This window comes from Pituophis catenifer, unplaced genomic scaffold, assembly GCF_029215685.1.
Source record: "Pituophis catenifer annectens isolate HBS135680 unplaced genomic scaffold, rPitCat1.0.hap2 SCAF_5, whole genome shotgun sequence".
Lineage (NCBI taxonomy): Eukaryota > Metazoa > Chordata > Lepidosauria > Squamata > Colubridae > Pituophis > Pituophis catenifer.
The window spans coordinates 45548746-45692924 of NW_027256885.1; the positions used below are offsets into that span (position 1 = coordinate 45548746).

General features: G+C 44.7%; 2 protein-coding genes across 2 annotated transcripts; one reads left to right on the forward strand and one right to left on the reverse strand.

The window, feature by feature from the left end:
* Positions 1-583: 583 nt before the first annotated feature.
* On the forward strand, positions 584-49329 carry QPRT (quinolinate phosphoribosyltransferase). Its single transcript, XM_070944351.1, is given in 7 exon segments — positions 584-600; positions 602-711; positions 43801-43977; positions 43980-44221; positions 46025-46154; positions 46850-46892; positions 46894-49329. Coding segments are annotated over 7 exon segments (897 nt in total). The 3' UTR covers positions 47072-49329.
* Positions 49330-49649: 320 nt separating this feature from the next.
* On the reverse strand, positions 49650-81096 carry MYL11 (myosin light chain 11). Its single transcript, XM_070944352.1, has 7 exons — positions 80990-81096; positions 78037-78126; positions 53134-53209; positions 52948-53052; positions 52782-52860; positions 50491-50539; positions 49650-49772 (listed from the first exon to the last, which is right to left on the reverse strand). The coding sequence occupies exons 1-7, from the start codon at positions 80990-80992 to the stop codon at positions 49668-49670; spliced, it is 507 nt and encodes a 168-aa protein (XP_070800453.1). The 5' UTR covers positions 80993-81096; the 3' UTR covers positions 49650-49667.
* Between the last annotated feature and the right edge of the window lie 63083 nt (positions 81097-144179).

The following is a 144179-nucleotide window of genomic DNA, read 5'->3' on the forward strand; positions in this document are numbered from 1 at the left end:
AGTCCACCAGGACTCACAGCTCTTCAGCCTGTAACTCCATGTCTCTGTCCAATACATCGAGTCCAATGAAGGCAGTAATGGGGGATAAAGAGATGAGGTGTAACACATTGCGATAAGAGAGGAACCAGGGATCAGATGGCAGTACAAAAAGGAGGAGGATGACAAGGTCCCTATAAACAACTGCCCCATTTTACAACCTTTCTTGCCACAGTTGTTAAGTGAATCACTGTTGTTAAAGTTAGTAACATGGTTGTTAAGTAAATCTGGTTTCCCCATTGTCAGAAGCACAAAAGGGGATCCCATGACCCCGGGACATTGCAACCATCCTAAATATGAGTCAGTTAAATTAAATTAAATTAAAATAAAATAAAAATAAAAAAATAAAGTTGCCAAGCATCTGAATTTTGATCACCTGACCACAGGCATGCTGCAACAGTTGTAAGTGTGAAAAATGGTCATAAGTCACTTTGTTCAGTGCTGTTGTAACTTTGAACAGTCACTAAATGAACTGTTGTAAGTCAAGGACTATCTGTATTGTCTGGTACAACTTGGCCAACATCCTTATGGTTTCCTTTTAGTCAACATGGCTTCCCATCCAAACCTCACACCTTCTCCCTGCTGCCCGATTACGTCAACTTGCCTGAGATTGGCTGCAAGAAGATGCTCCCAGCTTTGACTATGGTGGCCACGCCATGGGCAACCATCAAGTGTGTGCTGTGCTAACCAATCATAAAAACTTCCTCATGTCTTGAAATACATCGATTCCTCTTTATCTTTTATTCTCAATGTTAATCTATTCATTTCTGCACATTCTAAAATTTTCTTTATTATCTCTCCTTCCGACGGGATTTTTTCTGCTTTCCAGTTTTTTTGCAAATACTATTCTAGCCGCTGTTATGTGAATTATCAAATATATTCTTTGCGATATTTCTCTGTAGGGAAGCTGCTTGCCCGTGTCATACTGAAGAGGCTCCAGGTGCTTGCAGAGAGAGTCTATCCAGAATCACAGTGTGGATTTCGTCCACTACTGACATGATATTTTCCCTTAGACAGTTGCAGGAGAAATGCAGGGAACAAAGACAGCCACTTTTCGTAGCCTTCATAGATCTTACGAAGGCTTTTGACTTGGTTAGCAGGAATGGCCTTTATAAAATTCTCCCCAAGATTGGATGTCCACCTCAGCTCCTCAACATCATCAGGTCCTTTCATGAGGAAATGAAGGGCACTGTAGTTTTTGATGGCTTAACCTCAGATTCCTTTGATATTCGAAGTGGAGTGAAGCAGGGCTGTGTCCTCACGCCAACTTTATTCGGGATCTTTTTTGCTGTCATGCTGAAACATGCTTTTGGAACTGCAACAGAGGATATTTACCTCCGGACCAGATCAGATGGAAAACTCTTTAATCTCTCTAGATTGAAAGCAAAGTCTAAAGTCCAGCTGAAATGCTTATGGGATTTCCTCTTCGCTGACGATGCTGCCATCACTGCTCACTCTGCTGAAGACCTTCAACAACTTATGGACAGTTTTAGCAAGGCCTGCCAAGACTTTGGACTAACAATCAGCCTGAAAAAAACACAAGTCATGGGTCAGGACGTGGATTCACCTCCCTGTATTACAATCTCTGCACAAGAACTGGAGGTCGTCCATGACTTTGTGTACCTCGGCTCAACTATCTCTGACACTCTCTCTTTAGATACTGAGCTGAATAAACGTATTGGTAAAGCGGCCACCACATTTTCCAGACTTATAAAGAGAGTATGGCTTAATAAGAAGCTGACGGAACATACAAAGATCCAGGTCTATAGAGCCTGCGTCCTGAGCACACTCTTGTACTGCAGTGAGTCTTGGACCCTCTACGCACGGCAGGAGAGAAAGTTGAACACCTTTCATATGCGCTGTCTCCAACGAATTCTTGGCATCACCTGGCAGGACAAAGTTCCAAATAGCGCAGTCTTGGAACGTGCTGGAATTTCTAGCATGTATACACTATTGAAACAGCGACGTCTACGCTGGCTGGGGCATGTTGTGAGAATGGCTGATGGTCGGATTCCGAAATATCTCCTGTATGGAGAATTAGTGCAGGGAAAGCGCCTCAGAGGGAGACCACAGCTGCGATATAAGGATATCTGCAAGAGGGACCTAAAGGCCCTGGGAATGGACATTAACAACTGGGAAACCTTGACTTCCGATCATTCAGCTTGGAGGCTAAAGACGCAGCATGGCTTTCTCCAATTCGAAGAGACACTTGTTCGGCAGGCTGAGGCAAAGAGGCAGTCCCGGAACCAGTGAAATCTGGGCACTGGGCAGGGGACAGAATGTATCTGCCCTCAGTGTGGAAAGGATTGCCACTCTCGAATTGGCCTTTTTAGTCACACTAGATGCTGTTTTAGGACCTCTTTCCAGAGCATGATACCATAGTCTCTTGAGACTGAAGGATGCCAATGAATGATATTTCTCTGGTAGTATTCCCAATAAGAATATCTCTGGTCTTGACTTCCGGTTGAGGCGTGGATCGAGGTGACACGAGGAAGGAGAGCTCCGTATCCCGTGTCGAATTTCCAGTGTTACGGTGCCCGTTACGGGAAAAATCGGTCTTGGGTAGACCGGTAAAGAGAGGGTGACTTTGGCAGAGCTGGTGAGGAGAGGTGCAGTCTCCCGCCGCGCCAAGAAGAACCCTCATTCCGAACACGGAAGAAGACGGCCGACATGGCCGACCCAGAGATCTGACACCCCAAGTGCTAAATCGGGAAGCAAAAGAGTGAGTATGGGGTGAAGATTGGCGGTGCGAGCAGGAGATTAAACGTTAGAAATAGTGCTATAGATAATAACTGCGAGGAGTTGACAAACCCAGAGTCCAGAGGAGCAGCGGAAGGAAAGGGAGACTCGGAAAGGTGCAGATGGCAAACAGCGAGGGGAGCGAAGTGACACAGCGAAACCTGTCCTGTTGGATATATACAGAGGAATAGAAAAGGACGTTTGAAAGAGCGTGTGATCTGAAGTTGGGAGAAGGGAAGCAATTTGGAGCAGGACGTTGGCTTTCCTTTTAATAAAGCTGCACTGACGGAAAAGGACAATATAGGCAACAATAAAGAAGGACAAAAGTAAAAGTTGCAGGATTGAGATCGCCATTTTGGACAGTGAGAGTGAAAGACTTTGAACTCCGTTTTTGGCTTCTGCTTTCTTCTGATCTTATAAAGAAGATTCTATCTCATCTGGATTTATAACAGTTGGTGTTGGAGAGTTACCAGAGGGGGACTAGTGTCAACTACAGTGGAATATTGCACTGATTAATTCTTGAGAAAAAAAAAAATCCCTGTATTTTTATATTTATCTTATATATAATAACTATTTCTATATTTATATATTTATATACTAGTCACTACTATTTAATAACTGTTTAATAACTTACCTACTTAACTATTTAATATTTATAATAATTATAAATTAGTATTAAATATTAATTATTAACTATTTATAAAACAATCAATTTAAACCTTAATCAATTTATATATATAATTGTTTAGCACTGTTTATATGCTATAATATTTTGTCTGTTGCTTTCTTATACATGTTTTGATTAAGATTTTTATCAATATTAAGCTAGTTAGAAAATTAATTAATCTGTCTAGAGATATAATACTATAGTACAAGTTAGTACAATCCTAAACTATCTATTGCACTTATAACACTTTATACTATTTATAGTCTATTGAATAAAAGAAGGACTTTCATTAAGATTAAGATTAAGATACAGCTCGTGTGAGAATTAATCAGAGTGATATACAATAATAGCCTAGTTAAAATACAATTTGTAAGTCATAGATTGAGATTTCATATTTAAATAAAATAGGAATAGAATATACTTAGACTTATTCAAGAACATTAGGAAATAGTAGTTTACAAAACTGAGTTAGAAGCGAATGCTGATTTGGGAAAGAATAGACAGAATTCTAGAAAAACAATACAAAATTTTGAAGGAAATGACATCCACCACAGTAACCACAGTAAAAACAGGAAAGAAGGTCACTTCAACACCAATTGGATTAACGGCTTCCCCAGCAACACAAAAGACCTTAGAAGGGATGTTCTTGACTGAAAGGCAAACTTCCACCATGAGTATGCAGACTGTCCAGACTACATTAGCGACAATACAGGAGACTATGTTAAAAATGCAAGAGTGCTTGTCTAGAAACCATGAGGAAGCTAGGAGAGATCTGGACGAAGTCAAAAAGTCGGTCAAAGAGGATATACAAAAATTAGATGAAAAAATGGACTCTATTCAAGAGATAATACAAAAAAATGACCAAAGGATTACGGCCATAGAAAAAAAAACAGAGCAAACAGAAGAGAAGCTAGAACTATTGGATGAGAAAATGACAGGCCTCAATAAAGACCTTGAGAATACGGTGACACAGAGATGGAGAGAGCGGCATTCTATCTAAGGTTCCAAAATGTGAGAGAACAAGATGAGGACCTAACTCTAATAATGGCCGAAATGATCGCGGAAGCTCTACAGCGAGATAAAGATGAGATTATTAACGAACTGGATGAAGTATTTAGAGTACATACGAACTACGTGAGACAACACAAATTGCCAAGAGAGGTCCTGTTGTGGCTCCGTTACCTGAGCCTGTGTCATCGGCAGGAGAGGACTCCGAGAGTGAAGGAGAGGAGTTGGCAAGGCCTCCCTCTCCAGGACTCTCCTCTCTGGCAATGCCTTCGGTGTCCGCCGAAGGTCAAGAGATAGGCCCGGGGCCAAGCACGTCCACGCAGCCACAGGTGGACAGTAATGAGGGAGATGAGTCTTGGCTGGATCCTCAGCAGCGTCGCAGAGATAAGAGCACACAACAGAAGAAGAGGCATGCCAGAGATTAAGCTGAGTCACTGGACCACACCCCACAGGGTATAAAAGGGGGTGAGGTGGCCATTCAGACTCTGTGACAGACAAAACTAACTACTATCGAGTCACATTGCATCTTTGGAAACATTATCTGCCTTGGATTTAATTACGGACTGGACTTGACAATTCTTGAACTGTGTGTATTTTGTTTATGAGTAAACTCTTGGCAAGCAGCTACTGGGTTGCTGCCAATCCTCTTATCGAAAGAATTTGGTTGTCTGCCAGTTTATTTAACCCCTGGCTGTCTGTTTGTGTGCGTGTGTGAGACGGGGACAGAACAGGTCCATGTACGATTTGTACGGAGGAAAGTCATAGATATTGTCTTTAGAATAACAAAAGAAGAACCAATGTATTACAAACAGAAAGAAATCATAACATTAAAACAAATACCAAAAAGAATTATAGAATGGAGAAAAGACTATGGATTCCTCACGGCACTACTAAACAGAAAACAAATATTATTTCGATGGATAATACCGGAGGGAGTGTTCGTCATGTGGCAGGGGAAAAAGATAAAAGTTGACTCTTTAGAGAAGGCACAAACCCTACACGATCAGGTGATAGAATTAGAAAGAACAAATGGCAGAAGAGAAGAATTGGAAAAGAGAATTAAACCAAAGCAAAGACGAGAAGACCAAGAAACCCCGTGTGAGGAGAGTATTAAGGAAAAAGAAAAAGAAGAAGAGGGGGAAATTTGAGAAGAAGAAGGAGTAACGACAAGAGCACAAAACCAAGCTAAGAAAAAGGACAGGAAGTAAAGGAACAAAAAAGAAAAAGATATGGGAAACCATATATGGAACCCCAAAAGGGTATGGGAAACCAACTATGGAATAACAAAATCCGTAGCATATAAGGAGAACCACTACAAGATGATGTACAGATGGTATCTAGCCCCTGCGAGATTGGTGAGGATGTATGCAAATCTTAATCCAACGTGTTGGGAATGTAAGCAAGCACAGGGAACCTTCTTTCATGTCTGGTGACTTTGCCCCAAAATTAAGAAATATTGGATAAAAATAATAATTTGGATATCAGAAATAATTGCGGAGGATATTGAGTTAGAACCAGAAATTTTTTTGTTAGGAATGCTTAAACAAAACATTAGAAAGGAAAAAAAGTACCTAATATTACATATAATTACAGCAGCTAGGTTAGCCCTAGCACAAGTCTGGAAAACAGATCAATTGCCAACGGAGCAGCAAATAATTCAAAAAATTTACACATGTGCAGAAATGGATAGACTAACGTTGAAATTGAAAGATAAGGAAGACTCACAGTATTTTAAGATATGGGACAGTTGGTATGAGTGGATAAACCAATGGAAAAGAAGGTAAAGTCAAAAATTAGTAAGAAATTAAAAGTAATAATTATACACCGTCATTAAGGAAAAAAAGGAAAATAAGTTTTTGTATATATGTATACTTACAGGTGAAACTCGAAAAATTAGAATATCGTGCAAAAGTTCATTTATTTCAGTAATGCAACTTAAAAGGTGAAACTAATATATGAGATAGACTCATTACATGCAAAGCGAGATAGTTCAAGCCTTGATTTGTCATACTTTTGATGATTATGGCTTACAGCTCATGAAAACCCCAAATTCACAATCTCAGAAAATTAGAGTATTACATGAAATCAATAAAACAAGGATTGTACATAGAACAACATCGGACCTCTGAAAAGTATAAGCATGAATATGTACTCAGTACTTGGTTTGGGCCCCTTTTGCATCAATTACTGCCTCAATGCGGCGTGGCATGGATGCTATCAGCCTGTGGCACTGCTGAGGTGTTATGGAAGACCAGGATGCTTCAATAGCAGCCTTCAGCTCTTCTGCATTGTTCGGTCTCATGTCTCTCATCTTTCTCTTGGCAATGGCCCATAGATTCTCTATGGGGTTCAGGTCAGGCGAGTTTGCTGGCCAATCAAGCACAGTAATCCCATGGTCATTGAACTAGGTTTTGGTACTTTTGGCAGTGTGGGCAGGTGCCAAGTCCTGCTGGAAAATGAAGTCAGCATCCCCATTAAGCTCGTCTGCAGAAGGAAGCATGGAGTGCCCCAAAATCTCCTGGTAGACGGCTGCGTTGACCCTGGACTTAATGAAGCACAGTGGACCAACACCAGCAGATGACATGGCTCCCCAAATCAACACAGACTGTGGAAACTTCACACTGGACTTCAAGCATCTTGCAGTGTGTGCCTCTCCATTCTTCCTCCAGACTCTGGGTCCTTGGTTTCCAAATGAGATGCAAAAGTTGCTCTCATCAGAAAAGAGGACTTTGGACCACTGAGCAACAGACCAGTTCTTTTTTTCTTTAGCCCAGGTAAGACGCTTCTGACGTTGTTTGTTGTTCAGGAGTGGCTTGACGAAGAATACGACATTTGAAGCCCATGTCCAGGATCCGTCTGTGTGTGGTGGCTCTTGATGCACTGACTCCAGCCTCTGTCCACTCCTTGTGAAAGTCCCCAACATTTTTGAATGGCCTTTTCCTGACAATCCTCTCCAGGCTGTGGTCATCCCTGCTGCTTGTGCACCTTTTTCTTCCACACTTTTCCCTTCCACATAACTTTCTATTAATGTGCTTTGATACAGCACTTTGGGAACATCCAACTTCTTTTGCAATTACCTTTTGAGGCTTTCCCTCCTTATGGTGGGTGTCAATGATGGTTTTCTGCACAACTGTCAGGTCAGCAGTCTTTCCCATGATTGTGATTCCTACTGAACCAGACTGAGAGACCATTTAAAGGCTCAGGAACCCTTTGCAGGTGTTATGGCTTAATTAGCTGATTAGAGTGGGACACTTTGAGCCTAGAATATTGAACCTTTTGACAATATTCTAATTTTCTGAGATTGTGAATTTGGGGTTTTCATGAGCTGTAAGCCATAATCATCAAAAGTATGACAAATCAAGGCTTGAACTATCTCGCTTTGCATGTAATGAGTCTATCTCATATATTAGTTTCACCTTTTAAGTTGCATTACTGAAATAAATGAACTTTTGCACGATATTCTAATTTTTCGAGTTTCACCTGTATATACATTATATATACTTTGTTGTTTGTTGATACTGTTGATTGTATTTTAAGGTTGTGAATGTTTTATACAATTTTATTTTTTTAAATCTAATAAAGTTTGTTTTTTAAAAACTAAAAAAAAAAAAAGAATATCTCTGGTCTTAGCTCTATTCGTTGCTGTAGCATTTCCTCTAACCATATCTGTATTTTAACCCAATAGTTCTTTGCTTCTTTACATGTCCACCACATATGGTAATATGATCCCGGCAGTTGATGACATTTCCAAAATTTAGCTGATTTATCTTTGAACATTTTAGCTAATTTTTCTGGTGGCATATGCCCTCTATAAAACATCTTATACAAATTTTCTTTATATGCTGTTGCCATTGTTAATTTATAATTTCTCTCCCATAATTGTTGCCATTTCTCCAATTCAATAGTATGACCAAAGTTTTTTGCCCATGCTATCATTGTTTCTTTTACTTCTTCAACTTCTAATTCAATTCACAATAAATAATTATATAATTTCTTAATCATTTTTTCCTCTGTTCCTGTCAGTATTCAATTCTGATTTCCCCAAATTAAAACCATACTGTCTACGGTCTGCTTCAAATCTTGATTCTATTTGCAATCTTGTATACCAATCTATCTCAATCCCTTGCTTTTCTAACTCTTGCTTTTTCTTCAATTCTCCCCGTTCTGTTAAAATATCCTTGTATCTAACAATATTTCCCATATTTACAATATTTGGATATGTCAAAGCTTCTATTGTTGAAAGCCATATTGGTATGTTCAAATAATGTTTTTCTTTCACTCTCTCCCACGCTAATAACAAACTATTTCTTACATAATGTCTCTGGAAATATCCATGTATCCTTTGTTTTTCCAGCTAGGAACTCGAGACTCCAGGCATGGGTATCACACTGTCTTCTGGTTCTATGGACTGAGTTCAATCATAAAGAGACGCCTTCCTTTGCACATGCTCCCAGATTCAACTCAGTCCTGAGTTCGGTTGGACAGATTTGGAGTTCTCTCTAGTTTAAATTTAGTTTAAATTTAAGGGATAGTGTTTCTGTTTGAAATTTTTTTGTTTTTGTTTTTCTTTTCCTTTGTGTCCCTTGAGTTTTAAAGAGTTTTTCAGCTATCGGGCGCGCGCACTGAAGAAAGATTGTCGTGGGAGGGGGGTTCCTCGGCTGAGGACCCCTTGCTGCATCTGTGCCCAGCCTTTAAGTTATTTTTGTTGCTGTTGTTGGCAGAGCGATAGGCTGGGGGAATCTCAGCTGTTTGGCGGCTAGAAGAAACGGCTGCCATTTTGTGAAGCGCCGAGCCACGTATGGGCTCCAACCAGGCAGTGGACGTCAGGATTCACTATTCCTGCCTTGTGCCCTTACCACCTACCCTCCGAGTCTGTAAGTAGTAAGGAGGGGGGTGGAAGCACCGTTTAGAGGACTTTGGGCATTTTGGCGCCAAAATAGGGCTGAGGAGGCCACCAGACGTGGCAGCCATTTTGTTCCCCCTAATTTTAAAGGCGCGGAACAGCAGCTGCCATAGGGTTTGGGTTCTCGGCCCTCTAGTGCAGTTTAAGCCCTCAGGGACGCACAAAGGAGCCCGGACCCGGGTCCTATTCCCCTGAGGTGAAGAGGAGGCCGGGTCACAGTTTGCTGACCAGGGTGGGGAGGGCCATAGTGCAGTGGTGTGTAGTCTGCACAGGTCTTTTTCCCCCTCTTTTGAACTGGAGAACTAGACTGATTCCTTACTTCAGCTCCACTTCTGATCTACGTATTTTGCCTCAAAGGATCGTTTTTCTTCAGATCAAGTGAGGCTGTTTCATTTATTCTGCAGTTGAGGATTATTCCTTGTAATACTGGTGGAATAGAGATTTAAGGTGTTTTTTCTGGACACAGTATGGAGAGCAGTGGGGAGTCTCCCAGAAGATCTACCCGCAGCACTAATAGTGGCCATGGGTCTAAATCTGGCAGTCAGACTGCAGCAGCAAAGATCAAGGCCAAGGCTATGGCTCTCACGCGCCCAGCAAGAGTGCAGGATAGGGCAGAGAAGAGATTACATGATGCTTTAGAACAGCACATGGCAAAGAGTCAAAAGGCAGCAGCAAAGCGTAGGCATTTAGATAGTTCACAGCCTGCTCAAGATTCTGATTTAGTGGAACCAGGGCCTTCTACCAGTTTGTTAGTGTCTAGAGAATTATCTCCTCCACCCTTGGAAAGGGAGCAGGTAGGGGAACAGGAGCAGAGTCTATCTCCTTCCCCTGAGATGGCACCTCAACCAGAGGGTCAAGCCGCTGGACAGAAAGCTGAGATGCCTGCGATTGTGCAGCAATGGATTGCTGAGGCAGTGCAGGGGGTTTTGCAGCTGGTCAGGCTAAGTCCAAAAGATCACAGCAGAAGAATGTGGAGGTGGTTCAGCCACAGAGTTCTGCTGAACAGGGACCAGCTAGGTCACGGCCAGAATTGGAATCTGAGGTCTCAGTTTCCTCTTCAGAGTCAGAGGGATCAGTAGCAGGTGCTTCTGAGCAGTGGGATCAGGAATTATCTGAGGAAGAAGGTCTGTTACCGGAACAGCCTGTATTCAAGGAGTTGTTTAGACCACATCTTTTTAAGGCTTTGCTCATGAAGTGTTGAGGGTAAAAGTCCCTCTGCATAGTAGGCAACAGACCGGACAGCAAAGAGATACGTTGCTGGTTAAACACACAGATTCTCACAGACTCTGAACAGTGAAAAAAAAAACATTCTTTACTCTTAGTGAAAAAACAAACTTGGTTTCTCAAAACAATGATAACACGTCTTCGAATAATCACTCTCCAACACAAAACATAGTTTGCTTACAGTTCTCTTCAGTCACACACAGTCCCTCTTCAGGAGATCAATCATCAAATAGCAGGAGCAGGAGCTCCTGGGCTTCCTGTCTACTTTTATGGCTGCCTGATAATAGCACAGCCAATCATTCTTCTTATAACATTTAAAGTCACAAACATAGTGTTTCTATATATTACCTACCCAACCGTAGGATAAATATCCAACAGGTTTTGCTCATGAAAGCTAAGGTCATCACGAAGCAGGGTACTTCGGATGAGATGGGGGTTAGATCAGAACAGGATCCAGCAGATTTACTGTTTTCAGAACCGGTTGCAGAAACTGATATTATACCAGGTCCCCAGATGTTTATAGACATGATTAAGAAACAGTGGGATTCGCCAGGAACTCATACCAGCTCCTCTTCTTATGAAAGGAGATTTTATAACACCACTCCTGTTCTCACGGAGCTCCTGAATATTCCGGATGTGGATGAACCAGTGCTAGCTTTGTCCTCTTCATCAGCTGCCTTAGCCGAGCCGGAAGAGGTGCTGAAACCTGATGACCGTAAGTTAGAACAGACTCTTAAGAGGGCTCACCAGGCGGCAGCCTGGGGGATCAAAGTAGCCACGGCAGCGTCCTTCTTCACCAGGGCATCGCTGTTGTGGCTTAAACAGATGCAGGATAGGGTACCGGTTTCAGATATCAGAGCTCATCAGGATTTCAATAAGATAGTGGTGGCAACGGAGTATACAGCTGATGCCACACTGCATTCAGCAAAATTTGGAGCGCGAGCCATCGCATCTACGGTGACGGCTAGGAGGCTCTTATGGTTAAAGAATTGGCAGGCAGATTCCAAGCGTAGATGGCGCTTGGCCTCTGTTCCGTTTAAGGGGTCCAAGTTATTTGGGGCAGCTTTAGATCCCCTTTTATCTGAACCAAAGGATAGGAAGAAGGTTCTTCTAGCCTTATCACGAAAGTTGGACACCCGATCTGCTTCGCAGGATCGGAGGTCTTATTTTCATCCCTATGGGGGAGCAGGTTTCTATAAAGGTCAGAGACAGTTTTATCAAGGCCAGGGCAGTCAAGCGGGACAGTTCCATCAGTCGGGGATGGGACAATCAGATAGGAACAGAGCAGGTCAGTCCAAGCGTTCCTTTCATGGAGGGAATTTGCGTTCCTTTCGCAGATCCCATTGACTGGAGGCTCGAAGCTCCCATTGGTGGCCAGCTAGGCCTTTTTACAGACCAGTGGGAGAAATCCACTACAGATGCATGGGTAAGGGAGACCATCACTTCAGGTCTAGCTCTAGAGTTTCTTGCAGTTCCTCCAAGGGTTTTTGTTTGTTGTTCGAAGTCAAGAGACGTAACAAAGAGAAGGTGTATGGAAACAGCCATTCAGCATCTGATAGACATAGCAGCAGTGGAACCCGTCCCCTTATCAGAACAGGGGAAGGGTTATTACTCAATGCTGTTTATCATACAAAAACCCTCGGGGGGACTGCGACCAATTCTAAACCTGAAGGGCCTAAACAAGTTCGTGAGGTATCGGAGGTTCAAGATGCACTCCCTCCGGTCAATTCTGGCAAATGTTCGGAGGGGGGACTTCTTGACCTCTATCGACCTCACAGATGCATATCTGCACATTCCGATTCATCGGAAGTACAGACAGTACCTGAGGTTTTATTACGACAGCAGGCATCTCCAATACCGAGCGCTTCCATTCGGCCTAGCCTCTGCTCCCAGGTTCTTCACAAAGATCCTGGCAGCATTGGGGGAGGTACTCAGGTCCAAGCCGATTCGTCTCCAGGCTTACCTGGATGACATTTTGGTGTAGTCATCATCTCTAGCTCGGGCAGAGTCGGATCTGAATACCACGGTCCAATGTCTACAGGCTCACGGTTTCTCTATAAATGTAGAGAAGAGCCATTTTCTCCCGACAAATCACCTCATTCACCTAGGGGCGGTTATAGACACCATTCAGTGCCAGGTGTTCCTGTCTCCGGACAGGTTGGAGGACATCAGGAGTTTGACCAGACGGGTGATGGTTGCATCCAGAGTGACTTTAGCACAGCTTTCCACCCTGTTAGGCAAGATGATTTCGTGCATAGAGATTGTACCTTGGGCGAGGTTTCACGCCAGGCCTCTGCAATGGTTCATGTTACCGTTTCAGAGGTCGGGAAGGGCAACATCGGGGATCAAGGTCAGGATTCTGGGGTTGGTCAAAGCATCCCTGTCAGAGGAAAAGCCTCTGAGCATTTTGCTGCAACTAATTGATTGTTTAGTTTGCATGGTTTGAATGAACCAATCAGCACAGCTTCCTGGCTCTGAGTTTCCTGTGCTTTCCAACGGCCATTTGGCCAGTATATAAGTAGCAGCAGGATTACAGCCACAGCTAGAGCTACGCAGAGCTCCTACAGAGCTGAAGCGAGCAGAGAGCTGAGAGATCCTCAGAGAGAGCCTCTCATGCAGACTCTCTGAGAGATGCTGACAGACAGAGAGAGAGCAGCTGAGAGCAGAGACAGCTGAGAGCAGCCGAAAGCCTCCAGAGCTGAGTCACTGCAAAGAGCTGAGTCATTGCCTTGCTCCTGAGAAGACTTGCAGGAGAGGACTGGCAAGCAACACAGAGAACCTCCCACGTTTTGGGATGCAGGCTAGAGCAAATGGACTTTGCTAAGAGGAGAATCTTTTAGGCTGTTGTGATCGACAACAGGAAAACCCCATTACCATTTTAAAGAGACAGAGACTAAAATAATCCTGGGACAGAGTTTATTTACTTTGCAAAGGGCCTTTCTCTCTCTGGAGGAGAAGAAAGACAAAAAAACAACAGATTACATGAGTTTTTATAGTCTTCAGGAACATCAGAATACACGTCAGAATCCCTTGGGAATCAGTTTCAAATCTTACATAACATCTTATATAACATCTCATATAACATATGTAGTACATGATCCACCCTGGAAATTCCCCAATTCCCAACAGAAATACCCCTCAAAAACATCAATTGCGTACTTCCTTTAATTAATGAGGGCAAGTTGACCCAAGAACATATTTCCTGCAAGATAAACATCCTCTCAAGAACACAGGAATTACACAGTTCCTTTCTCATGTTCTTAAATGTCAGCTAAATTATATAATCAGGTTATACAAGGTAAAATAAAGCCTTAACATGATTTTAAAATGGCGTAACTCAGGTTATGCTTTTACAGGAATAATTCTTATATTTCTCACAGCTGTTGATGCCTTTTTTGTAGGTTTGTTTTTATGTGTTTTTGTATTATTAAACTATTTACCTTTTTAAGACTCCTCTCTCAACTTGCATGCTTTTGTGCGTTTGTATGCATATCGGGCCATGGTTCATTCGAACCCAGAACCTCCTTCACAATCCCTGAGCTGGTGGATGTCTGGACGGATGTCACAGGGATGTTACTTCCTAGTACAGGAGAGAGTCACAGTGACCACAGATGCCAGTTTAGTAGGATGGGGGGCTCATTGCCAGCATCAGATGGCGCAGGGTGTTTGGTCACGGACGGATGTCCATGTCAGGGAGTAGAAGGAGTAGACTCGTTTCATTGCCCTTGGCCCGAGGGCCTGTTATATGCCTTCCCCCCTCTGGCACTGCTTCCGAAGGTCATCAGTCGGATTCTTCACTTCAGGGCAGAGCTCATCCTGGTAGCTCCTCATTGGCCACGACGACCATGGTTTGCGGATCTGGTGAGTCTATCGGTCGCACCGCCCTGGAAGATCCCGCCCGACAGGGTCTGCCTCTCTCAGGGACCCGTTTATCACCCAGATCCGCAATGGCTTCACTTAACCGTGTGGAGGTTGAGCGGCGATTGCTTGAAGGGAGAAATTTCACCACAAGCGTGATAGAGACCATGCAGGCTGCCAGGCGACCGTTGACGGCACGCATTTATAACTCCACCTGGCAAACATTCTGTTTGTGGTGTTCAGGGCGGAGGATTCAGGTGACCAAGGCAACAGTGCAGCAGCTTCTGGAGTTTCTGCAGGCTGGGTTGGAGAAAGGGTTGTCACCAGCAACTCTTCGTAGGCAAGTGGCTGCCTTAGCTTCAGTGTTATCGTGTGGGAGGAGAATTTCTGTGGCTCAACATCCTGATGTAAGGATTTTCCTCAGGGGGGCTACTAACTTGAGACCAGCGGTGGTACACCGTTATCCCACCTGGGATCTCCAGAAGGTGTTACAGGCTTTGTCTACTACACCTTTTGAACCACTTAGGCAGGTCCACCTCAGTTTCTTAACATATAAGACACTTTTCCTTGTGGCCATTACATCGGCAAGACGCATTTCGGAGCTTGCGGCCCTCTCTGTGAGGGAAGACTTGTGTATCTTTCATGTGGATAGAGTTGTTTTATGTTTAGATCCGGCCTTCATGACCAAAATTAATTTGTGGTTCCATCGGGCACAAGAATTGGTACTTCTGAATTTTTGCCTGAATCCGTCTTACCCAAGGGAAAAGCTCTGGCATAAGCTGGATGTGAGACGAGCATTAAAGATTTACATCAAGAGGACAAGGTCGTTTAGGAGATCGGAGGCCTTGTTTGTATCTTTCTTGCCAGCTACAATGGTGCTGAAGCTTACCAGCTCAGCGGTGGGCAGATTGATCAGGGCTACCATCGCCAGAGTTTATGAAGCTCAGTCACTGCCTCGGCCCAGGGGGATAACCGCTCATTCTACTCACAGTGCAGCTACCAGCGCGGCCTGGGCGACTAGAGCATCAGTGGAAGAGATCTGCAGAGAGGCGACGTGGTCATCTCCCTCCCCGTTCAGCCGACACTACCGGATTGATGCTTATGCCTCCGCAGAGGCCACAAAGAGGGGGCTGCGGGGTTTTTTAAAATTGTCCTTGTTTAAACTTTTAAGGGGTTCTGGGAGGGGGGAGGGGGGTGGGATTGGAATTAGGATTGTGGGTTTGGGGGATGACCCACTAGGGGGAGAGTCGGGCTTGGCCAGGATGTTCGGCGGGGGTGGTGGGGGATCCGGAGGGGGTCGAGCTGGTCCAGACTATGTTTTTACCATCGGTACTGTGTGTGGGAGGGGTAGATATGGCGTGAGCAGGGGGCCATATCATGTTAAGGGAGCACGCACCCGCTGTCTTCAAGCGGTAGAGTGCTCCGGCCCCCAAGGCTCCACTCGTTCTCCAGGTAGTACAGACCTTCAGGGCCCGGGCCTTCGTCTGATGTTGTGCAACGCCAGGTCTGTAGTAAATAAAGCCCCCCTCATCTGTGATCTTGTTTACGAGGGGGGAGCGGACCTGGCGGGTATTACGGAGACCTGGTTGGGCCCAGAGGGAGGGGTCCCTCTGGTAGAAATGTGCCCACCAGGTTTCCACGCATTCCATCAGCCAAGGTCACAGGGGAGGGGAGGGGGAGTAGCGGTTATTATTAGAGAAGGCCTTAGGCCGAGGGAGACCACTGTACCTCAGACAGCTGGTTGTGAGTCCCTCCTTGTGAAGTGGGGCCACGGGGTTCAGATGGGTTTGCTGATCACGTACCTGGCTCCCTGCCACGTGGCGGCAGCCCTGCCCGAGCTACTCAACGTTATTGCCGTGGTGGCGGTTGATACCCCCAGACTTATGGTCATGGGGGACTTCAACCTGCCATCCGTGGGTGAGGCGTCTGAGGTGGCTCGTGAGTTCATGGCTTCCATGACGGCCATGGACCTGACCCAACTAATTCATGGCCGTACGCACACTGGGGGAAACACACTGGACTTGGTTTTTGTCTCTGGACAGTGGTTGAGTGATCTCGAGATAGGGGATATAGTCATCGAGCCCTTGTCATGGTCAGATCACTCGCTCCTTCGCCTTGACCTTCGAACCGCGGCACCCCGCTGCAGGGAGGCGGAACCGGTAAGATGGTACCGCCCCAGGCGCCTGATGGAACCTGATAGGTTCCAGATGGAGCTTGGGCCAATCCCGGAGGTTCTGGCTCACGCCTCATCTGGGGACCTAGTGGCCGCCTGGGATAGGGCGGCTGCTGGAGCCCTGGATTGAGTCGTGCCTTTGCGGCCTCTGACCCGGCGCCGATCTCGCCTGGCTCCTTGGTTCACCGAGGAGCTGAGGGAGATGAAGCGCCGGAAAAGACGCCTAGAGAGCTGTTGGAGGGCTAGTCTTTCTGAATCTGACCGAACACTGGTAAGATCTCATATTAGGAGTTACCTAGTGGCGATAAAAGCAGCAAAATGTACTCATTTTACTGCTCTTATTGCGTCATCAGATAATCGCCTGGCCACCCTGTTTAGGGTGACCTGCTCCCTGCTCCACCAGGAAGCACGGGAGGACCCCTTGGAGGGAAGAGCCGAGGATTTTGTTCAGTATCTGTATGACAAAATCACTCAGATTCGGGCAGGTCTGGACTCTGACGGGATAGATCCAGCGAGGGTAACGGAGACAGGTCTTGAGACTGTTATCTGGGATGAGTTTGATCCTGTGACCCCAGATGACGTGGACAGGATTCTGGGTAGATTGAACGCGATCACATGTTTGTTGGACCCGTGTCCCTCCTGGTTAGTGCTGGCTTCCCGAGAGGTGACACGAGGCTGGCCCCAGAGGATTATAAATGCTTTGTTGGGTGAGGGTGTCTTTCCCGCCGCCCTGAAAGAGGCGGTGGTGAGGCCTCTCCTCAAGAAGCCTTCCCTGCACCCGGCAGTATTGGCTAATTATCGTCCAGTCTCCAACCTTTGCTTCGTTGCGAAGGTTGTTGAGAGTGTGGTTGCGCGACAGCTACCCCAGTACCTGGATGAAGCGTCGTATCTAGATCCGTTCCAGTCGGGCTTCAGACCTGGGTACAGCACAGAAACGGCATTGGTCGCGTTGGTTGATGATCTCTGGAGGGCTCGGGACAGGGGTTGTTCCTCTGTCCTGGTCCTGTTAGACCTCTCAGCGGCTTTTGATACCATCGACCATGGTATCATGCTGCACCGGCTGGAAGGGTTGGGGGTGGGAGGCACCGTTTTATGGTGGTTCTCCTCCTTTCTCTCTGACCGGTCGCAGTTTGTGTTGACAGGGAGGCAGAGATCGACCCCGAGGCCCCTTATATGTGGGGTGCCGCAGGGATCGGTTCTCTCGCCCCTTCTGTTCAACATTTATGTAAAGCCGCTGGGCGAGATCATCCGTGGTTTCGGGGTGAAGTACCATCTGTACGCTGATGACACCCAGCTGTACATCTCCACCCCGGACCACCCCAACGATGCCCTTGAAGTGATGTCCCAGTGCCTGGAGGCCGTACGGATCTGGATGGGGAGAAACGGGCTCAGGCTCAACCCATCCAAGACCGAGTGGCTGTGGTTTCTGACGTCCCGATATAGTCAGCTGGCACCATCACTGGCTATTGGGGGCGAATCATTGGCCCCCACGGAAAGGGCTCGTAACTTGGCCATCCTCCTGGACTCACGGCTGTCTTTAGAAGAGCACTTGACGGCCGTGACCGGGAGGATTTTTCATCAGGTTCGCCTGATTCGCCAGTTGCGTCCCTTTCTAGATCGGGACTCGTTACGCACAGTCACTCATGCCCTCGTCACCTCTCGTCTGGACTATTGTAATGCTCTCTACATGGGGCTCCCCTTGAGGTGCACCCGGAGGCTCCAACTGGCGCAGAGTGCGGCCGCGCAGGTGGTTATGGGAGCAACATGGAGCTCCCATGTAACACCTCTCCTGCGCGAGCTGCACTGGCTCCCGGTGGTCTTCCGGGTGCGCTTCAAGGTTCTGGTTACCACCTTTAAAGTGCTCCATGGCTTAGGACCTGGTTACTTACGGGACCGCCTACTACCATTAACAGCCTCCCACCGACCAGTACGCTCCCACAGAGAGTGGCTCCTCCAGGTGCCGTCGGCCAAACAATGTCGGCTGTCGGCCCCTAGGGGGAGAGCCTTCTCTGTGGGGGCACCGACGATCTGGAATGAGCTCCCCCCAGAGATACAGAGGATTCCAGATCTGCGCACCTTCTGCCATGAGCTGAAGACGCTTTTATTTCATCAAGCTGGCCTCGCCTAAATCTTCTCCCTTCTAAGTGTAAATTTTAAATTTTTAATGTATTTTAAAATATGGGTATTTTAAATTATGGGTATTAATTCAGCCAAATTTATTTAATTCATTTTATTCGATTTTAAATTTTGTATATCTATGTGTTTTATTTTATGGCTGTGCACTGCCCTGAGTCCTTCGGGAGTAGGGCGGTATAGAAATTCAATAAAATAAATAAAAATAAAATAATAAATAAATTTGGACGGAGGGTTCTGCAACGTGTGTTGGAGATACCCGGATTGGAGGACCAGACTTCTTTCCACCCTTGAGGACTGTTGGCTTTGGTAAGTCCCATGCCTGGAGTCTCGAGTTCCTAGCTGGAAAATGGGTGTTGGTCCTACCTGATACACCCCTTTTCGGCAGGAACGAGAGACTCCAGCCCCACCCTGATTTGGGGGTCTGGTCTTGGAGGTGTCCTTGGGGTGTCATTGCAGGTGCAGTATCCTGGAACCTTGTGGGACATCGTTGAATCTGGGAGCATGTGCAAAGGAGGGCGTCTCTTTAAGATTGAACTCAGTCCATAGAGCCAGAAGACAGAGTGATACCCATGCCTGGAGTCTCTCGTTCCTGCCGAAAAGGGGTGTATCAGGTAGGACCAACACCCATTCCCATACCATAGGAAAGCGTGCCAACCTAGTTGTAAATCATGTCCCTCCAACGTCAATAGTCTTATGTTTCTCAACATAAGACTATTCATTCCTTAACCCATGTTAAGGCTGCTGCTTGGTAATATAGTTCCCAATTCAGTAGTCCAAACCCACCTCTAGTTCTTGCATCTTGTAGCATTTTTATATTAATTCTTGCTCTTTTTCTTTGCCATACATATTTCCATATTATTTTCTTCAAATTTTCAAAGTACTTTTTCTCCAATTTTATTGGTATCGTTTGAAAGAGAAATAACAGTTTTGGTAATATGTTCATCTTTATTAATGCTATTCTTCCCATTAATGATAGTTGCAGATTCCTCCATTTTTCCAAGTCTGTTTCAATTTGTTTTTTCAATTTATAGTAATTTATCTTCCTTGATAGTTACACATCTTGACGTTAAATGAATACCCAAATATTTCACTTTCTTCACTATTTGAATGTCCAGTTTCTCCATTATTTCCTTTTTTAAATCTCTCATATTTTTTACTAATATTTTTGTCTTTATTAATTTTCAATCCTGCTACTTCTCCGTATTCTTCTATTTTCTCAAGCAGTTTTGGAGCTGTCTCTATTGGATCTTCCATAATAAACACCAAATCATCTGCAAATGCTTGCAATTTATATTCCTCTTTTTTAATTTTCATTCCTTTTATATCCTTGTCCTGTCTCACTTTTCTATTTAAAATCTCTAGTGTCAAGATGAATAACAGCGGAGATAACGGGCAACCCTGTGTTGTTCCTTTTCTAATATCCACTTTTCCTGTCATTTTGCCATTTACCATCACCTTTGCCGATTGATCTTTGTATATAGTTTTAATCATATTTATAAATCTATCCCCAAAGTCCATCATTTTTAACTGTATTGTCACAAATTGCCAATTCACGTTATCAAACGCTTTCTGTGCATCTAAAAACAGCAGCGCTATTTGTTTTTCTGGATGTGTTTCATAATATTCCAAAGTGTTTAATATAATCCGCATATTGTCTCTAATCTGCCTTTTTGGTAAAAAACCATTTTGGTCCATATGTATAAACTCATTTAAGAGTTTCTTCAATCTTCAGCCATAATTGATGCAAAAATTTTATAATCCGCATTTAATAGGGATATTGGCCTATAATTCTTTACTTGTTGTAAATGTAAATTTTTTTTTACATTTTTCTGGAATCTTAGGTATTTCGGCTTTTTCTAAGTATTGTTCTATCTTTTCCTCTGCAACTATCTCTTGTTTATACAGTCCATTATAATATTTCTCAATTATTCTTTTCTTTTCCTCATTTTTGTAACATATATTTCCATCTTGGTCTAATAATTGACTTATTAGCTTCTTTTCTTTCTCTTATTTCATTTTGTATGCTAGCCACCATCCTGGTTTATTTGCATTTTCAAAAAAGTTTTGCTTTATAGATTTTATTTTGTTTGCCAACTCTTCATTTTCCAATAAATTCAACTTGTGTTTTTTCAAGTCCATCAGATTTTTAATTTTTTTTATCTTGTGGATTTTTCTGTTAACTCCATCTCTAACTTCTTGTACTCCTCCTCTAATTTCTTATGCATTTGTTTATTTTGCTTATTCCGTTTTCCTAAATATGTCATTGTCAATCCTCTAATATATGCTTTGCTAGTGTCCCACACATTTTGTAGTGATGTATCTTCTTTCCTGTTCTCTTTAAAGAAAAAAGTCATTTTTTTCCCCATGTATTGTTGAAAGCTCTTTTCACTCAATAATTTTTGATTAAATGTCCATTGTCAGGTTCCGGTGTATAAAGTAAACTCCACACACACAAATGATGGTTTGAATCCTTTACCGGCAGGAACTAACATCCATAAATCAATACAGGAAGATTTTGTTGGAGCTAATGCTTTGTGTTCCCCACCACCTTATAAAGCTTTATCACCCAGGTGACCATTAACCCGGCTCCTCCCCATTCATTAATCATTGTTCCCTTAGATACTGCAATTAGGCATTACTCCCACACACTCCCAGCTTTCTGGCTACTCCTCCACATTAGCCATCATTACAGCCGTTTCCAAACCTCTCAGTGACCCTTAGTGTCTCAGCCTCTCAGCCTCCCCCAACAGCTGCTCAATCAGCAGCTCCCAGCTGCACTCACTGTCCAGTCCATTCAGAAAGATTGCTGCCAGGACGGGAGTTGACGAAGAGGCAGGCAAAGAGGGATCTTCACATTGCTTGGTGGCCAGGAGGTAAGCTGAGGAGCCAGGGTGCCATGGGAGCTGCCGCTCTGCCAGAACCTCCGCACCCACCAGAATGGCAGCCCCGACATGCAGCTGCGCATTGGGGCTGACATGCATCTCATTTTTTTCTTGCATCCCTTCCATGTCATTGTTATTGGATTGTGGTCTGCCCATGTACTTGTTTCTATATCAATCTTTTGTATTTTAGATATTAATTCTGTTGACATCCACATCATATCTATTCTTGACCATGACAAGTGCCTATTTGAATAAAATGTATACTGCTTTTCTTTTGGGTATCTTTGTCTCCATGCATCTTGCAAACTTAATTCATCTATCATTGTAAAAAATGTTTTTGGAAGAGTCTTTCTTAATTTCTTGTTCACTTTTGTAGATTTGTAATCCAATTCATTATCTACAATCGCATTGAAATCCCCCATTATACATATATCTTTATATTCATATTCAATTATTTTTTGTGCAATTTTGCATAGAATTCTTCTTGGTTATCATTTGGGGCATATATTGCCACTAACAATATTTTATTTTGGTTCATTCTTATTTCAACCATTAACACCCTTCCGTCCTCATCTTCAAAGATTTGCTTAGATTGGATTGTCTTTTTAAATGTATAGTGCTACCCTTTTTTACTTTGGTTAGCAAGCGTATATAATGTTCCCAATTTTGTCTGCTCCAACAACTGTTTATGTTGTTGTAACTTCTTGTAAGGATATAATCCCTAGTTTTAGTTTTTCTAATTTGTTATTCTTCTTTTTATTGCTGAGTTTAGTCCATTTATGTTTATTGATATTATTTTTAATTCTTCTTCCCAGGGATGAAATGTAAAATCTGTTACTACTGGTTCTGTGGGCGTGGCTTGGGGGGGGGGTGTAATGTGACTGGGTGGGCGTGGCCAACTTTTTTTTTTTTTTAACTTTTCAAAGCATTTTTTCTAATGCTTTGAAAAGCCTCTCTGCCGATCAGGAACTCAGCTGGGATCGTCAGAGAGGCTTTTTATTTTATTTTTTTTAATTAAATTTTATTAGTTAAAAAGTACAAACAAACATAAATACAACAATGCAACATACAAAACAAACAAACATCAATCAAGTCTTACAACATGCTCTTAAAGTTGTCACATCGGTAGACTATTTTTCCCTTATTTATCTATATATCTGTATATTTACGTATTTACATGTGAGGCATTAATGTACGTTCCATCTTTAAATTGTTACACTCCTTAATTGGTACTCAAAATTTTGTCTCAAAATTGACCTTATTCTTTAGTGTCCCTACGAATGTATTTCTACCTTTTTCTCCAACCAGTTATACCATTTTTGCCATGCTAAGTAGTACTCTGTGTCATCTTTCTCTTGTAGCTCTTTTGTAAGTTTGTCCATTTCTGCGCATTCTGTGATTTTAGTGATTATTTTGTTTTCTGTCGGTATGTATTCATGTTTCCAGTTTTGGGCAAAGAGTATGTGAGCTGCAGTTAGGATATGGATAATTAAGTATTTTATCTCTTTCTCACACTGTGCTGTGATTATTCTGAGTAGAAAGGTTTCCGGCTTCATTTCCAACTTCTGGTTTGTAATTTCTTCTATCATTTTCCTTATTTCCTGCCAATATTGTTTCGCCTTTCGGCATGACCACCATAGATGGTAATATGTTCCTTTTTGTGCGTTACACTTCCAGCAGATTGGAGAGGTATTTGGGAACATTTTTGCTAGGCGCGTTGGTGGGAGGTGCCATCGATAGAACATTTTGAAGAGATTTTTCTTATAGGGTATAGACATTGTCAGTTTATAATTTACAGTCCATAATTTTTCCCATTTGTCCAATTCGATACTATACCCAAAAATTTTTGCCCAAATTATCATGTTTTCTTTAACCACCTCTTCCTCTAATTTATATTTTAATAAGTAATTATATATTTTACTTATCATTTTCTCGTCCGTTCCTTGTAAAATTTTATTATTTATTTATTTATTTATTTATTAGATTTTTATACCGCCCCCTCTCCCGAAGGACTCGGGGCGGTGAACAGCCAAAATTAAAAAACATACAATATAAACATTAAAATACGTTTAAAACAGAATTAAATGGCTCCCCAATTTAAAACGCCTTACCCATGACCCTATAAATAAGACGAATTTAAAATTTAAAATTTCCACATTTAAAAAGGGGGAAGATTTAGGCCAGGCCAGCTTGATAAAATAGAAAAGTCTTAAGCGCGTGGCGGAAGGTGCGCAGATCCGGGATCCTACGTATCTCCGGGGGGAGCTCGTTCCAAATCGTAGGTGCCCCCACAGAGAAGGCTCTCCCCCTAGGGGCCGACAGCCGACATTGTTTGGCCGACGGCACCCGGAGGAGCCCCTCTCTATGGGAGCGTACTGGCCGGTGGGAGGCTATTGGTGGTAGCAGGTGGTCCCGTAAATAACCAGGTCCTAAGCCATGGAGCACTTTAAAGGTGATAACCAGAACCTTGAAGCGCACTTGGAAGACCACCGGGAGCCAGTGCAGCTCGCGCAGGAGAGGTGTTACATGGGAACTCAATGTCGCTCCCATCACCACCCGCGCGGCCGCACTCTGCGTCAGTTGGAGCCTCCAAGTGCACCTCAAGGGGAGCCCCATGTAGAGAGCGTTGCAGTAGTCCAGACGAGAGGTAACGAGGGCATGAGTGACTGTGTGTAGGGAGTCCCGATCTAGATAGGGACGCAACTGGCGAATCAGGCGAACCTGATGAAAAATCCTCCCGGTCACGGCCGTCACATGCTCTTCTAAAGACAGCCGTGAATCCAGGAGGACACCCAAGTTGCGAGCCCTATCCGTGGGGGCCAATGATTCGCCCCCAATAGTCAGCGATGGCACTAGCTGACTATATCGGGACGTCGGAAACCACAGCCACTCGGTCTTGGATGGGTTGAGCCTGAGCCTGTTCCTCCCCATCCAGATCCGTACGGCCTCCAGGCACTGGGACATCACTTCAAGGGCATCGTTGGGGTGGTCCGGGGTGGAGATGTACAGCTGGGTGTCATCCGCGTACTGATGGTACTTCACCCCAAAACCACGGATGATCTCGCCCAGCGGCTTTACATAAATGTTGAACAAAAGGGGCGAGAGGACCGATCCCTGCGGCACCCCACATATGAGGGGCCTCGGGGTCGACCTCTGCCCCCGTCAACACAGACTGCGACCGGTCAGAGAGAAAGGAGGAGAACCACCTTAGTACGGTGCCTCCCACCCCCAACTCTTCCAACCGGTGCAGCATGATACCATGGTCGATGGTATCAAAAGCCGCTGAGAGATCTAACAGGACCAGGACAGAGGAGCAACCCCTGTCCCGAGCCCTCCAGAGATCATCAACCAACGCGACCAATGCCATTTCTGTGCTGTACCCAGGCCTGAAACCCGACTGGAACGGATCCAGATACGACGCTTCATCCAGGTACTGGGGAAGCTGTCCCGCAACCACACTCTCAACAACCTTCGCCACAAAACGAAGGTTGGAGACTGGACGATAATTAGCCAATATTGCCGGGTCCAGGGAAGGCTTCTTGAGAAGGGGCCTCACCACCGCCTCCTTAAGGGCGGCGGGGAAGACACCCTCACCCAATGAAGCATTTATAATCCCCTGGAGCCAGCCTCGCGTCACCTCCCGGGAAGCCAGCACTAACCAGGAGGGACACGGGTCCAACAAACATGTGGTCGTGTTCAATCTACCCAGAATCCTGTCCACGTCATCTGGGGTCACAGGATCAAACTCATCCCAGATAACAGTCTCAAGACCTGCCTCCGTCACTCTCGCTGGATCTACCCAGTCAGAGTCCAGACCTTCCCGAATCTGAGTGATTTTGTCATACAGATCCAATTCATTTGGTTCATTTTGGAATCCGAATTGTGCCCGATTTGTTTTATACCTTTATTCTATTTGTAAATATGGCCACCAATCAATGTCTATACCCTGTTCTTTCAATTCTTGTCTCGATTGTAGTTCTCCTCTATTGGACAATAGTTCTTTGTAGTTTCTCATTTTCTCCGTGTCCATAGCGTTAGGATAAATCAGCGCCTCCATGGTGGATAACCATCTTGGAATTTTATTATAATGTATTTTTCTGATCTCTTGCCATGTTCTATGTAATGATCCTCTAATAATGTGTTGTTGGAAGTATCCATGATGTTTATCTCTTCCCTCCCACAAAAATGCATGCCAGCCTCGTTGTAGGTCAGATCCCTCTAGAATTAGTGTTCTCTTATTTTTAAGATCTATCCAGTCTCTTATCCAATTTAATGATGCCGCCTTATAGTACAGTTCCCAGTCTGGTAACCCTAATCCTCCTTTCTCCCAGGTATCTTGCAAACATTTTATTTTAATTCTGGCCTTCTTCCCCTGCCAAATATACTTTGCTATCATTTTATCGAAGTCTTTGAAGAAGTCCTTTCCTGGCCAAATCGGAATTACTTGGAAGAGGTATAGCAGTCTGGGTAGTATATTCATTTTAATGGATGCAATTTTCCCTAAAAATCACAGTTGTAGTTTGCTCCATGTTTCCAGATCTTTTTTAATCTGTTTTGTTAATTTAGTACAGTTATCCGCTCTAATTGATGTTGCTTTGTTGGTGAGCCAAATTCCCAAATACTTTACTTTCTTTACCATTTGTATTCCTAATTTATCCTCTAATTCTTTCTCCTGTGCATTTGTCAAATTCTTCGTTAGTGCTTTTGTTTTTTGTTTATTGATTTTGAGACCCGCCACTCTTCCATATTCCTCTATTTTCCCTAACAGTTTAGTTCCTGTTATTTCTGGTTGTTCCAAGATAAACACCACGTCATCAGCAAAGGCTTGCAGTTTGTACTCCTCTTTTTTTATTCTCAGACCTTTTATTTCTTCGTCTTTCCTAATTTCATTTAATAAGATTTCTAGGGATATTATAAACAATAATGGAGATAGAGGACATCCTTGCCTTACTCCCTTTGATATCTCAAGTTTTTCTGTCATATCCCCGTTAATCATAATTTTTGCCATTTGGGAGGAGTATATTTTCCTAATCATGTTTAAAAATTTATCGCCAAATTCCATCGCCTCCAATTGTAGTATAAGAAAATTCCAATTTAAGTTATTGAATGCCTTCTGTGCGTCCAGGAAAATTAAGGCCAGTTGTTTGTCCTATTTTTTCTCATAGTATTCAAAGACGTTAATGATTGTTCTCATATTATTTTTGATCTGTCTTCTTGGAACAAAACCATTTTGGTCTGAGTGGATGTATTTATGAATAATTATTTTCCGTCTCTGCGTAATGACCAGCATAAACAGTTTGTAGTCCACATTTAACAGTGATATTGGTCTGTAGTTTTTGATTTGTGTGGGATCAGTGTCTTCTTTTGGGATGAGTGTAATAATGGTTTCAGCCCAAGAATTGCGAATTTTTGCTTCTAAGAATGCGTCGTTAAAAACTTGGAGTAAGAACTTGTCCATTGGGTGCTGACATTTTTTATAAAATTCTGTTGGTATGCCATCTGGTCCGGGAGTTTTATTGTTTTTTTTTTTGTTTTTTCCTTGCTTCCAGCAATTCAGTCATAGTAATTGGTCTATTTAATGACTCTTTGTGTATCTCCTCCAGTTTTTGGATATTTGTTTTACGTAAATATTCCTTAATATCCTCTTCCCTGATTTCTTCTTGTTTGTAAAGATTCTGAAAGAAATTTTTTGCTATACGTTTTTTGTCTTGATTTATGTGGTGTATTTCCCCTACCTCGTCTTGCAGTTGGTATATGGTCCTCTTCTTTTTTTCCTTTTTCAATTTATACGCTAACCAGCGACCTGTTTTATTTGCATACTCAAAGTGTTTTTGTTTTGCCAGTTTGATTTTCTTTTTTTTTATTCAAAAAGTTTTTTTATTTTATAAACAAACAAACAATACATAATCAATCAGTCAATATATCTTCTGAATACATCTTTTGTGTCTTCTTTTTGCTCCTCCAATATTTATCATATCTTAATATTATCATTTCCTTTATTATGACATTCCCCCACTTTTCTTACCTCTCTATTAATACATTTATTAATAATACATTTATTTACTAAACTATCTTTTAATTTTATTGAAAATTAAACAACCATTTTATCCCCACACAACCTTCAACCCCCCCTTCCCCACCCCCACCCCGACTTCCCAGAGCAAAAACAGGGTATAGCATTAAACAAACATAAGCTAAAATATACTAACTTACTACAAGATTCAAAACTCCCTCACACTCTTTAACTCCTCTTTTAAAAATTGTTCATCAGCCTCCCCTTTTAGAATTCTAATTTAAACATTATAAAACTTTCTTTAAAGCATATCTTTTTAGAAGAAAAAAAATATTATTTTATATCCATTCAATTTTAAATTAACCATTTTAATACTTCAGTAAGTTTTTTTTAAAAAAAACACTTCAATAGAATATTCTTCAGAATATAACCTTAAAAATACTATTAATCCATTGAGTTAAATTATTTCTAACTCTTGAGTTCATTCTTCAAAATATCTATTTCAAAACTTTCAGAAAGTTATCAAGTTTAAAGTTAACCATTTTAATACCTTGATAATTTTTAAAAAGCTATCCATTTTTAGTTAAACATTTTTACTTAAACTTAAAAAATACTAATTTCAGTAAACTTTTCAAATTTATTATTAAAATCCTCCCCAAAAGAAACTAATCTTCAATTCTTCCTTTCTTTCTATATTTTTTCCAGTCCTTCTTCTTCGATAGTACTTTCTTCTCCAGCATTGCTCCTCCCCCTGCTTTTATTTTCGAAAATTTTTGAATATGGATTTGAGGCTGATGCATCTTTGGAAATCGTTCTCTTCTAAAAGTTATCTCCTTCAATTTGAAACCTCCATTTCGACTCTTCCTGCTTATATAATCAGTCACTTCCTTCCTTGAAAGTTGATTCTGTCTATCAAGCCAAAAATTGTCACAATAAAATTTATCAGTCTGCAGGAAAGAGTCTATTCGCTGCTTTTCAGTTAACTGCATAGAAGCTTCTGCCAAAACCTCTGTTTTCAGTGTGCTAACTTCCATCGTAATCCTGACAGCCTCTTTTTCCTGCTCCAAAGTCGAAATAGCTTGATTTTTTTCCTCTTTTCCAGCCAGCAAATCATTGTTGTTCTCCAGGTTATAATTTTGAATAGTCCTTTCAACTGATTCCAATATAACAGAAGTATAAAAATTTAAAAGTTCTTGTAAAACCTTTACAGTCACAACTTGTGAATTTGCTGGCTCATATAATAATGATCCTCCATCCTTGATGTCAGCTATATTTCAATTTCCACTTTAAATTTATTCAGCTGTCAGGTCAACAAGTCCAATAATTTTCCACACAATTTAGTAGTATAAAGTAGTTGAAGTCAATACCATAGTCTTTTTCATTCCACTAGCACTTTAAATCTTTTTCTTGCCGCGTAATCCAGTAGCTTTTACAATGTTGCAGCTTTAACTATCACTTTCACTAGTAAGTTTCATTTCAACACCCTTAAGCGCCATCTTTTTTCTTTTCTTTTAAACGGAGTTAAAGTTTAGTACTTGCATTTTCTGTTCTCCTGATTTTGCTCTGCCAGCGTCCAGATCAAATTTTCTCATAATCCTTAAAATTGCTCTGCTGGTGTGGTTGTGACCCCTTGTTCCGCATAAAGCAGAATCGTCCCAGATCCGGAGCGCTGAAGGGCTTTCAGGGAGCTCTCACCCTGCAAACCCTAGGCTTAAAAAAAAAAGCCTGGGGATCTAGGGGAGCTCTACCCAGACCCTTCTGCTCTTCTCTCCCCCTTTTTCCCTGGGGGAGAGTTTCGAGCCGCTAGAACAGCTGATTTTTGCTGTTCTAGCGGCAAACGGAATCACGGGGCTGGAGCTCCTAAAGGAGCGTCCATTTGGGGAACGCGGAGCCACCGGAAGTCCGCCAGTTTGATTTTCTGTGCAATTTCTGTTTGTGTAATTAAATTAATTTTATGTTTGACAAGTTTTAACTTTCCTTTAATTATTTTATTGTGGGGTTGTTTCTGCAGTTCTAATTCATGTGTTCTGAGTTCTGTTAATAGGTTGTTTCTTGTCTGTTGTTTATCTTTATTTTTCTTTGCTATATACGCGATGGTAAGGCCTCTTATGTAGGCTTTGGCTGTATCCCAGAGGTTTTGGAGTGTTGTCTGTTCTTTGACGTTTATCTTAAAAACACATATTCATTTCTTTCTCGATCATCTGTGAGTATTCCTTGTCCTTAATCATTCCAGTGTCCATCATCCACCTTTTTTGTTTCCGATATCCTTTCCATACTATTGTTATTGGACTATGATCTGCCCAGGTATTTGGTGATATTTCAATGACCTTTATCTCTTTCCTAAGTTCTGAGGTCGTCCAAGCCATATCTATTCTGGATGATTGGTGTGGGCCAGAATAGAATGAATATTGTTTCGCTTGTTCATTCGCCTCTCTCCATGCATCATGTAATTGTAATTCGTCTGCCATGTCTTTGAATGTATCCGGTAATGTTTTTTTCCTGGTTTTGTTCTTTTTATTACTCTGGTAATCTTTTTCGGTGTCCATGATTGCATTGAAATCTCCTATGATACAGATATTCTCATATTCCAGATCTTTAATTATGTTATGTATTTCTTTGAAGAATTCACTTTGATTTCCATTGGGTGCATATATCGATATTAATAGTATTTTTTTTTTTACTCTGTTTGTATTTCTATCATCAAAATCCGTCCATCTGTGTCTGTATATACTTGCTTTGTTTTTAAATGTTTCTTAATGTATACTGCAACTCCTCTCTTTTTCTGATCCGCTAATGATGTGTATAGTGTTCCTAATCTTTGGTTTTCTAATAGTTTTTGGTGTTGTTTTTTAATGTGGACTTCTTGTAAGATTATGACATCCATCTCCAATTTATGTAATTTTGTAAATATGTGTGTTCTTTTAGTTGGTGAATTTAGTGCGTTTATGTTAATTGAGGTGATCTTTAGTTCTTGTTCCATTCTTGTTTTCTATCTGTTTGTTGTTCTTAGTCTTCTTGTGTTTCTTGTAGTTACTTGTGTCTTTTCCCTCGCTCCCTCTCTTTCAATTCTTTCTCTCTCCAATCTTCTTTTTTCTTCTTGATCTTGTTCTTCTTTTTCTGTCCGGTGTTCCTCTTGGCTCTTAGTTTCTAATTCTTCTCTGCTTTCCTGTTCCTCCTCCAACACAAAATGCTGATCAAAAAAGTCTTGTGCTTTTTCTAAACTGTCAATCTTGTATTTCTTTTCTTGCCAGGAAATCAGTAACCCTTCCGGTATAAGCCAGCGGAACAATATTTTATATTTATTCAATTGTGTCAAGAAGTTATAATTTTTCCTTTGGTCTCTTATCCTTCTTGGGATTTGCTTGAGAGTCATAATTTCCTTTCCCTTGTATACAATTGTCCTCTCATTTTCCTGTAAACATCTTCTTTTATGGATTTTTTTGTAAATCTAATATGTATCTCCTTAGGCAACTTGTGTCTTCTCGCATAATTAGTATGGACTCTGTAGATTTCATCTATGTCTCTTTGGAAATCTTTGTCAGCCTCCGCCTTTACTGCTTTGGCTGCCATAAGAAACGGGTGGGGGAGATTTAGAGAGCGTGGGGGGGAAGCATGCTGGAGGATTTTTGAAGAAACGAAACCTAATCTCCGAAGTGGCTATCGGGTCAACCGTCATCGCGTTCCTGATTGATGACGATGCCAGACGTGCTTCCACCTGACCTCTGGAAGACCTTTGGATTGGGTGATTGATGATGGACAGTGGGAGGGGATGCTTTCTATATGCAATTTTCACGCCTATTGCTTTAGTTTCAGCTTTTCCTTGGTTGCGTTCACTTCATTTTCTAGTAAAAGTACATTACTCTATGAATAATGGAGTTTGGCTTATTCTTTCCTGGACTTTGAAGGAAGCACACCTGACATTAATCTGAAACTCACTCCAGTCATCCCGGATAACCACCAAGGGGACTGAAATCCAGATTATGTCAGACCAGGAAGGTGAAGAAGAACAGATGGGAGCATCGGGTTCTACGATACCTTCACTTCAAGCAGAGAAAGAGGCTGCCGAATGGTTGGAAAAACTCCGGCTGAGAGAGGAGCCTGAGGAAGCCAGATGGTCGAAAGGAGTAGGAAGGCTGCCAGGCTGGGGGGGGACCCCCCCAGGGAGTAACTAGCTCCAGACCCCGTAAGAGAGAGGCAGTGTGGCTGCAAGAGCAAAAGGAAAGCCTCATGTTGGCACAGGCGCTGCAACTCCTCCGTGATGTCGAAGAAAGCCGGAAAAGCCGTGAGTTTTATGGGTTCCCTGTGGAGAAGGGAGGAGACGGCCCCAGGGGGGAGCTGGAAGAAACAGCCTGTGGGGGAGAGGAAGAAGAAGCTGAGGAAAGAACATCTCAGGCTTCTGGAGCTCAAGTGAGAGATGCAGCAGGCCAGGGACCCCCAGCCTTGCAGCCCCCCCCAGACGTAAGAAACCAAAGGTTCCCCCCCCAACCGGGAAATATGATGGGAATCCGAAGACCTTGGGGGGTTTTTTGACCCAAGTGTGGAACCACATGCAGGACTGGGGGGAGGACTACTTATCAGATGCCGCTCGAGTGAGATGCATCACAAACGTCTTAGAGGGAGTAGCAGCTGAATGGATGGTGATTCTCCACAATAATAATTCCCCCATGCTGAGAAACTACAACCAGTTCATGGGGGCTCTGAGGAGGCGGTTTGAAGACCACCTAGCTGAACGGAAGGCGAGACTCAGAATGAAGGGCATCCAGCAGGGCCGGAGATCAGTGGCAGAATATACCCAAGAATTTCGCGAGCTGGCACCCTACATGACAGGGTGGTCAGAAGCGGCTCTACTCCAACAGGTTGATGCCAGTAATTCAAGAGGTGATTCACGATGATCAAGCGGGATTTATAGAGGGCAGATATATGAAGGACAATGTAAGGCAAGTTATAGATTTATTGGAATATCTTGAGAAGAATAAACAGATCCCTGCAGTGCTGGTTTTCTTGGATGCGGAGAAGGCCTTTGATAGAGTGGACTGGAATTTTCTATTAAAGACTTTAAAAAAGATGGACTTTGGGGATCAATTTATACAGGCGGTTTCAGCAATTTACCAATAATAATAATAATAATAATAATAATAATAATAATAATAATAATAATAATAATAATAATAATAATAATAATAATAATTTTATTTCTATACCGCCCTTCTCCCGAAGGACTCAGGGCGGTGTACAGCCTATTTAAAACACAGAAACAAAACAACAATTAAAATTTAAAATCATTAAATAATTAGGCTCCAATTAAAATCCCAGAAATTTAAAATACCCCAATTTAAAACGTTATGTTAATAGCCCGGCCTGGCGGAACAACAGGGTCTTCAGAGCACAGCGAAACACCCGGAGGTCGGAGATCTTACGTATTTCCGGGGGCAGTTCATTCCACAGGGCTGGGGCTCCCACAGAGAAGGCCCTCCCCCTGGGTGTCGCCAGCCGACATAACTTGGCCGATGGCACCCTGAGGAGACCCTCTCTGTGGGAGCGGACTGGTCGGTGGGAGGCTATTGGTGGCAGAAGTCGGTCTCGAAGGTACCCGGGTCCTATGCCATGGAGCGCTTTAAAGGTGGTAACCAACACCTTGAATCGCACCCGGAAGACCACTGGGAGCCAGTGCAGCTCGCGCAGGAGGGGTGTCACGTGGGCGCAACGAGTTGCACCCATAACCACCCACGCGGCCGCATTCTGGACCAGTTGGAGCCTCCGAGTGCTCTTCAAGGGGAGCCCCATGTAGAGAGCATTACAATAGTCCAACCGGGAGGTGACAAGGGCATGAGTGACCGTGCGCAAGGCGTCCCGATCCAGAAAGGGCTGCAACTGGTGAATCAGGCGAACCTGATAAAAGGCCCCCCTGGCCACGGCCGTCATGTGCTCTTCTAAAGACAGCCGTGCGTCCAGGAGGACACCCAGATTGCGAGCCCTCTCTGTGGGGGGCAAGGATTCACCCCCAATAGTCAGCGATGGCACCTGCTGACTAAATCGGGGCGCCGGAAGCCACAGCCACTCGGTCTTGGAGGGGTTGAGTCTGAGCCTGTTCCTCCCCATGCAGGCCCGCACGGCCTCCAGGCAGCGGGACATCACATCAAGGGCATCGTTGGGGTGGTCTGGGGTGGAGATGTACAGCTGAGTATCGTCAGCGTACAGATGACACTTCACCCCAAAACCACGGATGATCTCACCCAGCGGCTTCACATAAATGTTGAACAGGAGAGGCGAGAGGACCGACCCTTGCGGCACTCCCCATGCGAGATGCCTCGAGGTCGACCTCTGTCCCCCTGCCAACACAAACTGCGAGCAGTCGGAGAGGAAGGAGGAGAACCACCGCAAAACGGTGCCCCCTATTCCTAACCCTCTCAACCGCTGCAGCATGATACCATGGTCGATGGTATCAAAAGCTGCTGAGAGGTCTAATAGGACTAGGACAGAGGAGCAACCCCTGTCCCGAGCCCTCCAGAGATCATCCACCAACGCGACCAATGCCGTTTCTGTGCTGTACCCCTGCCTGAAGCCCGACTGGTACGGGTCCAGATAGATAGCTTCATCCAGGTGCCGGGGAAGTTGTTGTGCCACCACGCTCTCAACAACCTTCGCCACAAAACGAAGGTTGGAGACTGGACGATAGTTGGCTAATTCAGCCGGGTCCAGGGAAGGCTTCTTGAGGAGGGGCCTCACTACCGCCTCTTTCAAGGTGGCAGGAAAGGCACCCTCACTCAAAGAAGCACTTATAATCCCCTGGAGCCAGCCTCGTGTAACCTCCCGGGAGGCCAGCACCAACCAGGAGGGACACGGGTCCAATAAACACGTGGCGGCACTAATCTTACCCAGAACCCTGTCCACATCCTTGGGAGTCACAGGATCAAACTCCTCCCAGATAACATTCTCAAGACCTGCCCTCGTCTCCTCCCGTGGACTCATCCAGTCGGAGTCCAAGCCATCCCGAATCCGAGCGACTTTATCATGCAGGAATTGCACAAAATCCTCAGCACGACCCTGCAAGGGATCTTCCCGCACTCCCCCCCGGAGAAGGGAGTGGGTCACCCTAAACAAGGCGGCTGGGCGGTTCTCTGCAGATGCGATAAGAGCGGAAAAGTGGTTAGACTTTGCCGCTTTTATCGCCACTAGGTAGGTCTTGATATAAGACCTCACCTGTGTCCGGTCGGAATCGGATTGACTAGTCCTCCAAATGCTCTCTAGGTGTCTTTTCCGATGCTTCATCTCTCTCAGCTCCTCAGAGAACCAAGGAGCCAGTTGAGATCGGCATCGGGTCAGAGGCCGCAAAGGCACGACGCGGTCCAAAGCTCCGGCGGCTGCCCTTTCCCAGGCGGCCACCAGCTCTTCAGTCGAGTCGTGTGTTAGGGTCTCAGGGAATGGCCCAAGCTCCGTCAGGAACCTTTCCTGACGGAGCAAAAGGCACAGATTATTATTAATGGAAGTTTGACAACAGACTTTAATATTGAAAAAGGAACAAGACAAGGTTGTCCGTTATCCCCATTGTTATTTATTTTAACATTAGAAGTCTTGTTGAATACAATACGGGACTCGAATATCTTGAAAGGTATAGTGATAAGGCAAGAGGATTACAGAATAAGGGCATTTGCAGATGATCTGGTTGTTACCCTAACACAGCCGATGGAATCAATAATCCAGATGAAAGACATTATAAAAGACTATGGCACGGTATCAGGATTTAGACTGAACCAGAAAAAAACTAAGATGATAGTTAAAAATATGACACAAGATCGAAAACACGAACTTGAAAGGAGGGCAGGTTTTGAGATTGTACCAAAGGTTAAATATCTAGGAGTTCAGGTTGCAGAATCAAATATGAAATTGTTTCAAAATAATTATGAGGTGTTATGGCAAGATGTACAGAAAGATATAGAGACTTGGAAAAAACTGCAGCTGTCTCTACTTGGAAGAATAGCAGCAGTTAAGATGAACATTTTGCCAAGATTTCTTTTTTTGTTTCAAATGATTCCAGTGCTTAAAAGTGATAAACAACTGAAAGAATGGCAAACTGGAGTGAATAAGTTTGTCTGGAACGAGAAAAAACCGAGAGTGAAATTGAAAATCATGCAAGATGTTCCAGAAAGGGGAGGTCTTAAACTTCCAAACATACAGTTATATTATGAAGCAGCAGCCTTGACTCAAGCAAGCGATTGGTTTGGAAGGAAAAAGACTGGAATATTGAATATAGAAAGTTTTGATCTTGAATTTGGATGGCATGCTTACTTATTTTATGAAAACAAAGTGGATAAAGTATTTAAAAGCCATATACTTAGAGATTCTTTGTTGAGAGTTTGGAAGAAGCACCGACTCAAATGGGATTACAAAATACCGTTATGGCTGGATCTTGGTCATATCATGTGGAATACAAATATAATGTCACTCGGGGGGTTTTTATATAAAGAGGTTCTTTTTACAGATGCGGGCAGATGGCAACTGAAGACATTAGAGACACTGTTGGACGAAGGGATTAATTTAACTTGGTTACAGTATAATCAACTTCAAGTGAGATGGAAAGAGGACCAAAAAATTGGTATTATGTTGCATGAGGAAGAACTGGTTAGACATATAAAAGAGAAAGGTCCAATGCATATTAAAAGGCTTTACAATGTTTTGTTAGAAAGGGATTCAGAAACTGAATTGGTTAAAGATTGTATGATTAAGTGGGCACAAAATTTTGCAGAACCAGTGATGTTGGAAACATGGGAAAAAAATTGGGTTCAGAATGTTAAATTTACACAGTCGCAGAATTTGAGGGAAAATTTTTATAAAATGTTTTATAGATGGCATTTAGATCCTAAGAAATTGTCGTGTATGTACCCTAATGTTCAGCCAAAATGTTGGAGATGTGATTGTTTAGATGCTACATATTATCATGTCTGGTGGACTTGTAAGAAAGTGAAGGCTTTTTGGATAAAAATTTGGTGGGTCATGCAGAATGTTTTGAAGAAAAAAATTCAATTTTCTCCACAACTGTTTTTATTGGGTATAGTTAAGGGTTTCACATTGGATGAAACAAAGTTGATATTGTACATGATAACAGCAGCGAGATTATTGCTAGGTAAATACTGGAAAAATGAAGCTATGCCCACTACTGAGGAATGGACTTTGAAGATGGCCAGCTTTGCAGAGATGGCGAAGATATCAGCATATTTAAAAGATCGCTCACAAGAGACTTATGAATGGGAATGGAAAAAGTGGATAGATTATGTGCAGAACAAATATCAAACTAGGAAGTATTGTATAGCTTTTCACTGACAGTATTATATAAAGATAGAACTATTTGAATTTTGGGAAGATGAAAATTTATATGGGGGATGGAGGGGTTCAAGTTTTATATAAAGGGGGTTTTTGACAGGAGTATATTTTGTGGAAGTCCGGGGGGGAGGGGAGGGTTAGGGGGGGTTGGGGAGGGTTAGGTTGGGGAGTTTGGGGTGGGTTGGGGGGGGAAATGGGGTGAAAATGTAATTGTAAAACTTTTGCAATAAAAAAAAAAAGAAGCAGCTCTACTGGAGAGCTTCAAGGATGTGCTGAATGAAGAGATATACAAGGACTGTAGAGGCCGGGGGGTCCCCGAAAACTTGCAGAGTTGGTATATAGTAGCTGAGGATGTGGAGATCGAGCTGGCCCAAAGCCGACTCCGAGGGGGGCGTGCAGGAGACCCGTCATCCTCCTTCCACCGTAAAGGAGCACCAAAGATGGCCAAGGGGAGAGTGGAATTCAAACCGAAATCGAAGCCCTTCACCTGCTTCAAATATGGGAAAGAAGGACACCGGGCTGCCGAATGTTTCTCCAAACCAGTGCCAAAGGCCACTGGCTTGGGACCAAAGAAGGCCGACAAAACACCCGCAAAAACCCACGGCACTGCCCTGAAAGGAGAAGTCATTGAGTTCGCTCCCCGAAACAAGGGTGAGCTGGGAACTCCGACCACCACCGATGACAGCGGGATGGACTCTGACTCTGATGATCTGGTGAGTCACACAGAGGACCCCATGCTCATCCCCATAGAAATAAGGGTGCCATCCACAGGGACACAAGCGCAGATGTTAGCCCTATTAGACTCTGGGTGCACCAGGTGCATAATCAGCCCGAAGGTGGTGGAGAAGATGGGCCTGAGACTAAAAACGTTAAAAAGGCCCATTGCGTTCTGTCAGTTGGATGGATCGATTGCAGGAGGGGGCCCAGCCAGCTTTGTGACCGAACCCATTGAAATGCAGTTGGGGGATCACGTCGAGTCTCAGATTTATCGTGGGCCCTGGCATGGAACGACCCCTCATACTTGGACTGCCTTGGCTAAGTAGATGGAACCCACGGGTTAATTGGAAGACAGGGGTCTTGCGTATTTGCACCGGAAAACCGAGATTAGAGAGGGAACCCCCCCCCCCAGAGGACAGGATAGGACCCGAAAGGGCGGAAGTGGCAGTAGGCCACATCGAGGGGGAGGAGAAGATTCCAAAAGAGTATTGGGATCTCCATGAAGTTTTTAGTGAAAAGGCCTCGGATGTACTGCCTCCCCACAGAGCTACGGACTGTACCATTGAAATACTCCCAGGTGTGAAGCTCCCTAAGCCGAAAATCTACCCCATGACCCCTCGAGAATTAGGGGAATTGCGGAACTTCATTGATAAAAACCTAGAACGGGGATTCATCCAACCAGCCAGACCCAGGGTGGCGGCGCCGGTATTGTTCCGGGAAAAGAAAGATGGCTCCTTTCGCTTGGTAGTTGATTACAGAAATCTCAACGCTATTTGCGTGGAAAATATTTACCCCCTGCCGCTCATGAAAGATATGTTAGTGCATTTAGGAAAGGGAAAAATCTTCACCAAGCTTGATTTACGAGAGGCATACTACCGAGTGAGAATTAAAGAGGGGGATGAATGGAAAACAGCTTTTAATTGCCCACTGGGATGTTTCCAGTTTAGAGTGCTCCCGTTTGGTTTACAGGGAGCCCCTGCTGTGTTTATGACACTTGATTTTGCTCCATCTTTTCCATTCTCTTGTCCGTTTGTTCTATTTTCTCCTGCACTTTTTGGATCCTTTGCTCGTTTTCCGCAATGTTTTGTTGTATTTTTCCAATTTTCTCATCCATTTTCTTAATGTTATCTTTTATTTCTCCCACATCTATCCTCAATTCTTCATGATTTTTCCTTGTTTCTTCATGGTTGTTAGCTATGGATTCTTGCGTTTTGTTCATTCCCTCTTGAATCATTGCTAGTACCGAATGGATATTTTGCATGTTAAGGGTGGAGGTTGCCTTTTCTTTTTCTGCCCCTAACATGGTGTCAACTAGCCTTTGCTGCGCCGGAGAAGCTGAAAATGTCATCTGGTTTGAGGGTATCTTCTTGCTTGTCTTAGTGATTGTTGATGAACCTGTAGTTGCCATTTGTACTCTTTGTATTATCTTTCCCCAAAGTTTCATATACTGGTTTGCTATTTAGATCTTTATGTTTCTGTCTATATTAATGTTCAAATTATAGCATCTAACAATCCTAGAATAATGCCCAAGCGGGTTAATATTTACTATTTACTATGTTGCTATTTCTCTATCACACAATCAAAATCTCTATATATATTTCCGTATACTTATTCACAGTTTTGAGTATCCTACGTTACACCTTTTCAATATTCTTAAATAAGGGAAGGGAAAAGTAAGGGGGAGGGATGAGGGAAAAGTTTGAGGTTTCAGCAATTCATTTGTTCAACAATAGAATTTCAGCAATTTGTTAATAACAATAATTAATTTTTTCCCCTTATAATTGGTACGACCTGTACCAATCGGGCTTCAGGCGCGGACACAGCACAGAAACAGCATTGGTCGCTCTGGTGAATGATCTCTGGCGGGCCCGGGATAGGGGTTATTCCTCTATCCTCCCAGTGCCTGGAGGCCGTGCGGGCCTGGATGGGGAGAAACAGGCTCCGACTCAACCCCTCCAAGACCGAGTGGCTGTGGCTTCCGGCGTCCCGATATAGCCAGCTGACGCCATCGCTGGCTATTGGGGGCGAATCACTCGCCCCCACGGAGAGGGCTCGTAACTTGGGCGTCCTCCTGGATGCACGGCTGTCGTTAGAAGATCATTTGACGGCCGTGGCCAGGGGAGCTTTTTATCAGGTTCGCCTGATACGCCAGTTGCGCCCCTTTCTAGATCGGGACTCCCTACGCACAGTCACTCAGGCACTCGTCACTTCCCGCCTGGACTACTGCAACGCTCTCTACATGGGGCTCCCCCTGGGGTGCACCCGGAGGCTCCAGCTGGTCCAGAACGCGGCCGCGCGGGGGATTATGGGGGCGACGAGGCGCTCCCACGTAACACCTCTCCTGCGCGAGCTGCACTGGCTCCCGGTGGTCTTCCGGGTGCGCTTCAAGGTGTTGGTGACCACCTTTAAAGCGCTCCATGGCTTAGGGCCGGGGTACTTACGAGACCGCCTTCTGCCACCAATAGCCTCCCACCGGCCAGTACGCTCGCACAGAGTGGGCCTCCTCAGGGTGCCGTCCGCCAGACAATGTCGGCTGACGACCCCCAGGGGGAGAGCCTTCTCTGTGGCGGCGCCCACCCTCTGGAACAACCTCCCCCCAGAGATACGTACAATAACAGACCTCCGGATTTTTCGTCGGGCCCTGAAAACCCATTTATTTCAACTAGCGGGGCTGGCCTGAGTTAATTTTAAATTGATTTTAAATTGGGTTATTTTAATTTACGGCCAATAATATTTAATTATTTTAAATTGTTTTTAAATTTTGTATGTATTGTTTTTTACTCTGGCTGTTCACCGCCCTGAGTCCTATTCTGGAGAAGGGCGGTATAGAAATTTAAATAAATAAATAAAATTTAAATAAATAAATATCCTGGTCCTACTTGACCTCTCCGCGGCTTTTGATACCATCGACCATGGTATCCTACTGCGACAACTCCGGGGGTTGGGGGTGGGGACCACTGTTTTACAGTGGTTCTCCTCCTACCTCTCGGGTCGTACGCAGTTTGTCTGGGCAGCGGGACAGAGATCCTCCCCGAGACCCCTCACTTGCGGGGTACCTCAGGGGTCGGTTCTCTCCCCCTTGCTCTTTAACATCTATATGAAGCTGCTGGGTGAGATCATTCGTAGTTTCGGTGTGAGGTATCATCAGTACGCTGATGATACCCAACTTTACATCTCCACCCCGCACCAAACCAGCGATGCCCTTTCCGTGATGTCTAAGTGCCTGGAGGCGGTATGGGTCTGGATGGGCAGGAACAGGCTCAGACTCAACCCCTCCAAGACGGAGTGGCTGTGGATGCCGGCATCCCTTGATCTAGCATCCCCATCGTTTTTGATGGGAGGGGAGCTGCTTACTCCCTCGGAAAGGGCTCGCAATCTTGGCGTCCTCCTGGATTCGTGACTATCCTTAGTTGACCATCTGACGGCCGTGACCAGGGGGGCTTTTGCACAGGTTCGCCTGGTGTGCCAGTTGCGGCCTTTCCTAGATGGGGATGCCCTCCGTACAGTCACTCATGCTCTCGTCATCTCCCGCCTGGACTACTGCAATGCCCTCTACATAGGGCTGCCCTTGTGGTGCACCTGGAGGCTCCAACTGGTCCAGAATGTGGCCGCACGGGTGGTTACGGGAGCTTCCCGTTACTCCCGTGTTACACCTCTCCTGCATGAGCTGCACTGGTTGCTGGTGGTCCTTCGGATCCGCTTCAAGGTGCTGGTACTTACCTATAAAGCCCTACATGGCATGGGCCCGGGGTACTTGCAGGATCACCTCCTACCAGCCTCCCACCACCCAGTGCGTTCACATAGGGTTGCCCTCCTCCGGGTGCCATCAGCCAGACAATGTCGGTTGGTGGCGCCCAGGATGAGGGCGTTCTCTGTGGCCGCACCGACCCTCTGGAATGAATTACCCACTGAGCTCCGGATGGCCCCCGACCTCCGCTCTTTCCGCGGTGGCCTGAAGACATGGCTTTTTCAGCAAATCTCCTGATCTGCTGGGAGTTTTTAGTTTTAACTGTTGGGGATTTTAATTGGATTATTTTAGCATTAATTTATTGTTTTGTTGTTTTATTGTTGTGAGCCGCCCTGAGTCCTTCGGGAGAAGGGTGGCATATAAATATGAATAAAATAAAATAAAATAAATTACTATACTTTTAAGTTACTATTAGCTAATATCAACTACCCTTAATTAGTATACTCAATGTATTTTCTTCGATATATGTAATCAATCTAATTTAACTAGAATATAAGTCTAATTATATAAGATAATAAAAGGTTAAATAGTAAGATAAATCACTGGATAAATACAAAAACTGGACTAACAAATATATATAGCAATCTAAACAATATATATGTCACTTTTTACTTACTATTTAGTAATTAATAATTAATAATTGATAATCAGATTTAACTTCATTAAATGTTATTCTTTCTCCTTCTATGGTATCTTCTTTTTAAAAAATGCCTCTGCTGATTAGGGAACTCAGCTGGGATCGTCAGAGACTTTTCAAAGCATTTTTTTTACCACCTCTTCGGCCAAAGAGGTTGCAGAAAAAAATGCTTTGAAAAGCCTCTGATGATCCCAGCTGAGCCGCGCAATCATCAGAGGCTTTTTTTTTTTTACTTTTAAAAGCATTTTTTCATTGGAAGAGGTTGTAGAAAAAATGCTTTTAAAAGTAAAAAAAAAAGCCTCTGATGATCGTGTGGCTCAGTTGGGCATGGTGGGGGGGCGGCGCAGGGATTTTTGCTACTGGTTCTCTGAACAACCCGCCACCATCGTTACCGGATCAGGTGATCCGGTCCGAACCGGGAGCATTTCACCCCTGCTTCTTCCATATTTTACTCATTTGTTTGCTTAGTTGATCTAGTCACTTATTTCCCTTTGTTCTTTTGCCTCCTTCGCTCTTGCTCCCTCTTATTGCCCTTTCATCTTGTTCCTTGGTTGTCTCTTTTAGATGTTCTCTTTTCTCCTCCTGGTATCCTGCTCCTCCTTCTTCTATCAATCTCTCTTCTTCTTGGTGTTCCATATATTGTTGATAAAATAACTCTGCCTTTTCTACTGTACCTAATCTGTGTCTTTGTTCTTGCCAGTTCACCAAAATTCCTTCTGGTACCAACCATCTAAAACTCACTCCTTTTTTATTCAAGCATTTTGTCAAGAATTGGTATTCTTTTCTTAGATCTCTAACCCTTCTTGGGACTTGTTTCAATGCCATTATCTCTCTGCCTTTGTATTTTATTGTCGTGTTCCTCATAAACTGCAAAATCTCTGTTCTCAGTGTTTTTTTGGTAAATCTGACATGTATTTCTCTGGGTAGATTATTTCTTATTGCGTATCTTGTATATACTCTAAAAGTTTCATCTATCCCATTTAATATCTTTTCTGCACTCTCTTCCGTTGCTTCTCCTAGTATTCCGGCAATTTTGGGGGGTAAATTCTCTTCTTTTTCTTCTTCTATTGGTTAAAAAAGAAATATAAATATAGAGAAAGGAAGTGGATAGGGAAAAGACAAATAAAAGACAATAAAAAGAATAGAAACTCAGATGATGCCTAGGTAAATGGAAAAAGGGGAAGGGGGGAAAAGAGAAAAAGTGTTATTATAAAAGTACATAAATGATAAAACAGATGTAATTATTTAACAAAAAAGAATTTGAAATGAAGATATATGTAAATAGAAAATCGGGGCTGCTCGAATACTATTCTAGGTTAAATTGAAAATGGATACAACAAAGGAGTGGGAAAGGAGAGAGGAATAGAGAGAGGGAAGGAGGGGAGAAGAAAGGAGTGAGACGGATAGAAAAGAGGGAAAAGGAGAGGAAGAAAAGGGAGGGGAAAGAAGAGTAGGAGAAAGGGTTAGAAAGGGAGGAAGAAGAGAGGAGTGGGGGAAGGGGAGGGGAAGTAGAAGGGGAGGAGAGAAAGAATGAAGAAAGTAGAAAGGGACAGAAGAAAGTGGAGGGAAGAAGAAGAGGAAAGGTTGAGGTAAAACAAAGAAGAGGAAATTGTAAAAGAGCAGCCCTGAACAAATAAAAATGAAAGTTAAAGGATAAGATTAATGATTAATGATGGATAAGAGACTGTACACTTAAATATGTTTATGAGAAATAAAAATAAAATATGCAAAAAAAAAAAAGTGTGTGCTGTGCTCTTCTGCAAATCCCATGGTGTCTTAGCCGGTTTCTCATTCTTCGAAACTATCTCTGCCGAAGTTGGCTGCTCAGTGGAGTGGTTCCAAACCTAAGGAACCTGGGTTGAACCTGTCACCCGAGTGGCTGAAGTCCATGGGTGTGTCAATGACCTCTTTCTGGGTGAGTAGCTTTGAACTGTCTGGGACACTGTAGTGGTGTTGCCACATCGGCAGCAAAAGCTTGTCGGGCAGCACAGGAAGCTGGGTGGCATGGAGAGGTCACAGGGACAAGGAAGACCACACTGGGGTTCCATCTCCCAGAAAAATATGCACTTCTAGTTGGGGGATCCTCCTGTCACCATTACAATCTGGGAAGCCTCATCATGTTGAAGGACAACCATGTCTGCGCCTCTGGCAGTATTACACAAGTGAGTACAGAAAAGCAAATGTATTCATATTATGTCTATGGAGATTCTCAGTCATCCAGGTCATGGTTGTCTGAATGGTGCTTTTTCAAGAGGCAACTGCGAAGCAAAACAACTTCAAAGAAAAACCAGAAAGTCCAGTTGCCTCTTGAAAAAGCACTTTTGGGTGTTCATATTATACAATGATTGTGATCTAGTCTGCAACCATCTAAATGATTGCTAGAGGGCAGCAGAGAATGAGGGTTTTCCATATCTCTCTGGTGCTAGTGGTTGATCTGGGTGTTGCAGTCCAGCTTTGGTACATATCAGCCTTTTAAAGAAATGCCTAAATTCAATATAGAATCAGGTTTACCCCCCCCCCCAAAAGTAAATTTAAATGCTCTGCATTATTCATTAAATTGGTGTTAGTCTTAAAATTAGCACTGGTTGCAATCTTCAGATATTTAGTTTTCCACTGTTATATGTGCTACATGATAATGTAGTGATAACAGAGCGTACATCTCAATTTTGTTAACCATCACTTGTTATCTAGATTAAAAATTACATTTGAGTTATACAAACAACAATGGAGATTCAGAATCATTTTGGCTTTTTTGACCTGGTAGGACCCTTTTGCTATTATACTGTAACTGTTTTTATATTTTATTAATAATTTAAATTGTTGCAAATTGATTGCATCTTTGAAAATAGAAGAAAATTATTTTAAAGTTTTTTTTTTTTAAATATTTGTTGGCTGGGACTGTTTGCAGCAGGGTTTCCCAACCTTGGTGACTTTAAGAAGTGTGGACTTCAACTCCCAGAATTTGAAGCTGGCTGGGGAATTCTGGGAGTTGAAGTCCACACGTCTTAAAGTTGCCAAGGTTTGGAAACCCTGGTTTGCAGAATTAGAATCTGCATCCAGGTTTAAGCGGGCCTCATAGAGGTCCTCAAAGGACCCAATATAAGAGACCAGCTGTCCTAAGGTGTGTCTTCTATAGGAGACCTTTTCATGGAGGATCCAGCCAAATGGCTGTTCTGCCCCAGCTACGGACCCCAAAGAACGCAGCGCACACGAAGTCCATAAAAACTTTAATTTACTAATTAAGGACTACTAATGAGCTTTCTTAGTAGTTGTTCGAACACAAGTACAGTTTAAATCAGTCTTTTCTGAACAAGGGCTGTTAATTTAACTTCATTAACAGCCAACAAGAATCCAAAGAATAATAACTCAGTTCTGAGGCACAGTATTTCAGATAACCGTAATCTTACTGTGGTTGGCTCAATGCCCAGAAGCAATTTGCAGGAAAACTGAAAAGAGAGAAACAAGAGCCGAATCAAACGTTTCTGGAATCAAGACGCAAAGGAATATGAATGAAGTTGTTTCCTGCAAATTGCCCCAGTCGTCGTCATTCCTTAAATAGGCTAGGGGAGTGGCCAATTAGTCCCAAGCCTTACTCTTGAGACCTCCTCCTGAGGAGCCACTCCTGCCTTTTAACAGCTCTGCGTGCTCGTGCATTGAGAAGAGGCTCCTCCTCTTCTTCCTCTTCACTTATGGGAGCTTCTGGAGGTTCTGAAGGCCCTGGCTGAATCCCCGCCTCTGGCACATCTTCTCCAGCCTCCTCATTGTCTGACTCGAGCGCCAGCTGCACAGGCTGCTGGCGCAGCACCACACCAGCCTCCTCGCTGTTGGAATCAGCTACTAACTGTACAGGCTGCTGACGGGCCACAACAATGGCTGGCATGAGCATCCCTGTTAGTTCAAGCTTCTGCAGCCATCAACATATAACCAGGACTGCGTCTGATCTCACAATGTTTGTAATCCCACAGGCAGTTCACAATGTCCGGCGGGTTGGTGGCTTTGCCCTGGAAATAGAAGTGGAGTGTGGCCCCTTAGAAGCAGCTCTTGAAGCATCAGGGTGTGGTGCTGATATTATCATGCTGGACAACTTTGCTTCTGAGAGAAGATGGGGGCAGATCTAGAAACTAGAATTTTTGACTGATTTTCTTTAAAAAAATAACAAGACAAAATTTGTGATCTATGGTGTAGTTCTTTTGGATTGATTTCGGTTGAAATATTGACATTTGGAAGCTAAAATAGAGTTTCAAAGGTTGTTAAGAGGGGTGCTTTAAAAGCATCAGGCTCAAGATTGTATCTTCCTTCTGAAATCTTTGTTTCCCCCAAATTATAACCAACTGCCATTTCCTGGAAACAGGAATTAGGTTGCTGCGGGGTTTGGTTTAATTGTATTATTTATTTAGAATATGCGACACTACACATGACAGTTCTTTGAAGGGGTTTACATAGTGAAACATGGCATACAAACATGTTTACAGTAAAGCTGGTTAAACATGTTTACAGTAAAGCTGGTCACACTTCCGATGTGGGCAAAGGTTTGACGTGGGTATCTTCCATCCTTGAACAAAAATTATTTGTGAAGGTTCTGCTTCTGGAGAGGCCTTCAGGACACCAGATTACATGTTGTGTATTTAAAAAAAAATCTTGTCTCATGTGGGACCATTCCCCCACTTGGCTTGCACCCAATTTGGACCTCATATTCCATATATATCCATAATTCTGATAGATATCATCATCATAAGACTGCAAAGGTTTGGTTTCCCTCATCCTCTTGCTCATCTGTTATCTTCTTCTGCAGGACTTGCATCCTACAGCCAGCACCATAAAGGCCTCCTTCCCGTGTGACGATTGAAGCTAGTGGAGGAATCACTGAGGAGAATGTGGCACGCTTTGTGGGGCCCAATTTTGATGTGATCTCCCTGGGTTGCCTCACCCAATCGGCCAAAGTGGTAGGTTTCTCCCTCAAAATCAGCCGGGATCAGACTCCCAAGCAGCCACTGCACAATTTTGTTTTCTGAGCCAAGACAGGACAGCCAACCAGTCCCATTAAAATCTTTGGGAGTTGGGTAGTTGAACAGGTTTGAAGAGTAAGGGGCTGAGTTGCATCTGCTGATTAACTGTGCTGATCTAAGATGATGGGAGTTGTACTCCAAAAATTCCGGAAGACGGGGGAAATTTCTTCTACAGGGTTTGCCTGGTAAAACCTCCCTAGGCATTTTTTTAAAGGATTATTTTCTTTCACAGGATCATTGGAACAGAACCAGCATCAGCGTTGAAGGGAGGGCAGCTGGCTTTGCTGTTGTAACTTCTTCAGCATATGTGATTTTTGACAGCAATAAAATGTATGTCATTTCCTTCCCACTTTCTCTTAATCTGTGCCTTGCACGTCTGCTAAAATCAATTGCACTAAGCTGGCCAAATATTTTTTTAAAAAATTTAGTTGTTCCATTGTCATTTGTCAAAGTTGTTGTGGCCAGTAACATCAGCATTGCTCTCGTCTTCCACTCCATGTTTTCCCAGAGTTGTTGTGCATCTGTATGTATGTCCAATCTCTGAGTTGTTCAACTTCGCAATTACCCAAATTGTGGTACTCTCTATCTTCATCACATCTCACCTACTAGTCTATTGCATTCCTCAGCACCATTACACACTTTCCAGGGCAAATCACAATCAGGCATAGCTGACGACTTCCTGGAATTCTCTTCCAGACACAATGAATTTGAGCTGAAATTTTAGGAAGTCTCAAATCTAATTCTCTGAAGAATCCCTACAGTGGCTTTCTCTTCCTTAAAATTGTGGCAACCTTTGCAAAGCCAAGATCAATCGATCTTTTTGCTTTGGTACTCTCATTTTGTGAATTTCAAAATTCTCATTTTGCCACTTTATGAGCATTATAAGCATGGAGGGAAAACCTATCACTTACCTTTTCTTTAATTCTCAGTGATAATTACATAATGTTACAGCAGAGCTACCAAAAATCCAGATGCCACTTGTGATTATCCTAACCATTTTCTGCCATGTTTGTTTGATTTTTGCAGCACAGATTCAGCAGCCCTAGCTAGAGTTATTCTGTATCAGACCCCTTATAAAATATGATCCTCAGTTAATTCAAAAGTCCTGGATTGTTTTTTTTTCTCTCTTTACCCATCCCACTCCACTCCACCTGCCACAAATGGCTGATTGAAAAGGAAGAATCAGAATGGAGAGGCAATTTCACAACTTTTGATTCATTCCTCTTCATCTGTGGCTCTGATCTCACCAATCACCAACAATCACCTTCCCCCTCTTAGTAGATTATCTCCAGGCAAAAAGAATCCTCAATATTAAAAAAAGTGATCTTTCCCAGGGAAAGGGCATGAATGGATTTAGTGAACTAACAGTTACCGGTATGTAAACATGAAACTCAGGACATGGGGCAACCAGTCACTAGTATAAGAGCAACAGACAACATAAGGATTAGGTAAAGGTAAAGGTTCCCCTCGCACATATGTGCTAGTCGTTCCCGACTCTAGGGGGTGGTGCTCATCTCCGTTTCAAAGCCGAAGAGCCAGCACTGTCCGAAGACGTCTCCATGGTCATGTGGCCGGCATGACTAAACGCCAAAGGTGCACGGAATGCTGCTACCTTCCCACCAAAGGTGGTCCCTATTTTTCTACTTGCATTTTTATGTGCTTTTGAACTACTAGGTTGGCAGAAGCTGGGACAAGTAACGGGAGCTCACCCCGTTACGTGGCACTAGGGATTTGAACTGCTGAATTGCCGACCTTTTGATCGACAAGCTCAGCATCTTACCCACTGAGCCGCCGCATCCCTAACATAAAGATTACTGAAGCATAATATGATGTGCAGATGTCACCAAGGATGTGGGTGGGAAAACACAGAGGGTCCTATATGGGAGCCAAGATATAAAAATAAATGTGTAAATGAAGCAATATTAGGCCTGCTGAGTTTTAAAAATTTTATGTGATTAATTAGCCTATTTTAATCAAAAAATTCTTTAAATTGAATTATAGATTAAAAACAATGTGTTCTGAATCCAGAAGCAGACATTCTTTCCTTTTAGATGAGTCTCTAGTACTAGCAACATAAGAGGTGATCTTGTCTCATTTTCTTTTACAGAAGAAGTAATGATCTTTTAAAACTCTACTTATTACTAAGGATGTGTCTCAAAAAAATTTTCTAACAATTGTACCAGCTACACTAAAAAAAAAACTGAGTTAATTAATTAACCATCACAGTGCTAAAAGGGAAAAAAAATCACATTCAGAACCTGAAGCTAAATTAGTTTTAAAAATTGGAATAGGGGCACCATTCAAATCTGTGCTAACATTCTGTGGCCTGAGCAGACAAGCAGACTGTGAAAACAAGGGCATTAGAAACAGCTGTCCTCTTTTTTATTAAGACATTTGACAATGTGAAGTTCCAGTTAGGTTAAAACTAGTTGTAGTGAATAGGTTTGGTTTTGGGGGGCAAGATAATAAATAACAGATTGAGATGTTTGTTGTTTGGTTACAAAAGTGTGGATCATCAGGGACCAGCATATATGAAATTCCCCAGCCTGGCGGTGTCTAGGTGGATTTCCCCACAAAGCAAGGGTGGAAAAAAAATCAGGTTTTATTCCCCTTCCTTGTCCTCTCCGTGTGTGATGACATAGCAGATGTTTTTGTAGTCAACATTGCCAGCTACATCTGGAGGGAAAGCGTGCCACATGTTCTTGATCTGCCAGAAAGAGAGAAGATTATGTTGAGAAGTGATAGGATTGCAGCTGATAACTTTCAATGTTTTCAATTGTCACTCTAAATCAGGGGTCTCCAAACTTTGCAACTTTAAGACTGGTGGACGTCAACTCAGAGAATTCCTCAGCCAGATCCTTAGCCATGAAAGAGGATAATTGTGCCTGTTGGCACTGCCCAAGAAGAGTTGCAGGTGGCTAACAAAAGAAAGATATCTCATAAATGCTTTGTTTAATGTGCTATTCAGGATTCAGATTTGTGCTAAAAGAGAACAATATAGATTGTTATAGATTTCTTTCCTGGCTTGATCCCCTCAGTCTCTGATTTTCAAGTATGGTTTTGCTCACTGTGGTTAAGCTGATTTATGTGCAAAGAGAATGTGAGTGTTAATATCTGTTTTTATTCTGTGGTAACAGAAAAGTGCTATGCAATCCTTGGAAGAATCTTATTGAGTTGAAAAAAAGTTCAGCATTGACTCTGGCCTCAGACTGACCTCATATATATTTAAAATTAATGTAATGATTCAATGAAATCAATACAGTATATCCAGATTAACTTTTATCCCTTTGTCCTAGTTCTACAGATTTTAGATTGAATTGTTGACAACATGGAAAAATAACACTGAAATAAAAGATCTGGGCAAGGGGACTCTTAATCAAATAAAGAAAAGAATGCATCAAAACAATGCAAAGATATTTTCTTACCTCTTCTGGAGTGAACCGGTCACACTGGGTAGTCAAGAGTTCTTCCAAGCTGTAGCGAGACAAGAAGAAACATGAAATGTGACAAAGGCCCTAAATACAGGTGAAACTCGAAAAATTAGAATATCGTGCAAAAGTTCATTTATTTCAGTAATGCAACTTAAAAGGTGAAACTAATATATGAGATAGACTCATTACATGCAAAGCGAGATAGTTCAAGCCTTGAAGCGAGATAGTTCAAGCCTTGATTTGTCATAATTTTGATGATTATGGCTTACAGCTCATGAAAACCCCAAATTCACAATCTCAGAAAATTAGAATATTACATGAAATCAATAAAACAAGGATTGTACATAGAACAATATTGGACCTCTGAAAAGTATAAGCATGAATATGTACTCAGTACTTGGTTTGGGCCCCTTTTGCATCAATTACTGCCTCAATGCGGCGTGGCATGGATGCTATCAGCCTGTGGCACTGCTGAGGTGTTATGGAAGACCAGGATGCTTCAATAGCGGCCTTCAGCTCTTCTGCATTGTTCGGTCTCATGTCTCTCATCTTTCTCTTGGCAATGCCCCATAGATTCTCTATGGGGTTCAGGTCAGGTGAGTTTGCTGGCCAATCAAGCACAGTGTCAGAGGCAATCAGCCCTGTTACCTTCCTGGGGTAATTGCTTGGATCGTGGCACTTTCCTTGTGTATACTCTTGAAAAATAAAACCGGAATACATCTTCTAATTAAACTCATTTTTATTGTAAAGAAGAAAATAAGACATCTAACTATCTAAAATAATTAAATTGTTACATTTTGATAAAGTTCCTACCGGCTACTTCTCAGCAGCCGGACTTCTCTGGCAAGAGAACAAAGAAAAGTGAAGAAGCAAGTGAAAGAATGCGGACATGCGTAGTATCAGTTACTGATAAGAAATTTTGGCAAGCTACGGAAAGTCTGACAGTCCAGAAATAATGAGCTCTGCTGGTAAATACAAAAAACGCAGTGACACACAGTAATCCCATGGTCATTAAACCAGGTTTTGGTACTTTTGGCAGTGTGGACAGGTGCCAAGTCCTGCTGGAAAATGAAGTCAGCATCCCCATAAAGCTCGTCTGCGGAAGGAAGCATGAAGTGCTCCAAAATCTCCTGGTAGACGGCTGCGTTGACCCTGGACTTAATGAAGCACAGTGGACCAACACCAGCAGATGACATGGCTCCCCAAATCAACACAGACTGTGGAAACTTCACACTGGACTTCAAGCATCTTGCAGTGTGTGCCTCTCCATTCTTCCTCCAGACTCTGGGTCCTTGGTTTCCAAATGAGATGCAAAAGTTGCTCTCATCAGAAAAGAGGACTTTGGACCATTGAGCAACAGACCAGTTCTTTTTGTCTTTAGCCCAGGTAAGACGCTTCTGACATCGTTTGTTGTTCAGGAGCGGCTTGACAAGAGGAATACGACATTTGAAGCCCATGTCCAGGATCCGTCTGTGTGTGGTGGCTCTTGATGCACTGACTCCAGCCTCAGTCCACTCCTTGTGAAAGTCCCCAACACTTTTGAATGGCCTTTTCCTGACAATCCTCTCCAGGCTGTGGTCATCCCTGCTGCTTGTGCACCTTTTTCTTCCACACTTTTCCCTTCCACATAACTTTCTATTAATGTGCTTTGATACAGCACTTTGGGAACATCCAACTTCTTTTGCAATTACCTTTTGAGGCTTTCCCTCCTTATGGAGGGTGTCAATGATGGTTTTCTGCACAACTGTCAGGTCAGCAGTCTTTCCCATGATTGTGATTCCTACTGAACCAGACTGAGAGACCATTTAAAGGCTCAGGAACCCTTTGCAGGTGTTATGGCTTAATTAGCTGATTAGAGTGGGACACTTTGAGCCTAGAATATTGAACCTTTTCACAATATTCTAATTTTCTGAGATTGTGAATTTGGGGTTTTCATGAGCTGTAAGCCATAATCATCAAAATTATGACAAATCAAGGCTTGAACTATCTCGCTTTGCATGTAATGAGTCTATCTCATATATTAGTTTCACCTTTTAAGTTGCATTACTGAAATAAATGAACTTTTGCACGATATTCTAATTTTTTGAGTTTCACCTGTATATGTGACTTCTGATCCAATTGTCATCTAGAATATAATTTAATGGCAAGATATGGGTTGCTTAAGCAATTAATCGGGGAATACTGCAAAGTGCCTGCAACAGGGAGGAGGAGATCATGGGAACAGCCATTTTAGAATTAGGTCTGAACAGATTCTGCTGGAAGTGAAATGGGAGGTAAACACTCACAATTTCTTCTTGACATTCCCCTTGCCCTCGGGGTCCAAAACTTTGAAGGCACCAATGATGACATCCTCGGGATCAGCACCTAATGAGACAAGACAGGAAGAGTAGTGAGATGCTGGAACAGGTTATCTGTCATATAGAAGAAGACTGAGAAGAACAATAGACTCACCCTTCAGCTTCTCCCCAAACATGGTAAGGAAGACAGTGAAGTTGATGGGGCCACTGGCCTCCTTGATCATGGCATCTAACTCCTCATTTTTCACATTCAGGCGACCTACACGGAAAGGAAGAAAGTTTAACTGCTGAGGATTTGATTTAAGGGTCTGATCATCCATCCAGTTTTCTTTGTTCTTACCCATAGCAGCAAATGTATCTCGCAGGTCCTCCTTGTCAATGATGCCATCTCTGTTCTGGTCAATAACAGTGAAGGCCTAGGAAGCAGGAGAGAAAGAAATACATTAACCAAGTTCATGCATTATATTAAATGGGCTTGTTGAGCTATTCGCAATGGTTTGGTTCAACTGCTACACCAAGCAAAAACTAAAGAAACCACATTATGGCATAGCATAATACATAAACCCAACATGTTTGGGCTCTAGAAAATTCACCTTCCTCTCCCTGTCCTACCAAAATGAACAGTTGCTAGAATCTCAAAATGGCAAACTAACTACTTTATAATAGCTTTTGGATTTAAACCAGGGGTGAAATGTAAAATTTGTTACTACCGGTTCTGTGGGTGTGGCTTGGTGTGGGGGGGGGTTGGTAATGTGACTGGGTGGGCGTGGCCAATTTTTTAAAAAAAAAAACTTTTCAAAGCATTTTTTCTACAACCTCTTCGGCCAAAGAGGTGGTAAAAAAAATGCTTTGAAAAGCCTCTGCCGATCAGGCAACTCAGCTGGGATCGTCAGAGACTTTTCAAAGCATTTTTTTTACCACCTCTTTGGCCGAAGAGGTTGCAGAAAAAAATGCTTTGAAAAGCCTCTGACGATCACAGCTGAGCCGCGCGATCATCAGAGGCTTTTTTTTTTACTTTTAAAAGCATTTTTTCGGTGGAAGAGGTTGTAGAAAAAAATGCTTTTAAAAGTAAAAAAAAAAAGCCTCTGATGATCGTGCGGCTCAGCTGGGCATGGTGGGGGGGGCGCAGGGATTTTTGCTACCAGTTCTCCGAACCACCCGCCACCATTGCTACCGGATCGAGCGATCCGGTCCGAACCGGGAGCGTTTCACCCCGATTTAAACCTATCCACTCTCAACACATATCTAAACTGACTATATATGCTAATAAAGGAGAATATTTGTAGCTCAGGGTTGACATGAGGGGTCCTTGGTGTTCTCTGAGCTTGTTTTCTTGCAGATGTTTCATTACCCAAACTGGGTAACATCATCAGTGCTAGTAAGGAGTGCTGTTTTTAAAGGACCCCTCATGACTATATATGTGTTATGTTGTCACAACTTTTGCAAATCACAATGTAGTAGAGGCCTTCATTTCTTAAGAGGAGCAAGAAAGCTTTTTCTGTTTTTGTGAGAACTGGTTCATCACTTGCCATCACTGCCATATCAAGTGGCATGTAATTAACACACAGCAGGGGAAACCGGTGATGGAATTGTTTTGATTACATTGTTTTGGATAGCAGCCAGTGGACAAAACCAGCAACATGGGGTAGGCCAGGCCTGTCAAACTCCTGGCCCATGGGCCGGATGTGTCACGCACTGGCCACGCCCACTCCCATTTTAGCTAAGGAGAAGAAAGTCCCAATACGTCACGTGATGCCAGTGCGATGTGAGTTTGACACACCTGGGATAAACAGAAAGACAGGCAGTTGTGATGTCACAATTGAAGCTCTGCCTCTTTGTAGAACAAAAAGGTGGGACTTTGATTACAATGACTAGCTTGCCTTTTTTGACCTTCTCCCTTGTGGATACCCTCAGCTGCAATGCTTTTTCTAGATGCAATTCATGGCTTTTTAATTCATTTAAATTTATTCATCAAACCTAGATTAACTAGAGCAGGGACCAGCAATTTGTGATCTTCCAGATATCTGAGAGTTTTCATTCTTATTGCTATTAGTTAATATGGTCAATGATGGAAATGTACCGGAATTGTAGCCCAACTCTAAATTAAGAACCCAACATTGTCTGTTCCTAAACTGGGTTAACAAAAGAATGTGTATGAATTTGTATGGACTTGTACAATCTGCAATAGATATAGTTGTGGAATGCATGCACTTACCTACATTTATTACTAAATAATTATATAGGTGATATATAAGTGGAAAACTACATAAAACCCTACACTTGAACTAACAGTATGTACTTTCTTCCATTTCATAGCATAAGCATCCTTATGGTTGAGCCAAATGGAATGCCATCTTTAGTTTTGCACAAACATCCTTTTAGAAAGGATATTTCAACTTGCAGGAGGAAAGATTCTGGCTGTGAAAACTGGTGTATACCAAGCAGGAGAAATAATTGTGGGATTTTGAATTACGAATAAATTCTGTATCCCTCTCTCTTCCCAGTATTTTGTGCAAAGCCCTTCTGGCCTTCAGTGATGCAAACTGAATACAGCACATCATAACAGCAAAAGCTCAAGAAACAAATCAGTGAAAAATGCAGTAATTCAGTATTGTTGACATAGCTGGTTATCTAAGGCAGCTTTTAAAGAAATATCTTTGGCTAGATGCATGCAACATCAAGGCACAAATTGTGTTGTATCAGTTGCAAGAGCTAGATTCATACAATACATTAATCAAAATTACCATATTTTTCGCACTATAAGACGTACCGGACCATAAAATGCACATTAGCTTTAGAGGAGGAAAACAAGAAAAAGCTACCTCCACCTCCCAGCATCCATCCGGTATTCATCTGGCTAGTGTCCTTGCAGCAAACAGCAAACAGCCTGGTCAGCTTCACCACGTTATCGCAGCCCCAGCACGTGGCTTGTCAGGGCTCCACTCCGTTACGCCCACCACTGGTCAACTGAGCTGAGCTGCTGCTGCCGGTGGGAAACACTGGAGCCTTCGCTGCTGAGCAACTGATTGGCGGTTGGATCGGCCTCCCGGAATACTGCCGATCAGCTGTTCTAGGCATTGGGGATCGCTGCCGCCTATCACTGCCATTTGCCGCCATTCTTGTGGTCAGTCCAGACCTCGAAAGGCACTTTACTCCCCTCCAAGAAGTGGTGCCAGGAAAGGAGACCCCAGCGGACTGCGTAGGCTTCCTTTTCCCATATTGCCCACCGTCTTTCAGTTTCGGTGAGTTTTTTGGACACATAGGCGCAGGGTAGGAGCTGACTGGGTTTTTTTTCTGTAAGAGCACCACTGCTACGGCCATGTCACTGGCATTGGCTTGGACGATGAACTGCCGTTCGGGGTCAGGGTGCTGAAGAATGGGTTGTTCAGTGAAGAGTTTCTTTAATTTCTCAAACGCCCTTTGGCAGTCCAGGGACCAGGCCAGTGGTTGGTTTCGTAGCGGCCCCCCTGTTTTCAGCAGCTCCGTCAGGGGCAGGGCTACTTCTGCAAATGCTGGGATGAACTGCCTGTATAAGTTTTCAAACCCCAGGATGCTTTGGAGTTGCTTGCCAGTCCAGCATGGCTTTCACTTTTCCTGGGTCCATCTCGATTCCCTCATTTGACACTCAGTAGCACAGGTAGTCTAGGGAAGTCTTATGGAACTCGCATTTGGAGTTCACATAGAGCTTCGCATAGAGCTTCATCCAGGTAAACTAGGACACCCTTGTACAGGTGCTCATGTAGCACTTCATTGATTAGCTGCATGTACACGGCAGGGGCTCCCTGCAGCCCGAACGGCATGACTTTAAACTGGAAGCTGCCTAACGGGCAGTTAAATGCAGTTTTCCATTCATCTCCCTCTTTGATCCGCAGCTGGTAATAAGCTTCTCTTAGGTCTAGCTTGGTGAACACTTTGCCCTTGGCTAGGTGGTTTAACATGTCCTTCATTAGGGGGAGGTGTTCTCCACGCACATGGCATTAATTCCACAGAAATCAATGCAACGCCTCATCCCCCCGTCTTTCTTTTCTTTGAACAGCACCGGGGCCGCCACTTTATTTATTTTTATTTTATTTATTTTATTTATTTATTTATTTATTTTTTGATTTGTATACCGCCCTACTCCCGAAGGACTCAGGGCGGTGAACAGCCAAGCAATAAAATACATAAATACACAAAATTTAAAACCAGATAAAATCAAATTAAATCATTTTGGCCCAGACAGATTAAAACACCCCAATAATTTAAAAACAGATTAAAATTTACATATTAAAAGAGGGAGGAGATTAGGCCAAGCCCGCTTGATGGAATAAAAAAGTCTTCACAGCGCGGCGGAAGGTGCGCAGATCCGGAATCCTCCGTATCTCTGGGGGGAGCTCATTCCAGACGGTAGGTGCCCCCACAGAGAAGGCTCTCCCCCTAGGGGTCGCCAGCCGACACTGTTTGGCTGACGGCACCCGGAGGAGTCCCTCTCTATGAGAGCGTACTGGCCGGTGGGAGGCTATTGCTGGTAGTAGGCGGTCCCGTAGATAACCAGGTCCTAAGTCATGGAGCGCTTTGAAGGTGGTAACCAAAACCTTGAAGCGCACCCGGAAGACCACCGGGAGCCAGTGCAGCTCGCGCAGGAGAGGTGTCACATGGGAGCGCCATGACGCTCCCATTACCATCCACTTTGGATTTGGCGGATTGGATGAAGCCCCTCGCCAGATTGGTGTCGATGTACTTAGGGGTCATGGAATACATCTTGGGTTTTGGCAGCTTGGCTCCCGGCATGAATTCTATAGTGCAGTTGGTAGGGCGGTGTGGGGGGAGGAAGTTACATTTGTGCTTGCTGAAAGTGTCTGCCAGGTCTCTATACTCTCTGGGCACCTGGGAGTATCCTGGTGGGCCATCTGCGGTGGCTGTGGTGCCCTCCCCCTGGCCAGGGCTGCTAGGGGGCGAAACCTTTTGAGCTTCGGCCTGAGGGGGGCAGTGGCAGTGGGCCCATGCCTATTTTTAGCTTTCGGTAGCCATCTTCCCACATAATGGCTGGTCCCCATTTGTCTAGCCAAGCGAGCCCCAGGATGAGAGACTTGGTCATCTTTGGGGCTACCACGAAGCATATGAGTTCCCAGTGGCATCCCATCTCCAGTCTAACGAGCGCCGTGACTAGAGTGGTCGGGGCTTCGCTTACTAGTGTCCCATCGACTTGCTCAAAGCGTATGGAGTGACCCAGGGGGTTTGTGTCTATCCCTAGCTTTTGGATGGCTGGGAGGCTGATTAGGCACCTGGTGCAGCCGGTGTCTATAATGGCATCTATGTCCCCCTTGGGCCCCAGTCCTGGGTACCACTATTTGGGACTTAATGGAGAAGGGGCGGATGGCTTCACTTACCATCAGATCCTCTTCACTGGCTTCACTGCTCTCGCTGCCAATGCCTGGAAGGGTTCCGGAGCTGGAGTTTCTCCCCTGGTTAATGGTGGGGAAGGAACCTCAACAGCTTGCCAGGCGAGCTTCCCTTTGTCCAGTGGTCTCCGCAGAGTTTTCTTCACCCTGGGGCCCACTGGAGTACGGAGTTGAGGAACGGGGGCCAGTGCCAGGCACTCGGAAGTTTGGCGGTCTTTCTGGCCACACCTGAAGCACTTGATCGTGGCTGTGGGTGTCAGCTTTGGCACTTCGGCTGGTTTTGCAGGGGCTCAACGGCCCAGGGGTCTCTTAGTAAGGTTTTCCAGGGTGGGCTTCTGGTGTGGGTGGATCTCCAGGTCCATGGCCACTGCCATCCGGTACCAGTTTGTATGCAGTCAGGGACCCCTCAGAAGGCACAAGCTTGCCTGAGGTCCTGATCTAGAGCCTCTTTGAAGTGGTGAATGAAGAGGCGTTCTGGCCAGTCTCTCAACTTTCCGGCTAATCTTCGGAATTCCCAGACAAATTCTTTTGGGGATCTGCCCCTTTACTTCAGGTTCTTGATTTCTGCCTCAACTTCTTCCCTATGGGCCGTATCTTCGAATCAGATATGAAGCAGTTGCATGAATTCATCTGCATCCTCTAGTTCAGGGGCTCCTTCGTTGTGCAATTGGGCTATCCATTCAGCTGCTTCTCCCTCCATCATATTGTCAGCAATTGCTGAGACTATATCCTGATCTGTTTGGTATTGATCCCGATAGCGGTCAAGGTGGGGCCAAATCCGGTTCAGGAAATAAGCCAGCTTTCCCGGGGTCCCGTTGAAAGTCACTCTGAACCGTGGGGGAGGGGCGCCTGGTGGTGCTGGCTGCGGAGCCGGAGCAGGCGGCAGGACCGGGACTGGCATCCACTGGTACTGCACCCATCCCTGGCTGGGGTAAAAGGCCCATCCAGGGGGGATTTGGTCTGCTGGGGGCAGTCGGGTGGATGGCTGGCGAGGAGTATTCAGTCTTGGCAGCTGTAATGTCTCCTTCTGCAATCCTGGGCTGGATTGACCCAGAGGCCCCTGTTGCTGGCTGGCGCCAGTTCCCATTGGAGCCGTCATCCCAGTAGACCAGGCCCGGCAGGGAAGATTTTGGCATGATCCACTTTGTGGAACGAGGCAGATGCTCCACTCTGGATGGTCATGCTGCCTTGGCTTGGGAAGGTGAACGTGGGCTGAGTCAGAACCCAACCAGTCTGGCTGCTTGGAGGGAGTTGGGCAATGCTGCCCATGCTGAGCTGACTAAATCTCTCTGGGAGGCCGACTAGCAATTGGCTTCAAGATGGCGGCTGAAGACCCCACTCTCTGAACTCTCTAAGCTCATGGGGTCTCGTTGCTCTCCACTCGAAGACTGTGGTGCGCTCAGCCCGTCCCAATGCAATCTGGGGCTCCTGGAAGGTTGACACGCCAACCGACTCCTGGGGTGGTGGGATTCCCATAGCTTCATCCCATTTGGAAGGATCCATCTGCAGTCTGCCAGGGTGCCAGCTCTTTGGGCCGGGCACCCTGCCGACGCTCAGCCTCCACAGCCTCCGCTTCAGCTACCACAGCTGCTGAGGGGTAGCAGATGGTCCCGCAGACAATATCCGAGCTAGTCCTCCGTGGTTGCTGTTTTCTCCTCCATCTTCCCTGAGTCTTTGTGCTACCCGGTAGACCGGGAAGGCGCCCGGGACTCAGGACCCTGGACAGTGAACCCATGGTGCGGGAAGCTGCTTGGTAGTTTTTAAAAGGAGATTCGGGTTAGTGTCAGGGTTCCAAGTAACACCCCCAATGAAATCAAAACTCCAAGGCAGGCATTTCCTCAAAGCTTGAATTTATTAGAGATGTCATATTGGCACATCTGCGAAAACCTGAATCTGAAGCCCCCGGGTTTTCCCCACCCAAAGTAAAGTCAAAGTTCCTTCCCCTGCATCCACATGGGTGTCACATGGTCCAATCATGTCACTGTTTCAACTGTAGTTGACTCGCAGTCATGCCTCCCCAGGTGCAGGCTGAACATCCTTGACTCCCAAGGGAAAAATGTTGCTATGGCTATACGCCCCACACTGTCTCCACCCCACCCACCAAATCCAGCTGGATTTGCATAGCACAATAAGCTATAATTTTATTTAATTTGGATTAATGTATTGTATAATAACCATATAGATCCAAAGAAATAAGATCTCTTAGTGATTTTGGTAATCATCTTCGTCATCAACAGTTAAACTTGTATGCCACCTGGCACTCAACAACTCTGGAAGGCCCCTAATACTCAAACAAATTACAATACAATAAAATCAATAAAACTTAAAAGATGAGAAGCGTGTTGAAGGAACATTGTACTTACCTGAATGTTCTTTCTATTTGCGCTGCATGAGAGTCCAAAGCAATGGGTGATAACCTTGTCTGATTGGCCAGAGACTGAGTTGTAACTTGTTTAAACATGCCTTCTCCTTCCTGCTTAGCTCTAGTTCGTTAACGATGGTTTGGATGTGGAGAAGATGTAGCCTGTAAAGATAGAAAAAAACATACTCTCCTGGACCCTGGATCCCTGTCAGAAAAGTAGGGAGGGGTTGGACTCTCACGCAGCGCACATAGAAAGAACGTTCAGGTAAGTACAATGTTCTTTCTCCTGTGCGCTGCTTAGAGAGTCCAAAGCAATGGGATATGCCCACACTAAGTATCCCTAGGGTGGGAAGTAGAGCCTTCCAGGGTCCTGTCGACTGGAAGAACTTGCTGCAAGACCCGTCTCTGTTGTGGCCCGTCAGCGGCCTGTGCAGCTAGTAGCTGATTCCGACAGTGAGGAGGCTGGTGTGGTGATGGGCCAGCAGCCTGTGCAGCTGGCACTCGAGTCAGACAATGAGGAGGCTGGAGAAGATATGTTGCCAGAGGCGGGGATTCAGCCAGGGCCTTCAGAACCTCCAGAAGCTCCCATAAGTGAAGAGGAAGAAGAGGAGGAGCCTCTTCTTGATACACGAGCAGGCAGAGCTGCCAAAAGGCAGGACTGGCTCCTCAGGAGGTCTCCTCGAGAGTAAGGCTTGGGGCTAATTGGCCACTCCCTTAGCCTATTTAAGGAAGGACGACGACTGAAGCAATTTGCAGGAAACAACTTCGTTCATATTCCTTTGCATCTTGATTCCAGAAACGTCTGATCGGCTCTTGCTTCTTTCTTGTCAGTTTTCCTGCAAATTGCTTCTGGGCATTCTGCCAACCACAGTAAGATTATGGTTATCTGAAATACTGTGCTTCAGAATTGAGTTATTATTCTTTGGATTCTTGTCGACTGTTAATGAAGTTAAATGAACAGCCCTTGTTCAGAAAAGACTGATTTAAACTGTACTTGTGTTTGAACAACTACTAAGAAAACTCATTAGTAGTCCTTAATTAGTAAACTAAGGTTTGTATGGACTTTGTGTGTGCTGTGTTCTTTGGGGTCCATAGCTGGGGCAGAACAGTCTCCCAAAGGCCGCCTCTGCCGAGGCAAACATGTCAAGTTTATAGTTTCGAATGAAGGGAGAAGGCGACGCCCAGGTGGCAGCCCTGCAAATCTCCAGTATTGAAGCTTGAGTGGCCCAACCCGCTATTGTGGCTGCACGTCTAGTAGAGTGGGCCGTGTTGCAGGCCGGAATAGGTCGGGCTTGATGGTCGTAAGCCAGAGAAATACAAGCCTTGAGCCAACGACCTATGGTGGATGGAGACACCTTCGTGCCCTGGGACCTGGGCTGAAAGGAGACAAACAACGCCTCTGTTTTTTGGAAGGGTGCCGTCCTGGCGATTTATATGCGAACGGCCCTGAGTATATCTAGGGGGTGCCATCGACGTTCTCTAGGATGTTTGGGCTTTGGGCAAAAATCCGGTAAGATGACCTCCTGGGCCCTGTGGAACCAGGAGTTGACTTTTGGCACGAATGTCGGATCCAGACGGAGGATGACTCTGTCAAGATGTATAATACACAAGTCCTTCCGTACTGAGAGCGCCGCCAGTTCCAAGATTCTTCGAGCAGAAGTGATGGCGATGAGAAAGGCGACCTTAAAAGTCAAAAGCCTGAGACTGGTGGAACTCAACGGCTCGAACGGAGAGGAACTAAGGGCCTGTAAAACAAGGGAGAGATCCCAAGAAGGGTATCTGTGAACAGGTAGAGGTCATAGATTGGAAGCCCCTTTTAGAAAGCTGCGGACCCTCAGATGATGAGAGAGGGTGGAAGCTCTCTTGCAGGTCAGAATAGTTGCTAAGGCGGCTACTTGTCTAAGGAGTGTATTAACCGCTAGTCCTGCCTTTAACCCTTTCTGCAGGAAGTCCAATACCTGTGGTAGAGATGCCGAGGTTGGAATCATTACATGTCTAGTACACCAGTGGCAAAAGGAGGTCAACGTAGTGTTGTATATGCGGGTTGTCGACGGACGTCAAGAAGCAAGGATGGTAGAGATTACCTTTTTTGAAAAATGGTCCCTTTTCAGGATCTCCCTCTCAAGGGCCAGACGGCCAGCTGCAGCCATTGAGGGTCCGGATAGAGTGCGGCCCCCTGGCTGAGGGAGATCCTGTCTGGAGGAATCCTCCAGGGAAGTGATATTGATAGGGTCAATAGATCCGTAAACCAGTTCCGTCTCGGCCAGTGAGGAGCTACGAGAAGAACCTCTGCGCCTTCCTCCAGGATCTTCCTGATGACCCTCGGTATTAGCGGTATCGGGGGAAATGCGTACAACAGGCCTTGGGGCCACGGACAACGGAGGGCGTCCGTCCCTTTGGCCCCTGGTGATCGGAATCTGGTGTAGAACCAAAGAAGTTGTGCATTCTCTGCTGGCGAAAAGGTCTACCTCAGGTGGGCCAAATCTGGTTGAGAGCCGACAGAACAGATCTGGATGAAGTTTCCATTTTGCCTGATTGATGGTCTTTCTGCTCAACCAATCTGCTTGGATGTTGGAGGACCTGGAGATGTGCTCCGCCCGCAGGGAGGACAAGTGTCTCTCCACCCAGAGACTTATCACCGCAGCCTCTTGCATCAGAGCCCTGGATCGGGTGCCCCCCTGACGGTTCACATGTGCTTTGACTGTGAAATTGTCCGTCAGTAACAGCACGTGTTGCCCTGACAAATGATGCTGGAAATGGAGAAGCACCAGATGAGCGGCTCTCCATTCCATCCAGTTGATGTCCATGAGGAGGTCGTGTGGAGACCACCAACCTTGGGTCGCTTGGGATTTCAGGTGAGTGCCCCATCCGAAAAGACTGGCGTCTGTGGTAAGGGTCAGACGGGTATGCTCCTTGAAGGAACAGCCCTGTTCCAGGGCTGTCGACGTCCACCACTCCAAGGATCTGAGTACCTTGAAAGGAACTCATATCCATTTGGGGGAGTTCCTGAGGCCCGCCACTTGACTTGGTAATAGGAACCATTGAAGAGGTCGGGAATGCAATCTCGCCCAAGGAACAATCAGTAGGCAGGATATCATCTTGCCTAACAATTGGAGACTTAGGAGCCCGAAGAAAGAGGTTTTGTATAGTTTTTTAGCGAAGTTTTTTAGGGGGCTGGGGAGGGGGGAGGGTGATGACATCCAGCAGATGTCGGGGGGGGCACCTCCGGACCAATGGCAGTCCAGGCCATGGATGGTGGCGGCGGGATTGGAGCGAGGGGGAGAGGGTGGGAGCATTGATCCTGGTAGTGATGGGGAATGGTGGCAGATGGATGAACGAAGGGCCGTATTGATATCTGGGAGCTCGCCCCCGCTATCTTCGAGCGGTGACCTGCTCCGACCCTCTTGGTTCCATCCAACCTACTGGGGGTTTGAGAGAGGGAGGCGCTGGGCTCAGGTTGGTCTATTTTAATGCCAGGTCTGTGGTTAACAAAGCTCCCCTTATTCGGGATTTGATTGAGGAGGAAAACACAGACCTGGCTTGTATCACGGAAACCTGGTTGGGCTTGGAGGGAGGTGTCCCTTTGATAGAACTTTGCCCACCAGGTTTCCGGGTGCTGCACCTCCCCAGGGTAGGGGAGGAGGGGTGGCAGTTGTTATTAGGGAGACCCTTAGTCTGCAAGAGGTCACTGCTCCTAGGATAGACGGGTGTGAGACCCTCCTCATGAAGTGGGACCCGCAAGGTCAGTTGGGCTTGTTGATTGCGTACCTGTCTCCCAGCTGCGTATCAACAGCCCTGCCCGGGCTGCTCGACGCCCTATCGGGGCTGGTGGTGGAGTTTCCCAGACTCATTGTGCTGGGGGACTTCAATCTGCCATCCCTGGGTGGGGCATCGGGGGTGGCTTGGGAGTTCATGGCCTCCATGGTGGCCATGGACCTGACTCAAATTGTTCAGGGCCCGACACATGAGTGGGGCCACATGCCCGATCTTGTTTTTGTCTTGGAGCAGTGGCGGGTGGAGTTCGGTGGGGGACTGACTGCTATTGAACCCCTGTCATGGACCGACCACCATCTTCTCCGGCTGGGCTTCCAGTACGCCGCCCCTCCTCGCTGGGAAGCGGAACCGACCAACTGGTTCCGCCCCAGGCGCCTGATGGACCCGGAGAGGTTCCAGACGGAGCTTGGGATGATGCCTCTATCTCTCTCCCACGCCCCGGTCACGACCCTGGTGGATGCCTGGGATGAGGCCGCTGACGGGGCTCTGGACCGGGTCATGCCTTTGTGGCCTCTAACTCGTCGCAGATCCCGGTTGGCCCCGTGGTTTACCGAGGAGTTCCGGGGGATGAAGCGACGTAGAAGAGGCCTAGAGAGCAGTTAGAGGGCCAGTCATTCCGAATCTGACCGGTCACAATTGAGATCATTTACACGGGCCCATTTGGTGGAATTGGCGACGGCGAAACGTTGCTATTTCTCCGATGTCATCGCGTCCGCAGAGAATCGCCCAGCCGCCCTGTTTCGGGTGTCCCGCTCCCTCTTGAATCAGAGGGTGGGGGAAGACCCGATGCAAGGGCGAGCTGAGGAGTTTGGCCAGTATCTGCAGGACAACATCGCTCAGATTCGGGACGGCTTGGACTCTGACTGGACAGGGTCAGACGGTGAGGAAGCGGCGGGTCTTGTGCTTTGGGAAGAGTTCGATCCTGTTACCCCAGAGGACGTGGACAGGATCATGGGGAAGTTGAGTGCGGCCACATGTGTACTGGACCCGTGCCCCTCCTGGCTGGTTTATTCAGCTCGGGTGGTGACACATGGCTGGATCCAGGCAGTGATAGCTGATTCTTTAGAGGGAAGCTTTCCTGCCGCCTTGAAGGAGGCGGTGGTGAGGCCCCTCCTCAAGAAGCCTGCCCTGGATCCAGCTGTTTTGAGCAACTTTCGTCTGGTCTCCAACCTTCGCTTTCTTGCGAAGGTTGTTGAGACTGTGGTGGCACGTCAGCTCCCGGTGGCCCTGGATGAAGCGGAGTACCTCGATCCATACCAATCGGGTTTCAGGCCCGGATACAGCACGGAGACGGCATTGGTCACACTGGTGGATGAGCTCTGGAGGGCTCGGGACAGAGGTCATTCCTCTGTTCTGTTCCTATTAGATCTTTCGGCGGCTTTCGATACCATCGACCATGGTATCCTGCTGCGGCGCCTCGAGGGGTTGGGAGTGGGAGGCACCGTTTTATGGTGGTTCTCCTCTTACCTCTCGGGTCGGACGCAAGCTGTGTTGGCAGGAGGGCAGAGATTGACCATGAGGCCCCTCAAGTGTGGGGTGCCTCAGAGGTCAGTTCTCTCACCCCTTCTGTTCAACATTTATATGAAACTGCTGGGGGAGAGCATCCGTGGTTTCGGGGTGGGGTATCATCAGTACGCTGATGATACCCAGCTTTTTATATCCACCCCGAACCAGCTCAGTGATGCCCTCGACGTGATGTCCCGGTGCCTGGAAGCGGTACGGAACTGGATGGGGAGGAACAGGCTTCGGCTCAACCCTGCCAAGACTGAGTGGCTGTGCATCTCGCTTCGAAGGTGAGATTCCATCGCTGACTATAGGGGGTGAAATTTTGCCCCCCGTAGACAGGGCACACAACTTGGGTGTCCTCCTGGATTCACGGTTGAGTTTAGAAGATCATATAACAACTGTGACCAGGGGGGCATATGCCCAGATTCGTCTGGTCCGCCAGTTGCGCCCCTATTTGGACCGAGATGCCCTACGCACAGTTACTAATGCACTAGTTACCTCCCGCGTTGACTACTGTAATGCTCTCTACATGGGGCTGCCCTTGAGGACCACTTGGAGGCTTCAACTGGTACAGAATGCGGCCGCGTGGGTTGTGATGGGAGAGTCTCGATACTCCCATGTTACACCCCTCCTGCGCGACTTGCATTGGTTGCCGGTTGCCCTCTGGGTGAGATTCAAGGTGCTGGTGATGACCTATAAAGCCCTACATGGCTTAGGCCCAGGATATTTGGTGGACCATCTGCTGCCAGTAACAGCTGCCCATCGCCCGGTGCGTTCTCACAGGGAGGGCCTGCTCCGGGTGCTGTCAGCTAGACAGTGTCGGCTGGCGACCCCTAGGGGTAGAGCTTTCTCTGTGGGCGTGCCCACCCTTTGGAATCAACTCTCCCTGGGGCTCCGGTTGGCTCCTGACCTTCACACCTTCCGCCACGAATTAAAAACATGGTTGTTCACATCGCCCAGCCTGGACTGAGAGGGTTTTTAGATTTTGGGGGTTTTAATATAAATTATATACGTACATTATGTATTTTATAATTTTAACTGTTTTATTGTTGTGAGCCGCCCTGAGTCCTCAGAGATAGGGCAGCATATAAATTTTATTAATAAGTAAATAAATAAATAAATAAATTGGGAAAGAAGCATCAAGGGAACCCGTCTGAGGGTTCTGACTTGCCTTATGGTGGTACGGAGATAGGAAGACGAGGCTGGCCTGAGTGTTGATCCGTGCTACCAGATGGACCAGGATGGTGGAGGGGGGGTCATGTGACTCTTTTCCCAATTTACTGTAAACCCGTGGTCTTGGAGGGTTTGAACCATGGTCTGGAGATCTAGACTTGCCTGTTGAGGAGACGAAGACAGAACTAAAATGTCATCCAGATAACATAGCAAATGTATGGGCTTCATCTGCAAGTGAGCAACCACCACGTCCAGAAGTTTTGCGAATAATCTGAGGGCAGACGAAAGTCCGAAGGGCAGAGCTTTGTATTGGTAGTGCAGTCCCGCGTAAGAGAACCTGAGGAATCTCCTGTGGGACGGTCTGATGGGCACATGCAGATAAGCTTCTCGGAGATCTATAGATGTTAAAAGATCTCCCTGTCTTATGCAGCCCAGAATTGTGTGCAGGGATTGTATTTTGAAGTGTTTGTATTTGATGTGAACATTCAGCTCCTTTAGGTCTAAAATGGCTCTGCAGCCGCCCGATTTCTTTTGCACCAGGAAGAGTATCGAAGAGAAGCCGGACCCCTGATGTTGAAGAGGTACAGGTTCTATGGCCTGAATGGCCAGCAGATGCTGGATTTCAGCTTCCATCAGAGATCTCTTGGTGGTGTCCCAAGAGACGGAGCATTGGATGAACCGTCGAGGTGGTGTGGAACTGAACTCTAGGGTGAAACCTAGTGTTATGGTCTGTAATGCCCAGGCGTCAGTGGTCGTGTGTCGCCAACAGGTTGCAAATCTGCCCAGGCGACTGCCTATAGGGCCTTTGTCGGGACAGTCATTTGGACCAACAGTACGGTTAGTAGCCAGCTCCCCAAAAGGGGCGTCGATTCTGTGGCTGTCTGGAACGATCCCGAAAGGAAGGCCTGTCCAGTGGCCTGTCCGCAGTTGATAGGAAGGCCCTTTGGTAGGCCGGGCTTTGAAAGCCTGTGTCAGATGCACGAAAGGACTGCCTGCAGTAAGGATACCCCAATCGCCTGTCCGTTCGATGGGATACGTGAGGGAGGACCTTCCTTTTATCTTTACCCTCCACCAAGATGGGATCCAAGGCGTCCCCGAAGAGGAAGCCACCCTTGAAAGGGGCTGCTGCTAGACGCCATTTTGTTTTCATGTCTGCTTGCCAGTGCCTTAGCTTTAAGAGGCGTCTGGAGGTGACACTGGATGCTAAGGCTCGAGAAGCAAACTTAGCAGAGGTGAGGGTAGCATCTGCTGAATATTCAGTGGCAGCGATTAATTTATTCAAGTCCTGATGCAAATGGGTGTCCTCGGGTGACGCCCAGGATTACATTTGATGTAGCCAAGTTAGAGAAGTACGAGAAAAGAAGGACGCCACTGTGGCAGAACGAATGGCCCAGGCGGCTGCTTGGCGGGTCTTACGAGCAGCAAGCTCCACCCTTCGATCTTCCGGTTTCAGGCCCTCAGCTGAATCGGAAGGAAGGATGTTAGATGATGCCAGGCTGGCCATTGGAACATCAACGGTTGGAAGTTTGAGGAGATCCTCAAGTTCTTGTTCCACCGTGTACATTTTACAATCCATGCCACTAGGGGCAGAAATGGATCCTGGCTGATTCCACTGCTGTTGTATGACATCAACAAAGAGCTTAGGGGATGGAACCGCCTCTTGCTCAGTCACAGGCTCAGTAAAAAGAAGAGCCATGGGATCTTGAGGGTCCGAGGGTCCCCCAGGTTGCCCAATAAGTGCCCCCATATTGGCTGTAGTCTTAGCCTTGTACAATAGTGTCTTAAATAGGTCATGATGAAAGACCCATAACAGGAGGCTTATCACGAATGACCCTTTCATCCTCAGAAAAATTGTAATCCAGCATCTCTTCGTCGCCCTGAAAGGACATGTCACTTTGTTGCGAAGGTGAAGGAGAACGAGAGTCTCTAGAACGTACTCACTATCCACCTGGCCCACTGGAGGAGTGGGTCTTGGATTCGGGTCTGTTGCTGGCAGAGGGGCTGAAAAACCCTGTCGCAGAAGAGCAGCATCAATGCCCCTGGTAATAGTTTGGGCAATCATGTCGCACAAGTCTTGTGACAGTGCAGTGCCCTGGCCTTCCTCCAGGCAGAGCCCCGCCGCAGTGGGTGTAAAAGTGGCAGAGGCATGGGAGCCCCTGTGCTGCTGAGAGGAACCAGGCTCAGTAATGGTTGTGTCCCGTGAAGCCTTCATATCTGCTGCCTGCAGTGGCTGTGTGCTAGGAGAAGCAGAGGGAGACCAACCGAACTGACCTGGTTGGGATTCCCAAGTCAGAGTTTCCTTGCTTAATGCCTCAGTAGTTTCCCCACTGCAAGCAGAAGTTGCATTCTAGCTTCTGCTCTTTTCTTGGCCATATCAAACTGCCTATCTAAGGCACGATGTCGCCTCATAGCAACTTTCTCAGATGCTAATGAAGTAGAGGCTTGAACAGAGGACTGGGATCTAGTAACTGGTACTTTCGATCTAGATTTTCCCTTTTTTGAAGCAGGAGCATCCAAGGCTTGATGCCTAATGGAGGAAGAGGCAGAAGCATGAGAAGGAGATTTGCTGACTTCTGGTTTGGCATTGCGGTGATGCAGTCGGGGAAAAACCCCGACTGGCAAACCGCCGCTGACAGGTCTGCGGACCTACCCTGTCCTGAAGGGACAGGGGAAAGAGAGGGACCCCTTGGGCGGCCGAGAGGAATGGGCAAGTTCCTCGGAGGCCGGAGGCAACCCTCTAAGTCAGCGGCGGGGGACGGCAGCCATGGTGGCTGCCTCGAGACCGCGACAAATCGGGACAAGCAATGTGCAGGAGGAAGGAAGAAAGGACGATGTGCTTTGGAGCCGGGTGAGTGACACCAACCCAGGAGAGAAACAACGTGTGAATAAGGATATTTACAAATAAGGCCCCCAGCCTTACCTAGCGGCTGAAGATTTGAGGGACTTGAAGATTTTTTAAAATAAGGAAAGGAATTGAAGACCCTTTAAGAATTTTACTTTAACACTGATTGATTGGAATGAATTGCTTATTAACTAAATAGAGTTGGATATTCGAATCTTATTAAAACTGAAATGGATTTGACTTTTGGAAAAGAGAAAAGCTATAATTAAGGATTTGTCATCTTTAAAAGCCAGACAAAGAGATTAAACGGATTGCTACATAAATGTTTCAAAATGGCGATTGAAGCTGTGACTAAGTGAAAGTGTTGATTGCGGAAACTTGTTTTTTTTTCTGAAAAGAACCTATTTGACTCGTTACATATTGTGGATTACTTTGAAAAGAACTATGGTTTTTTGAAATTTGGAGATTCCTATTCTGTCTTCTAATGGCTTTATAAAGAAAGAAGAAACACAATGACTAATACACTTTTAACTAACTGGCGCAGCAATAAAAGGTTTGGCGCAGGAACAAGTGGAGAAGCTAATGGATTTTACTGGAAACAGATTCTACAATAGAATTAAAAAGGATATGCAGAGTTTTAAGCATGGAAGTATTGACTTTGAATTGAAATGCTTATGGACAGTTAAGGAAATGAAGAAGCAAAATAGATAAACTAGATAGCAATGTTTGAATGCTTAATTGTTTAAATGGTTCAAAGTTTAAGTGAGCTTTAAATAAAAACAAGAAGTGCTTATGGTAAAATAAAGATAGAAAATTAAAAATAAAAGATAATTAAAATAGAAGTGGGAAGTTAAGGTGACTAAAAGTGATATTTTCATAAAAGCATAATTTGATGTAACATGTTTTAATTTATTTATTTATTTATTTATTTATTTATTTATTTATTTATTTATTTTATTATTCATATTTCTATGCCGCCCACTCTCCAAGGACTCTGGGCGGCTTACACCAAAGACAGTATACTAAATAGCATATTGCCCCCAACAATCTGGGTCCTCATTTTACCCACCTCAGAAGTTTTAAGCTGATAAAGTGGTGGATGATAATTATGATCAATTGTTAATGATTATAGATGATATACTAAGGTACACAGATGGAAGTCATAATTGAGATTGAATTTAACACATGTTGGAAATGATTAATATTAAGAAATAGATGGGGATACACCCTGGAAGAGTTTAGTTGGAAACAGTGGATTAATAGACAATATATTGAAGAAGAAATTTTAAAATAAATTAGCAGAATAGTAGTTGGAGTTAAGGAGGAGAATAAGCTGAAAACTCAGCCAAAATAATGTAATGTTGGAAATCAGCCAAATAATAGGTGGAGCTATGGAGGAGAATGCTGGAAATCAGCCAAAATAAAGCATACTGGTAATCAGTCAAAATAAGAGAAAATGCTGGAAATCAGACGAATAATAGTTGGAGTTATGGAGGAGATTATGCTGAAAACTCAGCCAAAATATGTTATACTGGAAATCAGGCAAACAATAGGGGGAGTGATGGAGGAGAATGAGGAAAATACATTGAAGAATAATTATTAATAAGGGGTGAAAAAGAAAATGTTGGGCGATAATTAAAATGAAATGGAAAATTTTGAGATGTCTGTGTAAAAGTTTAAGATTAAGATAGGATGAATTGGGTCTAGAAAACGAGAAAAATAGAAATTTTGATTAGTAAATTGAAATAAAAATTGAGTTGCATACATTTGGAAATTAGGATTCGTGGTGATAAAATTGTAAGGTAAATATATAGATTAATAGATTAGACCATGGGTGAAATCTAAATTTTTTTGCTACCGGTTCTGTGGGCGTGGCTTAATTAGTGGGCAGGGCTTGGTGGTAAGGTGACTGGGTGGGCATGGCCAAGTCAATGTCACTTCTTTGCCCTTTTTTAATCTACAAAACACAACACAACACAACTGGCTCACCCACAATGTAAAAGCAGCTGTGCTAGCCCCAAAATGGCCCCTGCAACAAGCAGGAACCTCACACAGCCACAAAAAGCCCAAAAAACCAACTTTCACACTTTACACACACAAAATTCCACATACAGCTTTGTGAGATTTTGTGTGTTTGTGTAGTTAGAGTGAAACACTACAGAAACACACTAAATCTCAGAAAGCTGCACAAATATTATTTTATTTTATTTTATTTTTATATAAAAGCAGCTAAATTTAAAACTTCCTAAACTTTAAATGGCTAGGTCTAAAAAAAGAACAACTAAAAAAAACCCCAATTAACTATTTTTTTAAAGCTCCCAAAGGGGAAAAAAACTTACCCAATAGAACAGGGGTCTCCAACCTTGGCAACTTTAAGACTTGTGGACTTCAACTCCCAGAATTCCTCAGCCAGCTTTGCTGGGAGTTGAAGTCTACAAGTCTAGGCAGGAAGGCAGGCAGGCAGAAAGAGCTGCTCACCGATGAGCTTGATTGCAGGCAGGGAGATTCAGTTGCTTGCTGATGCATGCATTGCGATCATCATGCGATCAGTAGCTAAGGTAAGCAAGCTGGAGGCTGATTAGCAGGCAACTCAGCTGGGATGTCAGAGCTTGGCTGGTCAGAGCCATTTAAAAGGAAAAAAAAGGCTCTGATGATCGTGGGGCTCAGCTGGGCATGGGGGGCGGGGGCAGGGATTTTTGCCACTGGTTCTCCAAACTGCCTGCCGCCATCGCTACCTACTCGCCCGAGCTGGTCCGAACCGGGAGCATTTCACCCCTGGATTAGACTGTTTTTGTGTTTAATGTTGATGTTAAAAGGAGCAATGGAAAAAAAAATTAGATAGAGCGGTATTGAATTTTGATTTATAATTGAATATAAAAATGAGCTTTGCTTTAGTAGGAGATCAAGATGTATGATGAGATAATAGAAAGATTTAAATTAAGATGTTGGAATTTATGTTAAAATTATCTGTTTTCATTTGTTAAACTAGTATACCCATTTGTGACCGGACCAAGACTTTGTTCTTGAGAAAAAAAAAAAATTTTTATGTTTATGTTGGGAAAAATAAAAAAAATTTACCCCCCCCCCGAAAAAAAGAGATTTACTGCGAGACGCCATTTTGAAAGCCACGAGGTAACAGTGAATCAGCCAAATAAGTTCCTCTTTGCAAGATTCGAATTAATTATTGCCAATTTCTTTGCAATCATCTCCCTGGTGTACACAAACCCCAGTATGGAGGGCAGTTAGAGGCTTTAAGCTTGCCAAGCCGACACCATGGCTTGGAAGCGAGTAGAATAAAGGCTGCGTGGGGGGGGGGGGACCCAAAATGGCGCTGAGCCTACACCAAGGCTTTAATCGCAAATGGTAATGCATCCTGCCCCAGGGAACTGGAATCCTACACCACGGATCCTTGCCCAGTTAAACAGAGGTGCAGAGTCAACACCACGGCTCTCCCCACACCAATCTGCCGCCAAAACTCACAATTCCAGCTCTGGAGCGATTGAGGAAGAAGCTGGAGATTCCAAATGCCACGCAGGCCTCTCTGCAAGAAAAAACGCTGCCGCGGAGCCCCGCGGCTCACCTGATCGACACTTGGCTGGGCGCGGTGCCAGAAACCGCTTCCCAGCAGAAACTAAGGTTTTTGAAATAATTTTCTCCTGTGTGTTGTAGTAAAGAAAGTCCAAGCAATGGAGGATAATCAGAATAATCTAGGCCAACTGAGTTAACCAACTGGAGCTAAGCAGGAAGGAGAAGGTGTGTTTGAACAAATTACTACTCAGTCTCTGGCCAATCAGACAAGGTTATCACCCATTGCTTTGGACTCTCTAAGCAGCGCACAGGAGAAGTGAGGGATCTCCCTTCCTTTGCCCAAGGCCTGGGTGAAGAACCAGATCTTCATGGCTTTTCTAAATAACAGAGAAGTGGGCCTCATCTCGATTGCAGGAAGAACCTCATTCCAGAGAGCAGGTAAGATGGGAATGAAAAATTAACTAGCTGCCGCTGAACCCTAGACACAAAATAGCTCACTTATGTTTGTGTATATTTCAAGACACGTATAACAGTTCTTTAGCCCTCAGTAGGTTTACTGGACAATTTAAATTAAAGTATTTTAATAAACATTCTGGACTGGATATAAAAAAGACTTCAGTGGTTTGTCTAGTTGTCTACTTATCTAGCAATTCATTATAGGTTTGGAGACATAAGTCAACTTCAGCTAGTGCAATCCTCCTCTCCCTCATTTTTCTGCAGCTGTGCCCTGGAAACACCTGTTGTTTGATATCTTTCTTCGCTTCTGCCAGGAATGTGAACAACCTTAAACTGTCTCGTATTAAACCCCAAGCCCTCCCTAAGGGGACAGGTGGTACATTCTGAAGGGGCTGTTGATGAGGTCTCCAAAGGCAGGCAGGCAGGCACTGGTGGAATTCATTCCTCCCCTCCTCTCATGGTTATGCCTCCTTCCTTTTTTTCTTTCTTTCTTGCTAAATGCTATGTGTCTATCTCTTTCCAAATAAAAATGAAATGCTAGAATTTAGCTAATTGAAAGGGACTGCATTGGCAGGGCAAACTCAATGTTTGCTGTGTCGTCCAAACCTAGAATGGCTACTATTTAGGATACAGGAGAGTCAAGATGTGTAATCTACAACCAGCCTGGATTTCAAATTCCATTTTTTTGGTATCCCAAAGGCCAATAAACCAAGCTAAAGTACTGCTTGAGGAGTATTGTGTGAATAAAAATGGTGAAGAAACTGGGCTTGTTTCTCAGATTTTCAGGCTCAACATGTTGTGTGAATTCAGCTCTGGTCTAAGGAGCAATATGGATTCTCCACGCTGTGAAAGAAGGGGGAACTATGAACTTCCAGAGAATAAATATAGGTGGAGTGGAAGTTGCATCATCTCAACTATCTAATCTTGTAATTTGGATGTTGGCTGGAGAAGTACCTCAGGAAGCTTTTCTAACTCATGTTACCCCCCCCACCCACCCCCCACAGAGGAAAGGTCCTGACTACTTTGGGTGGAAGCCGAGAGAGCTAATGTAACATCAGCACCCCAGTGTCAGCAATGTACTCAGTACTTGTCTGTGGAGATTTTCAATCGTCCAGGTCATCGTTATCTCAAAGGTGCTTTTTCAAAAGGCAACTGGACTGTTTCTTCCTTGAGGAAAAAGAAGAAAACATTTCACTTCTCATCAGTTGCGATGGCAGGCAATGTGATGCCCCCCACCATCACAACTGATGAAGCTTCTTGGAAGAGAAGAGAAACATTTTCTTCTTCTTCCTCAAGGAAAAAGCAGACCAGTTGCCTTTTACTCAGCACTTGCTGAATAAGGGCGAGAAAGATCCTCTACTCTGAGGAAATTACATTTTAAGTACAAAAGCATAAAAAGATATTCTGAAGCAAAGCAAAGACAACCAAGGCTGTCCAGAAATCTTGATGGCAAACCTACCCTGTTTCCCACAAAAGTCTAAAAAATATTCTAGCTAGAAAAATACTATGTATGACACACAACTTCATCCTGAGTCAAATCATCAGTTCATCCTCTTCACTGTTCCAGATGGCAGGATCTCTCCAAAGAGATTCAATCCAGGATGGAATTCAACAAAGGCAGAGCTCAAAAAGCAGTTGATTGATCCCTGAGGAGGCAAACTGGCCAAGGAGAAATGAGTACCTGAATCCAGGATTAACCTGGGCTGCAAAAATCCTGATGCCTGCTAGATAATAGTCAATAATTAGGCTTTTTTTTGGTCTCTTCCTGCCATCCAGTGAATGTTCATCGAGATCTGGTATCCCTAGATCTAAATATCAAGATTGTTACTTCTGTTAGTCCATATTCAAGCAACCTTCTCAAACTTCATGCCCTCTCATGATGTTACTTAAATTCACACCGTTCCTATAATGGGAGTTGCAGTTTTGGATTAGATACCTCATCTATTGTATGGACAAATTTTATTTCATTAAAAAAATGCCAACAAATGCCTATAGGTTTCAGCAGTATAAACCCGGGGGCTCTGGGACCAAAGACTAAGAGACTGTGTTTACACCATGGATCTACCCAGCGGACTCTACCTCCACCAAATAGAAATGTAATCTTTTCACCCTTAGCAAATTATGGGAAACGTAAAAATGGCAGAAGGAATAGTAGGAAGGGCAAAAGAATTAAAATGAAGGAAATCATCACCTAGTCCTCCTGAAATTCCATGATTACATCAGAATTATTGCACCATGCAGGAGCCCACCAGAAGCACCTGAAGACTAAGGGGAGATGGGTTCCATCCTGCCAAAAAGTTCTATAGGTGATCTTCAGTGTTACCAGTCTCACAGCATGCTTGTGGAGAGAAGTAACAAGAAGAAGGGGAGAAAGAAGGCAAGTCTCGTTCTTCGGGTTTTCTGAAGGAAGGGCAGGTGACACATGCAATTAAATAAATATGCACATTGCAAGAACTGATCTGTCCTCTCATATTTTTAAAAGCAGGAGGCCCTCAAAAAATAAAGAAGTACAAACATAGGTTGCAGGAAAAAGAAGAAAATCCAAAGGAGCTTCTATGATAGTTTGCTACCAACTCTAGTTCTAATGTAGCTTTAATCTCCTTTATAGTTGATCAATATCTTAAGACTGAAAGACCTTAGAGCTTTGTTTTTGATGGAAATGAGGCGGCTTCTCGCCTCCCCCCCCCAAAACGAGCCAGTCAGAATGGGTTTCTATACATCTCCTTGTAAGGCTCTGCCATTTGCTTCATCCAAGCACAGATGTCACCTCTTTGCTCAGTCTTCCTTCACCCAAAATAGACCCTGCTGCATTGCAAGGGTCTTGGAAAGGAAACACCATCAACTTTGGGGTGGGGTATGTGTGAAGGTCTAGTGCCTGCCAAAGGGCAAAAAATACTCCTCTGAAATGAAGATTAAGAATTTAAGTGTCGAAGAGAATATCTCCATATGGAAAGCTGGTCTTCACTCTCACTTTTATAGGCAAGAATTTCTATTCAAAGTACAAATTAATTTTAAAAAGTTTCCTAAGGAGAATAAGCTGGAATTACCCTTGGGAAAGGAAAAGCAACTTTAATAGGAGGTAAAAAGCTGATCTTCCGCGCACAGTTAATAGGTTCTAAGCTCCAAAATAGGATTTTGTGGAGACACACACTCATAGTTGCTCATTATTTTGGTTCTTCCAAAATATGGCCAGGTTTACACATCATAATAAGCCATTACTCACTGTCTGCAAACCCAATTTTTATCCTGCTTTACATCTCACAAGAATTCATGGCTTGCTTAATCTTGATTTACTGAAGAAAACAAAAATAAGCTAGCATTCAGCCTACATATCATAGGGAGACAGAAGAACATTTTTGGAAAGGGTTGGTCCACCTAAAATATCTATGGATTTCCACTTTCCCTCTTCAGGACGTTCTTCACAATAGCCTTCCTCAGGGTGGCACCTCAGGTGTGGCAAAAAATAAAGCCCATTATTCCCAATCAACAACCATTCTATCTGTGAACAATGGAAGCTGTAATTCATATTGGAATGGACAATAAAATTAGGAAAGTATCTTTAAAACTTAAAAACATTCAACGTGATCAACAACTAATAGAACTATATAAAATGCAAAGGAAAGGAAAATTAATGAATGGTGGGCCTCTATTTGATGGGCAGAATTTCAGGAACAAAGAATCTATATTTTTGTAAAGGTTCAGACTCTGATCATATCACCACCAAACCCATAAATGAACAGATACCCAAAAATGGATTCCTGAGGTAAATTATGTTCAAAAACTCCTTTATAATTTATCTAGACCTTTTATATTTAGTCACTTCTGCTTAAATTGAGAAAATGCAGCTGGGATTCATACAATACATTGGGGTACACTAAACTGGATGTACCTGCATATGTAAAACAGGCTCACCTGAAACATTTAATTAGGTTCTATTATAACAGCCAAAATTTCTGTGATTAGTCAGCAATTTTTTTCAAAGGGAAGACAGAATCTGAATTGAATAGTACAAGAAGCTATTTTCTTAAAAGTTCATTCCTATATATTCAGTGATGTAGTTAAAAATTTCCTAGAATGTCATTTCTGGGTGGTGCTCCTAGGCAATGCTCATTGGGATCCAATCATTTACCCCAAAGTCTTCCTTTAATGGCATCACTACATTTGTTATATTTCCTAATGGATGACACCCCTTCCCACGTCCATCTTTGTTCTTGTTCTTACCTCTTTAAACTCCTGGATCTGCGTTTGGTCAAACATGGAGAAGACATTGGAGCTTCCTTCTGCTGCCCTTCTCTTTGCCTTCTTGGGTGCCTAGAAGAGAAGAAGGATGGACATTCAAGATCAGCTCACTGCATCCTTATCTAGGGCAACCAAGCCTCCCACTTTTATAGGTGAGTCTCTATTCAAAGTTGAAACTAGATGAATGGAAAAAAAAAAGGAGTGAACCAGTGTTACTGGGTCCACCAAGTCCTAGCACAGAAATCATTGATTAAGGAAATACATAGGTCACCTAGTCATGGCTTCCCCTTTATGATTAAATGAATTATCCTTCACTAAATTGTAGAACTGATTTATAGTTTAGTACCTTTCTCTCTGCAAATGTGACACAAACCAGCACCTTTGGTCCTGCTTTGTCCTGATGCATTTTCTCTTTTTTGACAATGTGTAAGCAGTCAATTCATCAGTGACACGAGCACATCTTATTAAGAAAGGATTCCCACCATGCAAAGTTTCTAGAGTTACTTATTTGTCTGATTTTGCAAACATACAAACGGCTTCAGTTACAGTAGACTCTAAGCAATATAACAAAGGAGGTTCCTGAATTTGATTATGTAAGCCATACTTAATCGTTTTCTACATTTTTGTCTCCAGGGGAAGGGAACCTTACTAAATATCAGAAAATATTATTTAGTTTAACTTAATAATTAAAACTTCCCTTAAATGTCCTTTAATGTTAGACGTGTATTTTCAAAATATTGTTAGTATTTGTTGTTTTCTGTAATACAAGGGAGGGGAGGGGTTCATCCATAAGGACAACCCAACAATTTTATTGCTATAGCAAAAGTCTGAAAACTTGGAACATTGGAGTGAAACATTAATATTCATGATCTTAAAGAAAGTGTATACTTTGGTTTGAGAAACAGAAGCATCTACTCTTACTTTCAATACAAATATAGAGTTGATAAAAGTTTAATGCATCTTTTCAAAGTCTTCATTTCAGGTTTGTAACACCTAATTTCCACGAGGGTGATCTTTTCTTTTAGGCAACTATTTTGTATGTGGGTATTATAATTTTCATCTTCCCCAAAACCACTTTGCAAGTTTTAAGTTAATAAGTAATTATAAGTAATTAATTGATATAATAAGCAGGGGTCCTTTAATCTCCTTTAAAATGATAGCCTGGGCAAATAAAAAATGTATGAACAAGCCCAATTTGATGATAAACGACAACTGTTTCAGAAAATAGCACTAATCCACAACTGGTGTACCTAATAGAAAAGAGGGGAAGGGGTGGACTATATCCAATACAGGCATATAAATAACTCCAGCTGGTTTCATAAATCTAACCCATACATGAAAAGGAAAACATAAAATGAAATTTTACCCTCTTTCTCTCTCAACCTTGTCAACTATGTCTCCTTCTGAACAAAGTTATTTTACATATAGAAAATACAGAATATATAGGATTATGATCTACATCACAGGAAATTATTTAGAATGACTGTGATTATCTGGAGATAACTTCAAGAATCTCCTTCCTATCTTCAGAGTGGCTCTTTCTTGATCCTCAACTCCTGAAAACTGATATGCGTGTTACTTCTGGGAAGAGCTGAAGATGGGACAGGGATAGCAAGGTAAAAATGAAATGAGAACCTGAAGATCCAGACAATCTAAGTGGGTCTCTTTCATGAATTGAACCAGAGCAAAAGTAAGAACTTTGGGGTATTGGCTAGAGATAATAGATGCATCTCAGTCCTCAATTGGTCAGAACCTCTATAAAAACCCAGTAAAATTTTGGAAACCCTTATAACAAGGCACAGGGGCATGGCTAGAGATGATGGGATTGTAGACTGGAGGCCTCAGGTGGAGAAAGCTAATATATGCTGACAAACTAATCTTTTAGAATCAAGAAATGAGGTCCTGAGAGAGTCAACAGTCCAAATGATTGCGGATTGTCTTTTCATCATGGCCAGACTTATAGGAATGTTCTGGAAGGATTGCTCTAAAAACATATCTTACAGAATTTGCTTACTCCTACATTTTGTCTGATGTGGCTTTTCAGAGGACAGGTACACCAGGCATACAACAAAACTTCAAGGGTGAAGGAAATGTTTTTAAAAGGTGTATTCCTTGTTTCTCATTTGGAAAAAAAAAAACCCAGACAGGTTGCAGCTTCCTTTGTCTGGATCTTGTGGTGCCTTGAGGAGTCTGACTCAGAGGCTCCTGTCTGCTCAGCAGCTGTCCAGCCACCCTTTGTTCCTTTTTGGAAAAAATATGCAAAGGCAAAGAACCAAAAAATTCCACGTGTAATAAAACATCCTGCTGTATTATTCAAGAAGAGTATTATACAGTTATTCAGGGACTTGAAGGGATTCACTGCAAGATTGAAGGCGCAAAGCCAAGTAACACCAATTATTAAGCAGGAAGACAGCTTGGGATGGGATACATGTGCAAGATCAGATCCATTTCAGAAAGCGAAGAAAATGAAACAGAATGATAGATGTCGAATCATCACCCATAGATAGTAATCTGATAGTCTACATTCCTTCAGCTCTTCCAAGTTTCCTTCTCCATCTCAAAACAGCAGAGATGCCTTTGGGTTCTCATAGCCCTCCCTGTCTCTCTAACAGTGTCAAAGTTTCCTCTTAACACACATATTTCTTTTGTCCAGACATTTAAAAAAGCCCTAACTGAAAATACTCAAAATTTACTCACATATGTAGAAGAAAAATCTGAACTGGAGGATTTAAAAAAAAAATTGCCTAGAGAATTTTTACCCCTTCTACACCTTCCTTTTGCTGATTTTATCCTTCAAGAGCATTTGAGAAGCTTCCCAATTCCATTTTTTTTTCTCGGTGCTGTACATTTTCCACTAGTTTGGACCGAGATAGCCCCTGATTTCCTTAGACATCCACTATGCTCTTGCCTGCACACCCATTTTTTCCTCACTTACCATGTTCTCTTAGTGGGCAGGTAGATGGGTGAACAGCAGCTGTGGATGCGATGGGGATGTCCCAGGGTACTAGAAGGGCAAACAGCCTAGACACTTGGCTGTGAATTCCCCTGGGGTTATATAGGCTCCCTTAGAGGGAGGCGGGACAGCTAACTATAGACACATCTTCAAGTTTGGGTGGGTGGAGGATGGATGGGGGTAACTAGAAATAGACTCCAGAGGAACGCAAGAGGGCCAAGTCCTTTCTTGGAGACAGGGTAAGTCCATTAGGTTTGATGGTCCATAATTCAACAGCCTTTATTATTCTGGGGATCAGTGGTAACCCAGCTCCAAATCCAAAAGGGATGAGCTCACACCCCACACAAACTCATACTGTGGTTTGCTTGTTTATGGCTTGCCAATCTACCAATTAACCATGGTTCTGCAAACATGCTTTTGGTCAATATATGAACCCAGTCAGAGGATAACTCCTTGCTCAAAAATTGACCCATAGAGGAAACCAAAAGGAAAACAATCACACAAATACAACATTTCTTTAAGGCGTACACATTTAAAATTCATCACAGCAAAACCCTGGGTATAAAAAATTGCATTTTTTAAAAAAAAATGTTTCAAAGAATGTCAGAGATTCTGAATGACCTTCAATAAATTTGTCAGATTTGATAGACCAGGATTTGCAAAGTTTAAAACCTTTTTTAGTCTGAAAATTAAGCCATTCCCTGGATTTTAATGCTGGCTGGCTAATCTTTAACTAAGGATATAGACATTCACTAGCACGATTGGACAGTTAATCCATAATATGCCAGCCTGGAAGTTCACACTGGACTGAGCATCAGCCTTCTTCCTGCTTAGGACACCTGGATGGCAGATTCCATTGATCCCCTCTGTTGAGATACAGGAAAGCTTCACACATGAACATGGAAGATCCAGCATGCCAAGAGAACTTCTGTATTCCATCTTCTCCCTTTTTTTTCTTCCCTCCTTCCCTCTGAGCTCAAGGTATCCAATGTCCCTGAGAAAATTTCCTTTTTGGGATCGCTGGTTCAGCTGTCACTTGGGAGACACTCAGACAAGAGCAGATGCTCCTAAAGATAGCTATGAGAATTTCTTTCCTTGCACCACTATAGACTGACTGTCCATTTGCATCAGGGCTGTCAAACTCCTGGCCTGTGGGCCAGATGCGTCATGCGCTGGCCACGCCGACGCCCGGTTTAGCGAAGGGGGGAAAAGTCCCGATATGTCATGTGACGCCGCCATGATGTGAGTTTGACACTCCTGATTTACATGGATCTTCCATTTCTTGTCTAAAAGAACTCCAATCATCCACACTGGTTGGAGTCTCTCATCCACAGTTTATTTTAATCACAAATCTTTAAATTGACTGCTATACAGTGGTTGGATATCCTCAGGTAGTCCTTGGCTTACATCCACAATTGAGACAAAAATTTCTGTTGCTAAGTGAGACATTTGTTAAGTGAGATTTGCCCCATTTTGCAACTGTTCTTGCCACAGTGTGAATGACTGCTATTGTTAAATTAGTAGAGTGGTTGGTTAAGTGAATCTGGCTTCTCCACTAACTTTGCTTGTCAAAAGATTGCAAAAGGTGATCATATGACCCCAGGACACTGCAACTGTCATGAATGAGTCAGTTGCCAAACATCTATCTGAATTTTGATCACGTGACCATGGGGGTGCTGCAACAGTCATAAGTGTGAAAAATGGTCATAAGTCATTTTTTTCAGTGCTGTTGTAACTTTGAACGGTCACTAAATGAACTGTTATAAGTCAAGGACTACCTGTACATTATGCTAATAGATCAATCGAAGTTTACGCACCACCGTGGCTACGTTCATATATTGTGCTAGGCCAGAAGCAAACAAACCATCCTATGGCTCATCGAGATATGTAAAGTCAATCACATGTTACAAGACCAGCGAATGAACACAAAAAGGGGGAAACTGAGGAAAAACAGTTCACAGCTTTGTTTTTTTCATTATAGAAATCAGCACCTAGGGATTTTGGGGCGAGAAATTTCCTGACAGTTAGAACAAGGCTCTCCTCAGGTCACTCATGCCCTTGTCACCTCACGGTTAGATTATTGCAACGCACTCTACATGGGGCTACCCTTGAAAAGTGTTCGGAGACTGGGCGTTGGTCTTACCTGATACGCCCTTTCTGTGATAGGTGGGCACGGCAGTCATGCCTGGGAGTGACACTGTCTTGCTCCAACGAGACCGAGTCTGCTGAAAAGTTCTTAAGTCCCGCCTCTTCCTGTGTAGTCCAGTTTTGAGATGAGGTAGATCAGCAGACTGTCGTGTCTGTAAAAATAGAAAACATATGAGACTGCCACCCACCCCCATGCCCGGGAATGGCCCAACAGGGAGGGGCTGACTGCCGTGCCCACCTATCACAGAAAGGGCGTATCAGGTAAGACCAACACCCATTCTCATGACGGTGGGCACGGCAGTCATGCCTGGGACATACCAAAGCCGATGTCCTATAGGGTGGGTGCAGCCCGGATCTGGGAATCAGTCTCCAGATGTACTCCTTGCAACACGCTCCATCCAAATGCCGCATCAGCCGAGGCGTAGGTATCCAACCGGTAGTGCCGGATGAACGGAGTAGGAGAGGACCAGGTGGCCGCCCTGCAGACTTCCTCCAGGGGAGCCCTGGTGGACCAGGCTGCAGATGTGGCCACGCTCCTTGTGGAGTGGGCCGTAATATTCCGGGGAATAGGTAAGGCCTGAACTGAATATGCCGTAGCTATGGTAGCTCTGATCCAGCGGCCAATGGCCGAAGAAGATAGCTTGGCGCCCATGGATGAGGGCTGGAAGGCGACAAATAAGGCTTATGTGCGACGGAAAGAAGACGTGCGGGCTATGTAGACCTTAAGGGCTCTGCGAACGTCCAGAGTGTGCCATGCCCTTTCCAGCCGGTGCTGCGGAGACGGGCAGAAATTGGGAAGAACAAGTTCCTGCGATCTGTGGAAGACTGAGTTGATCTTGGGGACAAATGTCGGATCCAGATGCAGGACCACCCTGTCCGCGTGAAAAATACACAGATCCTGACGGATTGACAGGGCCAATTCCAAAATCCGGCGGGCTGAAGTTATGGCTACCAGGAAAGACACCTTGAACGATAGAAACTTGAGGTCCACCTCCCAAAGAGGTTCAAAGGGATGCCTGGTGAGGGCCGATAGAACCTTGTTAAGGTCCCACGTAGGGAACCTGTGGATGACTGGAGGTCGGAGGTTTGTAGTTCCACGTAAAAAACTGTGAATCAAAGGATCCTTAGACAGAGGGACTGCTGAAGAGTAAGACAGAATAGATGAAATAGCGGATACCTGTCTCCTTAGAGTATTAGGCGAGAGACCTGAAGAAAAACCGTCCTGCAGAAAACCAAGAATTTGAACCACCGATGCTAAGGTAGGGACGATGCTGTGCCGTCTACACCATTTGGAGAAAGCGTTCCATGTGGCGTCGTAAATACGAGTGGTAGGTCCGCGGCGAGAGGCTTGAATGGTTGCGATGACCTCTGGCGGGACCTGAGCCTCAGTCAAGAGGAACCGCTCAATCTCCAGACGGCTAGCTGGAAGGATTGAGGATCTGGATGAATCAGCCGTCCTTGCAGCAGCGACACCTGTCCGTCGGGAATTCTCCAGGGGCTACTGACAGGGACACTAGGTCTGCGAACCAAGGGTGCCGAGGCCAATGGGGAGCCACCAGTACGAGCTCTGCCTTCTCTCTGATGAGTTTCCGGATCACCCTGGCTACTAGAGGAAACGGAGGAAAAGCGTAGAGGAGAACTCCCTGTGGCCATGGGCTGCGTAAGGCGTCCACTGCTTCCGCTCCCTGAGATGGGAAACGGGAGAAGAAATGGGGCAGCTGATGGTTGACAGCTGAGGCGAACAGATCTACCCGAGGGTCGCCGAACCATCTGGACAGTTCCTGAAATAGACGAGGATGTAGACTCCACTCTGCGGGGTCGATTGGATTGCGGCTGAGGGAGTCTGCCTGAACATTGGACACCCCCGATATGTGTTCTGCTCGAAGAGACACCAGATGGGATTCGGCCCAGAACCCTAGACGAAGAGACTCCTGTAGAAGAGCTCGGGAACGGGTCCCCCCTTGCCTGTTTATGTGCGCTTTGGCAGTGATGTTGTCCGTGAGGACCAGAATGTCCCTGCCCTGGACATGGGTCTGGAATCCCTGAAGGGCGAGGTAGATCGCCCTGAGCTCTAGGAGATTTATGTTGAGATCGCACTCCGAGGGGGACCACCTGCCTTGAATCATGTGCGTCTCCAGGTGTGCTCCCCAACCTACTAGGCTGGCATCCGTCATGATGACTAATCTGTGAGGTTCCAGGAAGGAGCAGCCCTTGGAGACATTCGCGGGTGTCCACCATCTGAGAGACTCGATGACGTTGATGGGAAGAGGAAGGAGGAAGGTTGAGAGATTGTTGCGGTTTCGCTGGTAAGGCAGAAGAAGCCACTGCAATTCCCTGCTATGAAGACAAGACCAGGGTACTATACCGTAACATGACACCATTTTGCCTAGCAGGCTAGACAAGCCCAGCAGGGAAGCCGACCGGGACTGAATAAAACGGAGGGCCATATCACTAAGACTATCTTGTCGATCCTGGGATAGGAAGACTTTAGCTGACACAGTATCAATAACCGACCCCAGGTGCTGAAGATGGGTAGAAGGAGCCAAATGACTCTTTTTCCAGTTAATGGAAAACCCGTGAGCCCTCAAAATATCAAGAGATGTAGTCACATCCCGACGACCTTTAATCTCAGATCGGGAAAGGATGAGGATATCATCCAGGTAAAAAAGGATCCTGACCGGGATGGAAGAAATATGAGAAATAAGGGCCGCCATAATCTTAGTAAATGCCCTAGGCGCTGAAGATAGACCGAATGGAAGGGCCTTGTATTGGTAATGTCTGCCATTGTAACAAAACCTGAGGAATTTATGATGAGCAGGGAGAATAGGGATATGTAAGTAAGCTTCCGTTAAATCAATAGAGGACATGAAATCTCCCTCCCTAATGGCCAAAAGGGTAGTGTGGAGGGATTGCATTTTGAACCGGCGGTAAATGATATACCGGTTCAAAGATTTTAAATCTAGAATAGCCCTCCAATCCCCCGAAGCTTTCTGCACTAGGAATACACGGGAATAGAATCCCTGTCCCCGTTGAAGAGAAGGGACAGGCTGGATGGCTTTGATTAGTAAGAGGTGGGCAATGGCCGCATCTACACGAGCTCGTTTGGTTCTGTCCAAGGACAAAGGACAACGCAGAAAACAATTAGGGGGTTGGAGCGGAATTCAAGAGCTAGGCCGAATTGAACAGTATCTTTAACCCAGGCATCTGAAACGGTGTTATCCCAGATGTCCGCAAAAAAGGATAACCTGCCCCCAATCCTAGAATTAGGAGGAGAATTAACGGGCTTGGCGAAAAAACCGGCCCCTGGAGCCTCTGAACGGTCTCCTGGAGGAGAACCTGTACCCCTGTCTGACCTGAGAGTCCTGTTGCTGAGATCCCCGTGGATGAAAGGAACGATGGGACCGTTGCTGGTAGAAACTGAAGTCTTGGCCCTGAAAGGATCCCGAACGAAAGGAAGTCTGTGGACGGGTCTCCGACCTTCTAGAAAGAGATGGTAAAATTTTACGATGGTCCTTGGTCTCAACCAGGAGGGGTTCCAGAGGGGCCCCAAACAACTTGTCACCCTGGAAAGGTGACGAAGCAAGACGCCATTTAGCTCTTTGATCGGCCTGCCAATTTCTGAACCAGAGAAGATGCCTAGACATCACTGAAGAGCCAATAGCCTTAGCAGAGAATTGAGCTGTGTTGAGCGTGGCATCTGCAGAGAATTCCACAGCTGCCAAAATTTTGTTTAAGTCGTGATGAGATCTATGGTCAGCCGCTGGAATTCTCTCCTGGAGTTGCTTCAGCCACAGGATGGTAGCGCGGTTCAAGAAAGCAGCAGCAGATGAAGCCTGTACAGCCCAGGAAGAAGCCTGATGCCCTTTAATGAGGTTTCTTTCCGCTCTTTTGTCCTCTGGGCGTAAAACTTCTTCTGGTGGGCCTGAAACCAGAGACGATGAAGACAAAGCTACTATAGGAGAATCCACAGAAGGAACCTGCAATATATTGGAAAAGTCAGTAGCCAAGTTGTAGAAACGTTTGTCTATTTATTTATTTATTTATTAATCAAATTTCTATACCGCCCTACTCCCGGAGGACTCAGGGCGGTGAACAGCCAAGATAAAATACAGATAATACAAACATTAAAAGTCCCTTAAAATTATTAAATATTTTGGCCGAAACACAGATTAAAACACCCAATTTATAAAATCAAACGAATTAAAAATTTAAAAAAGAAGAGTTAGGCCAGGCCAGCCTGCTGAAATAAAAAAGTTTTGAGAGCACGACGAAACGTGCGCAGATCCGGGATCCTCCGTATCTCTGGGGGGAGCTCGTTCCAGATGGTAGGTGCCCCCACAGAGAAGGCTCTCCCCCTGGGGGCCACCAGTTGACACTGTTTGGCCGACGGCACCCTGAGAAGCCCCTCTCTATGGGAGCGTACTGGTCGGTGAGAGGCTATTGGTAGCAGAAGGCGGTCTCGTAAATACCCCGGTCCGATGCCATGGAGCGCTCTAAAGGTGGTAACCAAAACCTTGAAGCGCACCCGGAAGACCACCGGGAGCCAGTGCAGCTCGCGCAGGAGGGGGGTCACATGGGGGTCTAGAGAATTAGGCAGAGGGCCCATACTTGGAAAGGCCCATTGTCTTTGAACTACATCTGAAAACAGTTTGGGAGCAGGAACAACTTCAGCATGGACCATGGGTTCCAAAAAAACAGATGTCGTTGGATCAGAAGTCAAGGTAGACGAAGCAGAACTAGAACTGGGAACACCCATACGCATAGTGGTTTGAGCTTTATACAACAAGGATCTAAACATCTGAGGCCTGAATAGGCCAACAAATGCAGGTTGGTCTGGTTCTAAGCCTTCATCCTCAGAAAGTTCCTGATCTGGGATAATCTCACCCTCAGATAGAGAATCCTGACTGTCAGAGTGAGGAGAGTTACGAGCTTCAGGATGAATTTCAGTATCTCTGGACACTTGAGGCCTATGCGAGTGGCTACGATGACTTTGCACCTCAGAAGCCTCAGAAGGAGCCCTCTGATAAAGTCCTTCAGCAATGCCTTGGTGAATGGCCGTAGAAATGAGGGAGGCTAGAGCAGGGGAAATTTCTGGAATTTCTTGGGCAGGAGTAGAATGATCACACACACCACACACACACACACACACACCCAGATTCAGATCCAGACTGAGCTGGAGGAGCCAGAGAAATATCCTGAGTTTCAGCCTGGTTGTGGCTGTATTCTGTTGTGGACAATGGAAAAACTGTTGAAGCATCTGCTAAATTTGCACATTCATGCAAGGATCTATCCGGAGATAGAGAAGGAGTATGAGATGGCTGGGGCCTAGTAGCCTAAATGTCTGTGGGAGGAGCCACTACTGAGTGGGGGTAGGCCTGGGGTAGGCCTGGGGCCTTATCCTTATCAGCTTGAGCCTTTTTAAAAGCCCTTTCCATGGCTCTGCGGCGTCTCTCCTCATCTTTTGAGGATTTAGATCCTTTAGAAGTAGCAGAGCGAGCTACTTTAGAAGGTGTGTGATGTTGGGAAGAACTACCCTCTCCTGGGTCAGGCTCATGCTGTTCCTTCCTTTTGGATGACTTGTGAGATACCTTGGAGGCAATAGCATTGGCCATTTTGAAATTCTTGCTTGTTTAACACCCCAGGTATTTAGAAAAAATTACAGAAATGGATCGTTGGTCTTACCTGATACGTTCCTTCTCGTTGAGTGGAGACAGCAGCCAGCGTGGGTAGTGCCCATCCAATCAGCTTGAAGGACTGAGCCTGCCAATTATTCTTAGTCCCGCCCTGATGCCGGGCATGCCCAGCTTTTGGCGAAGACTGGAAGACAGGCTCGGTGTGTGGAACAAAGGAAAAAAGGCAAGGACAGAAAGACAGAAAAGAATCCCTGCCGAGTCCAGCGTGAAGAAAAAGGGACGGGTCTGACTGCTGTCTCCACTCAACGAGAAGGAACGTATCAGGTAAGACCAACGATCCTTCTCCATTGAGAGTGGAGACAGCAGCCAGCGTGGGACATACCCAAGTTCACTGTCCCGATGATAGGGGGGGATCACGCTGGACCGCATCGACCTCTCCGGCAACAACCCTTTGCAGAACCCGGCGCCCAAAGGAGGCTTCGGCCGATGCAAACTGGTCGAGTTTGTAGTGTCGGATGAAAGGGCTAGGAGAAGTCCATGTGGCCGCCCTACAAATTTCCAGCAAGGAAGCCTGTGTCGCCCAAGCTGCCGTCGTAGCTGCGCTGCGGGCGGAGTGAGCTGTCAATCCTGAAGGTCGCGGAAGGGATCTAACATCATAGGCCGTGGCAATAGTCTGGCGAATCCAACGACCGATGGTGGAAGACGAAACCTTACTGCCTTGAGAAGTAGGTAAGAAGGAGACAAAGAGTGACTCCGAACGACGGAAAGGAGCAGTCCTCTTCAGGTAAATCCGCAGTGCCCGCCGGACGTCAAGGGAGTGCCAACGACGCTCCCGCTGATGAGAAGGCTGAGGGCAGAAATTTGGCAGAATCAGCTCCTGGGCACGGTGGAAGACAGAGTTGACCTTTGGCATGAATGTCGGATCCAAACGGAGTACCACTCGGTCCGCGTGGAACATGCAAAGGTCCGGACGAGTGGACAAGGCGGCGAGCTCAGATATGCGGCGAGCCGAAGTAACAGCCACCAGGAAGGCAACCTTGCAGGTGAGAAGTCTGAGACTGGTAGTCTGAAGAGGCTCGTATGGAGGACTCGTAAGAGACTGCAAGACCAGAGGGAGGTCCCAGGTAGGGTACCGATGCAGAACAGGAGGACACAAGTTCTTTGCTCCCCGAAGAAAACGGCGGATCAATGGGTGTTGAGCCAGAGACGACAAGGATCCGCAGGTAAGGACCGAGGATAAAGCTGCAATGTGACGACGGAGGGTGTTAGGAGAGAGACCCTGGGAGAGGCCCTTCTGCAAAAACATCAGAATATGTATAATAGAAGGTTGTAAGGGCCTGACACCGGTCTGATTACACCAGTTACAAAAACTCCGCCAGGTGGCAGAGTAAATGCGTTCCGTAGAAGGTCGTCTGGAAGACAGTAAGGTATGGACATCTGCCGGGACTTGTGCCTCCCTTAAAGTGCACCGCTCAACCTCCAGGCGGTTAGATTGAGCCAGGCTGGATCTGGGTGCTTCAGGGCGCCCTGCGAGAGAATATTGTCCGAGAGAGGAATGCGCCACGATGGGGTCACCGATAGGGACACGAGGTCCGCAAACCAGGGTCTCCGAGGCCAATGAGGAGCTACAAGGATCACTTCCGCCCACTCGGATAGAATCTTGCGGATGACCCTGGGAAGGAGGACCGTCGGGGGAAATGCGTACAGAAGTCCCGACGGCCATGGAGTTCGAAGAGCGTCGACGCCGGCCGCTCGAGGATGCGGGTACCGAGAAAAGAACAGCGGAAGTTGAGTGTTCTCGTGAGTTGCGAACAGGTCGATCACTGGACGGCCGAAGCGAAGAGACAGTTCCTGAAAGAGGAGCGGAAGGAGACGCCATTCCGCATTGTCTATCCGCCGGCGACTCAACCAGTCCGCTTGAACATTCTGTGTCCCGGAGATGTGTTCCGCCCGAAGGGAGCACAGGTGGCGCTCTGCCCAGACACCCAACGCGACTGCCAGAGTCAGAAGAGACTTCGATCTGGTGCCCCCCAGCTTGTTCAAATGAGCCTTTGCGGCGACGTCCGTGAGGACGAGGACGTGGGCTCCGGAGACCAGATGGCGGAATGACCTTAGGGCTAGAAATACCGCCTTCAGTTCCAGCCAATTGATGGGATGTCGAGCTTCCGCGGTTGTCCAAGTCCCTTGAGCCAGTTGGCCCTGGCAATGGGCTCCCCAGCCCAGAAGACTGGCATCTGTCGTCACCACCACCCTCGAGGGTTCTAGGAAGAAGCAACCCGCCGCGAGAGCAGGGGAGCGCCACCACCGGAGGGATCTTCGTACCGCAGGAGGAAGAGGGATCGGCTTCAATGAAGTGCCTCTGCCGGCCTTCTGCAAAGGCAAGAGAAACCATTGGAGTTCCCTGGCGTGGAGTTGAGCCCAGGGAACAATAGCTATCGCAGATATCATCTTACCTAAAAGTTGAGACAGGACATAGGGGGAAACCAACCGATTCCTCTCAACCTGGGAAATTAACTGCCTCAGACTAGCTTGCCTGTCGGGAGAAAGAAAAACCTTGCCCTGAAGGGAGTCAATCAGGGCGCCCAAGTGTATTAATCTAGTGGAGGGAGAAAGATGGCTCTTCTCCAAATTAACAGAGAAGCCATGAGCCGCTAGCGTCTCAACTGCCAGACGAATATCTAAGGCAGCTTGCTGTACAGAGGGGGACAACAGCAGAATATCATCTAAATAACACAGGAGGCGGACTGAACGGAGACGGAGTCGAGCCGCCAAGGCAGCCAGTACCTTCGTAAAGGTGCGAGGGGCAGAAGAAAGGCCAAATGGGAGAGCCCTATATTGGTAGTGTGCTCCGTCATAACAAAACCTCAAAAACCGTCTATGGGATGGGAGGATAGGGATATGAAGGTAGGCCTCAGTTAGATCAATGGAAGAGAGGAGATCGCCCCTCCGAACACCGTCTAGAATAGACTTCAATGACTGCATTTTAAATTTTCGGTACACAACGAATCTGTTTAAACGTTTGAGGTCCAGAATAGGACGCCACCCCCCCGAAGATTTAGGGACTAGAAACACCCTTGAATAGAATCCCGAACCTTCCTGACCGGGAGGCACATGTTGAATAGCCCTGATAGACAGGAGATGCTGAACCGATGAATCCATAAGGGACCTCCTAGCAGGATTACGAGAGATCGGACAGCAAACAAAGGTGTGAGGGGGGGGGGCAATAAATTCAATAGCCAACCCAGATTTTAAGGTGGCATGGACCCACTTGTCCGATGTGGATTCCTCCCAGACAGCGGCAAAAAGACCCAATCTACCGCCAATGGGAGGGTCCAGAAGGCAGTCAGCGACGGCGACGGGCGAAACGACCTCCTCCCCCTCGAAAGGGCCGCTTAAAGTTAAAGGGGCGCCCTCTGAATGACCTATCGGAAGAACCCCGCTGCCTGCTGAAAGATCCATCTCTCCTAAATGAGGAAAAAGGAGAAAAGGAGGAGGACCCCCCATCCGCACCTCTGGAGTAAGAACGAGAAGGGTAAGGTGAGAAACGGGGCGCTCCTCTCCGGAAAACAGCTGCTAACACCTTCTTCTTGTCCCTAGTTTCTGTGAGAAAAGGATCTAATGCGTCCCCAAAAAGCTTTGTGCCCTTAAAGGGAACCGAAGCCAATCGCCACTTGTGCCTGGCATCTGCTTGCCAGTGACGGAGATACAACAAACGACGAGCCGTGACAGCCGAGGCCAAAGATTTTGCGGAGAACCTGGCAGCATGCAGAGTAGAATCAGCTGAAAATTGTACGGCAGCCACAATTTTATTCAGGTCTTGTCTGATACGAGTATCCCCGGGGGCTAGCTTCTCTTGTAACTGACGCAACCAAAGCAACGTTGTGCGATTGAAGAAGGATGCCGTAGTGGTTGCTTTAATCGCCCAGGAGGAGCTTTGAAAGGCCTTTTGGAGAACCTGATCAGATCTACGTTCATCAGGGCGGAGACCCTCATCCGGCTCGCCCGGAACATTGGAGTTAGGAAGAAGAGCGGCAACTGGTGCATCCACTGAAGGAATTTGAAGAAGAGCTTCGAGATCTGAGGAAACTTGAAAGTTCCTTTTGTCATTAGACGAAGGTAGGGGAGCAGATGCCGGGGATTCCCACTGTCGTCTCACTACATCTAGAAAGAGAGGAGGAGTAGGGATGGATGTTATAGGTCTAGCTGGTTCCGCGAACATCAGGTCCAAAGCTCCAGAGGAAGATGAAGGGGGTACCGGGTCAGCGTTTGGAGAGGATAAACGGGCCGTATTAACAGCCTTGAAAAGCAAAGATTTGAACAAGGCTTGAGGAAAGAGACCTGTGAAAGCCGGCTGATCCGGTGGAAGGTTCTCATCCTCTGACAGGTCAGAATCAGGATCTCCTTCGTCGATGAAGGCTGAAGGATGACTGTAGTGGGAAGAAGTAGGAGAGGCGGAGCAAACTGAATGAGAACACCCTTCGTCACTGCGGCCCGCTGAAAGGGGGGAAGCCTCTCTTACCGATCCATGTCGACTGGAACAACCTGAACGGGCGGCCAAGGACCTTTGAACCGCTGCCTCAATCATTTGCTGCAGCTGATCTGGAGGAACACCTGAATTCAAGGAGTGGACAGGCACAGGGTCAGATGGAGGAACCGATAGTGCCGTTGGTGGATCAGGAACCGGTTGTTGAGCAACTGAGTCAGGACCCCACAAATTTTCCTCGGAGATAGCCACTGGACAATCTTGCAGGGATAGCTGGTCAGGAGAAGGTGAATGGGGTACGGCGACTGGAGGTGGATTAGAAGGTGCAGGAGGTTGAGGAGAGGAGGGAGGCAACTGGGCACATGCCTTGTCACATAATCTGGTCAAAACTTTGTCTCTACGTTTTTCCACTTTGGAAGAAGAGGCTGACAAGTCACGAGTGGAAGACTTGTGACGGGAACGAGAGACTTGAGAAGATCTGGAATGAGATCTGGAAACTTCCATGGTAGATTGTTGGGCAACAGACGTGGAGTCTGATTGGCCAGCTTCACGTGCACTGGCCCTCCGGCCATGCTTAGATTTTGATAGGGCCTTAGGCATAGTACACAACAAGGTTGGAGTAAAAACCCCCCCACGCACCTGACTGTGTCACAGCACCAGACTCTGAGTGGATAGCAGGGAGCGAAAGAAACTCCACGTGACCCTTGATCCCACTGTCACTTAATTAGTCTCAACCAGGACCAGACAGCTTGAGTTGGGAGCGTTAGAACTCCACTAACTGAAGATCGTGGTGGTGGGAGGAGGAGAGGCCGTTTGAAGAGTTGATGGAGGATAGACAATAAATCAATCAAATCTTTAGACAAATTAAGGCCACAGTCCTGTGACCGTTGTAAACAGAAGCCAGGTGGGGGCGTAAAGCTCCACTGATCCTCAATGGTGAACAGCGCCTAAACCATCAATAGTTGCCACAGGGAAAAGGGAGGGGGCGTGAAGCTCCACAAGGCGCAAGTGCAAACCTCCGTATTCGGGCCACTGAAAAACGCAGCAGGGGGGGGCGCGAAGCTCCTCAGTTGTAAACACGCAGCCAATAATTGGAGTATTTAGTTTAAAGTGGCCATGAGGCAATCGAAAGAGGGGCTGCAAAGACCGGTCACAGTAGGGCAAAAAAACGGGGGCGCGAAGCTCCTCAGAATAATCACACCGCCCACTACGCTATGCTGCGATTTAAATAAGTCAGTGGAGGCGATCGGGATGAGGAGCGCTCCGGCGTGATTGCTAGGGAAGGCTTGCCGGCCGTTAATAGCGCTCTCTCCCACGGCGCGAAACTTCTGAAAGCTCAAAATGGCGGGCGCCACTTTAGAATGCCCGCCGAAACTGCCGATGAATCAGAAGGGTGAGGATCGCCGAGAGGAGGGTGTCCCTCGAAGACTAAAGCCCAAACAGCCCTCCCTTGATGAAATCGAGGGCAAAGAGACCGGAATTAATGAAAGTTTCTTTCTTACTCACAACTCACAGCTCGGTGTCAGGACAGTCCAATCAATCGGAAAAGCAGTCAGAGTCCAATCCAAATCACAAAGGCACAGTCAAACAGTCCAAGTCAAATAATTCGAGAAAAAAACCAACACGAAATAGATAAATAGAGAATTCTAGCCAGAGAGAAGTCCCACACACCAGCCAGCGCTGAAGGACTGAGCCAAAAACTGGGCATGCCCGGCATCAGGGCGGGACTAAGAATAATTGGCAGGCTCAGTCCTTCAAGCTGATTGGATGGGCACTACCCACGCTGGCTGCTGTCTCCACTCTCAATGGAGAAAAACAAGCCCCCCAAACAGCCCAAATAAACTGTTTCAGCCACCAATGCAAAAATTCACTGAAGTAAAACTGTGAAGAAAGCCCCAATACTTGCTGTGGTGGCCTCGTGGATAACGCTGAGATCGCTAGCCGTCCGGCTTGGCGCGATAGAGAAGGGCGCGGTAAGCACTTCGCGCCAATCAGCTGTAGAACCAAAGTTCTTAAGGCAGCAGACAGCCCCTTTTTAAATTCACCAAACTCCTTCAAAAAGGCTCCAAAGTGCTCCAAATTCCACTTATGGGCTCAACAAGCGCCGCGGAGCAAGCTCGTGGGCATAAAATACAAACGGCTCTGCCAGCCGGCAGACCGAAGCCGCTCTAGCGGCTCTGAGCGGTTTCCGGCAAAAGCCTTTCTCGCTCCAGCTAAGTTCCACCAGAAGCAGAAAGAAAACAAAAAAGCAGAGTAAATACTCTAATAAGCCTATAATAAGAACTGAGTAACTACAGACACGACTGTCCCAGAGAAGACCGAGTCGAAAAACTGGACTACACAGGAAGAGGCGGGACTTAAGAACTTTTCAGCAGACTCGGTCTCATGGGAGCAAGGCAGTGTCACTCCCAGGCATGACTGCCGTGCCCACCGTCATGAGAATACAGTTGGTCCAGAACGCAGCCGCGTGAGCTGTCGTGGGTGCACCTAGGTACACCCACATTACACCAATTCTCCGCGAGCTGCACTGGCTCCCTATTGGTCTCCGGTCACAATTCAAGGTGTTGGTTATTACCTTTAAAGCCCTACATGGCTAAGGGCCAGGGTATCTTCAAGACCGCCTTCTACCGCATAACTCCCAACAACCGGTAAGATCCCAGAGTTGATCTTCTCCGGGTCCCATCAGCTAAACAATGCCAGCTGGCGGGCCTGTGGGGGAGGGCCTTCTCTGTGGCTGCTCCAGCTCTCTGGAACCAGTTACCTCCTGAGATCCGGACCATCCCCAACCTATTGGCCTTCCGAAAAGCGGTGAAGACCTGGCTTTTCCGGCAGGCCTGGGGCCGTTGATCTCGCTCTTGCGATCTGGCGAGATCTGGCCATGAATGGTGTGAATGAGTTTTAATGTTTTTAATGTTTTTAATTTTTAAATGTTTTTTATAATGATTTTAAATGCATTGTGAGCCGCCCTGAGTCTTCGAAGAGGGGCGGCATACAAATTGAATTAATAAATAAATAAACAATCAGTAGAATGACTTACTTCCAGAAGTTGCAGATGCTCCAATACTGGAAGTTTTTAAGCATAGATTGGACAGCCATTTGTCTGAAATAGTATAGGGAATCCTGCTGTAGAAAGTCAGCACCCACCCCACAGAAGAATGAAATATTTTGGGGAATATTAAAAAAGGCAGAATATTATATTTCCCTAGATGAAAAACGGAGAAACATGTTTTTTTAAAGACAGAAAGCAGACTCAAGTCTTTCTTTTTTAAATATATATATATATATATATATGTAGGTCTTTGGTTATTCGGGTCTTCTCCCACGTAAAATTGGAAGTGTCTTGGCGACGTTTCGACGAAGTCTCATTCGTCATCTTCAGGCTGGTGTTCTCGGCTTCGTGCTTCCTGGAAGCACGAAGCCGAGAACACCAGCCTGAAGATGACGAATGAGACTTCGTTGAAACGTTGCCAAGACACTTCCAATTTTACGTGGGAGAAGACCCGAATAACCAAAGACCTACATACAAACACCCGCGAAAACCTGAGAAAACATATATATATATATATATATATATATATATATATATATATATATATATATATACACACACACTTTTTTCTTTAACATACGTAAGTGCTTAGTGAACAGTGTATTGTCTGGGTCAATTTACTTATCTATATATATAAAAGCCAAATACCACTCACTCATCACGAAATCTCCAGAACGGTAAAGCCTACAAACTTGAAATTTGGCACATATGTTCTTCTTGGCTTCTAGGTGCTCGCTAAGAAAGGATTTTTTGAAATGACCATCAGATCATTAGTATTTCATATACAGTATTATATTCACACGCTCTGATGCTAAGGAGTTAGATGTTCTACTCCCCCTCCACACCTGAACTCTGTTCCAACTGCCAGTTGCCTTATATTAACACGCTCTGATGCTACCCTTTTGCTAAACCAGGCATGGCCAGCACGTGACTCATCTGGCCTGTGGGCTGGGACATTCTACTCCCACTCCCACTCTGTTCCAACTGCCAGTTGCCTTATATTAACACGCTCTGATGCTACGGAGTTACACAATCTACATTCTCTTTCTCTATGTTTTGAAATCTTAGATAATAATCAGATCTGTCCATTTCTAATGCAATAATTGTCCTTTCGTGATTTTTGTCCACTGATATCATTCTTTCCTCAAGTTCTCCCACTTTTTTCTCTGTCTGATCTGCTTTTTCCTCTATTTTTTGAATTCTTTCTTCAGTTTTCCCCATCATCTCCTTGACCTCTTTTAAGTCTTCTTTCAGGTCTTCATGAAACATCTATCATATTTTTAAGCTCCATAATTTCTGATGTTTTCTGTGACCCTGCAGAGGAAGAACTTGCCATTGAATGCAGATGTGCAGTAAATTTCTTCATTTCTTGAATTTGATAGCCACTTGATTTGTAATCCACAAATGGTTCAATTTGTAATCTAAATATCTAATCCCCCCATTGGGTGGATTAGGAAAAATATAGGTAAAAATAAGACCACCACAACCACCTCAAAAAGAAGAGAAAAATAAAAAAATTTAAAAAATTAAAAAGCATTTATTTAAAGAGAAAAAGGGGGGAAAAAAGAAAAAGTAAAAAAAGTAAAAAGAAAATCAATTATCCTCCTTCAGGCTCTTCTTGCCTTAATCCCAATTCTCTGTAGTGAAACCCAGTCAAAATGCCTCTTTTTGAAGTCACCAAAAAAAATGCAGAGAAAAAAAAAGCAAACAAAAAAGAGAGAAACAAAAAAATCCCAGGTCCAAAAGTCTTCTATTCCCACCAATATATAGTAAACGATAAAGTCAAATCAAAAGTTCCAAAAAGTACTTCAAAGATAGCATATACACAAGAAAGTTGGAAAGTAAAAAAAAAACAAACCCATGTAAAATAGAAATCCAAAAAGTAAAACAAAATCAACCACCCATTTCATTGTTTCACTCTTTCAAAAGGTTCACTGTCAACTTGCAAAGGTTTCAAGTTGCCATGAGCAGGAGGGAGGGAGAACTGATGGAGCTGATTGATTTCCCTAACTGAAATTACATTCCACAGATGCTTTTCTACCGCAATCAGGAGAGTTTTGGGTTTCACAGCCAGCCAAAGTGGTTAATTGGAAAATGTGATTTATGATATGGCCAGGGAGGAGGGGAGAGACAGGGTCATAGAGGAACGTAAATCTACGTAGGATTAGTTCTAACTGCATCCTAATATTGCAGATATGGTGCTCCTAATAAATGACTGTATTTCTTTTGAAGTTTGGCTCGTGGCTCATGAATTAATTAGGGCATCTTTCGGAAACTTCACATTCACTATTTATCTTGCATTAAAAACATCACTCCCAAAGTCTCTTTTTATTTAACATCTGTTTTTTATCAGTCTAGCTAACACTGTCAAGGTCAGTCTTCAATTTAAAGTCTTTTCTCTTATGCCACCAGATGGCGCCTGCAGTAGTTTCAGTTAGCAAAAATAGAAAAAATTAAAAGTTTTCAAAATACTCCGTTCAGTTCCAATTCATTTGTCCATACAAAAAACATACTCAGTCAGGTTCTCTATCTTCTCTTGTTTTCAAATCAAATCCTTTATTTCAGTTCATTCTGTAATTCATTCTTTTCTTTAGATTTACCTGCTTTCCTTGCCGCTCTAATACCGGAAGTGGAGAGCTGTCATAGACCCGCTTTCCCTCCCCTCTTTGCTCCGTTTCACTTTTCCACTATTTATTCCAAGCGGGTATGAAAAGAAACTTTAGTATAAAGAGCCAATTTCTCACCCAGATGATGCACTTTGTCTTTAACTCCTCGCTCCAGTTGCAGCTGCCCCAGCTTCTTAGCGGCACAGTATGGCTGCTTTCTCAGTTGCTTGGTGTGAGAGGCTGTATCCAACTAACCAGGGACTTTGCAGAATCCCTGTGTTAGTCCGTCTGTGCCTCTCTTGTTCGCTGACCCTACGAGTCTGCTTAGTTCAATGAAGACCCCCCAAACAGCTGAGATATCAACGGTTCCTCCAGGAGCGGAGGAACTCATTGTCTTGCCATGACGCTGGCCACACCACCTCTCCCAGTTAACTCCTTGAAGGAGTATTGCCTGGACTTTTTGGTGGGTGAATGCAATTAATTCACAAGAGGTAAATAAAGAGGGGTTTTTCGTGACAAGGAGTCTGTTTCTTGCTTCTGCTAAGGCTGGGTCAGAACAGGTGCAGCCATAATGGCCGTCTCTCTTCTTCATTAGTCAGGAGGGTGCCTTGGATCCAGCGGGAGAGCCTCTGCTCCTCTGCAATCAACAAGGGATCCCTCCTTTCTTCGTCACCCCTCCAGGGTGACTTTGGCCCCTTAGGGCCTCCTAGCGAAGAAAAATTGGCCGGGATTCACGGAGCCCTGCTATCTCCGACTCTCTCGACACGACTCCAAACCAGAAGTCCAGACTCAGTCTTTCTTAATAGCAGATATTTTGTGCCCATTAATAGGCCAGCCTATTCAGAAACCCGCCCGAGTTTCCCTGCCCCAAGCAGAAACTAAGGAGGCCAGCTTTTAGAAATGCAATTTGGAAATCCACTCAGAAAGACTGGGTCAAGACAGAAACTCAGATAAGCAACAAACAAAAGGTTGACAAAATTAGCTCAGACAAAGCACCTAGGATTTGCATTTCCCCTTTTGCCTATAGAGCCAGCTATGACCCCTATATGACCCCCATAGGAACCTGACAACAGCCAATAGAATACACGTTCTTGCACAGGAACAGGAAGCTCAAGTGAAAAGCCCAAAATAAGGTATAACACCCCCCCCAACTCTCAACTCCATTTTGTCAGCTGCCCAGAACCACAAACCCATGTGGTTTTGCTTCATCGATAAACCATCTTTCCAATCAGCCTCCATGTTTCCAGTCTGTTTCTCCCAGCTTGGAACTTCCCACACTGCCTAAGCAGGGGGTTGGACTAGAAGACCTCCAAGGTCCCTTCCAACTCTGTTTTCTGTTATTCTGAGATGTAACTTCCCGAGTCACTACCAATCAAGATGAAATGACGCAAGAAGATAATGCTGTACATATGGAAACTTCCCATGTAAATCCATGGATCAGTTGGGAATGATGAAAACTCTAATCCACTGCAACAGAAAGGCACTAGATTGGGAAAGATGCACTGGGAAAGAAATAAAAAACTTTTCTATTCCTGAATGGCTCAGTTCCTAGACATGTGCTGGACTGTCCGCTTCAGTTTGTCTCAGTTGAGGATTGTGAAGGTTCCTGATCTACAAGAGGTAAAACCTTTGAGGGCTTCAAAGTGGTATTTTCTTGGAGTGTACACTACTTTACAGACATTCTTCCTTTCCTTTCCAGACAGGCACAGCCTTTGGTGGCATTTTGAAAAGTTACAAGATGGGGCTTTAAATTGGATGTTGCCCAATGCAGATTGGCGTCACTGTTTTTACAGGGTTAATTAGTTGTTAACTTTAATGTTGAATTTCTGCTGTATTTTTAAAAACTTTGTTCAGTGGATTTTATGAGTGTAAAATGATGAGTGCCATACGATTTTGGTGAGATATGCATGAAATAAATAAATAACTTACTGCTTAGGGGCCTCCTGCCTTACCAAAAAGGTAGTAGTATTGGTTAAACTTGCCGTGATCCAAAACAAACGAACAAACCCAAAAAGGTGCCATACATTTTTCAGTGTGTCTATCCCTTGCCTGAACATGAACTGAAGGCAAGTTCACTAAATAGAAAGCTGTGATAGAATCCCAGATTGGGAACAGAGTGGGGGAAAAATATTTTTTCGAAAGAAAAGGTTGAATAGATGAGAGCTAATGGGAAATAAAGAGAAGGGAAAGAAAGAAAAAAGATACAGGTAGTTCTCGACTCAGGGCCACAATTGAGCCCAAAATTTCCATTGCTTGGCAACAGTTGTTAAGTGAGTTTTGCCCCATTTTATGACCTTCCTTGCCACAGTTGTTAAGTGAATCTTGCTTCCCCATTGACTTTGCTTGTCAGAAGGTTGCAAAAGGTGATCACATGACCTCGGGACAGTGCAACTCTCAAATACAAGTCAGTTGCCAAGAGTCCAAATTTTAATCATGTAATCACGGGAATGCTGCAATGGTCACAAGTGTGAAAAATGGTCATAAGTCCCTTTTTCAGTGCTGTTGTAACTTCCAATGGTCACTAAACGAATGGTTGTAAGTCAAGGACTACCTGTATAAAATAGACACAGACAGGGTTCATATGAAGCCATAAAATACAGGTAGCCCTCGACTTACGATCACAATTGAGCCCAAAATTTATGTTGTTAAATGAGAAATTTGGCGAGTTTTGCCCCATTTTACGACATTTCTTGCCACAGTTGTTAAGTGAATCACTGCAGTCGTTAAGTCAGTCACACGGTGACTAAGTGACTCTGGCTTCCCCACTGACTTTGTCAGGTCGCAAAAGGGGATCACATGACCCTGGGACGCTGCAACTGTCATAAGTATGAACCAGTGGCCAAGCATCTGAATTTTGATTACATGATCATGGGGATGCTGTGAAACACGGTCATAAATCACTTTTTTCTGTGCCGTTGTAACTTTGAATGGTCACTAAATGAACTGTTGTAAGTTGAGGACTACCTGTATCATTTATACTCACAATTGGCTGGATTCATGGACCACCTCAAGTGGGGAACGAAGCTAGGTTTACACTTCACCCTAACATAAAACAAGAAATTACATACATGTAATTACATACAGTAACATACTGTAACCAGGGGCCCCAGCCACAGAAGAGCAGCCAAAGCATTGAGATATTAATTTTTTTAAAAAAAACTTGAGAAAGTCTATGCTGGGATACTGAAGATTTGAATGAGATGTGTAGATTGGGTTGAGGATCTGACTGTTTTGGCTAAGGTGGAATGACAGAGCCCATCAATTCAGCTCAGGGTAACTTGACCCTTCAGGCTTCAACATGAATGACTCATGTCGAACTGACACATTATCCTGGATAAATGCCCAAAATGGAAAGCGATATTCATGAACAGCCTAGAAAAAGTATCTTCTGTACTCCTGACTTGAGAATTAAACTCTGGAGACCATAAAACCCGTGTCATAGTAAGCAAGGTGTGAGATTTTAAAATGACAAACCTCATAGAAAATAAGGCAGAGACCATGAACAAGTAAAAAGCAGATTTATTATAGATATAGATATATAGGTATATATATCATAAGCTTTTGCAAAAGGGTTCTTCCATGAAGGAGAGAGAACATCTTACAGGTCCGAATACATGGTTTAAATACATTTTCGAGCAATCAGCAAAACAATTAAAACGCCCCCTCTTATAATTGTTTATAGGACGTTACATAAAGTTTTGGGTTATTCGGCAACACCGTCCCCATTTAGAAATCCCCAATGGAATTACCCTTCCTATACATCCTTAACAAAAACAATTAATTGGAACATGGTAGCTTGCTTCCTACTATTAATTTAGCTTCGGTCAGCCTGACCCAACTCAGAATGTACAAACCTAATTGTATGGCTGTGCTTCCTCAGAAAAGGCGTCATACATACTTCCCCTTTCTAAGTGCCTTACGCTGCAGAATAGCTTAGAGTTAGTTTAGGTCATGAGAAATGTAAATATGGAGTCACTTAGGCTATATTCTTTACAGGAATAATTCCATATCTCTCACAAGGTCTTAGTCCTTCTTATTTAGTATTGCCCGCAAGGGTTAATTTGATATGTTTTGCAATAGTGGCAAATATCTGTAACTCAGGTGGAGGTTCGTTTTCCGAGCTTGTGGGTTGGTTTCTGAATGTTTCATTACCAGGGTAGGTAACATCTTCAGTGGAGCTTAGTGGGTGTCAGTGTCAGTGTTCTTCTGTTTATACGGGCTTCCTTATGGACATCCCCTAAACTCCGCTGTGTCAGGTTCCGATGTTATCTCAAATAAATTTCATTCTCAAACACAAAGTCTTTGATGAAATCTCTTATTTATTGAAGAATAACGATCTAGTCCTGAACTCATTTGCAGCCGAAACTGATCCTCGTGTTGTGGCTCCGTTACCTGAGCCTGTGTCATCGGCAGGAGAGGACTCCGAGAGTGAAGAAGAGGAGTTGGCAAGGCCTCCCTCTCCAGGACCCTCCTCTCTGGCAATGCCTTCGGTGTCCGCCGAAGGGCAAGAGATAGGGCCGGGGCCAAGCACGTCCACACAGCCACAGATGGACAGTGATGAGGGTAATGAGTCTTGGCTGGATCCACGCCAGCGTCGCAGAGATAAGCGCACGCAACAGAAGAAAAGGCGTGCCCAAGATTAGGCTGAGTCACTGGACCACACCCCACAGGATATAAAAGGGAGCGTGGTGGCCAGTCAAACCTTGTGACGAGCAAAGCTGAAAGCTTCCACGCCATTCTGTATTGCCGGACTTTTGCTATAATTTAGCTGGATTATCTCTGGACTTGATTAACTCCGTAATTATTGAGCTGTTTCTTTTGATGTATCAGAAGTGGGGAGGTTATCTCTCCTCTTCGTAAATAATAAACTCTTGGCAGGCAGCCACTAGGTTGTTGCCAAGTTCCGTTATCTTAAGGAAAAGGATTTTGCTGGCTGGTTTGGTCTTTAACTCTTGAACGTCTGTTGGTGTGTGTGCGTGTGATTGGGGACAGAACACCTCTGATCCCAAACCCCTCTCTTTCCGTTCCTCAAATCTCAGTGTCTCATTGGCCATCTTCCAAGTCCATCTTTCATCTCAGTTACTTCAAGTCACAGGAATTTCCCCCCTCCTCTCATCACCTGGGTGACGTTATCTGCCGGGGGAAAGAACTGGGTGAAAAGTCAAGCTACTACTTCTAACAGGCTCTTTCCCACTCATTCATGTCAGCGCTGGGGGAATCATAGTTTGGAGCGCTGACACGCTGAAGATGTAACCTAGCCTGGTAATGAAACGCTTGGAAACTAACCCACAAGCTCGGAGAACGAACTTTCACCCTCATAATTTGATACGTATCTAGTCCTCTCAAGTTTTCCTGCATCTGTGTGATAGGTTCTCCACGGGAAGGATTAAAATTCAGAGGCACATTCTTGGAGTGGAAGAAGCCCCCAATGTGGATAAGAAAGACTCCTACTGGACAACTCAGAAAGCTGCAAGCAGTTCACATATGGCAGGCAGTTCTGAGCTAATGTGCTAAAGTTTATACATGTAACATCCTGTGTTTTGGATATTTATTTTTTCAGGTCAGGAAGGGTGGTAGATGATTAAGAGGGAAAACTGAATTCTTCCCAGTCTAAGTTGCTAAAGCAAATGAGATTTTGAAAGACAAAAGGGAGAAAAAGATGGACTTTATATTTTGAATTAGAATGTCACTTTATGCAGATCTAAAATTAATATACCATAGAACAGGGGTGTCAAACTCTGGCCTGCAGGGCTGCCCTGGAAATAGTGAAGGACTGTCCCGCGGCGCTTTAGCCCGGCACAGGCCAACTGGGCACCGATCCGCAATGTGGTGATCATCCGGGTCAGTACACGTCCAGCTTTAGATCCACAGCACCTCCCTGGAGCCGGCAGGGGGCTGCCTGCGCCCCTTGTGCGTGTGCCCAGGAGTGGCATCCTCGGGGACCATCTTGCCCCACAGGCAGCCTCACAGGTTGGAGCTAAGGCCCACAGGAACCAACGCCGTCTGTGGCCCAGGTGGGCTGCTTGCTCGCGTGTGCCGGCCTTACCGTTTTGAGGGCAGGAACAAAGCCTTCAACTGAGCAAAGCCCTCGCACCTGTGTCCAGCCCACCAGAGCTCGTCATGTCGGGAGAGGAATGAGACCCATTGTCCCGCGGAGCCCACCGCCACTTGAGTGGGGAGGTTGTAGGAGAAGAGCGCTGAGGGTTTGTGCTGGCCGGCCAGCCAGGTGGGGATTAAATCGGGCGGGGGTGGCTGTCTGGGGAGGGTGGATCATGGCTGCTCAGGTGGCTCCTGCTGCCAGTAGCTTGGGTGCCCGGCTCCATCCGAGCTGAAGAAAGCGGAAGCACAGCAGTGGGATTGCCCTCAAAGATGACTCCTTTTCCAAGCATCTCATTTGCATGCAGACACCCCACTTGCACCCAGGCAGGCTCCACAGGACAACAGGGTTTCATTCCTCCCCTGGTGCGGCGAGCTCTGGCAAGCTGGACGTGGATGCAAGGGCTTCATTCAGTTGAAGGTTTGTTCCTGCCCTCAAACAGTAAGGCCCGCGCATGCAAAGCCCTCTTGCCCAGTGCAAAGGTCCTCCGGTGGCTGCGCTTGCAATTGACTTGCAACACCTGAGTTCCATGTCCTCCCTCCTCCTCCTCCTTCTGCTATGCCTGCTTCTGCCTCCTCCTCCTCTTCCTGGTCCTTCCTGGCTTCCTTTTCTTCCTGCTACCTCTTCTTCCTTCCTCCGCTTCTTCCCCACTTTTCTCCTCTCCCTCTCCCGGCACCACAGCTGGGCTTGCATTCCCTTCGCGCACCTCTCCAAGTTTCCAAGACAAACACGCAGCAGCCCAACTTGCAACCAGGTGCTCCCCCAAAGGCTCGTTGGAGGGGAACCCCTCCAAGGTATCTGTGTGGGGGGATGTCTTTTTCTCAGAGTGCAAATAGGGGCAGGGAGAAGCTACCTTTCACCTTAAACTCTGGGTCTCCAAGGGAATCCCTCTCTCGTTTGCACCTTTTCCAAGACCGTTGCACTTCAACTGGAGTTTTTTGCTTTTGTTTTGATGCTTGAGGATGCCTCATGTGTTTTGGCAACATCCTGCTTGCTTTTCGTTGTTTGGTTTGGTGTGTGTGCACAAAGGCTCATCCTCCTTTCTTTGTGCAGCTCTCCAAGTTTGCAAGCCTGCTGCAACCAGGCTTGGAATGGGAGAGGGGAGAAAGAGCCTTGGTAGTACAAGGGTTTAAGGCACCCTGTTATTAAGCTGCTTAAGACCAGCTGCCTGCAATTACTGCAGGGTTCGAATCTCGCCAAGGCTCAAGGTTGACTCAGCCTTCCATCCTTTCTAAGGTAGGTGAAACGAGGACCCAGTTTGTGGGGGCAATAAGCTGACTTTGTATAAAATATACAAAAGGATGAAGGCTATTGCTGAGCACATTGTAAGCCGCCCTGAGTCTTCGGAGAAGGGCGGCATATAAATCAAATTAAAAAAAAAAAAAAAAACTACCTTCCCCCTCTTAAGCACTGTGTCTCCAAGGGAATCATTCTCGTTTGCACCTTTTCTAAGACTGCTGGCTGAGTTGGTTTGATCTCTCTCTTTCTCTCTCTCCATCTCTGTCTGTCTCTGTCTCTCTCCATCTCTGTCCCTCCCTCTCTCTTTAGAATGATTTTCTCAGCACTTCCTCAACGTGCTGGATCTTCGGTTTGTTTTGCTGGAAGGGTGAGTTAGAATTGTCTCTTCTCCCCCACCTTACTTCCCACTGTTGGAAGAAAAACTCCTGTGTTCCTTTCCCAGCTGGGACACACCACAGACACTGAGAAGAAATGGATTCAGAAGCCAGCTGCCAGAAAGTGGAATTCTTTTAATGTAGGAAGGCAAGAAGCAAAAAGTGACACAGCTCCAGCATTCCTGGCTTGCAAGCACCTTGAGAGTGTGAATCTGTCTTTTAGGCAAAAAAATATTTTGATCTGGGTGTATAAATTCATTTAACAGCCTCTTCAATATTAGAGACAATATAAGAATTATTTTGGATACATTGGAATATTATGAGGCACATTCAGAGAAACAAATGGCATTGTTATTTTTAGACGTGCAGAAAACATTTGATAATGTGAATTTGCAATTTATGATTTTACAATTATAAAACATGGACTTTGGGGACAGATTTATCAATATGGTTAAGACTATATATAAAGAGCAATCGGCTAAAGTAATAATAAATGGTGAAATGACAGAGAAAGTAGATATCAGAAAAGGAATTAGACAAGGATGTCCGCTATCTCCAGTATTATTTATCTTGACCCTAGAAATTTTAAACAGAAAAATAAGACAAGACAAAGAAATAAAAGGAATGAGAATTAAAAAAGAAGAGTATAAGCTACAAGCATTTGTGGATGATTTAGTATTCATTATGGAAGAACCAATAGAAACGGGTCCAAAGTTAATTGAGCAAATAGAGGAATATGGAAAAGTAGCTGCATTGAAAATAAATAAAGATAAAACAAAAATTATAGTTAAAAATATGAGAGAAAAACAAAAGAAGCAATTAATGGAGAAGTTAGATATTCAAATAGTGAAGAAAGTGAAGTATTTGGGTATCCAATTAACCTCAAGATGTATTACAGTGAAGGAAGATAACTATTACAAACTAAGAAATCAAACTGAAACAGATTTGGAAAAATTGAAAAATTTACAATTATCTTTAATGAGGAGAATAGCATTAATCAAAATGAATGTATTGCCAAGATTGTTCTTTTTTTTTTCTTCAAACAATTCCGATAAAGTTGGAGAAAAAATACTTTGAAAGTTTGAATAAAATGATGTGGAAATATATATGGCAAGGGAAAAAAGCAAGAATTAACCTTAAATTGCTTCAAGATTCCAGAATTAGAGGAGGATTTGGTCTACCAAATTGGGAATTGTATCACCAAGCGGCAATGTTAACTTGGATTAAAGAATGGATCTTATTGAGAAATACAAGACTATTGACTTTGGAAGGACATGACTTACAACTAGGATGGCATGCTTTCTTATGGTATAGAAAAAATCGGATTCATGAATACTTCCAGAGACATTGTGTAAGGAATGGTTTGTTGGTAGTATGGGGAAGAGTAAAAGAAAAACATATGGAAGTACCAATGTGGCTTTCAACAATAGAAGCGTTGACACATCCAAATATGATTAACATGGACAAGATTGTAAGATATAAAGACATTTTAACAAAGAAGGGAGAATTAAAACAGAAACAAGACTTAGAAAAACAAGGGATTGAGATTGACTGGTATACACAGCTGCAGATACCTGTACAATCAAGATATGATAAAGACTTGAAACAATATGGTTTTAATTTGGGGGAATCAGAGTTGGATCAGATAATGATTGGAAAGAATGAAAAAATGATTAAAAGACTGTATAATTATTTGTTGCAAATTAGATTGGAAGATGAAGAGGTAAAAGAGACAATGATAACATGGGCGAAAAATGTTGGATATGCAATAGAATTAGAGAAATGGCAACAACTATGGGAAAGGAATTATAAATTGACAATGGCAACTGCATATAAAGAAAATCTATATAAAATGTTTTATAGGTGGCATATGCCACCAGAAAGATTAGCAAAGATGTTTAAGGATAAATCAGCCAAATGTTGGAAATGTTCACATTTCTTCACAAGGTTGGCACACACTGTTGCTGGTATGTTGGCCCATTCATCCATGCAGATCTCCCCTAGAGCAGTGATGTTTTGGGGCTGTCGCTGGGCAACACGGACTTTCAACTCCCTCCAAAGGTTTTCTATGGGGTTCAGATCTGGAGACTGGCTAGGCCACTCCAGGACCTTGAAATGCTTCTTACGAAGCCACTCCTTTGTTGCCCGGGTGGTGTGTTTGGGATCATTGTCATGCTGAAAGACCCAGCCACGTTTCATCTTCAATGCCCTTGCTGATGGAAGGAGGTGTGCACTCAAAATCTCACGATACATGGCCCCATTCATTCTTTCCTGTACACGGATCAGTCGTCCTGGTCCCTTTGCAGAGAAACAGCCCCAAAGCACGATGTTGCCACCCCCATGCTTCACAGTAGGTATGGTGTTCTTTGGATGCAACTCAGCATTCTCTCTCCTCCAAACACGACGAGTTGTGTTTCTACCAAACAGTTCTACTTTGGTTTCATCTGACCATATGACATTCTCCCAATCCTCTTCTGGATCATCCAAATGCTCTCTACCAAACTTCAGACAGGCCTAGACATGTACTGGCTTAAGCAGGGGGACACGTCTGGCACTGCAGGATCTGAGTCCCTGGTGGCGTAGTGTTACTGATGGTAGCCTTTGTTACATTGGTCCCAGCTCTCTGCAGGTCATTCACTAGGTCTCCCCGTGTGGTTCTGGGATTTTTGCTCACCGTTCTTGTGATCATTTTGACCCCACGGGGTGAGATCTTGCGTGGAGCCCCAGATCGAGGGAGATTATCAGTGGTCTTGTATGTCTTCCATTTTCTAATTATTGCTCCCACAGTTGATTTCTTCACACCAAGCTGCTTGCCTATTGCAGATTCAGTCTTCCCAGCCTGGTGCAAGTCTACAATTTTGTTTCTGGTGTCCTTCGACAGCTCTTTGGTTTTCACCATAGTGGAGTTTGGAGTGTGACTGTTTGAGGTTGTGGACAGGTGTCTTTTATACTGATAACAAGTTCAAACAGGTGCCATTAATACAGGTAATGAGTGGAGGACAGAGGAGCCTCTTAAAGAAGAAGTTACAGGTCTGTGAGAGCAAGAAACCTTGCTTGTTTGTAGGTGAACAAATACTTATTTTCCACCATAATTTGCAAATAAATTCTTTCCAAATCAGACAATGTGATTGTCTGGATTTGTTTTCTCATTTTGTCTCTCATAGTTGAGGTCTACCTATGATGACAATTACAGGCCTCTCTCATCTTTTTAAGTGGGAGAACTTGCACAATTGGTGGCTGACTAAATACTTTTTTGCCCCACTGTATATACTATTAGAATACAGGAGTTGCTGGGATACCAAACAAGGAGAATATTCCACAGCAAAGAAGATAGAAACGAGAGAGGAGGAGAGGGTAGGAGAGGGAGGGAGAGGAGTGGAAGAAAGGGAAAAGGAGAGGAAGGAAGGGTAGGGGAGAGGAGTAGGAGAGAAGGTGAGAAGGGGGAAAAGAAGAGAGGAGTGGGGGAAAGGAAGGGGAAGTAGGATGAGGTCGAGGACTTCCGGTTGGTGACTCGTGGTGTCATGGCGTGGTGAGAGTGATCGCTCTCTCCCACTGCCACTTAACGCAACGTTTTGGGGACTGTTCGAGGCGTGGAAGCCTGGAGGGTTTCGCGGACAATGGTGGGGCTTCGGTGAGTCGAGTGGTGGAGCGCAAACCCACCCGGCGTGACCGATTTCCACTGTCAAGCTAACGGGGCGCGTCTGCCTCTTAATGGCAGACTCGAAGCCACGATAGCCAACAAGAGGGGAAGCAAAGATTCCGGGAAAGAGAGGCGAGTGCACTCGTAACCACTTTCTTCAGAGCGCGCCTGAGATTGGCAAAAGCTTCGCTGGCTGGGTCGGAGTGGAAGGGCTCATAAGAGGAAAAAAAGCGGCGATTGAAAGAGAGGAGGAGGATTGACAGCTAAAAAGATCGCAGACAGGCCGGCAAGAAAGAAGGAGGAAAGATCGGCAAGCGGAACAGCGGCACTACCTTTTTGGATTTAACTTGCTGTATAGATCGAGCTCTGAGGACGTGGGGAAGAGATTCTGCTGACTGGAGAGGAGAACGACCGGAAATTTAGGACCGGAAGTGCAACCATACTTAATACCAACGAGAAAAACAACGAAGAGCTAGAGAGGAAAGAAGGAGCACCAGGAAGAGATAAACGGAACAATCAAACTTATTTTTACAAGGTGTTGGAGATCTTGAAGAAGCGAGAAGTAGAAGGGTGATATTAAATTAATGTACCTTCCTGCATAGACTCTAACAAGTGTGGTACTCGAAGGGACTAAGAAGAACTGAATTTAAATTTACTGTGTTTAATATTACCAAGGATTAATTTTTATAAAATAGTGATTTATCCTATAACATCAATTAATTAAGTGCTTACTGATTGGATATTGAGTATTAATTTATTGATTATATATATTTGTACTGAAAGGATTTATTATTATTTATTTATTTTTTTAAGAATTGAGAATCTAATTAATTAATAATCAGGAGTTAAACTAAATAAGAAACACAGTTCCCAAATACTGATTAGTCAACAAAGCTAAGTAGTGGGCAGCATAGCGGAGAAAAGGTCGACTGTACTATTACTACCTGTCTTGTAAATTGGGAATATCCCAAAAAAATTTTCTTCTTAGCCCTGTTAAATTAAGCAAGGGAAGTCAATTAGTGGATGACTGTTTGGAGAAACATAGAAAGGATAGTCAAAGAACAGGCGAAAGTGCTGAGGGAGATGACAAGTTTTGCATCCACTGTGGCAAAAACAGGAAAGAAAGTAACTCCCAGCGTATCAAGTCCCACAATTATAATGTCGTCCCCTGCAACCCAAAAATCGATAGAGGGGCTACCAAAAATCGAGAAATCATCAGTGATTCCAACAATGCAAGCGATGCAGTCGTCATTAGCAATGTTTCAAGAGACAATGCTCTTAATGCAAGAGAAAATGTCTAATAACCATCAGGAAATGAAAACAGACATACAAGGCATTGACCAAAAAATGAGTGACATACAACAAGCCATACAAAAGAACGAACAGAGAATACAAAAAATAGAATCCAAGGTGGAACAACAAGAGAAAGATCTAGAGACAGTAGATCAAAAATTAATGGCCCAGAACAGAGATTTGGAGGATTCGATTACGCAGTTGGAAATGGATAGAGCTTCTTTCTATCTGCGTTTCCAAAATGTTACAGAAGACAAGGACGAAAATTTAGGCCAAGTAATAGCTGAATTAATAGCGGAGGTGCTCCAACAGGATACGGACGATATAATAAAAGAATTGGATGAGGTGTACAGAGTACAGACGAACTACGCTAGACGGAATAAACTACCCAGAGAGGTACATATAAGGTTCGCACGAAAGAAAGTTAAGGATATCTTTTATAAAATGGTAAAAGAAGAACCGATCAATTATAAGGAAAAGGAGGTGGTTGTCCTGAAGCAAGTGCCGAGGAGGGTGAGAGAACAATGAAGAGACTACAGATTCCTTGCCACACAGCTGAACAAAAGGAATATACTTTTCAGATGGACCTTGCCGGAGGGCATGCTGATCACTTGGCAAGGGAGGAGAATTAAAATAAATAGTTTGGTGGAGGCTCAAGAATTCCTTGACCAACTGAGAGGGTCAGAAGACGAACAAAGTAGCCAAGAGGAATTGGAAGCTGTGATCACAGAAGAAGAACTCACCCAAAGAAGATCCCAAGAAGAGGTCCCGACGGGGAAAGAGAGCTCAGAGGAGAAAGAAAAGGAAGAGAAAGAAAGTAGAGAAGCAGGGAAGAAACAAAGACCTCAAAGAGCAGTCCGAGCAAACACCAACCTCAAATTTAAGTAAATCAACACAAGGCAAAAAGGATGGATGATTGGAAAATCCTATCGATTAATGTAAATGGACTTAATGATCATAAAAAAAGAAAAACCTTCTTTAACAAATTAGTCACACAAAATGCAGACATAGTCTGCCTTCAGGAGGTACACATTAAACAAGAACACAAAAAATATTTGGAATATAAAAAATTGGGGAATCTTTACACCTCCTTAGCCATGAAGAAAAAGAGAGGGGTGGCATTATATATTAAAAAAGAAATGAAGACAGAACTGAAATATGTAGACCCCAAAGGTAGATTATTAATTGTTGAAATTGAGAGGGGCAATTTGGCAATATTAATAGCAGTGATTTATGCCCCAAATAAAAATTTGAAAGAGTTTTTTAATAAAACACAAGAAATAATAAGAGGATTAGATAACAATAATATTTGCATCATTGGGGATTTCAACGGAGTGGTCGACGCGAACAAAGATCACAAAAGACCCAGAGGTCAAAAGAAAAAAAGGAAAAATTTACCAAAAACCTTCTTCGACTTAGTGGATGAACAGGACATTGTCTCACCTGAACGTCCATTTTCGATGCGCTGCGACTCCAATCCATGGACGGGTAGCTTCTCCTTAGTTGCTGGGCAGAACTGAGTGCTGATCTCCTTCCTACAAACTGGCCACGCCCACGCTGTCCAATCAGCTCCAGTCTTTTCTCACGAAGACGCAGGAACTCCGAACCAGAATAATGAACACAACTGCAACAATCAAACATAGCAGAAAGCCCAAGGGAGGGTATGGATTGGAGTCGCAGCGCATCGAAAATGGACGTTCAGGTGAGACAATGTCCTTTTTCCACTGCGCTGCTCCTCCAATCCATGGACGGGATGTACCCAAGTTCACTGCTCAGGGAGGGGGCTGTCTGCTCTCAGAGTCCTGGGCCGTGGCCACCTGTTGTAAAACCCTGCAACCAAAGGAAGCCTCAGCAGAAGCATACGAATCAATTTTACAGTGTCGAATAAACGACGAAGCTGAAGACCATGAGGCCGCACGGCAGATATCCAGAACTGAAGCCTGCGTAGCCCAAGCTGCGGAGGCAGCCGCACTCCTGGTAGAATGAGCATAAATATGTGGAGGACAAGGTTGGTCCTGAACATCGTAAGCGGTCGCTATGCAGGCCTTGATCCATCGAGCCAACGTGGCTGACGATACTTTCCGCCCCAAAGATGACGGATGAAAGGACACAAACATTGCTTCGGTTTGTCTGAAGGACTGTGTACGCCTGATATAGCGACGAAGTGCCCGACGAACGTCCAAGGTATGCCATAGTGTCTCTGAGGGATGGAGAGGATTCGGACAAAAATTCGGTAGTATCACCTCCTGGGCTCTATGAAAAAGGGAATTAACCTTTGGTAAAAATGCTGGATCTAACCTCAGGACGACCCTGTCACTATGGAAGGTACAGAGCTCTTTGCGTATGGACAGAGCGGTGAGTTCCGACACCCGTCGAGCGGATGTAATCGCTAATAGAAAGGCGACCTTGAAGGTCAGAAATTTCAGAGACACAGAGGCTAAAGGTTCAAAAGGTGCAGAGGTAAGAGCTTTAAGAACTAACGGCAATTCCCATGACGGGTACCTATGTACCACAGGTGGAGAGATGTTAGTAGCACCGTGCAAAAACGCCCGAATTCTGGGATTCAGCGAAAGTGTGCGGTGTCGTTCACAGGTGATGACAGTTGATAGAGCTGCAACCTGGCGTCGCAATGTCGCTGGGGCAAGACCCTTGGTGAGACCGGCATGTAAAAAGTCCAACACATCCGGGATATCTGGAGATGTCGGGTCTACATGGTGTGTTAGGCACCAAGACGTAAAGGCGCGCCACGAAGCCTCATAAATTCGTGTCTTGGAGGGACGCCTGGCTGATTGAATCACAGAGATGACCCCAACCGAGTCTGTCCTTCTGCAACTGGAGCCGCTCAAACGCCAGGCGGTTAAGCGGAGCCACTGCGGATCTGGGTGGACGACTACCCCTTGGATTAGCAAGTCTGCCTGGAGAGGTAACGTCCAAGGTGGAACGCTGGAAAGTTCTAGTAGATCCGCATACCAGGGTCTCCGAGGCCACAGCGGGGCTATCAGCAGCAGCTCTGCCTCCTCTCGGATCAGTTTTCGAATTAAGCGAGGGATCAATGGAATCGGGGGAAAGGCATAAAGAAGTCTGGTGGGCCACGGACAACGTAGCACATCGCTGCCCTCTGATCTTGCGCTTGGATAGCGTGAGTAGAAGCGGGGTAGCTGAGCGTTCTGGGCAGTGGCAAACAGGTCCACCTGAGGGTGGCCGAACCTGAGTGTCAGTTGCTGGAAGACGGTGTGGTTCAGGCTCCACTCCGCCGGATCGATGAGTTCCCGGCTGAGCCAATCTGCCTTCACGTTGGACTGTCCCGAAATGTGATCTGCCACCAGGGACGCCGTGTGGAGTTCCACCCAGGCTAATAGTCTCTCGGACTCCATCATCAAGGTCTGGGAACGCGTGCCCCCCTCCCGATTTATGTGTGCCTTGGTGGTGATATTGTCCGTTCGGACCAACACATGTTGACCCTCGAGGATGTGCCGGAAGTGGCGAAGAGCAAGACGAACAGCCCTCAATTCCAGCCAATTGATGCTGTTCGCCTTCTCCGCCCGAGACCACCGACCTTGAACCACCGCTTCCTGCAGGTGGGCACCCCAACCGTGTAGACTTGCGTCGGAAGTCAGGACCAGTCGGTTGGGCTCGAGAAAGAGACACCTCTTCTGAATTGCCGATGACCTCCACCACCGAAGGGATAGTCGAACCTGAGGGGGTAAAACAATTGGATAACTGGAAGTGCTGCGGCCCTGTTTCTGGAAGGGAAGCAGCAGCCACTGTAGGGGACGGGCATGCCTGCGAGCCCACGGCACGATGGATGTGCAGGACACCATCTTCCCTAACAGTTGAGATAGTAGTAGAAGTGGCACTTTCCTTTGATCTTGTACTTGTCTCACCATTGCCCTGAGGTCCTGAATGCGAGTTGGGGACAGAAACACCTGGCCCAGTTGCGAATCGATCACCGCTCCCAAATGTTGCAGGCGGGTTGTTGGACAGAAGTGACTCTTTTGACGGTTGATGGAAAAACCGTGGGTCTAGAAAATCTGTAACACCAACTCCATGTCCTTCATTGCCTGAGCACGCAACGTCGACATGACGATAATATCGTCCAGATAACACATTAATCGGATTGTGTGAGCCCTGACAGCCGCTGCCACTACCTCCACCAGTTTGGTAAAGGTCCTGGGTGCCGATGACAACCCGAAGGGCATCGTACAATATTGATAGTGGTTGTTGTTGTAGGCGAACCTCAGGTAACGACGGTGAACAGGATGTATTGGGACATGTAAGTAGGCTTCGCGCAGGTCCACAGATTGCAGAAGGTCGTTGGGTCTGACCGCCGCCAGAATCGACCGAAGGGATTGCATCTTGAACCTGCAATACCGAACGTATCGGTTGAGACTCTTCAGATTCAAGATGGCCCTGTGACCGCCCGATGACTTGGGCACCAGAAACAAAGTAGCGTAAAATCCGGTGCATTCCTGTCCCTGGGGCACCGGTTCTATCGCCTTGATGAAAAGAAGATGCGATATTTCTGCGTCCATGAGTCGTCTTTTCAGGGGACACAGTGGAACAGGACAGCTGCGAAATCTGTTGGGCGGAGTGGAGTGGAATTCGATGTGAAGGCCCTGTTGAATCGTATGACGGATCCAAGCATCTGTTGTCGAGAGGTCCCACTGGAGGTGGAAGTGCTGGAGTCGACCCCCAATAGGACCTGACTCGGGGGCGTCACTTGCCCCTGCGAGCTGGACGGTAACTGGAGCCTCGGAAGGGGCGTTTCGACTGGGACTGGCCCCTTGAGCGGTCCCGGAAAGCTTGTCTGTCCGTAGTCCTGTCCGAAGACTGGGAATATGAACGAGGAAAGTAGGGTCCGCCTGACCCTGCGTAGGCCCAAAAGGGCGGCCGCTGAGAATAAGGGGTATATCTCCTCTCAGATCGACGAAAGGAGGATGGGAGGACTTTGCGTTTGTCCTTGTCCTCTATTAAAATTGGTTCAAGAGCGGCACCAAAGAGAGATGGAGCTGAGTATGGAGCGGACGCTAACTTCCACTTGGCTCTGGCATCCGCCCTCCAATTACGGAGCCAAAACAAACGACGATTTGTTACAGATGCTGCCATAGATCTGGAAGCAAACTTGGCCGCTGTGAGAGATGCGTCGGCCGAATATTCAGTTGCGGCCACTAACTTATTAATGTCCTGATGCAGCCGTGTGTCATCAAGTGGTAATCTCTCCTGTAGTTGTCTAAGCCAGATTAGAGCGGCGCGGTTGAAAAATGAAGTCGCTGTGGCCGCCTTTATTGCCCAAGCCGCTGCCTGGTGCGCTTTCCGAAAACCAAGTTCCATCTTGCGGTCCTCAGCTTTTAGGCCATCTGCAACGTCTGATGTCAGCAAAGAAGACGTAGATAAACTAGCTACCGGAGGGTCAACGGAAGGCATGGCCAGTGCATTCTCCAGTTCTTTAGCTGAGGCATAAAGCCGTTTATCTATGCCACTCGGTGAAGACAAGGAGCCTGGCTGAGCAAAGGCCGAATTGATGACATTTGAGAATAACGGAGGACAAGGAATGACTTCTTGATCCGGCTTCGAGACTTGAAAAAGAGCATCGTGCGGTGCTTGAGAATTACTATCCGATTGAACTTCCGAAACACCAAACTTTGTGGTAAGCTTGGCTTTGTGTAGAAGTGATTTAAAAACAGACGGACGGAAGAGGCTAGTAAAGACAGGTTTGTCTGGTGGAAGGCCTTCGTCCTCCGAAAATTCTACATCCTCAGGACAAATCTCGCCCGATTCGAATTCATCAGAAGAGCCTTTGTCAGTCTGGTGAGTCACAAGCTGCGCTGGTCTAGGTTCAGTTCGAACTGGAACCGGTGGATCAATGGAAGGAGGAGTGGGACCCACTGCACCTTGCTGAATCCCAGCCGCCAGGATCTTAGCTAGCGCATCTGACAAGGCTGCCTGAAAATTAACAGGATTGTCTGACAAGTCGGGCCAAAGGCCCGCAGCTGTCGGTGTAAAGGTCGCTTCGGGTAAACGCCTCTGAGTAGAACATTCCGGTACAGATTGACTGGACACATCTGGTAGCGACATAGAAACGCCTTTAGAATGGCGAAGATTAGAAGAGGCGTGCGACTCCTGTCCGCCCGAAGACGACCCCAAATGAAAGGCTCTGGACGGGCCTGCCCCATCATCCGCCACCAAAGGCTGACCATGAATTGACGACTGCTGTTGGGCCCTCTCAAATTGTTTTTCTAAAACCTGGTGTCTGCGCTGCTCCGCCTTGTTAGACCCAGGTTGTGCATGATGCCGCCGTTGTTTGGTTTTGGCCTTTTTTGTCCGAGCCGGTTGTTGAGGGCGCGGGGGAGAACAGTCCAGCTCAGAGTCCGAAGACAGTGGGACATCCGCCATCTTTGACTGGAAGGCAAACAAGCAAGAAGAGCACCCTGACTGTTGCCCAATAGCTCAGCGGTCTTTAGATAGGGAAACAGATGCCTTCAATGGGGAATGCGCCTTTTTTATGGAAATGATAGGCTCAGAAGACGCTGAGCTCTACTGCAAACAGCAAGTCCGCTACACGGGGCGCAGCAGACAGGACGTTCCTCCTTGAAATCTGCCCCTTTGAAATGTGGGTCAAAGGCTCAGAAACCGCTGAGCTCAAGCCACTTAATTAATAACCACTCCGGTAAGAAAGATCCAAGGGCCAACAGTCTGGTATGAGTCACAAAATGGCCGCCTCCTTCTAAAATGGCAGCCGTCACTTCAAACACGGCTCTGGCGGGAAAGTTAATAAGGCCAACAGCGCTCACAGCGCCTCACAGCTGTTCGTACTCTCGCCGGCCAAAGAAACGGAGCCGCAAACGTCCCTGAAACTGCGGCGATGTCAATCCTACCGTCCTGATGACCTCGGCGACGGCGATCAACAGCTCCACGCAGATCCGCCCAGCCGGGTCGGATCCGTAAGGTTACAAGCTGAATCTAGCCGGCAGGGACAGCTGCTTGGATCCCCAAGCTCGCACACGCCCACGCTGCCTCAGGTCGTCCGATCACTCTCCACGCGAAGGCAATTAACAAGTTCACACAGATCCGCCCAGCCGGTTGGATCCGGAAGGCTGCTAGCCAAGCAGGTCAGCAGGGACTGCGGCTTGGAGCCCCAAGCTCGCGCGCGTCCCAGCAGCCTCATATTCGCTTTATAGAACTAACAAGTAAAAGCACAAAGGGGGAAGGAGACAAAAATAATAAACAAGGAAATCAGAATTTATACTATGGAGCACTCAGAAATGCTAGTTCTCACAGCAACTGAGTGAGAAAGACTGGAGCTGATTGGACAGCGTGGGCGTGGCCAGTTTGTAGGAAGGAGATCAGCACTCAGTTCTGCCCAGCAACTAAGGAGAAGCTACCCGTCCATGGATTGGAGGAGCAGCGCAGTGGAAAATAAACCTTGTAGATATTTGGCGAACACTACACCCCAATAAAAGACAATACACCTTTTATTCTAACCCCAATAAATCATGGTCTAGAATAGACATGATGTGGGTAAGCAGGAACTTGGGTATGGACATTGTATTAGCAGAAATCTTACCCAATACCTGGGCAGACCACAATCCATTGGAAATCAGATGGAAAAGTAGATATAAGAGAAAGAACACAAGATGGAGAATGAATACACAATTTTTGAGAGACAAAAAAAATATTGACAAAGTCAGGGGGGAGTTAGCAATTTTTTTTGAAGAAAATGAAAAAGAATTAATGGACCGGGGAATAATCTGGGATACGATGAAGGCCTATTTAAGAGGCCTAATGATATCATATGGAGCATATAGAAATAAAGAGAGGAGAGAAGCTCAAAGAACATTGCTAGAAGAACTGGCAAAGGCAGAGAAAGAGGCGCAACAAAACCCTGACAATGAAATAACAAAAGAAAATTGGATGAACATTCGTCATAAATTAAATATAATAGATCAAGAAAAATTAGCATATAATATTAAGAGAACAAAACAATATTACTTCGAGAACGCCAATAAGCCAGGAAGGTGGTTATCCTACAGAATTAAAAAAGAGAGAGAGAAAGGAATTATTCTCCAATTAGAAGACACCGAAGGCCATATCACAACTAAGGAAGAAGAAAAACTGGAAATAGCACGCGAATTCTATGCGTCTTTATATAAAGAAGAAGATATACCCAAAGAGAAAGTAAAACAATATTTATTGGAGGAGGGAATGCCACAGATCGGAGAGGAGGAAAAAGAGATGTTGAACAAAGAGATCACATTAACAGAGTTAAAGACTGCAATTGCCAAATTGAAAAAGAACAAATCTCCGGGCCCGGACGGATTCCCAGGGGAATTATATAAAAATTTAGAATTAGAAGACATTTTACTCCCAAGAATGCTTGAAATTTTTAATGAGGCCTTAATGAAAAATAAAATACCAGAATCTTGGAGAGAGGCCTATATTACACTCTTACCAAAAGAAGGATCGGATACCAAATTGATACAGAATTATAGGCCCATTTCCCTTCTCAATATTGATTATAAAATATACATGAACATATTAGCGGAAAGACTAAAAAGAATCCTCAATAAGATAATACATAGCGATCAGAATGGATTCCTCCCAGGGAGGCAAATTAGGAATAACACAAGGACGATTCTGGATGTGATAGAATATTACGAGGAACACCCGGAAAAAGAGGTGGCATTAGTATTTTTAGACGCACAGAAGGCCTTCGACAATTTGAACTGGGAGTTTATAAAGCAACAACTGAATATAATGGGATTTGGACAAAATTTTACAAACACAATAAACACGATTTACGAGAAGCAAAGGGCCAATATTTTAGTAAACGGTGAACTTACCAAAACATTTCAGATCAGCAAAGGAGTAAGACAGGGATGCCCAATGTCACCACTTTTGTACATATTGGCACTAGAGGTGCTACTGAAGAAGATTAGAGAGAGTGATCAAATTAAAGGGCTTAAAATTAGGAAAGAAACATATAAAGTTCAAGCGTTCGCGGACGATGTCGTTTTAATTATGGAAGAACCGGTGGAAACAGGTATACAAATATTGGAAATACTTGATAAATATGGAGAAGTAGCAGGGCTCAAATTAAATAAATCTAAAACCAAAATGCTCACCAAAAATATGACGAAAAATCAGAAGGAAACATTGGAGAAATCTATGGGAATCCAAATTGTGAAAAAAGTTAAATATCTGGGAGTATGGATCTCAACAAAGTACCTGGCCCTCAAAGAGGATAATTATGTCCCCTTGGTAAAAAGCATAAAACAAGATTTAGAGAAGTGGGGGAAGTTGCAAATTTCCTTCCTTGGGAGGATAGCGACAATCAAAATGAGCATTCTACCTAAGCTGTTGTATCTGTTCCAAACAGCGCCAATTAAATTAGATAAAAAATTTTTTAGCGAATTGAATGCCACTATTAGGAAATTTATTTGGGGAGGAAAGAAACCAAGAATAGCAATTAGGAGTTTACAAGACAAAAAAAATAGAGGAGGGCTCGGATTACCTATATGGGAAACATATTACAAAGTAGCAATCCTTGTATGGCTAAAAGAATGGGCGACTTTAGCGAACAAAAGAATTCTAACGCTAGAAGGGCATGATCTCCAAATGGGTTGGCATGCCTACTTATGGGAAACGGGGAAAAAAACCAAAACACATTTCAACAAACATAAATTGAGGGACATATTGAAGTCAACGTGGGAAGAAATAAGACGAAAACACTACACTAAAATTCCCAGTTGGCTCTCAACCATGGAGGCGATAATTTACCCAAACGTCTTAGATCATGGTAAAACCGTAAAATATAAAGAAATCCTAGATGAGGCAGGGAACCTCAAAACAATAGAACAATTAAAAGATCAAGGCACCTTTGTTGAATGGTGGACATACGCACAGATAAAATCAAGATATAAAAAAGATAAAGAACAATATGGCATAGAAATGGGTAGCAAAGATTTTGATAAGATTTGGATGAGTACAGATAACAAACTATTAGCTAAATTGTACAACTATTTAGTAGAATATGACCTGATGGAAGAAGTGGTTAAAGGCCCAATGCTAGCATGGGCCAAAAATATTGGGAAAAATATAAATCTGGAAGAATGGGATCAAATATGGAACAACAATATAAAACTTACCAAGGCAACCACTTACAAGGAGAACCAGTATAAGATGATTTATAGGTGGCACCTAGCACCAGCTAGGATTGCCAAGATTTACCCCAACTCAAACCCAAAGTGCTGGAAGTGTGGACACCAGCAAGGTACTTTTTACCACTGCTGGTGGACCTGCTCTCAAGCAAAAAAATATTGGAAGATGATTTGCAATTGGCTTTCAGAAATAATAGGTGAAACCTTTGAATTAGACCCTAAAATACTTCTCCTGGGAATTCTTAAGGCGGAAATGGCAAAAAAGAAGAAATACTTGGCAGTGCATATAATAACAGCAGCAAGAATCGCTTTCGCTCAACAATGGAAAGAGAAAAAAATACCAACTAAGGAACAAGTAATTGGCAAAATAATGGAATGTGCCGAAATGAATAAATTAACATTAGAAATTAATGACAGAGAAGATTCTGATTATTACAGCGTATGGGACAAGTGGTACGGGTGGTTAGAGAAGAGGAAGTTGAAATAAAAAAAAAGGAAAAAAGACCAGAGCAAGTACAACAAATAGTTAAATGAAAAAGAAAGAGAAGATGTACTGCAGATGGTAGGAAATATAATAAGGCAAGGAAAGGTTACAAGGGTAAGCAAAAGACGTGATTTATGTATTTACTAATTTATCGTAAAAGATTATTATATAAATATACACTAAGAATGATATGAGAACACAATTTCTGTTATACCATGTAACTGGTCTGCAGAGATTATTTATACATGTACAATATGTAATTTGTATTTATTTCTTTTTCCATACTATGTAATCGGATGGATAAAAATTGTATTATTATAATTTCTTAATAAAACATTAAAATCAAAAAAAAAAAAGGAAAAAAAGAAAAAAAGATCTGTGGCATTCCCTCCTCCAATAAATATTGTTTTACTTTCTCTTTGGGTATATCTTCTTCTTTATATAAAGACACGTAGAATTCGCGTGCTATTTCCAGTTTTTCTTCTTCCTTAGTTGTGATATGGCCTTCGGTGTCTTCTAATTGAAGAATGATTCCTTTCTCTCTCTCTTTTTTAATTCTGTAGGATAACCACCTTCCTGGCTTATTGGCGTTCTCGAAGTAATATTGTTTTGTTCTCTTAATATTATATGCTAATTTTTCTTGATCAATTATATTTAATTTATGACGAATATTCATCCAATTTTCTTTTATTATTTCATTGTCAGGGTTTTGTTGCGCCTCTTTCTCTGCCTTTGCCAGTTCTTCTAGCAATGTTCTTTGAACTTCTCTCCTCTCTTTATTTCTATATGCTCCATATGATATCATTAGGCCTCTTAAATAGGTCTTCATCGTGTCCCAGATTATTCCCCGGTCCATTAATTCTTTTTCATTTTCTTCAAAAAAAATTGCTAACTCCCCCCTGACTTTGTCAATATTTTTTTTGTCTCTCAAGAATTGTGTATTCATTCTCCATCTTGTGTTCTTTCTCTTATATCTACTTTTCCATCTGATTTCCAATGGATTGTGGTCTGCCCAGGTATTGGGTAAGATTTCTGCTGATACAATGTCCATACCCAAGTTCCTGCTTACCCACATCATGTCTATTCTAGACCATGATTTATTGGGGTTAGAATAAAAGGTGTATTGTCTTTTATTGGGGTGTAGTGTTCGCCAAATATCTACAAGGTTTAGTTCATCCACTAAGTCAAAGAAGGTTTTTGGTAAATTTTTCCTTTTTTTCTTTTGACCTCTGGGTCTTTTGTGATCTTTGTTCGCGTCCACCACTCCATTGAAATCCCCAATGATGCAAATATTATTGTTATCTAATCCTCTTATTATTTCTCGTGTCTAATTAAAAAACTCTTTCAGATTTTTATTTGGTGCATAAATCGCTGCTATTAATATTGCCAAATTGCCCCTCTCAATTTCAACAATTAGTAATCTCCCTTTGGGGTCTACATATTTCAGTTCTGTCTTCATTTCTTTTTTAATATATAATGCCACCCCTCTCTTTTTCTTCATGGCTAAGGAGGTGTAGAGATTCCCCAATTTTTTATATTCCAAATATTTTTTGTGTTCTTGTTTAATGTGTACCTCCTGAAGGCAGACTATGTCTGCATTTTGTGTGACTAATTTGTTAAAGAAGGTTTTTCTTTTTTTATGATCATTAAGTCCATTTACATTAATCGATAGGATTTTCCAATCATCCATCCTTTTTGCCTTGTGTTAATTTACTTAAATTTGAGGTTGGTGTTTGCTCGGACTGCTCTTTGAGGTCTTTGTTTCTTCCCTGCTTCTCTACTTTCTTTCTCTTCCTTTTCTTTCTCCTCTAAGCTCTCTTTCCCCGTCGGGACCTCTTCTTGGGATCTTCTTTGGGTGAGTTCTTCTTCTGTGATCACAGCTTCCAATTCCTCTTGGCTACTTTGTTCGTCTTCTGACCCTCTCAGTTGGTCAAGGAATTCTTGAGCCTCCACCAAACTGTTTATTTTAATTCTCCTCCCTTGCCAAGTGATCAGCATGCCCTCCGGCAAGGTCCATCTGAAAAGTATATTCCTTTTGTTCAGCTGTGTGGCAAGGAATCTGTAGTCTCTTCGTTGTTCTCTCACCCTCCTCGGCACTTGCTTCAGGACAACCACCTCCTTTTCCTTATAATTGATCGGTTCTTCTTTTACCATTTTATAAAAGATATCCTTAACTTTCTTTCGTGCGAACCTTATATGTACCTCTCTGGGTAGTTTATTCCGTCTAGCGTAGTTCGTCTGTACTCTGTACACCTCGTCCAATTCTTTTATTATATCGTCCGTATCCTGTTGGAGCACCTCCGCTATTAATTCAGCCATTACTTGGCCTAAATTTTCGTCCTTGTCTTCTGTAACATTTTGGAAACGCAGATAGAAAGAAGCTCTATCCATTTCCAACTGCGTAATCGAATCCTCCAAATCTCTGTTCTGGGCCATTAATTTTTGATCTACTGTCTCTAGATCTTTCTCTTGTTGTTCCACCTTGGATTCTATTTTTTGTATTCTCTGTTCGTTCTTTTGTATGGCTTGTTGTATGTCACTCATTTTTTGGTCAATGCCTTGTATGTCTGTTTTCATTTCCTGATGGTTATTAGACATTTTCTCTTGCATTAAGAGCATTGTCTCTTGGATCATCGCTAGTGATGACTGCATCGCTTGCATTGTTGGAATCACTGATGATTTCTCGATTTTTGGTAGCCCCTCTATCGATTTTTGGGTTGCAGGGGACGACATTATAATTGTGGGACTTGATACACTGGGAGTTACTTTCTTTCCTGTTTTTGCCACAGTGGATGCAAAACTTGTCATCTCCCTCAGTACTTTCGCCTGTTCTTTGACTATCCTTTCTATGTTTCTCCAAACAGTCATCCACTAATTGACTTCCCTTGCTTAATTTACCAGGACTAAGAAGAGAATTTTTTGGGGTATTCCCAGTTTACAAAACAGGTAGTAATAATACAGTCGACCTTTTCTCCGCTATGCTGCCCACTACTTAGCTTTGTTGCCTAATCAATATTTAGGAACTGTGTTTCTTATTTAGTTTAACTCCTAATTATTAATTAATTAGATTCTCAATTCTTAAACAGAAAAAAAAAGGTAATAATAATGATAAATCCTTTCAGTACAAATATATATAATCAATAAATTAATACTCAATATCCAATCAGTAAGCACTTAATTAATTGAAGTTGTAGAATAAATCACTATTTTGTAAAAATTAATCCTTGGTAATATTAAACACAGTAATCAGTCAATAGCCACTCTATGCAATGAAAAATAGAAAAACAAGACAAAAGAGTATCTAATGAATAAGTGATATATAAATAGGTAGATAGTTAAGTAGATATATAAATAAATGGGTATATAGATAGATAGATAAATAGAAGAGAGTAGGTTCTAATATGTCTATGCAGATATTTAAATATATTAATTAGCTATGTTGTATTACTACTTTTAATACTTTGAATATTTAGGTACTTTAAATATTTTGAATACTTATATAAATATTTTAAATACTTTAAATGTATAGAGAGAGAAAAAAAAGAAAGAATAAATATGTATATATTATAATTTTAGACTATTTTTAAACTAATAACAATATGTATTAATATTAATATAAATTTAAATTCAGTTCTTCTTAGTCCCTTCGAGTACCACACTTGTTAGAGTCTATGCAGGAAGGTACATTAATTTAATATCACCCTTCTACTTCTCGCTTCTTCAAGATCTCCAACACCTTGTAAAAATAAGTTTGATTGTTCCGTTTATCTCTTCCTGGTGCTCCTTCTTTCCTCTCTAGCTCTTCGTTGTTTTTCTCGTTGGTATTAAGTATGGTTGCACTTCCGGTCCTAAATTTCCGGTCGTTCTCCTCTCCAGTCAGCAGAATCTCTTCCCCACGTCCTCAGAGCTCGATCTATACAGCAAGTTAAATCCAAAAAGGTAGTGCCGCTGTTCCGCTTGCCGATCTTTCCTCCTTCTTTCTTGCTGGCCTGTCTGCGATCTTTTTAGCTGTCAATCCTCCTCCTCTCTTTCAATCGCCGCTTTTTTTCCTCTTATGAGCCCTTCCACTCCGACCCAGCCAGCGAAGCTTTTGCCAATCTCAGGCGCGCTCTGAAGAAAGTGGTTACGAGTGCACTCGCCTCTCTTTCCCGGAATCTTTGCTTCCCCTCTTGTTGGCTATCGTGGCTTCGAGTCTGCCATTAAGAGGCAGACGCGCCCCGTTAGCTTGACAGTGGAAATCGGTCACGCCGGGTGGGTTTGCGCTCCACCACTCGACTCACCAAAGCCCCACTATTGTCCGCGAAGCCCTCCAGGCTTCCACGCCTCGAACAGTCCCCAAAACGTTGCGTTAAGTGGCAGTGGGAGAGAGCGATCACTCTCACCACGCCATGACACCACGAGTCACCAACCGGAAGTCGTATTTATTTCTTTTTCCATACTATGTAACCGGATGGATAAAAATTGTATTATTATAATTTCTTAATAAAACATTAAAAAAAAAAAAAGGATGAGGTCGGAGAGGAAGAAGGAGAAAGTAGGAGAGGAGAGGAGGGAGGGAAGGGAAAGAGAAGAAGGAGGGTTGTTGCAAAATGAGGGAAGAAAGTGTAGAAAAGCAACTCTGAATGTAAATTAAAATGCCTTATTTTAATGCTTTCTTTAAGGAAAACATGTATATGTATGATTAATTATGTATAAGAAAATGTACATTTTGTTATGTGTACAAGAAATAAAACTGAAAAACTTCTCCAAAAAAGAGTGTGAATCTGAGCCTTTTATGTTTAATTCCCCTTTGAAGCTCCTGCAGCTTGATGGGGTTTGATGTGTTTCTGATTGCCCTGGGTTTTGTTTTCCTGTTCTACTTACTGGGGCTGCCTTAGAAGGTAAGCAGCTGAGCTTCAAATTGCTGTATTTTGAAAGCTGCATGCAAGTGCATTAGGTGCGCACGCAAAGTGCGCGCTCACAAAACTGGTTGTTAAACCAGTTTCAGCCCACCACTGGGTGTAATTGTAAGGAAAAAGGTTGTTTAGAGTTCACGAAAGAGATAAGCCAGACCCCAAGTTGTACTAACAAACTTTTCTTATCTGGAGGTAGTTTCCAGCTTGTTTATCAGTTTAGGAATGTTAAAAGCTAATAAATCTGAACACTATTTTAAAAGAGAGAAAATCAAATTAAAATACAAGGTAACTATGTTAGTTAACAAATACAGTTGCAAGAAAAAGTATGTGAACCCCTTGGGATTACGTGGAGTTTTGCATGAATTGGTCATAAAATGTGCTCTGAACTTCATCTAAGTCACAACAATAGAAAAACACAGTCTGCTTAAAATAATACTACGCAAACATTAGATGTTGCCATGGTTTAATTGAACATAACATGTAAACATTCACAATGCAGGGAGGAAAAAGTATGTGAACCTTTGGACTTAATAACTGGTTGACCCTCCTTTGGCAGCAATAACCTCAACCAAACGTTTCCTGTAGTTGCTGATCAGACCTGCACAACTATCTGGAGTAATTTTGGACCACTCCTCTTCACAAAACTGTTTCAGTGTAGCAATATTCTTGGGATGTCTGGTGTGAATCGCTCTCTTAAGGTCATGCCACAGCATTTCAATCGGGTTGAGGTCAGGACTCTGACTGGGCCACTCCAGAAGGCGTATTCTGTGCTGTTGAAGCCATTTTTTTGTTGAATTACTTGTATGCTTTGGGTCATTGTCCTGTTGCATCACCCATCCTCTGCGGAGCTTCAGTTGGCGGACTCCACTCCTTCTTCTGCTGTTCGTCCTGAAACTCGACGTCTAATTCCATCGCAGTCTGGAACCAGGCCACCAGCCTGGGGGCCAGGCCCCAACAAGCACAGGCCTAAGTGTCCGGTCAAACCCGGGCTTGAACTGGTACACCACCAGCCACTCAGGCCACCCACGTACCTTTCCCACTAGCCTCCTAAACTCTCTGATATATTCCGACACAGGCCTTCCTCTTTGCTTCACCTTCAGCAGGTCCCCCTCAGCCTGCTGTGACCTGGTGTTGTCCTCAAATCTTTCCTGGAGGGCGGACAGGAAAAGGCCCACGTCCCCTAGTTCTGTGGCATGGTCACCATACAAATCAGCCACCCACTCGGTGGCCTCTCCGTCCATGACTGCCGCCACCACCATGACCATGCCCCATTGGGACGTGTATAACCGGCCATAGCTATCAAAATGACTCAGTACATGCCCGAGAAACAGGGCCACTTTCTCGGGGCTTTCGTCGAACGACGCCCTCACTGCCGGTGAGTCCCATCGTCCCACGGTGGCAGGGCCTTGGCTTGCTGGCGGGCCAACCGGGAGAGTGGGCGTCCGGTCCTCATATCCTTGGAGCCTCTCACCACCACCACCACCACCACCACCCCCGCTGCTCGTAGGAGAACCTGGCTGCTTTTGTTGCCTCTGGGGTTTTCTTCTGGGCCACCCCTCCCAGGCCCCCCTGGGTTTCATACGGCCGTCCCGTGCCTGGCAGCCTAAAGTGGCAAGGAGGCCCCTCCGGCACCTGGGGCCCAAGGGAGGTGGGTGGTCCCACCCCTGGCCTCTGCCATGGCCCTGCTCTCTAAAGCCAGCTGCCCCATACATCTCCTGCAACACCTCAATTGTTTGGTTTCCCATTGCTGTGGAATAACTCCAATTGTCCTCAGAGACCCGTCACTCTCGCCATTGAGTGAAATGTGCCCCCGAGGAGGTGAGCAGTGGACCCTGGGGTGGAAGGGCTTGAAGGTCCACAGTCCTGGAATTGCCCAGCCACCAGTCCCTTGGTTCACCTAGGTCAGTCTCTGCTGCCTGCAGCTGGCCCTCCAGAGGCTTCTGCCACCCTGGCTGTTCCTTCAGCCTGACATCCGTAGTGGCTTCCTCTGCTGGAGCAGTTGACGCCTCCAGCACAGTAGCTTCCATGGGGGCTACTGACTCAAGGTCAGCTGCCTCCAACCCTGGCACCATACCTTCAGTTATGGATATTTGTGGGAGCCCTAACAAACCTGTCAGGTTCCAAACAAAAAGAAAAAGAAAGGAACACAGCCAAACACAAACCTGGTTGGTTACTGCTGCTTTACTTCTTTTCTGGAACACACTGACAATTGCAAAAGGAAAATCTTGCTTGTGCTCCCCACCACCTTTTAAACTATAAGCCCCACTCACTCACGCAGCTCCCTCCACCGTGATCTGGAAATGAGAACTGATAATCCATGATAAGAAACTAGCATCCGCCTTTAAGACCAGCCGCTGCAAGTGAGTCTTTAAGGGAGGACTGGTCCTCAATGGAGTGGCCAGTCCTCCAGGAAAGTCTAGGATGGCCAGGGAGAGCGGTGGCTGCCTCCCGTGCTGCTGCGCCATCCCTCGGTGATGTCATTACCGTGTGACTGCCTCTCAGCTGTTTAATTTACTATTTACTATTTAATTTACTATAAATGCTTCGTTGGGTGAGGGTGACTTCCCCGCCGCCTTGAAAGAGGCGGTGGTGAGGCCTCTCCTCAAGAAGCCTTCCCTGGACCCGGCAATGTTGGTTAATTATCGCCCGGTCTCCAACCTTCGCTTCGTGGCGAAGGTTGTCGAGAGTGTGGTTGCGCAACAGCTCCCCCAGCACCTGGATGAAACGACGTATCTGGATCCATTCCAATCGGGCTTCAGGCCTGGGTACAGCACGGAAACGGCATTGGTCGCGTTGGAAGATGATCTCTGGAGGGCTCGGGACAGGGGGTGCTCCTCTGTCCTGGTCCTGTTAGACCTCTCAGCGGCTTTTGATACCATCGACCATGGTATCATGCTGCACCGGTTGGAAGAGTTAGGGGTGGGGGGCACTGTACTGCGGTGGTTCTCCTCCTTTCTCTCCGACCGGTTGCAGTCTGTGTTGGCAGGGGGGCAGAAGTTGACCCCAAGGCCCCTTATATGTGGGGTGCCACAAGGGTCGGTCCTCTCGCCCCTTTTGTTCAACATTTATGTAAAGCCGCTGGGTGAGATCATCCGTGGTTTCGGGGTGAAGTACCACCAGTACGCTGATGACACCCAGCTGTACATCTCCACCCCAGACCACCCCAACGATGCCCTTGAAGTGATGTCCCGGTGTCTGGAGGCCGTGCGGATCTGGATGGGGAGGAACAGGCTCAGGCTCAACCCATCCAAGACCGAGTGGCTGTGGTTTCCGACATCCCGATATAGTCAGTTGGTGCCATCACTGACTATTGAGGGTGAGTCATTGCCCCCCACGGAGAGGGTTTGCAACTTGGGTGTCCTCCTGGATTCACGGCTGTCTTTAGAAGAGCACATGACAGCCGTGGCCAGGGGGACTTTTTATCAGGTCCGCCTGATTCGCCAGTTGCGCCCCTTTCTGGATCGGGACTCGTTAAACACGGTCACTCATGCCCTCGTTACTTCCCGCTTGGACTACTGCAATGCTCTCTACATGGGGCTCCCCTTGAGGAGCACCCGGAGGCTCCAGCTGGTCCAGAATGCAGCCGCGCGGGTGGTTATGGGAGCGACGTGGCGCTCCCATGTGACCCCCCCTCCTGCGCGAGCTGCACTGGCTCCCGGTGGTCTTCCGGGTGCGCTTCAAGGTTTTGGTCACCACCTTTAGAGCGCTCCATGGCTTAGGACCTGGTTATTTACGGGACCGCCAGTATAAGATGATCTACAGGTGGCACCTAGCACCAGCTAGGATTGCCAAGATTTATCCCAACCTAAATCCAAAGTGTTGGAAGTGCGGACATCAGCAAGGTACCTTTTACCATTGCTGGTGGACCTGCTCTAAAGCAAAAAAATATTGGAAGATGATTGGCAATTGGCTTTCAGAAATAATAGGTGAAACCTTTGAATTAGATCCTAAAATATTCCTCCTGGGAATTCTCAAGACGGAAATGGCAAAATGGACGTTGGTCTTACCTGATACGTCCATTCTCGTTGTAGGGAAACGTCTGTCACTCTGGGGTTCGACGTTCCATGCAGCATGTGACCGAGTCCTATAAATTAACATAGCTCCGCCCTCTTGGCCCAGTGTTTCGGCGAGGGCATTGCGTAGACTGACGTGTCTCCCTAGAACGAGAAAGAATTAGTACACCTCCCACCCCTTAGACCCATCAGGGAGGGCGTGACAGATGTTTCCCTACAACGAGAACAGACGTATCAGGTAAGACCAACGTCCATTCTCTGTAATGAGGGAAACATCTGTCACTCTGGGGACATACCAGAGCTGAATGTCCTCCAGGGCGGGAGAAAGAACAACCGGAACTGCTGGAGTCACGGGTGATGAACCGCCTGCAGGACCCGACGGCCAAAGGCAGCGTCCGATGAGGCAAAGGAATCCACCCGGTAATGCCTGATGAATGGCGTGAGGGATGTCCAAGTGGCCGCACGACAGACTTCTTCCAATGGAGCGCGGGTAGCCCAGGCTGCGGATGTTGCAGCGCTCCGGGTGGAATGTGCCGTAATCCGAGGAGGAACAGGCAGACGGAGGCGCTGGTAGGCCGTCGCGATGGTGGCCCGAAGCCAGCGGCCCAGAGTAGGTCCAGAGACTCTAGTGCCAATGGAGTCCAACTGAAATGATACAAACAGGGCTTCCGTCTTCCGGAAGGAACATGTCCGCGAAATATAAATACGGAGGGCTCGTCGTACGTCCAGAGTGTGCCAGGAACGTTCGAGATGGTGAGACGGACGGGGACAGAAGTTAGGGAGGACCAGTTCTTGAGATCGATGAAAAAGGGAGTTCACTTTGGGAAGAAAGGCAGGGTCAAGGCGGAGAACCACTCTGTCCTTGTGGAAAATACAAAGGTCCTGGCGAATGGAGAGAGCTCCCAACTCAGAAATACAACGAGCCGAGGTGATCGCCACCAAGAATAACACTTTGAACGACAAAAAACACAAAGAGACCTCTCGGAGAGGCTCAAAAGGAGAATCCATAAGAGCCCGAAGGACGGAATTCAAATTCCAGGTAGGAAACCTGTGGACCACTGGAGGCCGCAAATTAGTTGCTCCACGCATGAAAGTCCTGATGAGCGGATGACGGGCGAGAGAGTCCTTAGAGCCACACGTTAGGACCGTAGACAGAGCCGCCACCTGCCGGCGCAGGGTAGAGGGAGCCAAACCCGCATCAAAACCCTCGAGCAGAAAGGAGAGAACTGCAGTGACAGAGGCAGTTAGGGGGTCTACCGCGTTCCTCCGACACCAGGAAGAAAAAACGGACCACGTAGCCTCATAAATGCGCGTTGTAGAATCGCGGCGGGCAGCCTGCATAATGGAGATGACTCGCGGAGGAACGCAGGCGTTGGTCAGCAAGCGCCGCTCAGCCTCCAAGCGGTCAATTGGAGGCCCGACGGATCCGGATGCCGGAGTGCCCCCTGGGAGAGAGAGAGAGATGCTCGAGGGATGCGCCAAGGAGCTGTTACCGACAGGGAGCGGAGATCCACATACCACGGTTGACGAGGCCAATGCGGGGCAACGAGAATCAGTTCTGCCCTCTCTTCCAGGAGCTTCCGAATTACCTTTGGCAGAAGAGGCAGAGGGGGGAACGCGTAGAGGAGGCCGGAAGGCCAGGGACTGCGGAGGGCGTTCGTGGCCTCCGCCCGAGGATCCGGATAGCGGGAGAAGAACCGAGGTACCCAGTGGTTCGATGAGGAAGCGATCAAATCGACAACAGGCGTCCCAAACCTGGCTATGATCTTCTGAAATAGGGCCTGTGGAATGCTCCATTCCCCCGGATCCAGAACGTGTCGACTGAGGGCATCTGCTTGAGTGTTTAATGCCCCTGAAATGTAGTCTGCTCTGAGGGATCGAAGGTGACGTTCGGCCCAGAAGCCCAGACACAGAGACTCTGTCAGATGCGACCGGGAATGAGTGCCCCCCTGCCTGTTGATGTGAGCCTTTGTAGAAATATTGTCCGTGAGGACCAGGAGATCCTGGCCCTCCATGAGATGCTGAAACCGAAGAAGAGCCAGACGGACCGCTCGCAGTTCCAAGAAATTTATGCTGTTCTGACGTTCTCGCGCCGTCCAAAGGCCCTGGGCCTGATGATGAAGAAGATGGGCCCCCCAGCCCAGAAGGCTGGCATCTGTCACCAGCGACAGGCGGTGAGGTTCCCGAAAGCAGCTGCCTCGTGCGATGGCGTCTGAAGTCCACCACCGAAGGGACGCAGAAACTTGCAGGGACAACCGAAGGAGGACGAGGGAGGAACTGCAGCCGGCTCGTTGGAGAGGGAGCAGAAACCACTGGAGCTGTCTGCTGTGTAATTGAGACCAGGGAACTATTCCAAAGGTGGAAACCATTTTGCCTAATAACCGGGAAAGCTTTAGCGCGGAACAAGAACCCTCCCTCAAACACTGAGACGCTAGAGAAGAAAGACTGACCTGGCACTCTGGGGAGAGGGAAACTATAGAAGAGACCGTGTCAATAGAAGCCCCCAAGTGGATAATACGGGGACCAGGGATAAGCTGGCTCTTGTCCCAGTTAATCGAGAAGCCATGAGCCTGCAAAATGGCCAGGACAGAAGACAAATCCTGCTGGGCCGAAGGGGAAGAAGAGGACAGTACCAAAATGTCATCTAAATAAAATTGCAGACGTATAGAAAGGGTCCGAATATGCCCAATAAGAGCGGCCATAATCTTAGTAAAGACCCTCGGAGCAGAAGACAGACCGAAGGGGAGAGCCCTATACTGGTAATGCTGTCCTAAAAAACTAAAATGGAGATACTGACGGTGGGAAGGTGCAATATGAATGTGAAGGTATGCCTCAGTTAAATCTATAGAGGAGAGCCAATCCCCTGGGCGAATACATTCCAAAATGGTAGACAAAGAATGCATCTTGAACAGGCGGTAGGTAACATACCGGTTCAAGGCCTTCAAATCTAAGATGGGACGCCACCCCCCCGAGGACTTCTTAACAAGAAACAAACGGGAATAAAAACCCCAGCCCCGCTGCTCCCGAGGAACCTCCTGGACGGCCCTAATGTCTAAAAGATGGGAAATAGCCGAAGACACCAAGGCCCTCTTAGCGACATCCTGGGAAATGGGACAGGGAAGAAAAACAGAAGGAGGAGGGGAAAGGAATTCTAGATAAAGACCGGACCTAATGGTAGATAGGACCCAGGCATCAGAGGTAGAAACCTCCCACTGATGGAGAAAAAGGGACAAGCGCCCTCCAATGGGAGCAGAATTAGCAGGATCTACGTTGGAAACAACCCCTGCCCCCCCGGAAGGAACGTCTAGGAAAGAACCGGTTTCCCTGTCTAACCTGATTGTCCTGGGAGAAGCCTCTCGCAGGAAAAGGACGTTGGAATCAGTGTTGGTAAGTACCCGAGTAGGAAGCACAAAAGGACTGGTTCCGAGGGAGAGCTGAAAAACGAGAATCGGAGTGTCTGGAAACCGAAGGAAGAATCTTACGTCGGTCTCTCATTTCCACAAGAAGAGGTTCCAATGGAGGCCCGAACAAAGAACCTGCAGAATAGGAAGCAGAAGCAAGTTGCCACTTGCTTCGCATGTCGGTATTCCAGTTGCATAGCCACAGGAGGTGACGCGACGTCACGTTGGAACTAAGGGCTTTTGCCGCAAATCTAGTTGCATTGAGAGTGGCGTCTGCTGAATATTCAAGGGCTGCCGCAATTTTGTTCAAATCCTGACGAGATCGTGAGTCGGAAGGTTGAATGCGGTCCTGAAGCTGCTTAATCCATAACAGCGCGGCTCTGTTGAAAAACGAGGCTGATGTAGAGGCCTTGATGGCCCAGGCAGCCGCCTGGTGTCCCTTGACCAGAGTTTTCTCAGCCCTGCGATCTTCTGGACGCAAGGAATCCTCAGGAGGACCAGCGGGATGGGATGAGTTGCACAGAGCCACTATCGGGGCGTCCACTGGAGGAGGCTGCAACAAATCCGCCAGGACGGGAGCAGAATTGTACAGTCTTTTATCAAGGGTATTTGGGCTAGGGCCAGCCCCTGGTAAATTCCACTGGCGATGAAGTACATCCAAGAAGAGCTTGGGTGCCGGGATAGTCTCTGGGTCGACAGAAGGTTCCGCAAAGACAGCTGAAGCCGGATCAGGAACAACGGGATCCGGAGGAGCAGCAGAAACATTGCCGAGACGAGTGGTCACTATTGCCTTACGTAACAAAGAACGAAAAAGTTGCGGCTTGAAAAGTCCAATGAAGGGAGTCTGGTCAGAAACAGGTCCCTCGTCATCGGATAAGGCGGAATCAGGAACCTCATCCAACTCAAACAGAGAAGCGTGGTCCTGGGAAGCAACGGAATAAGCCTGATCTAGTTCAGACACAGAATCTCCGGTTGGATCTGGTTGATGATGCTGCAAAAGTCGAGGTTCAGGATCGGGATTGCCTTGCTGAAGGCATTGGGCAAGTCCTTGTTTAATGACCCTGGCCAGCATAAGCTCAAATGCCTCTGGAATGGGCAGAGCAGACACTACCGGAGGAGCCAAAGGGGTTGGATTGTCAGAGACAGTTACCTCGGGAGCCTCCGCATTAGGCATTGTTTGAAACAGAGGCTCCGAGCCAGGTAAATGAGGCGGGGCGGCTGCAATAGAGCCATCTGGCGAAAGCTCCCGGGCGGCACTAGATGCCAACGATGGAGCTGGAGACCTAGCCCTTGAGGAAACAACTGGAGCATTGGCCTGATCAGCGTGAGACTGGGCTTTGGTAAAGGCCTTTTCGATGGCCTTGTGGCGCCGCTGCTCATCCTTAGAAATTGCCGATTTGGTGGATTTGCCCTGATGATGTGACTTGGGCTGCTTAGGGGAAGGCCCCTCTAGCGGATCATCTTGAGCCGGTCTCTTTGAAGCTCTGCTTGAATGCTGTAAGGCAGATTGATGTCTAGCCGCCATTGTAGGAGTCGCAGCAGTCAAGCCGGTTAAAATGGCCGCCGACACAAGCAGGTCAAAATGGCCGCCGCCACAAACAGCTCTTGCCACCACTGTATGAGAACAGCAAGGAGGCCAAACTCAGCTCTGAAGTCTGTAGAAAGAATCAGTGGTTCAGCGATGCAAGCGGCAAGATAAAGATCGCTAGCTCAAGGCTATTATTGCGATCACCGCTAAGAAGCAATCCGGGCTGCCAATCACTTTAAATTACGCCGCCAGCCGAAGGGCTGTTACCGCGGCAATCGGGAGAGCGCGAAAATGCCGAAACTGAAAATGAGGCTCGATCGCAGACCCGCAGGCCGAGTAGCGATCCAGGAAGCTCCCCTCGCTGTAAAAAACCGCCAATTTTAAAGTCTTAAAGAGGCTTACCCGATGGTGGAGGCTTGAGGCGAAAGCGGGCACCAAAAGCGCCGCCGCGCTCAACCCGATGGCTGAGGGGAGCGCGAGGCGGCGAAAGGCAGCACTGACAAGTCGGATAGTCAAAAAAATAAAATAAAATAAAATAAAATAAAATAAAATAAAATAAAATAAAATAAAATAAAATAAAATAAAATAATAAAATAAAATAAAATAAAATAAAATAAAATAAAATAAAATAAATAAAATAAAATAAAATAAAATAAAATAAAATAAAATAAAATAATAAAATAAAATAAAATAAAATAAAATAAAATAAAATAAAATAAAATAAAATAAAATAATAAAATAAAATAAAATAAAATAAAATAAAATAAAATAAATGGTAGGAAGAGTCCAGAAAAACAACAACAACCGTTGTAGCAGCAGACGAATGAAAGGTCTACAAAGGAGACACGACTGGTCAGCATAGACCGAGTCGAAACACTGGGCCAAGAGGGCGGAGCTATGTTAATTTATAGGACTCGGTCACATGCTGCATGGAACGTCGAACCCCAGAGTGACAGACGTTTCCCTCATTACGGAGAAAAGAAGAAATACCTAGCAGTGCATATAACAACAGCAGCAAGAATCTCTTTTGCTCAACAATGGAAAGAGAAAAAAATACCAACTAAGGAACAAGTAATCGGTAAAATAATGGAATGTGCCGAGATGAATAAACTAACGCTGGAAATCAATGACAGAGAAGATTCTGATTATTATAGCGTGTGGGACAAGTGGTACGGGTGGTTAGAGAAGAGGAAAATGAAATTAAAAAAAAATATATGAAAGAGACTAGAGTGAGTACAAGAAATAGTTAAATGAAATAGAAAGAGAAGATGTACCGTAGATGGTAGAAAGTAAAACGAGGTAAGGAAAGGTTACATAGGTAGGCAAAAGATATGACTTATGTATTTATTAATCTACCTTTAAAGACCCATTATATATATATACATTAAGAATGATATAAGTATACATTTATATACCATGTAACTGAGTAGCAAAGATCATCTATATGTACATACATCTGTATTTGTATTTATTTCCTTTTCCTATACCATGTAACCGGATGGACAAAAATTGTATTATAACAATTTCTTAACAATAAAATATTTAAAATCGGGGAAAAAAAAAGAAAGAATGAATGAAGAGGAAAGGAAAAAGAAGAAAAGGGAGGAAGAAAGGAAGGAAATTATAATGAGAGGGAGGGTCTGAGGAACGGCCTGCCTTAGCACTTGGCCATCAGCAGCCCTGCTGCCCTGGTGGTCTCCCATCCTATTGCTGAGGATGCTTTGGTTACAAAGCCAGGTCTCCTCGCATGGAGAGGGAGTGGGTCTTCCTCTGACACACACACTTTGCCCACCCACCCACACCATGAGCAATGTGAGATATAAAACCCCCTGTTGTGACTTAGGCATAAGTAGTTATTACCAGACACAATCAGTCCTAAACAAACATATTTTATTAGAACATCTGAGAATTACTTCATTCTCAGCTGAGTCCAAATTAATTCCAAAACAAGTCCTTCGGCGTTATCACAAACCTTTGTCTTCTTTGGGACCCTGCCAAAGGCTTTTCTTGGCAAAGCCCCACGAAGTTCAGAAACAAGAGACGCCGACAAGAAACAAATGTAGCAATGTTGCTTTCCTACAAAGAGCCCAAGAGCCTTTGCTGCTCTTTTAAGCCTTATGGGAGGGGCCAATCATCTCCTGGCCTTACTCCCGAGTCGTCCTTTTTGCTTTAGCTGCTCTTGCCTTCTTGGCAGCTCTTCGCATGTGTGCACTAGGAACAGGCTCCTCCTGTTCCTCTGCCTCTCTGCTGTCCGCCTCTGGAGGCTCCAGAATCCGCGCATCGCTCCCAGATGGCCCTGGCCCCATCTCTGCCTCCGACGCAGAGCCCTCATCCGGGCCTTCCCCAGCCTCCAGGACTGGCCCATGTTCCTCCCCAGCCTCCTCACTGTCCGACTCTGCTGCCAGCTCCACAGGCTGCTGGTGGACCACAACACCCCCAAATGGTATACTCACAAAGCGAAGACAAGTCTGGTTCACAATTCAAAGGTTTATTTCAAAAAGCATTTGCAAAGGCGGCCTCCAAGTCTCTTCCCAAGTGGATTGAGTACAAGGAGAGCAAAGCACAATATTCAATCCATACATTTTATAGCCTCTCCACAATGCACACCACGCCTAAGAAACTCCCCAACCCCCTTTTTCTACTAAGTCATTTCTTTAAGTCATTCCATCTTCTGAAGTGTCATCATGACAATTTCTCTGGAGGAACAGATATCTTATCTTGTTTACTAGTAACTTCATCCTGAGTGGATGTTCCTATCTAACTGAATTGTGACCTTGCCTTGGGCGTATGTTCCTGTTTTCCAAGAAACATTTTTAGCAAGTCATCACGTACTGTTTTACTGAGTACTGTCTGTAGTAAGTTTTTTATACATTACACACTTTATAAAAGAGTAATTTATTATTCATTTCCTTCAGCAACCTGGCCAAGGACAGCGAGCACAGCAGCAGCAGCAGCCTCGAGAAGGAGGTAAGCCCAGCTGGGCGGCCTTTGGGGAAGGCTGGGCAGTTGCCCTGCACTGCCCAGGGCACCAGGCAGCCTGCGCCCGTAGACAATGGATCCCTCCAGCCCCACAAGGGTCACCACAGGCGCCCCTGGCCATGAGCAATGTCGAACTGGTCATGCCCCGCCCAAGGTCAACCATAAGCCTGATGCGGCCCTCAATGGAATCGAGTTTGACACCCCTGCCGTAGAAGAATGGGGAGGAAGGTACCAGTACAGCTAGTCCTCTACTTACAACAGTTCATTGAGTGACCGTTCAAAGTTAAAACAGCACTGAAAAAAGTGACTTACGACCATTTTTCACACTGACGACCGTTGCAGCATCCCCAGGGTTATGTGATGAAAATTCAGATCCTTGGCAACAGACTCATATTTATGATGGTTGCAGGGTCATATGTTCAACCTTTGCAATCTTCTGACAAATAAAGTCAATGGGAAAGTCAGATTCACTTAACAACCCTGTTAAATAACCGTGTTACTAACTTAACAAGTGCAGTAATTCACTTAACAACTGTGGCAAGAAAGGTGGTAAAACGGGGCCAAACTCACTTGTCTCACTTAGGAACAGGAATTTTGGGCTCAACTGTGGTTGTTAAATCAAGGATTATCTGTATTTGGCCTTCTTATTCATGTAGCACTGTCTACATAAAAATGTAAAAAAAGGTGTTGTCTAGTTCATGCATGTAGAGGTAATCCTCAATTTACAATTACAATTGGAACCAGAAATTTCATTGCTAACAAGGAGGTTGTTAAGTGAGCCACATCAATTTTTTTTTGCCACGATTGTTAAGAAAATCACTACAGTTGTTAAGTGAATCTGGATTTCCCCCATTGACTTTGCTTATCGGAAGCCAGCTGGAAAGATTGCAAATGGTGACTACATGACCCTGGGATGGGGCAACATTGCAAATATACACCTGATGCTAAGCACCCAAATGTTGATCACATGACTGTGAGGATGCTCACTTAAATCACTTAAATATGAGCCAGCAGTGTGCTGCAGCTGCCAAAAAAGCCAACACAGTTCTAGGTTGCATAAACAGAGGGATAGAATCAAGATCACGTGAAGTGTTAATACCACTTTATAATGCCTTGGTAAGGCCACACTTGGAATACTGCATCTGGACTTCCGGCGGTGACGCAGGTCGAAGTGGCACGGGGAAAGATTGCTCCATACCCAGTGCTGATTTTCCAGCGTTTTGGTGCCCGTTAAGGGACAGGATCAGTCTTGGTGGGACCGGCAAAAAAGAGGGGAGTCTTCGGAGGAGGTGTGGAGAGGTGCAGTCTCCCACCACACCAAGAAGGACCCTTAATTCGAACGTGGAAGAAAACGGCTGAAATGGCCGGCTCAAAGGTCTGACGCACCGAACGAGAACATCAGGAAGCAGAGAGTGAGTATGGTGTGAAGATTGGCGGTGAGAGCGGAGGTTTAAAACATTACAAAACTTTTGGATAAGTGAGAGGAAGAAGAATTTAGATCCCGTAGGGGCAGCTGAAAAGGAAGAAAGACTCAGAGTGGGAGCAGGCGGCAAACAACAAGGAGAGCAAAAGTGGCAAGGGTGAAACTAGACCAGCAGGAAACACCAGAGGAGTGGAAAAAGGACGATCGAGAAAAACGAGTGTTTCGGAAAGCAGGGAAGTGAAGAGAACTGAATAGGAGGTGTAAGTTTCACCCTTAGTATAGCTGCTCTAACAGAAGAAAAGTGTGGACCGGCAAAAGTAATGATATACAAAAGTGACATTGCAGATTTGGAATCACCATTTTGAAATATCGGAGGGAGGAATAATTCTCCAAAAGAAAGACTATACTTGATTTACATTTGAACTTCCTATTGACTAACAAAAAAAAAAAAAGGAACAAGACATTGTGAATAACTTTATATTTATTAATCAGTTGAACAGATAAATAACCTATATTTATTTAATTTATTTGATAATTAATTATAATAGTAAATAGCAAATTAGTATATTTAGTAACTATTGACTGTATATTATTGTTCATATTTCTATAGCTCCTTTCTTTTTATATTATATTATTATTCTTTTTGTATTATTTTGTATTATCATATGCTTTTTGATTAGATTTTGATAGTTGACTATATCTCTTCTTTATAGCAATTTATTGTTTATAGTAATTTATTGTTTATAGAAAGTATTTAACTTAATTTTAGAAAATCATAGGCTGATGAATTGATAACAATAATAGTATAAGATTATTAGTAATTAGAATATTAATCAAGGTATTTTAGTAAATGTTTTAGGAGGATTTTATTTAATTATATTAGTATTGTACTGTATAAGAAAGGAGAGAAAGGAGAGAGGAGAAGGGAAGAAAGAGATAGAGGGGGAAGAGAGGAAGAAAGAAAATTGAGTTAAAAGCGGATGCTGATTTGGGAAAAAATAGACAGGATTCTAGGAGAACAGTATAAAATTTTGAAGGAAATGACTAGCACCACAACAACTACCGTGAAGTCAGGAAAGAAAATTACCTCAACATTAACTGGATCAACAGCCTCTCCTGTAGCACAGAGAACCATAGAAGGGATGTTCCCAACGGAAAAGCAGACCCCCACCTTGAGTATACAAACTGTCCAGACCACTCTAGTAACAATCCAAGAGACTATGTTAAAGATGCAAGAATGCATGTCTAAAAACCATGAAGAATCTAGGAGAGATTTGGACAAGGTTAAAAAAGCGGTTAAAGAGGATATACAAAAATTAGATGAAAAAATGGACTCAATCCAAGAGATAATACAAAAAAACAATCAACGAATTACGGCCATAGAAAAGAAAACGGAACAAACGGAAGATAAATTAGCTCTATTGGATCAGAAAATGACAGGACTTAATAGAGTTGGAAAACACAGTGGCACACTTAGAGATGGAGAGAGTGGCATTTTATTTAAGATTTCAAAATGTGAGAGAAGAAAGAGATGAAGATTTAACACTAGTGATGGCTGGAATGATTGCAGAAGCTCTACAACAAGATGAGATTATTAATGAATTAGATGATGTCTATAGAGTACATACAAATTACGCTAGACAACACAAATTGCCACGAGAAGTTTACGTACGATTTGTACGATGGAAAGTGAGAGACATTGTCTTTAAAATGACAAAAGAAGAACCTATGTATTACAGACAGAAAGAAATAATTACATTAAAAAAAGTACCAAAAAGAATAAGAGAATGGAGAAAAGACTATTGGTTCCTAGCCATGATATTAAATAAGAAACAAATACCATTTAGATGGATAATACCGGAGGGGATGTTGGTGTCGTGGCAGGGGAAAAAAATAAAAGTTTATTCGCAAGATAAAGCACAAACCCTACACGATCAGGTGATGGACACAGAAGGAACAAACAGTAGAAGAGTAGAGCAGGAATGGAGAGTCAAAGGAAAACAAAGGCAAGAAGGACAAGAAATGGTACGTGAGGAGGGAAGTATAGATAAAGAAGAAGAGGGAGAAATCCAAGAGGAGGAAGGAGTACAAACAAGAGCAAAGAAGGACAGGAAGTAACAGGAAACAGAGGACAGGACAAGCATTAAAGAATGGACCGGAATTTAAAAATCATATCATTAAACATAAACGGACTCAATTCACCAGCCAAAAGACACCAAATTTTTAGGAAAATAATTAAACAAAAAATGGATATCTTCAAGAAACACATATAAGAAAACAGGACGAAAAATATCTACAATGTAAAAAATTAGGAAAATCATTTGTATCGTTAGCAGATGAAAAGAAAAGAGGAATAGTAGTATATATTAAGGAAGAGATAAAAAGCAATTTGAAGTATGCAGATTCGATAGGAAGAATTTTGCTGATTGAAGTAAAAGTTAAATATAAAAATGTATTATTAGTGGTTATTTATGCACCAAACAGTGGACAAGAAGAATTTTATCAAAAAGTGCATGAAAAAATAATAGAACAAAATATGGAGAATGTATGCTTGATTGGCGATTTTAATGCAATTGTGGATATAAAAAAAGATTATAGGAGCAATCAGAATAACAAAAAAAAAAAGAAAAATTTACTGCCTAGAACATTTACAAATTTAATAGAAGAATTAAATTTAGTAGATATCTGAAGATTTTATAACCCAGAAGAGAAAAAATATACATATTACTCTAACCCCCATAAATCCTGGTCCCGAATAGATATGACATGGATTACTAAGACATTGATACAGGAAATAGAAACAGTAGAAATAGTTTTAAACGATTGGGCTGACCACAATCCAGTAATGTTGGAATGGAAAGGGCAATGAAGGAAAAGAAGTAGGTGGATAATGAACATACAGATATTGAAAGAAAAAGAATATATTGAAAAAATGGAAAAAGAATTAAAGTGGTTTTTTAAGGACAATAACAAACACCAGACATCCCTTCAGAATTTATGGGATACAACGAAAGCCTATGTTAGAGGATTAACAATAGCATATAATGCCAAAAGAAAAAAGGAGAAAGAAAAAGAATATAACAAAACACAAGAGATTAAAAATTGGGAAGGAAAATTGCATGATAAACCTGGACATGAGCAAATAAGAAGTAATTGGGTGGCAGCCAAACATAAATTGAACTTATTAGAACAAGAAAAATATGTTAATGCATTGAAATTTATAAAACAAAACCACTTTGAACATGCGAATAAGCCAGGGAGATGGTTGGCCTATAGACTGAGGAAAGAAAGAGAGAAAAGAATAATCTATCAATTACGAGATAAGGAAGGTAAGTTACAACAGAGATTAGAAAAGAGAAAAGAAATAGCAACCCAATTTTTCCAAGAATTATATAAGCAGGATGGAGTGGCAGCAGGGTGGATAAAAATCAATGATTTTTAAAAAAAAAATCAAAAAAATCAGATTTTTTTGATTTAAACTGGATTTTTTTGATTTAAATCGGATTTTTTTTATTTAAATCAGATTTTTTTAAATAAAATGCTTTTTGAGGAAAATATATTACCATCCAAAGGTTATTCCATCATGAAATAAAGATTAGTTTTTTAATTATGTAGAATAAGGCTGTATATGTTTAATTTTTTTGGTAAATAAATTCCATTAATCCATTCACAATGTCATGCTCTTCCAGAGGTTTTTGTAAGATTATTGGGCAGTTTCTCTGCCTACAAG

Excerpts from the sequence above, each read along its gene's own strand:
- MYL11 (XM_070944352.1), bottom strand. Across the intron at positions 53,053-53,133 it reads AGATACATTTGCTGCTATGG|GTCGCCTGAATGTGAAAAAT; the intron begins GTAAGAACAAAG and ends CTTTCCGTGTAG. Across the intron at positions 50,540-52,781 it reads GGGAATGTCAAGAAGAAATT|CTTGGAAGAACTCTTGACTA; the intron begins GTGAGTGTTTAC and ends GTCTCGCTACAG.